The 119,645-nt window shown below is 38.4% G+C and overlaps 4 protein-coding genes across 13 annotated transcripts; 1 reads left to right on the forward strand and 3 right to left on the reverse strand.

The window, feature by feature from the left end:
* Window positions 1-10,875: 10,875 nt before the first annotated feature.
* TRIP11 (thyroid hormone receptor interactor 11) lies at window positions 10,876-39,118 on the reverse strand. 2 transcript variants are annotated; one of them, XM_062495472.1, is made up of 20 exons: window positions 38,980-39,118; window positions 36,515-36,591; window positions 35,461-35,571; window positions 34,122-34,397; window positions 33,266-33,334; window positions 32,408-32,573; window positions 30,190-30,552; window positions 29,471-29,511; window positions 28,279-28,482; window positions 24,288-27,317; window positions 23,938-24,078; window positions 23,522-23,715; window positions 21,761-21,924; window positions 21,340-21,443; window positions 21,003-21,102; window positions 17,169-17,250; window positions 16,268-16,382; window positions 15,569-15,691; window positions 14,151-14,298; window positions 10,876-12,819 (listed from the first exon to the last, which is right to left on the reverse strand). In XM_062495472.1, exons 1-20 carry the CDS (start codon window positions 39,116-39,118, stop codon window positions 12,611-12,613), a joined length of 5,856 nt encoding a protein of 1,951 aa, XP_062351456.1. In that variant the 3' UTR covers window positions 10,876-12,610. The 2 variants fall into 2 exon arrangements, with proteins under 2 accessions (XP_062351456.1, XP_062351457.1); XM_062495473.1 differs by lacking the exon at window positions 14,151-14,298 and having other exon boundaries at window positions 12,628-12,819.
* Window positions 39,119-41,710: 2,592 nt separating this feature from the next.
* On the reverse strand, window positions 41,711-58,776 carry ATXN3 (ataxin 3). Of its 5 annotated transcripts, none has more exons than XM_062495474.1 (11): window positions 58,743-58,776; window positions 55,182-55,346; window positions 54,613-54,657; window positions 53,248-53,333; window positions 52,751-52,817; window positions 50,338-50,425; window positions 49,965-50,097; window positions 48,719-48,894; window positions 48,187-48,310; window positions 47,346-47,434; window positions 41,711-46,810 (listed from the first exon to the last, which is right to left on the reverse strand). In XM_062495474.1, the coding sequence occupies exons 1-11, from the start codon at window positions 58,764-58,766 to the stop codon at window positions 46,716-46,718; spliced, it is 1,092 nt and encodes a 363-aa protein (XP_062351458.1). In that variant the 5' UTR covers window positions 58,767-58,776; the 3' UTR covers window positions 41,711-46,715. The 5 variants fall into 5 exon arrangements, 4 of the variants coding, with proteins under 4 accessions (XP_062351458.1, XP_062351459.1, XP_062351461.1 ...); XM_062495477.1 differs by having other exon boundaries at window positions 46,721-46,810; window positions 48,187-48,306; XM_062495476.1 differs by having other exon boundaries at window positions 46,721-46,810; window positions 48,155-48,306.
* Window positions 58,777-59,369: 593 nt separating this feature from the next.
* Window positions 59,370-62,229, reverse strand: NDUFB1 (NADH:ubiquinone oxidoreductase subunit B1). 2 transcript variants are annotated; one of them, XM_062495486.1, is made up of 3 exons: window positions 62,150-62,229; window positions 60,779-60,923; window positions 59,370-59,685 (listed from the first exon to the last, which is right to left on the reverse strand). In XM_062495486.1, exons 2-3 carry the CDS (start codon window positions 60,916-60,918, stop codon window positions 59,649-59,651), a joined length of 177 nt encoding a protein of 58 aa, XP_062351470.1. In that variant the 5' UTR covers window positions 60,919-60,923; window positions 62,150-62,229; the 3' UTR covers window positions 59,370-59,648. The 2 variants fall into 2 exon arrangements, with proteins under 2 accessions (XP_062351470.1, XP_062351469.1); XM_062495485.1 differs by having other exon boundaries at window positions 60,779-60,920; window positions 62,150-62,178.
* Window positions 62,230-62,327: 98 nt separating this feature from the next.
* CPSF2 (cleavage and polyadenylation specific factor 2) lies at window positions 62,328-77,375 on the forward strand. 4 transcript variants are annotated; one of them, XM_062495482.1, is made up of 15 exons: window positions 62,328-62,374; window positions 62,893-63,078; window positions 64,579-64,738; window positions 64,823-64,928; window positions 66,401-66,530; window positions 66,854-66,969; window positions 67,499-67,686; window positions 68,097-68,387; window positions 69,485-69,585; window positions 69,918-70,118; window positions 70,728-70,880; window positions 71,432-71,657; window positions 73,337-73,636; window positions 74,603-74,737; window positions 74,887-77,375. In XM_062495482.1, exons 2-15 carry the CDS (start codon window positions 62,930-62,932, stop codon window positions 74,977-74,979), a joined length of 2,349 nt encoding a protein of 782 aa, XP_062351466.1. In that variant the 5' UTR covers window positions 62,328-62,374; window positions 62,893-62,929; the 3' UTR covers window positions 74,980-77,375. The 4 variants fall into 4 exon arrangements, with proteins under 4 accessions (XP_062351466.1, XP_062351465.1, XP_062351467.1 ...); XM_062495481.1 differs by having other exon boundaries at window positions 62,330-62,689; XM_062495484.1 differs by lacking the exons at window positions 62,328-62,374; window positions 62,893-63,078 and adding an exon at window positions 63,266-63,289.
* Window positions 77,376-119,645: the final 42,270 nt, after the last annotated feature.

A 119,645-nucleotide genomic window follows, 5' to 3' on the forward strand; every position in this document is an offset into this window, starting at 1 on the left:
GGCTATAATTGTCCAAATTACCTTTCAAAAAGGACAGCACCAGAGCCTCTCATTTCTGACAGTTTTGTCTCTCAGTGACTTGTTTGCATAACTTGTACTGCATGGAAAATTAAACACTCACCTGGAATCATTAAAACAGTGTCTATACATTTGCAGATAAACAAGAACCAATTTACTTACTTTAAATAAAGTTCCCAAAAGCCTAACAAAAACTCACAGAAGCAACTTCTGAAGAAGTTGCTGGGCATGTTGTGAAGGAATTTTGTCATGAGTCAGAAAACAGGCAAGAGAGGATAAAAAGCAAAGACCATGAAAATTTTCATTGTGGGAAATGTTTAACAGTGAGTATTCTCACTGCACCATACCACCAGAATTTCTCAGTACACTCAGTAACCTGGAGAGCAAACAGATCTAAGAGTAGCAGTGCTTACTGTATGTTAGAAGTGTGAAAATCTACCGAAGCAATGAGAAACAGCTTTACAAGAGCTTGCTTCATATGATGATACTTCACTTGCTAATCCACTGAAATTTTTCTACAATCACATGGTAAAATCATTGCACGCATGCCAGAACCACTGTATGAGTGCAACTCCAGTCCGCTCCCAAATAATTGCCTCAGAGTTCTGATCCATCAGCCAACTGGCAGAGGTGCTCCAGCCCTGGAGACAGGAGGTGAATCTAGATCTCATCACCTAAGGGGCTCCCTCAAGAAGAAATACTGTACAAATGTTTTGGTTTTTCCTGTCTCCATCTGACAGCTGGAGTGGATAAAAACCAGAGTATAAAAAGTGTACCAAACCACAACCTGGGCTAGTTTACAGCATGGTGACTGTTTTATTTTCCAAAATAAAAGGATTGGATGTTGTGGCTAAGTGGAATTTCTGCAGTACCTTTCTGTAACTACCATCAGTCACAAAACAATGAGATGCAGCCACAGCAGTTTGGTATGAAGGGTTGCATAAAGGAAGGATTTTGTGGTATATAAACCCCCTTTTGTTCACCCTATAAAAATGGACAATTCAATGCATCTTTCAACACCCTGTGCTGACACCTTCAGCATTTTTGTTTAAGATGGTGGCTAAACTTCATGTGCTATCACTTCAATAGTTTCAAATATCCCTCTGTGTTATAAAATCCAGAACTTTATTTGGATTAGCTTGACACTGCCTTTGTCTTCATGAGGAGGTGCAGAACTGTCTTCAGTATAAAATGGGGCTTTGTTAAATAACTATGTTCTAAAAGTTTGCTTTGTGCACAGCTACGGTTGAAACTATATCTCCAATTAAGACTTGGATTTTGAAAATTCTGTAATCTATAATAAGAGGAACATAAACTGTGTTGTATAACTTTACTCTCTTTGGATGAGACAGCTGCACATATGAATTGAACCATGCTCCTGCAGACAAAGCACAGCACTGGATTAACAGGAGCCCTCAGCACTGGAGAACATAATCTGACAGATTCTAGATACTAAGACAAAAGCTGTAAATAGGTGAGCGAATTTAAGAATAGTTAATTACACTCAGCACCCTGAACAGAAAACCTTCCTTGCAGAAACAAGTCTTCATCTTCTAAGTTTCACAACATTTAATCTCCTTTTTAAACTCTGATTTTGTTCTTAAAATTCTCCTGAACAGCATCTGTCAAACACACTTCTTGGATGTTCTAGTAATTTTTAAAAATTCTCCCATTCTGAACATCTTCAAGAAAATTTTCAAACTGTGAGAAGAGTCAAACCATAGCAGTCTGTATGATGGTAGGTCTGTGAGTCCAAAGTCATTCTACATGCCAACTCATACATATTTTTTACCCTGCCATACAGACCTAAATTCATTAAAGGAGTTTTCTGATACCTGACACCTTAGGCCCTACATGTCTAAGCATTAGATGCTAAAAACATTCATTTTGCTCTCACCAAATCTTATGGAGCCAAATGTTTTTACCAGCAAAAATGGTAAAATAGAACGAAACTGCTGGGCACTTGCAGAAACAACTGTGTTTCGATAGCATCTAAGCTCCATGAGATTCACAAGTTGAGCTTTTGCCTGACTGTGGAGATTTATCTAAGTGTTCTTGGAGACTGCCAAGTAAGCAAGCGTTAGATATTGTCCAATGTTGATGTTAGAGTGATTTGACATACACACATCTCACCCTACTGCCACATGAATAGCACCAAACACACAGGAAACATGGTCTCAAACCCTAATTCCACCTGAGAAAGAACAGGGCTCATTTCTTCCACCTCCCAGGAAAAAATCTCAGTTGCAAACTCCTGGTGTTTGGGGAGGGTTCCCTATAATTTTTCAAAGACTACCTTAGATTATCAGATGAGGTCTGCTTCGTTCACTGTCTGAATTATAATTGCTATCTCATAACATGAACGATGCAATAATGTGTTCCAGATGGCTCAGGCCAGAAGCTCAAAAGCACAGCCCTGCATATATTTTCCTTTCCTAGCCAAACATAACATAAGCTAGAGTTAACAGTGAAAACTAACATAATATGTAATTGTAAAGACATCAGTAGTGCTAATTAAAATGTACAGGGAACGTTGGGTCCCTGAGATATTGTGGTGTGTTGATCTGCAGCTCACAGTACACTTTTTAGGAAGGAGAAAATGTAACAGTTCCTGTTGTGCTGCCATCTCTTGGGGCTCAGGTGCCTCAGTGGGGTACAGTTCCCACCTGCATGAGATATCCATGCAAAACAGAGCCAATACAGCACCCCTTCCTCTCTCCTGTACAGGGATGTCACCTGTTTTTCTGAGGCACATGTTCCTTTGGGCAGAGCATATTGATGATATCATTGCTTCCAAAGAGCAGGGTGCTGAGCCCCACTGCAGTGTTGTACCAGGTGGTCTCACAGTGCCCAAGCACATGGAATAAACACTTAAACTCCTCAGTTTACTCTAACTCTACGTCTTTCTTCTGGTTTCAGCTGGGGTTAAACCACACCACCCCACAGCTGTACTCTCCTTGCAGGTCTGTGGTCATGCTGGTACCAGTTTCTAAAAGCCAACTTCTTTTAGGATACAAATTACCAGTGGAAAGCCCAGGCATCACTGGATCCACTCTGAAATGCAACAACTCTAAATATGGACTAGGATCTGACTCCGGTTTATTGCTTTGAAAACTTGCTACTTGTCCCTTTAGATAAGGAGTATTAGGATCTAGCAGGTACATACCAAATCCTAAACAGTTTAAAACAGCCCAGTGAACTGTTAGACAGAACCATTTCAGAAATACTCCCTTTAGTGAGATCAGGGTTGATGTTCATGATCACCTGTTTAGCTGTAGTACTTTCTAGGACAGTCTAAGAAGATGCCTGAGGCAAAAGAGAGTAATATTCTTGGAAGAATTCTTCAGTATTGTTCAGGGCGTTTTTAACCCAATAAAAGTAAGGCAAACAAGCAAAATAAATTATTACTGTAACTTTCTCAGGAAAAAAACCAGAGCACTTCACAGTATTTTTGGTGTATGTGGCAACTCTCAGCAGAAAGTATTAATTATTATTAATATATTAGTAATATTATTAGTAATTATTAGTAATAGTTTGCAAGAGCTTGCAACATTCTTCTTGAGTTTTCAATCCTTAGAGGACTGAGATTTGTACTTTTAAAATATTTTCCTGCAAAGAGTGTATGGAACATCATTGTGTACCTAAAGACAGAAGATGCACTTGAGAACTCCCATCTCCCCCTTGGCTGGTCTGAATATCCAAGAAAAAGGTGCCCCGGCCTACTGTTCATATTTTACTTCTTTTTTTGTTAAATCTCAGCATAGCTCTGGTAACTGCAGTTCACATTTTGCCTGAAACTAGACAGATATTTTAGTTTGTTTTGGTTTACTTTATAAGAGTGACATGTACATAAACTGGGCTGTAGTCTTTTCTGCATTTTTCAAATGGTCTAGACAATGCAGCTGAAAACAATGCTCTTGAATCTTGTCACAAAATGTTTACCAGCCCCTTTTAATAGCAAGCATAAATTCTTTATGGCCTGTTTCAGCTAATAATGACCTTCCATAAATAAAGACCTAAAACTCTTAATACTTCTGGACCAAGACTAAAGTCTGTTTTACAGTTGGAGCAAGCCAACACTGAGTCTTTGCAAGTGCCTGGGATATATAAACCATTGGGCTCTAATTATGACCAGACAGTTAGAAGTATGTACTAAAACCTTTCTTAAAAATATTAAGGACTGATTTATTTTATGCGAAAATGCCTCAAGAAAGACTGCGGTGTCTTCCACAGTTTCCCAAGCCCTTTACTAACACAAGCACCACACTGGGCACATCTGGCACAGCAGGACTGGATGGCACCTTAGAACAGCTGACTGGAGACAGTAGCTCACCTTTACTGGGTAATCTGGCAGCTTTCCCTGGCTGCTGAGCATCAGTGCCACTAAAACATCAGCTTCACCTGTGCTTCCTCAGCTCCCAGGTACTTTAATTCCACCAGACAGAACTTAAATTTTAGCTGGGCTTTGTGGTTGGGGTTGGTGTTTTTTTTTTTCCCTCAGATTTAGTTGGGCATTCTTTCTCCCTTTTATTCTGCTTTGGCAATTGACTTTGTTTTTATCCAGAGCAAAAAAATCAGCCACTGTAGCATTGAGCATATTCTGTATTTTCCATTAAAACAATTCAGGTTCTGAATAAACCCAAATGAGTCTGTGGAAATGCCATCTCTCAACAGGGGTGTTTGAATGTTCACAAGTATGTGCACTATTTTTGTAAGGGCACCTGCCAGAACCCTGGTGATGAATCCAGAGTAGAACATATTTGACATTCACCCTCTCTTCCAGAGCTTCCCCTCTTCCAAGTGGTGGAAAACAGTCCCTTCTAAAATATGCTTCAGGTGAATGAATACAACATAAGCAAAGACTTCTGGCTTCTTTTTCCAGTAAGACACTTGGCACATTTTTGGGTCTTTTCCTTATCTTAAGATTTTTGGGGTTATATGTTAGTCAAATATAGGAGTAGCAGAAAGTTTTCCTATGAAGAGAGAAATAATTTTGATTGTTTATATTTTCTCAACCGCCTCCCTGACCCCAGAAGACATTTATAAACCTTTTCTTTTTTTTTTTTAAGAACTACTACACTTAATTTACTTATTCCCACAGCAGGGGTTACACCATTTCACAAATTACCTGTTTACTTCTGTGACCTAACCCTGCCATTCATAAGAACTGGCTACGAAACTGGGTGGTAAACACGATGTGTATTGTCTGTTTGCAGACTCGTTATTCACCTCTCTGCAGCAACAAGTGCTGCTGTAAGGCAGCAATTTAGCACGCTGAAAATAGAAATTCCACTGAGCAGGGATGTACTCCCATTTCCTAGTTGTGCTGTATGTGTTGCAGAGCTTACAAAGTCTTGCATCAGGATGCAGTTTCTAACACAGAGTGTTTTGTTTGTTTTGTTTTCATCTGCTGGCCTTTGCCTTGAGTTGCACTGGTTGCCACAGCAGAAGGAGCAGAGCAGTACCAGGAGTTCTCCATTCAGAAGCAGCCTGGCCATGGCTAGGGCTCCCATCCATTCTGGAATTGTGGGGCATCAGAACCTCAAGCAGCCATGCGAAAAGTCAGTGGAACTGGACCCATCTTCCTACAGAGGAACTTCTACTGCAAACAGAATCCATAGCCAGAGCCTGATAAATCAATCAGTCCCCATTTTGTCCACAGTTCCATAACAAAATTCAAGAAGTTGAAGTTGTGCCAGATAAAGAAAATAGAATAGAACAAAAACTCTGACAGGTTAAATGTGAAAAACAGAAAGTCAGGCCAAGAAGGTTTGAGAAACAAATCATAAGAAGCATAAAAGCTGATAATAAATTCTTTTTCAGACACACCAAGAACAGGAAAACTGCCAAATAGTCTGCAAAGCCAACAGATGAACAAGGTATAAAAATAGTGCTTAGAAAAGATAAAATCACTGTAGAAGGTGAAGTGTTTCTTCTTCATCTGCATTTGCTAGAGAAACTTCAAGAGATTACCACAGTGGAATAAAAAATAAAACAAAACAACCAAAACACCAAAACAAACAAAAAAACCAACAAAAAGCCATACCCCCACCCCCCACCAAAAAAAAAAAATATATATATATATAGAAACAAAACAAATCCAGTTTGGGAGGATATGTCTAAATTGAAATGCCAGCAGGAGAGGTTGCAGAACAAATCAAGAAAATGAACTTGACATTCAGAAATTAAGTGTTACTGACTGAATTAAATATGACCATTTGCAACAGCTGAACTGTTTATCTGAAGTGCAACCTCTCACAAAATTGCCTTGGCGCTAGAAGAAGAGAAAGTATCAAATACAATCCTGTATTTCATAGGTTTATATATAATAGTTGATAAAATACAGAACCCAAAATATCTGGAAATAAGTAGCACAGCACAGGAGACAGTGAAATTCAGGAGGAACTTAAATCATGGAAAGGGTTGTTAAGCATTGGCATGGACTGTCCAGGGAGATGGTGGTAGTCACCATCCCTGAAGGTGTTCAACAAAGGACTGGATATGTCACTTTGTGCCATGGTCTAGTTGATGTGATGATCCATTAAAGGTTGGACTCAATGGTCTTAAGGGTCTTTTCCATCCTAAATGATTCTGTGATCTTCTAGGCATAGATTTTCTTGGACACTATCCTTAAGAACTACCTATCTCAGAAAAATAGCTCTGCTCCAGGGTATAGAGGTTTATTTTTGCATTTACTCTAGCTCTGTGCAACTGAAATTGGCTCTAACCAACTCCATTTGAGTTTCTAGTGAAAATCTTCCCTTTCATGAACTAGATCACCTAGTCCCAGTTGGCCAGGGCAGTGAAGGCTTCAGGTTGCCAGCAAGCATCAGGCTATTTAAGAACCTGTACAAGGCAGTTGGAACCACTAATTCAGCTCAGGAGAACATCAAAGCCCAAGTGCAGCAGGCTCCCTGAATCTCCAGCTCTGACTCTTTGGAAGGTTCTGGGAAGCACACCATAGTTGCTGTTCTGTTCAGAGTCCAGTAAGGACAGAGGTATCACCTGCAACCCCTCTGCCTGCAGTGGCACTCTGCAGGTCCTTCATCCAGAGCACTCTGCAGACAATGTGCTATTCAGTCTGGACTTGATTCCAGACAGATCTGGCAATCCTAGTTATGAGTCATTAATTTTCTTTAGAATCCTGTACTCCTCAAATTTCTGTAGTTTCATAATAAGCCTTCTCTAAATTAGCTGAAAACTGTTACATCTGTTACTGCTCCTATTGTCAAAAATAAGGCAGTGTTCTGTTTGCCTTAATTTATATTGGCACCAACTACTTAAGCATAGAGCGAAGTGCGGTCTAAATATTTTCCAAATCTATTTCCAGAAAAAGTTTCAGTTTTAATTACTATTTTTCAGTTCTCCAGTCTACCATTCAAACCACTTTCTTTACTACAGTTTTACTCCTGCTACAATTTAGTGTTGTATCCATGGTATGACATGTAAACCAAAACATACAGGTGAACCAGAATCAACTCAGTAATTTGCTTGTAGTTCTGAAAATACTCTTTTATTACAAACAAAAGCATCACTCAAATACTTTAATACCCTATAACAATAAAGAAAAGTACTGCAGGAGATAAGGAAACAGTTTTATATAAAGGTTAATTTTACCATCTGGGGTTGGCTTTCTCCATGACTATCTGAAACCTGAATCCCTTATTTCTCTTTCTCTATGCAGCTTCTTTGACACCTGCACCCAAATAGTATCCGGAATCACTCTCATGATATCTATTCTCCTGAGAAAGTAACCTTATCAGTCTCTAAAACTACCTGAAAGGAGGCTGTAGCCAGGTGGGAATCAGTCTCTTCTTCCAGGCAACCAGCTGAGAGGACAGCAGCCCCAAGCTGCCCCAGGGAAGGCTCAGGTTGGACATCAGGAGGAATTTCTTCACAGAAAGGGTTATCAAGCAATGACACTGTGCCGTGGTCTAGTTGACAAGATATGTTTGGTCAAAGCTTGATGATGAATTCAATGATCTCAGAAGTCTTTTCCAAGCTAATGGATTCTGTAAAACAAATGTTTGCAGTTTATATCTCTCATGCTTGTTCCCATTTAGGAACTAATATTCTTATCCAACTTCTTAGCCCTGATGTACTCAAAACTGCTACTACCTCTTACTTTGCTAAATTTACATCCAGTTGCCACTTTGTTGCTTAGGCTAAATATATTTTTGATGGTAATACTACACTAATGGTTCAGGAAATTCATGGATTCAGGCTACCTAAGTTGTACAAGTGAGGGTAGCTTCAGTTAGTTCTAAAAATCCAGCTGTCTCAGCCAAACAATGTGGGCTTCTGTCTTTGTCAGCAGCCTTGAAAAGGTCAAAATCCTTTTCAAAACCTTACAATAGCCTTAGCTCCCTTCTCCAAAAAAGTTAGATTTGAAGTGTTATAACTCTTGGGTTTTCTGTTCTCAGGGGGCTGTGTTTAACAGTGTTTCTCATTCTAGGGGGTCAGAAGATGTCACTAGTGAGTTTTTATTAACTCAAAATCAAGCGTCTGACTTTGCTCACCTTATAGGAGAGCCTTGGCAGAAAGCTGCCAAATGACAAAATATGCAGCACTTGGACTGTGTTAACACTCTTCTTTTTCCTAACCCCTTGGACTATACCATCAACAAACATTAGCTACTAAGCAGCTGTACTATAATGCTGGCTAATATCTACTGTTTCATAAGCGACATGAAATAAATAGTTCCTTGCTGCCTCAAATCTGCAAAACCTCCTTGCTCTGTACTCCCACATCTGATCATGCTGCAATTCAATCCATCTTGCATGACCATCTGGAAATTCACTGGAGGAAAATGCAGGCAGCATCTGCTGTCAAAAATTAAAACCTTGGGGTTAACCACACAGTACTGCCAAGATTCCCTTTACCTTTGCGATACTGGCTGATATTCAAACAGTATCCAGGCAGCTCTCTGAGGAGTTAGATGTTCTTTATACTTAGTGAGATAGAACATTCTAGGTTGTTGGTACAAGGGTCGGCTCATTTTGTTAACAAACACAAAAAATAGGTATAAGCAATTTGTTTCCCTGATACCATTGGTCTGTAGTCTGTCAGTGCTTGTTGCAATGCCACATGTCACAGTGCTTCTAAACTCTACGAGGAACTGGTAAAACGATCTAATAATAGTTTACCATAACTCAAATATTTTCTTTGCTTTTCCCACAGACTATAGATTGAAAGAGGGTAGGGTTTAATTAGATATTAAAAAGAAATTATTGACTGTGAGGGTGGTGAGACATTGGAACAGTTTGCCCAGAGACGCTGTGGATGCCTCCACTGAAGCGTTCAAAGCCAGGATGGATGGGGCTTTGAACAACCTGGTCTAGTGAAAGGTGCCCCTGTCTGGGACAGGGGAAGTGGAACTGGATGATCTTTAAGGTCCCTTCCAAACCAGGGCATTTCATGATTCTATGAAAATACCAAACACCCAGCAGTATATCAACACAAGCAATAAGACGACATTTATTAACTGCAGAGGTTTTATGAGGTATGTAATAATGTAAAATACTTACAAGGCAAGCATCTTCCATTCTGTCTCTTCTGCTCTAGCCATCAGTCACTCCAATATGTAGTCCAGATTGCCTGCCTTATTGGTAACTACTTATGCAAAAAGGTCGAGAGTGACAAAAAGAAGCAATAATAAAATGCAGGGGACTGGCACTTGGTAAAAAAAACCCAGTTATTTCTACACTGGTCACTATAATGTGTGAAATTATATTGCTGTGACTAGCTGGCGTAATGCAGGAAAGTTTAAGTAAAAAAAGCCAAAACAAAAAAACCCCAACATTCCGCCCCCCAATAAACTCCCAAACCCCGTACCATGGATTCCTTTACAGCAGCAATCGGAAACATCAACCGGTTACTTCCTTCTCTTTACATGGAATGCAGGATAAGCAAATTAGAAAGTTTAAAGAGAAGAATTGAAAATCCTAACCTTCATTTTCCTCCCCTTACATAAAGCTTGCAAAATCTGTTACTAGAGATCTGTTACCTTACCACTAAAGGCAACTGACAGCTTGTAAGATGAAAACTAGGAGAACCAGACACCCTGTTTTCCTTGCAAAAGCCACAGAAAACAATTACACTACATGAAAGAATGAAAAACTTCAACTGCTGCACCTTGTTCATAAATTCCAGAGATATTTTTCCTCATGCTGCTGTGTGAAAGACCCACACAATTTACAGGAAGACTACATGAGTCATGTATATACATGTGGGAAACTGGTAATACAACTATATATGGAACAGTTATCAAGAACAAAGTAAACACTGGAGAAAAATTAGTGGAAAAAAATGTATCTACTAATCATTCAATGAAAACAAAGCTTGAATGTTTGTAATGGTCTGTGAAACATTCAAAGAAGGAAGAAAGAAACAAAGTAATGAAGTTGTTCTAGGCTTTTCTGCACAAAAGTACTGCCCAGAACACAGAGCCCAGCTACCTCTAACAAAGCATCAAACCTCATCAATGTACTTGTGGAAGGAGCCTTAGAACAGAAACGTCTAAGCCATGAGGACTTTCTCCATAGCTCAACAGAGTTCACCTCCTAGGACTTAAGGACTGAAGCTTTTTGTATCTCTGCTGTAGAAGATTTCCTTCTCCATCAAGGAGCTTAATCAGGAATTCTGAAATTCTTCAGTACCTCTCTCTTAATACTCAGAGCTTACTGTATAAATGGAACTGATTTACAGCATGCAGAAAGAAATGGTCTATGTTTTCTTTATTGGCATTTAGAAAGCTTCCTAAAAGAGAAATGTGTACATATTAACTTCTCTGCAGTTAAAGAAGAAAAAAAAAGCATTAAAAAAAGTTAAGAACTGCTCAGTTAGTATTTTCAGAGAATAGGGAGAAGCATGACTCCATTTGTAATTTACAACACTTAAGTCACATAATTTTTGAAAACTAAACACTACCTTCTGCTTTGGCTCACCCAAAAGCAATTTTATTGTAAAGCAGCTATATATCATTAAACAGACATGACTACTAGACCAAGAGAGATTGCACACAAGCCATCTGATTTCACTTTTCTTTGTATTTGCTATAGAAAAAAAGGTAGCTGTTCCAGTCCAGTTTAAATGAAGATGTACATTTGAAGTAGCTAACTGCAGTATTCTCAGTTGAGATAATTTGAGATTCTCATTACATTTATTGCATAACACAGAATTTACTTTTATAAATATGCAGCTGCTATCTTTTCAGAAATCAAACTGCCAAACTGTCCATAACGGGTAAAAAACTTAAAATCAAAATCCAATACAGTAGGTCAATCCAGTTACAAGTTTGCTAAATCTTCCATGAAGCATTACTATACTGAAGAAAAGGGTTTCAAACAGCTCTTAAGGAAGCACAGCAATTAAAAAACCCTTTGCTAGGATTCAAGGCAATGAAAGAAATTCACTATTTGACCTCTATATAAATAAATGCAAAGATTTCTTGCATTATTTTGGTTGATTCTGTACAAGTTCAGTAATTATTTAAATATAACTCTTAGAACAATCTTGTCCAGGACCTTAATGAAAATGAAGAAGGTTGACAGTTCTAATATAGAACTTGCACAACAGTTATCTTAACACTGACTTAACAAGGAGAGGCATATAAAAAGACGTAGAAATTACATATTTTAAATGGAAAGATACTTTATCTCAGATCCACTATGAGGATGACTCTCATTCTTTAGAATGAAACTTCATTCTTTACTTGCTAAACAAAGTGTACAAGTTATCACAGCAAAATTTACAGAATAATTGACTTTGGCCTTGGTTGTACAAAGACCTATTTACACATTGGACATAAGCAAGCACCTTCCTCCCTTTTAATTCTATACATGTGCTCAAGCTGTAAGTCTGTATTTTAATCTGCGAAATCTTGCAAGATAAAAAGTCTCTCAAATATACACCTTGGACCATTAGAGCACAATGTCTTTGTATATGCAAATGTATCATTTGCTACATTATCCACTCTTCACATGGATGTGAAGCCTCACTGCCGCAGTTAACTCCTTGGTGCTGATGGGTTAGACTGCTGAAAACAGCTCTTAGTCTGGGGTGGGGGGTTATATCAAATAGTTGAGCAAAGAGATCAGTGTGCCTCAAATTTCCCCTAAATGCAATCAAACTTGTAAATAAGAGATACATGTCCAAAAAATACATTAATTGGGTGTTTTATGTATTTTTTTGGTTCTGGTTCTTGAAGGAAAATGGCAGATCATTTTAACTGAAAAACAAATCCGAACACCAAAGAGTTAATGCTGTCTATGCATATCTGAAATAACCCAGTATACCTAAGGTTTAAAAATCCTTTAATTTGTCTTGTGACAATCTAGCAACACGATAGATTTTTTTTCTCAGTTAAATATTTAACCCACACCCAAAATGAATATGTGCTACACAGAAGGCAAGTATTCATTTCACCATTAGAATTTCTGAAGCACTGATAAGTTTGTAAGTACAAGAAAAGCAAGGTACAGTTGCGATCAAATACATTTTTTACAGAAGGCCTCATTGTGGTTAATTATATACAACATAGTGTTCTCATTTTCCTTAAAGTGCTACCATCATCATACTGATACAAGATCATCTATTGTTTTAGGAGGTCTTTTAACACAGCACCAGCACTGGCATCAGGGGACACTGGCAGTGGTGTAAAAGTAGGCAGTGCATCAGAAATAGGTTTCATAAGCAGATGTCCAGAACTACTAGCTGGTGTTATGAGAGGCACTGCTGCAGATCGAGGTGCTAAAAATGGATTTGCATCTGGTCTTCTACCCATTCCTGAGACTGAAGGATCTGGAATATAAAAAACCCAAACCAACAATGAAAACACTTTGTTAAAAAGCACTCCTCAATCTATCCAATTTTTCAGCATTTGTTCAGAGAGAGGTTCTAAAATTGCCTATTACTTCTCCAACATGTAAGACCTTGACAACCTTGCCATGGACTGTAGACACCTTCAAAGACTTTTATTGTCTCTGACTATTCTCATAGAACCATAGAATTATTTAGGTTGGAAAAGATTCTTAAAATCAAGTCCAACTGTTAACCCAAGTCCACCATCAAAATTCTCTAACAGCTCAAGCTACCCAAGAAAATGTGCACATCTGACAGGCAACACGAACACCCTTTGCAGTTCACTTCACCTTTGCAATACAGACACCAAGTATCTGTCACGCTGACTCCAGCACTGTGGAGAGGTGTAAAGGCCCTGGCACATGCACTGCATTGCAGAGCACAGGAAGGTTTCTCAGCACACAGCACAGCTTCCCCAGCCCCAAGAAAACCCCCACAGATAAAGAGCACTTGTTAACATCCAACTTCTTTAGGTGAATTGAAAGAGATTTTTAAGCATCTCTCCCTGTCTCTGTAGCTACACATAATATGTAGGGGGTTGGTGTTTGGGCTTTTTGATTTTATTTTCTTTTGAGTTTACAGCTAAATTTCAAACAGAACAAGCCTGCAAACCAGCAGGCCTACATTAAGGTTAAGTCTTAAACACATGTAAAAAAATTAAGAACCAGTTAAATTGAAGATTTGAATCTTGAATTACTTAAGGCAAAAATACATTAATTTAACATGCATAATATAAGCCAAACTGCTCTCTTAGAAAAATCAAAGTCAACACTCCTGCACAGCTTACAGAGATTTCATGCCAGGCCATACACTTAACTGATTTTATTTTAGTCCTCTCAGAGCAACCAGGTTCTACATACCAGACAGACACTGCAAACTTGTATTACTTGCATTGTTCACTCACTTCAACACAAGCTGATCAGCAGGGATGCTGAAAATCAGGACTGGGTTCACTGTTACACCATACGAAGTTGTCTACACAGCAACTGTTTGGCTCTAACAGGTGCTGTTAAATCCTTCCCATATCAAAGGGAATTTGGTCCCTCTAATCTTCTGCATTGAGAGTTTAGAAAGTGAGGTATACATGCAGTGGGAAGGAGAGAGAGGAGAATAATTGAAAAAAAAAGAAAGAAAAGAAGACAAAGCAGGACATGTTTGGGGAGAAGAAATCTGGTTCATAATTTACAAGTGAGGAAGCACAGAATCACTGAAATACTCTTGAAAATTCTACCCTTAGTTATTTATGTTCTGTGTAAAGATTCAAATGTTACCTTGCATTTGACTGTTGGGGGGAGTACTGCTAGTTTTACCAGTTCCTGCTGCTCCTAAAGGTTTCATGTGAAGAACAGAGAGCTTGGGTGGGGGAAGGCTTGGGCAAGATTCAGTTTCAAGGAATTTCACAAACAGCTCTGAAAAAGACTGTAAGAAGCTAACAGTTACTATATTTCACCGATGCTCTGGTGAAAAGCACTAAGTACATATATACATAAACCAAAAGGCTGTCAACAGCTTGAAATCAATTTGCACTTGTACTTATTACTAAGCAGTTCTCAGTGAGTGACAATGAAATTTATTTTCCAAATTCACTCTTTGTTGCTGTCTCACTAAGAGGCATTTATATAAAATTGATCAACTCTAAAGATAACACACATATTTCTACCATGGTTCTGTTACTGATTTAAGCTAGTTATTTCAAGAATTCTATGCTATCACTGACATCACCACATTTCCTTACTCTTTGCTCAACCAATCTCTCCTCGAGTAACACATAAAACTAACCCTTCCTCTTAAAGCCCAATGTATACTTTATTTCATAAGAATCTCAAATAAAGGAAGCATGGAATGATTAAGGTATCGGGAGCATGACAAGATAAAATTTGGCTTAGTAAAGCCTGTACTATTCACACAAAAGCATTAATTTTTCTCTTTTACCTCTAATAGTTAATCAGACCACAGTCCTGCAGTGGCCTATATGCCTGCACTATTTTAGGGGGAAAAAAACTAATACCTATACTTCAAGATGACTTACAGGAATCCATTCTCAACATTTCTAGCTCAACTGAGCAAAAAACCAAAGTCAATCCAAAAACTCCAATCTCCTGGTGCTTGGTCCTTGAGTACATTATTTACTGGTCTGCAAAATGGAAAGTTCCATAGATAAACTGTTCCCATGGATCATGTTATGAGATCTATTGCTTTAGAGTATTTGAAAACTTAGAATATCAGTTTTATATGCTGTACATTAGAGGCACTAGCTGCAGCAACTGAAAAAGCTTTTCAATTTAAATTTAAAGGACATATGGGAACACAGGCATCAAAATGAAATGTCACAATCTTCTATACTGTTGAGTATTTTGGAATTCCATACTCTGGCATATATTTTAACTTCCAGCATTCACTGTTTGCAAGATGAAGTCCATACCGTAAGAAGAGTGATGCCAGGAACCAGTGGAACATAACTCTCTTCTAAATTAGCCCAAGACTCACCACTGTGTAATTTTTACTGCATCAGTATTTCCTCAGTGCAGGGAAAAAGCCTTTTGCCAAAGCAGTTACACAAAACAATTAACACAAGATACAGCAGCATCAATAAATGAAGCTCCATATATTGATGAGCCAAACATGGGCATTAATATGCAACTTTACCATTTTTCCACTCAAACCAAGAGAATAAATGATAAATTCTTACACTATTAAAAATGTTCTGATGAGTTGGTCTCAAAGGTGTACTAGGAACACTCTTTGACCCAGCTCCTCCACCAAGCCAGCCAGTCACCCATCTCGTTACACCTCTTTGCTCTTCAGATAATAACTAGAGAAGTATTTAAAGAAAACAAAGTTAGGAAACAACAAAAATAAAGCAGCACATAAAAGAAAGTGAATAAATATGAGCTACAATGCCACATAACAATGTGGCACTGCTAGAGATAAACAAAAATTTTTATTTTTGTTCTCCACTTCCCAAAGACTGGCAATCTACAAACCTGGCTCTTTATTTAAAAACATGAGACTCACAATTTTCACAGTAACAACTAGTGCAGATGTAACAGGCTTACTTTTCTGTAACTGATATATTACAGCTACTCTACACAACACCACAAAGTTAAATCCTTTCCTTTCTGCATTAGCATTCCTCAGCCAAATGAATTCCACCCTGTTAAAACAACGTTATCGAAAGATTAAGATCATCATATAAAAACTTTAAAAAGTCCCACATAAAGAAAAGGTGAGATGAAAGAAGAAAAAAAACACACTTTCCCCATGAAATGTGCAGGGACAGTCACATTTAGTTCAGCAGCAAGTCATTCTATTTTCAGGTAAGGATAATGGAAGAGAAAGAGATGGGAGAGGGGGAAAAACAAGTGCCCAGTTTTCTGTAAAGTATTACCTGATCAAGTTCTTCCTTTTTCAGCCCCAAGATACTTCCCATTAACCTTAACACTTCAACACGTTTATTTTTTGGAGTATGAAAATGTCCAATAAAGAGATTTCTCATCAATAGTCTGCAGAACAAAATAAGGTAGTCATACAAGCTGCTATTGTGTAACAGCTGATACCATAATATTGATGCATTCATTCCTCATACTCCTGCCTAATTTAGAGTAATACAAATAAACACATCAAATACAAATAAGTAAAGGGCACCGTACCAATTTCCTCTTTCTATAAGTTATTACATTTCTTACATAGTGTGGATTTGGACAGTATTAGAAATACTGTATGCAGCAAACTGGAGCTGAATGATAACATGAGCAAATTTGGATGTACATACTACAGTCAGGGAAAATACTTGTTCTAAGATCTTGATTCATGACAGCATTTAAAAAGAAAGCTCTGTGTAGTCCCAAACCAGGACATAATGAAGGGGACAGGGGAGCCCATCTGCATATCCCTGTTTCAGTTTTGTTTGGTAGAGAAGGATAAAAAGGATCAAGGAAGAGATTTACATGACACCAGTGATGCAGACACATGAAAAGGCTTGCTGTTCACACCCTGACCATTATTAAATGCATTCATTAAGAACTCTAATCTCCATTTGCAGAGCTTATGCTACAGAAGTGCACTTCTACTTTAAAAACACAACAGTGAGCCAAAGTCACACTGGTTTTACTAATCAAAATGACTATTTACAACCACCAAGTAATTGAAAAATGTCAAAATAATAAAAGTGTAATTACAAGACAACATACAGAAGTACAGTCCTGTACTACCCTTGCAACTGCGCCACATCTGTACATTGAGAGGAATAAACCCAAAAACTTAGACCAAATCTTTCATTAAAGACTTACTTGTCCACTTTTCCTTCTGTGCTGTTCATAAGGTTCATTAATTTATTTTGTACATCTTCTAGCATTTCTCTTCTGATCTCACCTATAAATGTAAACATCACAACATAAGAAACAAAAATCAATACTTCGAAACATTGTTGCAAAATTTATCAATAATACATACCTTCTTAAATATTGCTATGGTGCCTTTAAATAAAAAACAAAACCATAAAACCAATGTGTTTTTTTTGTAAAAAGGTGTCAACAAATCATTGCTATTCAAAACCACAGGCTGAAATTTCAGGAGTGATACTCAAAGCTGAAGTACAGGACCACACATTAAATAAATCCATTGCAGACAGTCTGATGAACTGCTGTTTTCTATCTAAATAATACAGAGCTGGAAAGAAACTCTTCAGCAAGGTCTGTAGTCCTGTGGTGGCAATTTTTTCATAATGACCAAACTCCATGTTGGCATCATGTCTTTTTGAGATCTGCCCTTAACCTCCAACCTTACCCAAGCCCAGATATTCTGTGTAGTACCCTACTGTCGGGTTGCTACAGTCTTTGAAGCACCAAGGAGTTCTCAAGTTTCCTAGATGAATTACTGGCTAGCAGAGCAACATCAGGAGCTTGTTGAGGGTCTGTTCTGTTTGGACTTTTCCTACTCTTGTGACAGATGCAAGCTCTGGAAACAGCATGCTGGGGCACACTAACACATTGTAGAAACAGTGTTGTGCTTCATAACTCTGTATACTGGTAAGAGAGGCAGACATATGCAAGATGACCCATACTTTTGGGAACAAAAACATGAACGGAAGAGATGAAAGGCCACAGCTACCATGAACCAAACACAAGACTTAGAGAAAAAATGGCAAACGCCTCAGTCAGGTATCATGGCCTGCAAGCTGAATAAACAGGCCAGAATTATAAGTCAAAAATGTGACTAAGGCGGCCTAAGACCATAAAGACTACAGAAGTGTAATTTCTCACCAAACTGGGGTTCTGCAAGATGCTACCTCTGAAGCTTAATGAGAGTACAGTTAAGCCTTATTCACACACAAAGTATACAAATTCACAAATAAACTATAATATGAACTGTCCACACGAAGACCAACTTTACCCTACAGATATAAGCAGACAGGATAAAATTTTTCTCCTCTCCCCCTACAAGGGATCCCCAAATCCTTTTGGAAAACTGCCAACCAACTTAGTTTTTATCAATTTTTGGGCTCAAGTTAATTAAAATTAATTCATTAAAAAGCCACAAAAGATACACTTTTGTTTTATCTGTCTCATAGTTACTATCTAAAAAGCCTGAACATCTTTGCAAGAAAAATTAATTCTATGTATTTTTACAACCTTCAAATAATCTGTGGTGCATGGAAAGAATTCCATTCATTTCCAGAACTTTCAATCTTTAATAAGGGCATGCCACAACTACGTTGACAAGACATGGTTTCCTCAATTAGCACCAGTAACTCCATGAGAATTCACACAGAGATTTTATACATATACACATCAAAGAGCCAGTCTGTGAAATGGATGTAACCTAATATGCTCTGTTCAAATACTCCACATCTTTATACAAGCACATTACTTCACAAATATGAATTTTAAGGAGTACAGAATAGAACAAACTAACTGATGTCACTGCTGGGAAAGTTCTTATTCAAGGAACACACAGAGTAAGCTCCTCATTAAAAAGCAACTTAAAAACTAAAGCAAAACATGCATTACACAACAATAAATCTTCTAACAACTACACCCATATGCATCAAAATCCATTCCAGTTATGTGACTGCTCTTCAGCACTCCTCTCTCAACACACCAGGGTGAGGCACAGGAGAATTAAACCATGGTTTCAATGTTTACATTTACTTAAAAATTGTGCTAATTCGTAAATATGGTTAAATAGGACACCAATACTTGAAGGGAAACATAGGCAACATAATTATAATATTATATATTTATTATAGTATTATATCTATTGTATATAATGTATATATACATATTCTATAATATAATAGAATTATACGGTTGCAGGAGCATACATAGGCAAGTTGATATCTGGATGTCCACAGCACAGAAGGGAATAAATAGAGTTAAACGACCAACGCCACAAGAAGATAAGCAGCATTTGAAAACAAATTTCAATTCAATTTTACACTGTTGCTATTTCTCTACAAAGCAAGACAATTGTGAGTTGCTTTTTCAATTTTATTCACTTCATTTATTCTTTTATGATGGATTTTAAAACAAAAGTATCAATAATTTAAATTAAATGAAAAATATTGATAATTTAAATTTAAAAATACTTTTCATCATAGAGGATCAACTATATATCATATATCAGCTATATTTCATCCACAGTGACTATGAAAATTTATAATTAAACATATATTTTTAATGGAACATTTCTCTCTAAATTCAGAATCCTACAGCTGAAAAGGACCTAAACACATACTTCAGGTGTATGAAAAGAAACTAAAAGGTCCTGAGCCAGAATTCAGCATGGACTGCTGTAAACCAGACATTTACAGTCTCCAGTAATTTGTTAACCATTTATGGCAATCCAGAAAACTGCATCTGGTACATTTTATACTTTTCCACTAAAATCACTTCTCCTGCCAAAAAAATCCATAAAGAAATCCTTCAAAAGATTTGGCTAACAAAACTGTCTGGGAATGCATTTGGCAAATTTGCAATAAGACATTTTATGTTTTCTTGTATAAATGGAATATGAAGTGATATTTTATTTCTATAAAAATCACGATTTACTCCACAACAACATTAGAATGCTGTTTCCTTTATGCAACAATTCCATTTCAATTTTTTTATCAAGTAAATCATTTGCCAATACAACACTAATTAATACTCAGTTCTCTCAGAGTTTAAACCCCTCCTTAAGCAAGGGTTTAACACCAAAATTAAACAGTAATGAAGAACTTCCCATTTAAGAGTGTAATATTTCCCTATGCCAAAGTTAATTACAGTCCAGAGTGTTTGTGAACTTTTGCTGTGAATGTCTGTAGTGAGACAGAGATGTACAGAGATGTCAGTCAATTCAAAAACAGATCATAGTTGTACATTACGTAGCAGTTTGAAATTTAATTTAGCTTATAAAATTCATATGTGAACTCAGGGAGCACTTCCATGACGGCCACCTGGATGCCAAATTGCACTTAGAGAGAACTAGATTTAAGTAAGTACACATTCAAATATTTAGCAGAAAAGTAATAACTTTTTTGTAGAGCTCTTGCTGGAATCTTGAAGACTTTCAGATGAAATCTCACGCCACCTATCTGTCATAAGCAAGACTACTTCAAGAAAACATCACTTATTACAAGAGGAAGACTAATTATCATTTAAAAAGGAATAGCAATAATTAGCTGCATATGTTCAAAGCATGAGTTACCACTGCATTCAGCAGAGATGGCAGTCACATCTGTGCAAGAGCTGCTGCCTCTTCATTTCTTACCAACTGCACACTTGTTCTCTACTTCACTGTACTCCTGTATATATGTCAAATATGGTAACTACTTTGGAAAATCTAACATTTGGTATTTCTCCAACTTTTGAAAAAGACACAGAGCTAAATCAAGTGTCTAGGTATTTACAGGGGAAAAATCCCCAAACCCCAAAACACTTCTACAGGGCTTTCTTTTGAGAAAGATCCCTAACAGAAGGTAAACATACCTTTTCATAACTGCTTTATAAACAAGGAAGTCCTCAGAACGTGGCACAGAATTAGTCTCTCATAGGATATGAGTTTTGGTAAGTTTCTAGGAATACTACATTGTCTTCTCAGCTGCTTGAAATATTTTAAGCAGAAATTTAAAAAAATGTAGTTACCTTCTTTCTTAAGCTCTTCAATCTGCTCCTCTTTGATGTCAAGCTGCTCAGTAAGCCTGGATGCTGCATCCAGGGCAGAATTTGCCTCTTCTAAACTCTCCTAAATAGAGGGTAGGAAAGGGACAAAAAGAGAAGCAGGGAGATCACTATCACAATTACCCTAATACCACGCACATCAGACACAACAGATTAAGAGACTGCAATCACTTGTTCTTTCAAATAACTGGATTGTAAACACCTTCAGAAAATAGAGGGTCAGCCGAAAAATGCTAGTTTGCTTGCTCAGTGAATAATTACAATTTCTTTTCACAAGGTTCAATTTCATTATTCAGCCCACCTGCAGTGATACAACTTTTTCTTCTAGGTTTTCTGCTTTCTTCTTCCATTCTGCGCTCTGTTTTTGGTGTCTCTCCAGTTCCGCTGAATACATAGCTTTTTCTTCTAAAGGATTAAAAATAAGAGACAAAACTATTTACAACATGTAACTCTTCTGGGGACATGCAATTGTAAAACCTCAGCATTATCATATCTGGTCTTCGTGAGGTAGAATTCCAATTTTGTAAGTGAGATATTGATCAAGAGTTTTCACAGAATTGTTCTGGGGTTTTTATCAAGTTTTTTAATAGAGAACAGATTTGGAAGTTCAGGCTATCAAAAAGGAAACAAGGTAATTAATACTTCAAAAGCACCAAAATGTGGTAACAATTCCAGTTGCAAAATACTTGTTGCAATCTTTGTTATTTCTTGACAAACCTTACCCTGTTGGAACTGCTCTAGTACCATCTGCAGGTTGGCCAGAGACAGTGCATACTGCTTCACTTGGTCCTGGGAGATGGTCAGCTGCAGCACGGTTTCATCCCTCTGCTTAGAGACTAGGTTTAACTGCTCTTGCAAAGATTCAACTTGCAGACTAGCCTGATGACTTAATGAAAACAAGATACATTACTTAAATAAAGAAGTTACCACAGAGAAAATTAAATCCCAGCAAAAAATAGCTTAAAAATTGCTTAAAAAATCCCCAAAATTTTTCAGCTCTATTTACAAAAGTTATGGCATCCCCTGCACGCCCCCCCATCCCAATTCCTCTTTAAAAACAAGCAAAACCAAGCTAAAACGAGATTTTAAAGAAGTCTGGCAACAACATTTTGACAATCAATGACAAAATCCCAATTAACTTCTTTTGTTTGAAATGCATCGAGAAAAAAATACTTGTTTTTGTTGATTATTATCAAAAGCATCATTACAAAAAAAAAGAATCCATATATTCCTAGTTGTCTGCCTAAATTACTATGAATCAGTAGGTCTTTCTATCAGTTTTTACTTTAAAACCCAGTCTCAAAACTCAGATTATCTTGCTACTTACTATTGAATGCTCCTGTACAAAATTATTCTAGCCTCCCAGATTCTGCTACCCGTGAGAAATTTAATGCATTTTGCTCTATATGCTTACACTAACAAGAAGGAAGTTCTCAGCAGTGTATACTTTCCATGGTATCAGACACAAAGAATGTGTATGTGTCTCAAAAGTAATTCACAAGGCATGAGGCACATCTGTGCACTGAAGTGTATAAACGTTCTGAGTTGCAAAGCAGGATGTAACCAAAAGTATGTATTCTATCACCATGTGTTAAAACCAGGTGGGGCAGTGCTCTTTATCTTTTCCACAACCCATCCTTCCTCCAGGGACATATCTTCTGTTAATGGGCCATTGAGTCCCAATGCAAGATACATCATCCCACTGGGACATGCTCCAGTCATGGGGAGGAGCCAAGCCTTGCCTACCTAGGTAAAATCTGAGATTTGGAACACCAAATCAGCCTTCTTGCACTTGATTCCAAAGGAAAACCACATCTTTCCACTTCATCACTGGACCTTCAGAGGAAAACTGCACCCTTCTACAGGACCACTGCTTCAAAGGAACCACATTTGTCATTCCAGGACTGCAGCCTCTATGTAATCAGACTGCTACCAACAACCTGACTGACGGGATGTCAGTGTTTTGTTACTTTTGTATTACCGTCTTTTCATTTTAATTTTCCTAGCAAAGAATTTTTATTCCTATTACCACATCTTTGCCTGAGAGCTCCTTAATTTCAAAAATTATTTGGAGGAAGGGGGTTTACATTTTCCAGTAAAAGAGAGGCTCTTGCCTTTCATAGAAGACACCTGTCTTTCAAACTAAGACAATAAAATAAGACTCTTTCAACCTGAACAAAGCCTTGAATTGAAAGTCAAGTTCGCTCTTTTTTAATACACAACTAAATTGATGGGTTAAGGATTTTTTGTTCTAGTTCCAAGAACTTTTGATGATGTAAGGTTTCAACAGCTGGTACTAAAAGGAGAAATACATTAAAATTCTTGACAGCAGCCAAGTATATTTCAAAACACCCTCCTGATTCTGAATAACAAAAGTTTGTATCTTTTTGTTTTCTCAAGTGTTGAGTATGTTACTGAATGGCAGCTCAGTGAAATAGAGGCATCAGCACCAGTTTAGTTAACTGTGATATTTAAAACACTACCTGGCATTCTCCACTGCAGTAGATGAGGATGCAAGTTTTTCTTCCAAAATCAAAACCTTTTTTCTAAGCTTGACCTCTCTGTCTTCTGCAGCTAAAGCTTCTCTGGTGTAGGACTCTTCCATTTCTAGAAGGTGATTCCGCAACCTCTCCAGTTCCTGATTTAGGCGCTGCTCCTTCTCATGTAAATGCTGCACCTGTGTAGAACATAGCTTAAGTTGCTTGGATTATCACTTCTTATAAAAAAAAAAAAAAAAAAAAACAAATGTAACACATGCCCATTGAAGCACACTGCAAGTGTATTAATTTTAAGTGCTTTTAACAATGATTTCTACTAAAATAATAAAAAAAATAATACAGATGCAATTCCTCATTATTTTTAAATTTATTTCTTGCAACTATAAATTATTTGGTGGTACCTCATTCTGCAGGGCACTGCTCTCCATTTGCTTCTGTTTGAGTGCTACCATGACTTGGTCTCTCTCTTGCTGAAAAGTAACAGCCTTTTCCTGCATTGATTTAACTTCATTTAACAGCTGATTCAGTTCTCCTGTCTTGCCCTGTTGAAGACATAAACAAATATTTAAAACACAGCCAACAATTTTACCAGAGGCATAGCCTTTGTCAGGAAGACTGTAAAGATACTACTGATTTAACAAGGAAAAGGGTAGGACATCTACAGCCTTGCAACACTGAAGAATATCCAGGAAGAATATTATTTTGAACTTGTCTAGTTTGAAGTGATAGTCACAAGTATGAATGTACACACCTGTTCTTTGTCTTTCAACAGCTTCTCAAAAGCAAGAGCTTTTTCCTTCATTGAGTGAGACTCAAACTCCTTCTCCTTCAGCATCATTGAAAACTGCATATTAGTCTCCTGAAGTGCACGAAATTCTGTTTCTTTTTCCCTGCACCTTGCAACTATTTTTTCATTTTCCTCTTTCAGTTTTTTAATGTCCATTTCTAAAATTAAATTTCTTTCTTTTAGATTAGTTACAGCCTGCTTCAAAAGCTCATTTTCATTTTCTTTGTTACTAAGATTTTCACTCACGGAAAGTAACTGATCACTTTTAGATTTAATTAATATATCTTTTTCCCTAAGTGACTTCTGTAACACATCATGTTTCTCTTTGATTTGCCTCATCTCTGATTCAGTCCCTTCTTGAGTCTTTCTTTCAATCTCCGATGCTGTAGCAACAGAATCAGATAATCGCTGATTGTTTTCCTGAAGAATCCTAATAGTTGAATCTTTTTCCTGTAACTTTTTTTTCAGTTGTTCCAACTCATTTTGAAGGAGCTTACACTCCTCACTGAGTGCTTCAGGGGGACTGTATTGAACCCCTGAAAGCAGTGAAACAGTGGAAGCTGTTGCCACAGATGGTGTTACCAAATCCAGTTTACTCAGGAGAAGATCCTTGGTGTTATAAAGCTGTCCTATGCTGTGTTGAACTTGTGCTAATTCCTGACTAAAACTTCTCAGCTTTTTCTCATTCTGTTCATAACTCTGAATCAAGCCATTATAATCTACCTGCAGCCTTGAAGTACTATCATTTTCAACTGAAATTTGTGCTTGCAGCTTGTGTAACTCCTCTTGGAGGTGAGCAGACTCATGCTGCATGTTCTGGACCGTGGTTATTACTTGCTGTTTCCACTCTTCCATTTTCTTTACTTGCTGTTTTAGTTTATCACGTTCTTGCAGAAGTTCCTCAAACTGGTTACTGTTAACACCTCCTGCCCCGTTATCAGCACCTGTACTGGATGTCTGCAAGACAGTCAATAAGGTTTGGCATTTCTGAGTTAGGGCATCTATTTCAATATCTTTTTCTCGAATGATACGGGATAAATTCTGAATAGTTTCTCTAGACATGTCTTGACTGCTGTTTTCAGATCTACTGGATAACCTTCGATTCTCCTCTTGCAATCGCACCAAAGCTGCTTCTTTAGCAGCAACCATGTCCATGATATTACGATACTCTGTTTTTAACTGACTGTTTTCCCTTGTCTTTTCACTTAGAACTGCTAGTACTTGTTCTCTTTCCAGAACATAAGCTTGCAGCTGCTGCTGAAGAGAAAGAACATCCTGTCTGTAGGAAGCTGAGGACACTCTAGCATTAAGAGCTTGTATTTCTAAATCCTTCTCTTGAATGATCCGAGTAAGCTTACCAACTTCATCCTTGGACAACTGATCAATTTGCTGACTTAGAGAAACATTCTTTTCATTTAAAATCTTAATCTCCATCTCCCTTTCTTTGATACCTTTCACCAGTCTTTCAACTTCAGCTTTAGATAAGTCATGTTTTTCATTCCCATTTTCTCCATTAAGAGTCTGAACTTTGGTTTCCTGAAAAAGATCAGAAGAATCAGTCTGAATAATCTCTCTCTCTTTGTGCAACTCAGTTTTAATTTGCTCAATTGTTTCCTGCAAATTTTTGATTTCTTCATCTTTTTCTAAAAAGAGTCTTTCATGTGTGACATTCATTTGCTCACACTGAAATTTGGACTCGTCTATTTCCTTTTGCTGCTCCTGCAGTGACTGCTGAAGTTTCACTGTTGCTTGATTCTGATCTTCTATTGTTTTTTTGTGAACTTTAATTTCTTCCTCAAGATTATTCTTTATCACTTTTAACTGTGTTACCTCACTTTCAAGTTCAATAATAATATCTAAAGTTTTAGGCTCAACCACAGGTGTAGATCTACTTTGCTGATCCTTAAGGCGTTCAATTTCTTCTTTCAAATGATTATTTTCTTCCTTCATGACTGCAAGACTTCTGTCTTTTTCCTCCAAGTTCTGTTTTAAGACATCCTGCTTTTTTGAAACTTTCATATATTCCTCAAGTTCCTGCTTCACCTGTAAGGCTTGATTTTTGTATTTTTCAACAAATACCTCTTTCTCTTTTATGAGATCTGTCAACTGCTTTTGTCCTCCTAAACTAGTAGTCAACATCTCTTTTGTTTCTTGATGGTCAATTTCTATCTGCTCAATGGTCCTTTGAAGCTCAGCAATCTTAAAGTCTTTCTCTTGATGAAGCTTAACCAGGTGCTCATGTTCAAGCTGCAATGCAGTGGTGTCCATACTACGTGCCTTTGATAACTCCTCAATAGTTTGCTTATAATTATGTGCTTGTTCCAAAAGCCTCTTCTCTGTCTCGTTTAATTCACTCTCTAACCTTTTTTTTTCCATTTTCAAAGCCTCCACAACAGTGTCTTTTTCCAAATACACGTTATTTTTCTCAGAAATGGCATCACTTAACTCCTGTTTTAGTTCTTCAATGGCTGCTATCAGCTTTCCGTTTTCTGTTCTGAGATTAGACAGAGATTTCTGTAGATCTTCATTTATTTGTTTATTTTCTGAAACATCATTCTGTAGTTTTTCAATTTCTACTTCTCTTTCTTTCAGAATCAGATCTTGACAAGTATAGCTAGATTCCTCATTACTTTTTTCTGTTAACTTGCTCAAGGATACACAAAGTTCCTCCTCTCTTTCTTTTAGTCTCTGCTGCAACTCTCCAATTTCTTTTTTACTATGCAAATTACAGTCCTGGGCTTTCCTTAATTGTTCCTGAAGATCTTTAATGTTATCTTGTAGCTGCTGCTTAGTTATATGTAAATCATTAAGTGCATATGAACAGTGACTTAGTTTTTCTTTCTGACAATCTAACTCTTTAATGGTTTTCATCTTCTCAGTTTCTAATTCTGATACTTTCTTTCTTTCACAATCTATGTCAAGTTTCAGCTGTTTGATGATACTATCAGTTTCTGTGTGTTGCTTTGACAGCTGCTCTTTCAGTGTAATCATATGCTGGAAATGAACACAAAACAAAATTCATTAGGGTAGCAAAACCAGCTCAACTACGTATTTCATTTACTTTTATCCTCTAAACAAAAAAAAGAGAGGAAAAAAATGCTTCTTAGTTGCCAACATAAGGCAGCAACTAGGACTGACTAGTCAATGCTAAATTAATTAAAAACAAGTATCAATTAAGGACAGATTACATTTCACTGCAAAAGAAAGAACACCACCTCTAAGAGAAACTTATCTACCTAAATGAAGAAATAAAAAAATAACTGCTTAAAAAAATAACTGCCAGAATTTGTCAAGACATTTGGAATTCAGCAAACATCCACTGCTTAAAAAAAGGGTGGTACTACATTTAAATTATCTGTATATTCTACTTTCAACTTTTTGTTTCAACATACTTGTTTGGATTAATTTCATAGGTGATTCATTGGTAAATCAATAATTGAAAACACAGGGCTTGCAACTCAAATTTACAGGTCAAATATACTGGAACTGTGACAAACAGGATTCAATTCTGATTATATATAATTGGTGACATTTTTATTCCACAAATGCTTATATTATAAGGAACTTGCAATAAAGTAACTTAAATATTCAACATAATTAAAAATTATAAAAGAAGAAGTTTCAAAAATCATTGTAATGCATACTGTCATAAGACAGATCAGAATATTACCAGGATAAATTCCATCAGAAAGGCTGCAATGAAAGTAACATCTCTTATGGACAGCTGACATGCTGTATTACTTCCTTGTCTACAAGAAGTGAGCTTTACTTGCACTCCTGAATCTCACATTGAGATAATAGAGAAATACTGGTCCCAAGTATTTGTTTCTAGGCCTCAAAAGGTAACTTGTATTTCTTGCTATCTATGTTCAAGGATCAACTTAAAAGACAAACACACATACAGAATTCTAAACATTTACTCAGCAATTCAATAATTAGTTGTAGTATTTATTACCTGAGTAGCTTCTTGATTCTGCTTGTCTAGTTCTTCCAACTCTGCTACTAATGTTTCTCTTTCAGCAATACTTTCATCTAATTCATGTTCTTTCCTTTCCAAATCTTGTTTTAACTGATTTATTTCTGAATTCTGATCCTCTGTATTCGAAGAAAGAATATTCTCATGTTTATGTTGTGCACTTGTCAGTTCTTTCTCAAGTCCCTCAAAATAAAATAAAAAAAAAAATTGTAAATATCAGACTTTATCTAGCTGAAGTTACGTTAGAGTCTCTAAGCCTACATGAATACAACCCCAGTTAAAAATTCTTTGCTGTGAAGTATTTCTCTCTACCATTCATACATACACATTTATTTCTTCATCACTTGGCTTAGGAGTGCAGTTTATAAACTCCTGCACAAAAAGCCATGGTATGGTAAGAAGTTATATCCACCTCTCAGGTATGGATTGACAGCTGGGATAAATTATTATAACTGTAAGAGGCACCCTTAACAGGGCAGCCTGCAGGGTGAGACAAGAAGCTTTAATCAAGGGCATCTAAAAAACATCATTATGAAAAACGCTACGGGAACTCTTGAATGCATGCAAAGCACAGAAAAACTCAGTTGAAAAATACTGGATACAAAGTAAAATAAACCAAACCTCTCAAGTCTGAGAGTTTATAAAGGACCAAGACAACAACATCAAAAACTAAAGGTGTGTTATGGTCCACTGCTTCACTTCATCAGGAAGATGGAATGCAGTACTATTATCAGTACTACACAGAAGAGATGTGAAATATGTACACACACAAATACACAACTGGTTAAGTGCCAAAACTGAAACATGGTAAAGCAGAAGTGAAAAATTACATACTTCACAGAATGCAAATTATAATAGCACTTTAAAATAATTAGTACTTTAAAAATCTGTGTTACAGCTTTCTAGGTAACAATGAGACAGGTGGAACTTGAATGGTTTTCCTAATAGAATACACTGTGGAGTTGCACAAGTAAAAATGTATTGTTTCTATAAATTCCACATACAATTACAGAATTAAACTACATTTTTTCCTTTTACATTACAGTGTTATTTCTGTAGAAATGCATGTGTTCAAAATAAACCAAACAAAAAACAAGGTACCAAAACATATTTTCCATCAGTTACTACTGTTGTTAACTTTTTTGTTGGCTTAATTTAGAAATTGCTTTACCTGATTTAAACTGGAAAGCCTTGCTATTTCATTTCTTGCTTCTATAAAGGAAAATGAAATCAAATAGATAATTTACTGATTTTCAAACAACAATAAAACAAAAATCATACTCCCACCTTGCCCAAACAGAACTCTGCTGCTCAGAAGAGAATAGTTTCACAGCATTTTGTGACGACAAGCATCAGTACAATAAAAAATTAAAAAAAAACATCAATCACCACCTCAAAGCACAGCATTACTTTCATGACTGATCTCACATTAGAGAGACTTTGGTACTTAAAGTTTATCAGTTATGAAATATTAAAATATTTTCTACCCACAGGTATGTTTCTTAAACAGATATGTTAGTGTTTTCTTAAGGAGAAGATATTAGCGAGTACCTTTATAGACAAACATAAAAATGGACTTTTTGAATTTAAACTAATATCTCCTATTGAGACTGACTTACTTCTAAAGGACAAAAACCCTACCACACAGTTGGCAGATTACCTCCCTAATCAGAAAACCCTATGATAACCATGCTAGTCCTAGCAATGTTCTCTTTTCTGCTTCACCTCACTTCAACAGACAATACTTTTCTAAAACAGCAATACTTTAAAGGTACACATTCTCATATTCAGTTTTAAATTCATAAAATAAATTTTGAGTTTTAAAAGTGAAGACCTGTGAAAATACACTAAAAATGAAAAATAATTTTAAAAAAATCATAGTCTTAATACCTAACAATGCTTGCTGTAGGCTGATGACATCTCGTGGTAGTGATGTCTTTGACTGGAGCTGCTTCTGTTCTTTCAGGAGAGCATCTTGCCCTGCCACAGATCTTTGAAGTGCATTAAAGTCAGATTTAAGCTTTTCATAATCTTGTGCTATTTGGATTTTTTCTAGCTTTGCAAATTCTTGCTCTTTCAGAAGATTTTTGTTTTCTGCTTTGGCAGAAGATAATTTGTGATTTAATTTTCTTATTTCATCCTCTAGGTCCTTTACAACCTGCAACTCTTCCACCTGTCCTCCATCTAGACTCTGAGGTTTTTTTTCCTGTTCAGTAATTTTAGAGTCATCCATGGCATCAGTGCTCACACCCTCTAGAAGACAAAAGAGATTATTTGCAATATTAACCAAAACCATCACTTCTAGATCTTTTACTTCTCTTCTTTCACCCCTTCTCCTGACAGAGGGAGACAGACTAAATCAAAGACATGGTCATCATCAACAGAAAGCTTGGTTAAATAGATTTAACATTTGAAGCTGTGCTATACATATTACAGGTATGACAAGTAGCTTTTTGAATACTTTCATATGCCTGGCTCAAAATAATGTTAAATGGTAAGTGTTGCAAGAAAACACTTATTCTGTTTGCAATTTTATTAGAATTAGATTAGAATACTTGATCCCCATCTCTCTTGGCGAGGAGATGACAATCTAATTTATCAGGATTTGGAATATCTCAATTTTCTAAGAAAAATTCATCAAAATCCCATCTAATTCTGACTGATGCAAAAACCAATAGTAATTTAATTAACTACATTTCAGAGGTTTACCAAATGGTTGTTACAGGAAACAATTTGCTCCATATAATTTTCTAAGTGATACACAAAGGTTTGCAACTGAAGAAAGTAATTTTTCAGAATTAACCCTTTTAAAGATCCATCGTACTGTCATACTATACTGACATTCATATTTCTGTACAATCTTCTATAATTTCCAAATAAGTTAGAGAGTACAAAAAGGCATCATCAGAAGAGTGTAGGAAAAAAAGCTAAATGAAAGCACACTACTTGTGAATTCACTTCTGTATCAGCTCAAACACTTGATCCTGTCCTAGTCCCTATTACGTTGTCAGAAAGAATGAGCAAAACAAAAATATAAAATACTCTAGTTCTTCAAAGTCACTAGCAATATTTACTTTGCAGGTGAGTGGTAATGTAAAAGATAAGGGACTTCTGCCTTCAATTTCCTTAAATTAGTCCTGCTTGTGTACATACATGAAGTGAAAAAACATTACATGTTAACAGACATCTGATTTTCAGAAATAAGTTCTCCATCAGTACTACCTTTAAAGTTAGAGAAGCTGTGAAAATACTTCCCTCCTTTCCAAGAAGGGAAGATCTCTTGTTCCAAAAACAGAGTATATACTCTTCAGAAGTCCAAGTTTCACTAGGTATATATAGAGGTTTACAGGCAAAGCTTGTGTATTTGAGCAAAGAAGCCTCTCGGGAAACCGAACTGACAAGACTATTTTTTAGGGAGTATGAAACACAAAGCAACAAAAAGTTATTTGTGAGAACTACTGAACTTCTACACTGTAGTTATGCCACAAACTAAGGTAAGGCCCTTGTGGCAATCATAGAATCACAGCATAGTTTGGGTTGGAAGGGCCTTTAGAACACCTGCATCATCATGGGCAGGAATGTCACCCACTAGATCAGGTTGCTCAAGGTCCTATCCAATCTGGCCACGAACATTCCAAGACATGGGGCATCCAGAATTTCTCTGGGCAACTTGTTCTAGTGTCTCACCACCCAGTCTTTGAGCTTTCGTCAAGTAACCCAATTGGCACTGAGCACTTCTCACAAGTAATTTTTTGTCCTGTTACTTTCTTATCTTCAATTCGGTATGTTTCATCCCTACATATATTTAGTGTAAGTTAAAACCAACCCAGAAAGTGCAAAATTCAGAGCACAACAATTGGTATGTGTAGAAAGTGACTCTCCAGACTGATACATGCCACAGATGAAATGCAATCATTCCAGTGTTCAAGCCAACCAGAGTGAACAAAAGATATGGGACACGTCTTAAACATGAAGCTGAACTGAAACTGAAATTCAAATTCTAAATATCATATATTTGATATCTATTGTACTGCTACATGCATATTCAACATTTTAACCAAAATCCACTCCACATAAAATAAAACAGAAAGCGTGTGGTAACAGAGACCTTGCTGTAACCGATTCTCAAGCTCTTCAATCCGTTCTTCATATTCACGCAGCTCTTCTCGGTGTCGGCGACTTATCTCTACTAACTTCTGCCTGTGGGCATCCTGCAATACTGACAGCTCATGCTGATGTTCATCTATTTCTTGACTTAAATTTTGTTTGAGCTCCTATAAAATAACATTAGAGAAACAAAATGACAAAATACAGCACAGTGTCTTCTTATGAAAGAAATAATACAATACAAAATAAAGAAAAGTTTTCCTTGGTCTAATTAAAGGATTAATGAAGGATTACTCATAGAAGTCAAGTTTCTTGATTTCAGTTGATTGGGATTTTTTTAATCATGTGGAAAGAAATCCCTTTAAAAAATATGTTTACACAAATAGCACGCTCTACGCAACAGCAAATATTAAACCAATGTAAAGCAATTACAAGTCTTACATACAAAGTGGATACACTAGGATGCATTTCTAGTAACTTTCTAGGATGACAAGTAAAATCCATATTTCGCACCTTCAACAAAAAAACGCAAGATGTTTCTGCAAAGGGAGGAATTATTCTGTGTAGCTAAAATACAGTCTCATAACTCATCAGCACCTTCACAAAGTGATTTGTCCTCATAAGTATAATGCCACTGTTTCAAGCTAACATACTGCAATTATCAAATCATACAAACACCCCTTCTCAGAGTAACTGTTTTAAAATGCTGTACTGCTAACTGAAGTGTTGCTATACTACTACATGCCCCTGTACATTTTTATTAATGTTACAATAGTGCTAGTTAAAATATTTACAAGTCATGTGAACATATGCAAAACAATGAAGAGACAAGCACAAGAAGACTAGTTTGTCATCTTACCTTAACAACATTTTGTAGTTTGCATATTTCACTTTGTTCAGCATCATTTGTGCCTTGCACTTTGGAAGACTGAAAAAACCCAAATCACATATCCACATGAAAATTATGATAAATACATGTCTTTTTAATTTAAGTGGTTCCCCTTTTGATACTCAAAAGTAGAAAACAACAAAGCTAGCATGAAGCAAAATAAAAATCCACTGTAATCTTGATTTTTTTAAAAGTACATTTTAATGGAAACATTTTAATTTTTAATGGATTTTTATTGAAAGTTTGGAGTGGAGCTATTATTTTTCATAGTAAGACAACAGGGCTGCTTAATTTTGAGTATTTTCACATGGGAAAAGCATACCTCCAAAGTCAGGCTATACCTTGAAAAATGGTCACTCATAACACTGAAAGATTATATTCTTTTGTGTCTCAACAGACCATGAATTATAACTGACATATCAAGGACTGGGAGAAGAGAAAGCATAAAAAGCATGCAAGTATCCAACTGTTCCTTTGAATAGTACTGTGCTATCAGTAAAAATCAATATTGTAGCTAGGAGGAAGGGAAGCATTTTTTTGAAAGGCTAAACAAATACAAAACCCTCAAGTAGCATTCTAGGTGAATGTTCATGAAATCCTTTACCTAACTTGACATATCATGCATAAAAGCATCACAAAAAAGCTTTTGGAAGTTAGCCACTTGTGTCCTTAGTCATGTGACAGCATGAAAGGTTTCAGCTTTTCCATCAAAACATGTTGCTTCTAGAAATTTTTCAGCATGAACTTTCAAAAGATCCACCAAATGCAATGGAAAGAATAATTTGGAGGGGAGAGGGAAGGGAAGGGTAGAAGAGAAACCACTCACCACCGCAATCTGCTTCCAGTGGTCAACCTCTGATTCGAGCCTGGAAACTTCATTGGACAATCTGTTTATTTCTTGTTGTGACCAGATTATATCTCCAAAATCCATGTCATCTCCTTCAAAACCCAAGGAATGTCTGACCTCTGGAACATAGGAGGCCGATGCAGCGGCTGCTGGCAAAACACCAGCTCCCGACTGAGCAGTCTGAGCAGCTGTCTGTACTTTCTGCAGTTGTTCCTGTAGTGCATTCTGTCTGGCTTTTAGATGGCTGATTTCCACCTGAATACATAAAATAAAACGCATTGTTTGAATAAGAAGAATATCAAAATACACTCTACTTTACCCTTTGTGTCCTTATGAAATGCGAACCAAACGACACCCCCAACACAAATAACTGATCACTTCCACTAAAAGAAAAAAACTCCGAACATTCCCATAATGGAGAAAGCAAACCACACTTGCTCAAGTGTTATACAGTACCTCACACAAAGACACAGGGTTTTTTAGCAGCCAAGATACACAAGCAGTACAGCAATATCCAGGCTGACCGGTTATACAAAAAATTTAAATATATAAAGAGGATATTCAGATATGAAAGTTAAGCAATATATTATTCTTTTCCAGTTATTTTTATTACATTTGAATTTTTTTATGCTTAACAACTCAATGTAGTGAAAATTTACTTATTTACAATAAAGTGAAATTAGTTGCATGTAATTTTCTTATAACAACTCTGTTACTGTACTTAGCAGATTTTAGACATCTCATAGTTCTGCTTCCTCTAGCACCCACATGAATTTGTCAATAAATCAGAAATAAAACTCCCTTTTGTTTAACTCTCAGCATGCTGGCAACTTTCTTCATTTAGGTCTATGAAATCTCATGTTATACAATAGGCTACAAAGCTGATGCTTCCATCACAAAAGGACACTTTACAAATTTTGAAAGCTAGCTCTGTTCTCTTTAATTGCACATGGTAAGATAAATAATGATATCTAAAGATTTTTTTTTCAAATAGGAATTTGTTCCTGTTGCCTTCTTTACAACAACTGAATCAGAAATACAAAGCAGTAGAACATTCTCACAGAGATCCCAGAAACAACAGAAATTCTGACAGCTGCATGACATTCCCAGTGTGTTCTTGCTTGTCTCAACTATCGTGGCAACTTGGCTTACATCACACGATTCAATGAAATATGCCTTAGTCTACATTAACAAACCAAAAAACCACAGCTATGACCAGAATTTCCACTGGAAGAGAACAGACACTACAACAAAGGCCTTAAACAGGACAATAGGTAAGTTCACTGGACATACTGAGAAATTTTACTCTGTGTCCTACCTCTTTCTGTTGAAGCTGATTGCGGTACTCAACAGACAACTGCTTTATTTGCAGCTCTGCTGCCTCATGCTTTTCTTCTAAATCACTACAGACTTTTTTCAGTCTATCATTCTAGAAAAAAAATGAGAAATTAAAGTTGGTAAACTCAGAACAGTCCTTAAAAATTAGGAAAGCACAATGCTACTGGACAGCAAAGAAGTTAAATTGTACAGATTTCTCATGTTATTTCATTCAAAACATACAATAACAGCAATGTGCGGGCCCAAAATCACAGTCTTACATTCAAGCTTTCCATTTTTATATGGCATGGACAGCAGCTCACTTTCAGAAAAAAGGTTTGTGATGACCAGAGATAAATGCCAAGAATTAAAAAACTCGGCTGAATCACATCACAACAGCCACAAAGCACAAATTGGAGCTAATATCTAGTGTTTTCTCTCTGACCTCAGCCAAGAGCAGATGGCAAGAAACTAGAAAGAGGACGGACAAGCAGGAGCAGATATGTCCCCAAAAACAGTATCTTAACTTCACAGTGCTCTTAAGGCCTGAAGGCATACATGAAAAGTTGTTTATTTAGAGACATAAATGAAGTCACAAGACCAACAAGTCCTTTATAAGAGCGCAGAAAGTCACTTTCCATCAGGGTACATGAGATTTGTAAGTGGTTTTGGAGGAGCACAAGCAGCCTGTGCCAGAATGACCAAACAGTAGGACAAGAAAGAGAGAACAGAACCAGGGAAAATGCTCACTCTTCTCAGAGCCAAGCCTACTGCTGCAGTCTGAGTCCATTCTGATAGGGCAGGGACAGTCACAGATAGCAAAAGATGAAAACTTGCAGCACATGCAGACACCAATAAACAAGTGTCCCTAAATAAAATGCATGTCCCTAATTGTGATGGCAGTTTGGCACAAAACCAAAGTCACATTCTAACCACTGTCACCCTTGTTTATGGATTTACCCAGGGACAAACAACTTCAGTGCAGTATTTCAATTTTATACAAAATAAATCCTATGCATTGCTTTTAATTACCATAATGATCTAAAATTTCTTACTTCAAACTTTTGTGCTGCATTAACACTTTCTATTTCTCTGAGTCTAGCATTAGACACATGGAGTTCTGTTGCTGCATCTGAAAGAAAGTGAAAATTTTCATTTTAATTACAGTCGTTTCAATCTGTTAAGACCAGTTCTTAATACATATTTTACTTCAGACTGCTTTAACGTTCATTCCTAGGTAAATAGCAAAGGCTGTTTTTATCAGAACACTGTAAGAATTATTTTTCAGACAGTCTTTCTGCATCTAATTTAGTTCACTCATATTTAGGCTTTAAATCAAATCAAACCCCTAACAGATTAGCATGGATTTAAGGTTTAAAGTAAGTGAGATAAAAATGTTTTACTATTTTGTGTCCCTGAATCAGTTTCTCATTTCAGACTTGCTCCTGACCTGAGAGTTGTTTCTCTGTAATGCCACGCAAAGTTTCAAAACAAGTATTAATTCCATAAAATACACATCACAGCAACTGAATTTTCAGAATAAAAACACAAACCACCCACACCCAACAAAACCCATGTAACAAAACATCAACCCCATAAGACTCATTGTCTCTAAAGAGGTGATACATCTACCATCCCAGTTTATCCCATAGAAAAAGCGTGTAATTCCAGATACATTTTAATGATTAATTGTCCTCAAGTTGACTATATTTGCTTCTCCTATGTCCCACCTTTAATGGACAGAAACAAGGCATTTCCTTTTAGCAATGAGAAATAATCCCAAATTGACTATAAAGCAACCTTGACAATACTTCAAAATTTGAAATAAGTACAATTTCCAAGTAAATACTATATTTCACAATTTTTTAAAACTGAGACAACTCAAGCACTGCAGAGGCTGTGCTACAAAAATCTACACATGACAACTGTGAAATGGAAGATGTACAAGTCCATAATCCACAAACAACTGATGGGAGTCAAAACACTGAATGTAAGGGATAATATTAAAATCTAGAAAACTTTTACCAAGTAGGAAATTAAAAAACCTAAACTGTAAGGAAGTACTTGAAACGTGTCATTTAGACCACACAGTATTTAAAAGTCTTTACACAAGAGTACATGGATGCCACTAGATTTTTTTACGCCCTGGAGTCTAGTCATCCATATGAATGTACTACCCTGAAAGTCTTAGGAAATTGAAGGTGTTCACAGCAGTATCCAGCAGTGAAGTACACCTGGAAGTAACTACTAAACATCATTACAACTCTCTTGCACAAACTCATGCACAAATGTGAGAGTTCACAACTGATCTTTCGAAAAAGCAAAACAAACACCCTAGATGACTGCACAACTCAGGAACATAAAATAACTTTCCAAACTAAACTACTACAGATTTTGAAATGTAAAACACTTCTAGGTAAGTCTTTCAGAAAAGCGGAAAAAAAATTTCACAGTTGTTAGAATTTCTCTCCTCTAAGCATTTTATCTGTGCAGCAAAAGGGCCATCCATTGAGACCCATTATATCAACTTGCCAACCACGTTCACACAACGTATGTTTCTGTAATATTCTTTCACAATGCTTCATAGATGAGAGATTGTAAACGAAGTAGAATTGCTTAATTTCACATTTAAGATGACTGTTCACAAGTCTAAGCTGTTCTTTGTGGTTTCTATTCTTAACACTGTTTTGAGAATGCTAACTTATAAAATAATTTATAGTTACAAGATGGTAAACAATACTAGGGTTATTAATCTATTGATACTTATTACCACATTATACAACTGCTTTACTAAAGTTTTTTTCAAAAATTTGTAACCAAAGTCATTATTAAAAATATGAAGAAAATAATATATTCTAGAATAGATTTACTATTGGTTTATAGAGTATCTTACTCTGATGTCTCTGGTGTTTTTTGTTCTAACTTTCTGTTTTAAAGACAATTCATTCTAGCCTCTAACCCTTAAAAAGCAAGGGCCATGTTCTCCTACTTGGCTGCAGACTTGTAGAACTCCATACGTTTCTTTGCGCACAACTGAAATATAAACAAAACAATGACAAACTGAACTTTTGCCTCTGTGACACGTCAGACTTAGATCACACCAGTGACAAAACAACCTCTGTAACTACAACTCTGCAATTTTATGGAACCGGTGTAGAAGCAGCTAATTAACTTAGTTTAGATAAACTAAGCAAACAGAAAGGAAAAAGTGTTGTTGGAGTGCTGTCATTCCGGAGCAACATAACACTTCACAGAATCCAGAAACCTCTGAATAATAAGCCTAGAACAGGTTCACACCTGCTATTAAAGCCTGGGAATATATACGTGTATTTTCCAGATCCTGAGATCACAAGAGCGGAATAAAAACAAAAACAAAGGCAGCAAGCCGCGACCAGCTCCCTCCCGGCCGGTGCGGGCAGGGCAGGCACCGCCGCCGTCGGTCCGGAGGAGGGACCGGCGGCCGGAGGAAGAGAAGGAAGAGCTCCCTCGCGGAGCCAGGCCCGTCCCGAGCCCCCCTTACCGCCCACTTCCTCCGCGCCTTCCAGAAGGATGTCCTTGGTGAAGCTGGAGATCTGCCCGGTGAGCGAGGACAGGCTGTCGCCCACCTGCCCCAGGGACTGACCCAGCCCCGAGCCCAACCCGCCCAGCCACGACGCCATCGCGGCTGGGAGGGCTCCGGGCCTCGCTCGGCCCTGCCGGGCGGCCCCTGCAGCCGGTTCCCGCGGGCCAAGGGGCCGCCTCCGCCTCCCTTCTCCTCGCTACAGCGGGTCGCAGCTCCTACTACGGGCTCAGCACACCGAACTCGGCAACTGCTCCGTCAAAGCCGCGCGCATCTTCCCGGCTCCTCCGGCTCAGCTGCTCCTCCCGGCTTGTCTTGTCCCGTCCTGGCTCAGCGACTCCTCCCGGCGACTCCGGCCACTGCCACCTCAACGGCCGCCATGACACCCCTCCCAAACACCATCGAGAGCGGCGGCCCAGGCTAGAGCGCCGCCTCGGAAGCGGATATGGCGTGTGGGCGGGAAGCAGAGGATGCCGGGATGGTGGCGGGGGGAGGTGTATGGCGGCATTGAGCGGCGTGTGGTTATCGGGAGTTCGCCCGCCGGGATCGACCTGGGCCATGAGCAAAACAGTGTGCTGTGCACGAGATTAGACACGATTTGTGTTTGAATATGTGTTTTCACGAAACACACAAGATCCTGAAGCCCCGGCTGCATTTGATGTACATAGAGAGGATAGGGAAGGGGTAACTGAGGGGACCTAAGCGGTGTCTATCACAATCTCAAGGAGCAGTGCCAAGAGGCTGGGTCCCGGCTCTTCCCGCTGGTGTTCAGCAACAGGACAAAGTTTCTGCAACGAGCAAAAACAGGTTCACAGGAAGATCCGCCTGAATATCAGGAAAACTTGTCTACTGTGCAGTGCCTTCACACTAGAACTTGCCTAGAGAGGCTGTGCAGCTCACTGGAGATACTCTGGAATCATCTGAATTCTGTGCAGTGCGCTCTGGGATCACCCTGCTTGAGCAGGGAGGTTGGACCTGATGATCCACTATGGTCCCTTCCAACTTGATCCATTCTGTGATTCTACGTTGTATTTCCAGCCAGAACTCCCAAACTGCTCCAATTCAAAGTTCTTTTTGTTTTTTGATCAAGTGAGATATTTAAACTTGGGACTACAAGAAGTACTGCACTGTTACAGAAAAAGCAGTTTTGTATTAGTAGGAATAATACTGTTATAAAAAATGCAGATACTGGAAATAAAATACAGGACAGCTGGCTCGTTGCCCATTTCAAATTGATAACTACATAAAAAGATGCATAATTAAAGCACCACATCAATGGCAAAATGAAGCTGGGAAGAACATTTCACAGGTGAAATCTTAGATTTTTAGAGGTCTGATAATGCAGCAGGCACAAGACACAGGCTGTAGAGTTACAAGCTGCCAAACATTACCGGACAGTCATGGAACAACCTGACCTGCTTGTTGCTTCCCAAACAGGATCTTGCACAGCCTTGGGGATGGGTTCATGGCTGGCCTACAATACTGTTATTACCTTTTAGTTTTAGTGGCCTCTGTCACTCACAGGCAACTCTTAAGGCTGGGCATGGTAAGTGGTTCAGGAGTTGAGAAGTTAAAAGTTATCTAATAAAGACTGTTTTCCCTTTTCTTCACTGAATAATTTTTGGATCAGGTTTATAACTGATTTCACCAGTATATTAATTTAATGGCATACTTGTCACCCTTATGATTAGCCACAATAAAACCAATTATATACCACTTCAAATCCATTTCTGGCTAAAAAAATAAAAGGCATCAGAATTGTAGGAAGTACTAGTGCTGCGATATAGCATGGAATGTAGACGTGTGCCTTTATCAGTTTCATTAATTTGCAATATTTGGTTTAATGGAAATGAAAACTACAATGCTCAAAAGACCCCTTATCGCTGGTTTAAAAAAACCCATATGGGTCCTCATGACAATAAAGATGTGTCATTTAGTGTTTGGCTAAATAACTTTTATAGGAAATTCTCTTAACATTTTTTCAACTAAGAACACGGATGTCCTGTAGACTTTTAAAATATTTAGGGATGATAAAAATGTCTTCTGTGGTGGTTAATTTTATAATGCCAAGTAATGCATGTAGTCAATAAAGCAGCACGAAAGACTTTTTGTACCACTCTTTTTAATTACTACTCTTGCAAAACTAGAAACTATTTAGCATTGCAAGTAATGTTGTTAGCTGACTTCATCCACTGTTAATAAGGGCACTCAGAAATCATCCAGTATACTCTGTTTTGACTAAGCTACAAGAGCAATGCATTGTGTCACAAAAAGAATGAGTATTCTGACAGCAAACCAGGAAACTGCGGCTTACTTGAAAAATTCAAAAGCATACAATTTTTAAAGATGGAACATAACTATAACTGGCATCAACTTCCTTCCTTAACAGGAGTGTCTTTACACAACTTTTGGAGTATCAACAGATGCAAAGACATCAGAGATGATGAAATGTCATCAACAGAAAACTATCCCACTGCTCTGTCTACACACCTCTGGTGCAAAGCCCACTGGTACCAGGGATGAGATTTCAGTGTTTGATGATTCTGTGCCCAGTCTGCACATAAGGCAAAGCACAAATACTTAAGAGAGAAACATTAGAAGCTATAATCATATTTATTTTAAAAAGTGATATCAAATACAACCATATATTTCATGCCTATTTGGAGAGCATTTTCAAAATACAGTGCTGCTGTTTTCCAGTCAAAACAATGACAAAGCATTTCAGCTTTCCCTTTTTAAATCTTTTCAGTATTTATGCTTTATATACACAAAATAGGCAAAATTATACAGGAATCCAGAGCCAAAGATGGGATATGAAAACCATCTTGACAAAAAATAAAACTTACTGAAAATGATTTCTAAAATACTCAACTACTGGGCAAGAGATGAAAAATTATTCCCTTACAAAATCCTAACTCTACACTGATCTGTACACAAGGGGTTTCATGTACCAAAAGAATAAAATTTTATCAAAGCTAACATACTTTAAAGACAAGGTTTTTATCTTCTATTTTTATTTTGCTTTTGCACAGTTGCATTTAAATATTACATCCCCTTTTTTCAAACTCTTTCAAGTCCTCTCCTGAATTCACACAGTGGCTGTGCTGAGGATGGTGGGGGAGGAGATTAAAAGTGTAGTTATAATTATTTTTCTTAACGAAGAAAATAATGTACGAGTATTTTGATTTGGTGAAAGCAGCTGAAAAGTCACATGTACTAACTGTTTGAAGAACCATAACTGGGGAAGGAGGTGACTAGGACAGGTTAAGTACTCCAATTCCCTCCATCTCTGAAATGCAAATAAGGCAAAATGTGTCTATGAAGATTAAAAAAAAATATTGCAGAGAGCTCATGCTTTTAAGATGAAAACCTGGATAAAAGACAAAGCTAGCAATTCTAAATCTAGAACTAAGTATTTGGACCCAGACAGCTTGAATGTATTAAGTATTATTCTCACTTGAACAAGAAATTTTGTGTATGGAGTAGGTATGTATTTATTACATTGGACTTATTTTCCCTTTTTGTAATGATTTGTGAATAATTATCAAGATTTTCCAGGACTTAAGTTTGTTCTATGCAGGACAGTAATGGCTTACCAAATGAACAACATAATTTTTCTACCTAAGCCCTTAAAAAACCCCTTCAACATCAGTTTTTCTTTTCCTTGGATTCTTATTTCAGTTCCTTCTGAAAGTGATGTGCTGGTAATGCAAATTGCAAAATAATACTTCTTCGTAAGTCTGAGTTCTAATTCTCTGATCCTGTTCCCCCATAGCATATTTTTCAGTACAAAGACCACCATTTTAATGTTTTCATCATTATTTGAACCAATAACTAATACTAGAAAATTTCACATTTTAGAACTGCAACACGTTCAGTTTTAAGCCTGTCAGTTTTGTAATAAGACAAAATAGCTTGCAAATGATATTTGTCTACTAGACACCTGCAGAAGCCCTTTTAACCTGCCCCACCATTCAGTACATTTGTAATAGAAGCAATAGTCAAACACACTATAGATTTAAATTTGTATTGGTTCATTTTCAAGTAGTCTGCAAAGTAATTAAGTATGACAAGAAGAGCACCTTAGCTGAAAATGACACTTAAATTTGCTGCAGTGCTTTGAAGGGCACAGGGAGCCCAAATGTTCAAGTAACCCAGCATCGTATCATATTAGTTTCAGGTATAGAAAAATGTAAGCTTTTCAACAGCTCATATTTGTACTTGCTGTGCCTAACAAGAATTGCATGCAAGCAAGACTGCATTGTAACTCTTGCTCCTCGTGCTTGCACTGTAAGACCATGAAAGCAGTTCACAGAATAACACTCAGAGAAGTAATTTTGGAAGATATTTATTGTATCAGTCACTCCTCCTGCCCCTTTGATTTCTACTGGCAGAAAACCGTAATTTATGTCACATGGACCATTCACTAGAAAATAGTAAAAATCTATTGAATGAATGAAGTCTGAAATTCCCTCAAATATAGTTCTGTTAAAAAAACCAAAACAAAATACACAAAAATCAATGTTTCTCCCTTGCAATGGACTTTGGCCTAAAGCAGTAACACAGGAAAAAAGCCAACCCTTCATCTTGACAGGGTAGATAACACCAGAAGTAGGCTCTAAATTAGTAAATTAGAAGCATAGTTACGCCACACTGAGAACTCTGAGAACTGTTTATCATTGAAAGAATGCACACCAAAAAATGACAGCAGTGTTTTATTGACAGCTTCTCGGCAGGTCCAGACATTTTGAACTTGAGACCTGGGTTATAAAATAGATACTGTCAGCAATTAATATGAGTCTTTTCCTTGGGTACAATTCAAATAGAGACCCTGTCACGCCCTACAAGTCCTAGAAGGACGTTGCAGTGTGGTGGGTATCAGCCTCAGCTCCCAGTTAACAAGTGACAAGATGAGAGGAAATGGCCTCAGTTTGTATTGAGGGGAGGTTCAGGTTAGGTATCAGGAAACATTTCTTCCTTGAAAGGGGTGTCCACTATTGGAACAGGCTGCCCAGGCAAATAGTTGAGTCCCCTCCCCAGAGATGTTTAAAAGAGGTGTAGCTTAGGTGGTGCTTAGGAACATTACATTTAGTGGTGAACTGGGCTGGATTAATTTGGTTTCTTGCAGGTCTTTTCCAGCGACAGAATTACGTGAATTAACAGATGGATCTTAAATTGCTCTCTCGTAACTGCTTGTCTAAATAGATATCCCTACATCATTCAGCTTGACATTTCTCTAAAAATCAAACTGGTATTTGTTGAGTGACAGTGTTTTTCAACAGAAAGGGTTGGCCCTGTGATCACTGACTCAGCTGCACCTTTCAGACACTGACAGTTTATATTCCTTCCATATTAAAATACATGGGTGATGAAATTATTTATGATGTGACATGAAAGTTCAAAGCAAACCTCCATGTTTTAGCACTTACTAAAAATCATGTAGTTGGCCTGGGTTAAAGTCAGTGACATTTAAGGGGCTGTTGTTTTTTTGCTGGGCTTTTTTTTTTTTTTCCTTAATATAGGGCTGCTAGAACTATAGAAGTAAAAATTTAATTATGTTCTTATAAAAGATCTGAGTTCCAAGAACTGGCATCAGATTGCTGCCAGTCTACACCTATTTATAAAAATGAGTCTTATTTCAGAATTAGTTTATGGCACAACCAAAAAAGGAAAATTAAGCTGTGGTTAACTGACAGATGAAGAAAATAAAAATCAGTGCTTTAGACACTTTTCTTGCTTTCAGTTTTATAGAAATTTTAAACTGAAATCACACCCTGTAAAATACAACATTTCAAAATGGCATACACACACATGGACTTTTTAAAGCATTGTTTATCTATATTAATTTGAGACATTACAAGTAATTATAATGTGCATGAGAGGATTATTTAAAAAAAAAATCAGTTTTTGAAAAGTAGTGCTGTCTCAGGTCAAAATCCATATTATGTTAACACATACCAGTGGTTCTGGTGACACTGGTGAAAATCCAGCACATAGATAAGAAAAACAGAATTTAGCCCAATTATGTATAAATGTAACATCCTAAGCTATCAGGAAACCATTGCTGTAAACAAATCTTTACTGAGAGGTAAGAGCCCTTTCATGTACAGTACTACTTGATGTTGAATGTGTATTTCCATCTACTAATTTTAATTAAATGTTACTATTGTGCAAAAATGTAACTTTAGAATATTTTGATAAAGAAATCTGGGGTTCTCTTTGAAAGATTCTTAGAATGCCTGTGCTAACTGTTAATGCTTTAACTGGACTACAGCTTATATACTCTATCTACAACATATTTCCATATAATTTATATGTAAACAGAATTTGTATTTCAAGCACCATTTAGGAAAATGAAACTTCTCTCTTTTGTTGCACTGAATTTCAAAGTAAGGTTTGGTCACCCTGTTACACATTCATCCTGGATATCAAAGCAAATGTCTTACAAGCAACAGCATAAGCTATCTCACATACTTTGTTTCCCATTTTTTCTCAGGATCAGAAACAACATAATAAAAAACTGTAAGGTGCGTGAATAAAGGCCATTCCTGAAAAAACTGCAACATTCTGACAGACACTCATATAAAGCATTTCAGAAAGAACATCCACACAGGCATAAATATTCATTCTTAAAAGAGCTACTTGCACAGGGGTCATTTCAGATTGCAGGAATGCACCTTATGTGTGTGGCACGACTTTATGGCACCTAAATCCCCTCCTACTTTCTCCTAGATTCAGTTACAGCTCTTTCATAATGAAAGGCCAGAATGAAGGGTTGAGCTTGAAGAGGAAAAGACTCTGGAAGAGGTAGAAAAGAAAACCTGTTCAACCCAATTGAGTATATGCTGATTTTGTAGTAAAAAGACAGTGGCTTTTAGGAGAAAGAACATAAGAAAACAATAATTAAAAACAAACAAGAACAATAAAACCCCAAGCCAAATAAGGTAAGTTATCTGCTAAAAGACAGTATGTTAAACACGGACCTAAAATTTTACAATTGAAATTGAAGGTAAAACCAAAAATTGTTAGAAAGTCAGAAATCACTGAAAGACTCAGGAATAACATTACAGTCAACAATACGCTGAAAATTTTGCCTGGAATTGAAAAGTATGAAACTTATGGATTCTTGTTTCTCCTGCAGAATGGATCATTTCAAAAGTGGACAGCAGGATCAAAAAGTTGACATTAAGTCATGCATAATAAACAATCACAAAATAAATTATCTAAGATGAACGGAATTTAATTACTCTCACCATTTTAGAGTAATCTATTAAAAAGAATTTATGAGCATAACTTATTACTTGTATTTGCATCAGTACTGAAGAAAATAATTTGATGCTGTTTTCAGCATCGTTTGCATTTCCTATAGAATTCTTCAAAACAATTTAAACTTGCTCTTTTAATGCAAACTTGAAAAGCTTTAAGTTACATCTGCTACCCTTGTCTAACTTTGCGTGAGTAGTTCCAGTAATTTTAACAACACTACTCTTATGAGCAGATGTTTTGTACTAGGAGTGCTACAGTTCTCTGAATTAGTGCAATCTTTTTTGTATTTGCAGATCCTCTCTAAACTGACCTCCGGCTGCCCCCCTTTCATACCTGCTTCCACAACTCTGAAATGAACCCTGCTTGTGCAACATTCACACAGTAGAATTTTAATGAAGACTTAGCATTTTGACAATAAGAGGGAAAAAATGTTATTTCTCCTCTTCTGAATTCAAGTGGTTTCTAACCGACTCCAGAGACATATTCATGGCTGCTTGAAGCATGTCTTCTTCACTCATATCACCTCCTGAAGACAATACAAGCCGTAATAAATTCACAGTTCTTAATTACAGTTAAATGCTTTTGTTGTTCCTTTGATCCACACACACCTTTTCCTAGCTACCAACAAAACTGGTTTTGTTTTTAAAATCACAGAACATTTTGCAAACAGTTTTTCACCAACAACAGCCTGTTTGTAACAATACACACCAATTTTGGATCACCAATACCTAACACTGGTAAGGTCTACACATGTTCTTCTGAAAACTGGTTCCAGTAATTTTGTCAGATACTACTCCAAGTTGTCATACAACTTTAAAAGTAATTTAGAAAACAAACACTTGGGGTAATAGCAATGGTTTTCACTTTGAAACAGGGTATTGACATTCAAAGGGAAACAGGCTTTTCAGGAAAAGTGATCCTTTCCTTCACTCCCAATACAGTAATGGCTCTAATACACAATTGGAATGGCTGTGGAAGTGAGAAGTAGGCAGACAAGGAAAATTAAGAAACAACACAAATATGAAAATTTCAGAGTTGGATGTAAGGTTAAAAAGCAATACCTGTGCCAGGGTCTGGAGTGCTTGAGCTAAGAGTTACTTTGTCCTGTAGGTTTGGGGTCTGATCTTGCTGCTGTAGCTGCTGTTGCTGTCTGAAAGTGTCATAAATTTGTAAGAGAATAAGATTAACACCACTACGAGACCTGAATCAAGTTCATTTCGTGGTAAGGAAGGCCAGAGTCAGAAGTAGAAGCTGTTTTATACAATAACACCCCTGTGCTCAAAATCTCTTTCATTATTTCACCCTGCTAACCTTCAGATACCTATCTTCCCAGTATTATACTCGAAGCCACAAGACTTATTTTCCCAGGATTTGGAATCTCTGTATTCTTATCCTACCATGTGAAATCTAACTTCTCCCATCCATAGCATTTCCCCCTGGTCTTTATTTCACCTATTACTAGAAGACAGATAAGGAAAAGCTACAAAACATTAACTATCTATTAAGAAGGTTCACCAGAACAGTAACATAAAATATGTACAATGCTTTTGTGTGATGCACATGAGAAGCATAATTACCCAAAGCAAAGTCTTAGAGAAATAATACTTTTTGTTGGGAAGGTAGTTGTGGAAATTTACAGGATTTCATTTAAAATACTTCCATAATGTATGTTTTCTTTCTTCACAAGACTTGCACTTGTAGCAAGACATTATTAACAAACACTCTCTTACTAGAGGTTTGTTTCTAAGAACCACCTGAGAATAGTAAATTCAGGTACTATCAGGAAACCATGTTAAGACAGAAAAGTTGAGCTGGACCTCTGTAAGAAACCCATCCACACCCCAAAAGCACTGAAAGATTGAGCATGTACTTTCACATGCAGTTTTCTGCCAGCTACTTTACTTTTCAAAATATGCTTGTCTTCTCCTTCGCAGTTCTTCTGAAGAAAGGGAGTCTGTCTGACTGCTGTGAGATGACTGAGGAACATTCTCTGGTAATGAGCCTGTGAGCTCACTTCGACGGCTACCTAAAAGCAGAACAAGTAATATACTACTATTTATAGTAAAATGAAGTTACTAATGAAATATAACTTAAAAAATGTCTTCAAACTTGAGGAGAAGAAGAAAGACTTTTTTGGGGAACTAAGCACCTAAACTAACTTCACTTGATACTCTCTTCTCCTTAACTTAGGACTGTTTCCCTTTCTTCCTGCCACCCTTTACCAATTTGTTCTTCCTTCCTAATAATCAATGCCAACATGCAAGTCACAGCTTTTCAAAAAGCAGGAGGGAGACAGCTACAGGCAGTCCTGGATTGTCCTTCCATGCCTCCTCACACCAGTCTTTCCAGAGATACTGACGCACGCTGGAAAATGTGCCTGACTGATTCTAGGAGCTGCTTAAAGCACTGTAAGAAATTTAGATGAGCACTGCACCTTGCATGCTGAGTTGAATGGCTCTGCGAAGATCAGCTTCTTCATCCTCCATATCAATTTCCTGCCTACTTAGAGCCAGGGCTCTCTGAAAATTCTCTTCATCTTCGTCTAACATGCCTGTTCCATCAAAAGGATTGTTAACTTCTATTGCTTGGTCCACATCACTTCTCGGTAGCCTGTGAAATTCATACATTCATACCAAAAATTCAGACAGAAATTATATTAGATTTTATCGTGGTTTAAATTAGTATGTTCTGCCAGTTTAACTTTGGGGAAAAATATTTTTCTTGTGAAAGTCTGTTATATAAACAAGTATTTTCCTGAAAAATTAAAAAGCACAAAAGGGCTGCAAGCAACTGCAGAGCAACCTTAACACATATTTGCCACACACTGACCTCTAAAGCAATGCACATGTTGGCAAGAAGCTGTTAGTAAATCATCAGAAAATGATAACCCCACAAAAAGCTGTGATACATGTTATTCAAACCTATTGCTATTCAGTTACACCAGCAGGAAAGAATGCATATGGTCACCTCCTCAGGAGGCCTTGAAGGCCACACTAAAGCAACAAACCCCATGTAAACTGTACACACTTTCCATTTTACTGCTAATTATTCCCTCAATTTACATCAGTTTAACTGATGTAAAGGGGAAAAAAGAATTAATTCCTCTGAGAAGCCTAAAGTATTTTCATCGGTACACAATTTGTTTACTATGAAAATGCAATGAAATCATTGCAGAAGTGCATAAAGAACTAACTTTATACGCTTTCAAGGATATTTTATATTAGCAGAATGCATCAAAAATGAGCAGCAGAACATGAAATTACAGTGACATTATTCCAAAAGGCAATGCTGTATGATTTATATGATGTGGAATTCAAAGACCAGTTTCTCATTCTTTTCTACTTACAACAGAATACACTTATCAGTCTTAATTACAGAATAATTACTATTAACAATAGTTTATAAGATTTGCTAACTAAACCATTTTCCTCCCTAAGTCAGAGATCTGCACTGTAATATGCTTATTCACATGGAATAACTCAATCCTTATCAAAGCAGCTCTTAAGACTTAAAAATACACCATTTGTTGTCTATGAACTTGCTCTTACACCATTTGTTGTCTATGAAATTGCTCTTACTTGTGCAACAGCAGTAAGCATTGAACTAAAGGTACTTATTCTTTCCAAATTACAAGCCAATCATACTGAACATTATTAAAACAAAATCTTTATTTACCTTACCTCTGATCTCTTGACTGTGCTGCCTCTTCTCCAATCAGTTTTGGCCGCTGCATCTGCTGTACCCGAATCATCTGCAGCAGCTGATCAGCCTCACAGTCTGGCAGGTCACCTTTTACTACGAATATGGAATACCCTGAGGAAAAGAAGTCTACAGCATTAAAGTGCAGACATAAACACTAAAATACACACTATATGGAACACAGTCATGTGCAATTTAAGATGCAAGACTCTACCTTTCATTATAAGGACTTGGGTTCTTTCACTATTTCAATCGTAAAACTAAAGGTAGTTAACTGAATACATAAGTTCTAAGAAATAATGATTATTACCTACTTTTAATTAATGAGATTTAACATCTTCAAGTCACTATTACCTTCCTGTTGTAATTGAGCCAAGAAAAGTGCAAGATATGTATCTGATATTAGTTCTGGACCCATCAAGAGAGAGTTCAAGTTAAACCACTGTAATTAAGAAAAAAAAAAAAAAAAAGGTTGAGAGAACAAATTAGCATTAAGATTACTCGGTAATCCATTCCTGTACATTGTGGTAATTTTTTGTTATGGAATATCCGAATAAAAGTTTCTTGAAGCATAATACCTATACTGCTGAAGGCTTTCCTTCAAATACTCTAACAGGACATCTGAAGTGTGGAAATTACTGCATGCTCTCTCCCATTACCGAATACTGGTACCAGCAAAACACATTAAAACAGATAATCCTTAACCACTGTATTTTGATTTATTTCAGGCATCATTCTAAAATTCTGCTTAATCCTAGTTTTAAACCTGAGACTAATGCAGTAAGAAACCCTTCATCAGTAAATGCTATGTGTTAAGAAATTAATAGATACAGGAAACAGACATTCAATAATTTCCATCAAATTCTTTCATTGAATATTCTATCTTTAATAGCTGGTGATGCTGGTAACTAATGCTTACCCTTCTCTCAGATAATTTTTAAACTTAAAAATTAAGAAAAATCTACTCAAGTTTAATATGCTGAGAGTACAGCACTATATTATAACGGGGACACTTCATATAAACATACACTACTCATTTCTAGTTCCCCAAGGAGCATAACTAGTAATTTATAATACTTCTGAACAAAAGCAGTATTATACTTACAGAAAACTTCCAGAGAGAAAATATATTCAGTGTGAAACAAAACATTCTACCTTTAAACCCCCTATATAGTCCAGCGAAGCTAAAGAACTTGTTTTTTAGACCTACTCATTTGATCTTATCCAGATTTCACCAGAAAGCACCATTTGAGTTAGTGGAAGGAGAATTTGATCTCCATTCTCCCAGAAAAGCACTGATCTACCCAAGCTTCCATATGTGCACCCACACATTTGCAGCCAGGCGCATACAAAAATGTGACTATCACTCTGTCATGCAATCACTTAATTTGACAAAAACACTCCTTGCCACTAGGAAAGGGTAAGAAGACCAACAGTGTAGAAGAGTAGGGGAATGAAAAGTTCTGTAAAAAATTTGATGGACAGACTATAGCAACATTTAAAAGATATTATGGAGGAGAAAGTTTTGTTAAACCAATTTTGCTTTAACTGTAACAGAGGAGAAGCAGGTGAAATAAATCTAAGTCAACCTATTTTGTCAAATCTTCTCATTACCCTCTAGATAACAAACAGCTAATACTGTCTTTATGTGGTTACAAGCCAGGTAAAAAAGGGAAAAGGCATCCCCCTGCCCACTTAGGATGTCCTGGGTTAGAATGCTCTCTCATAAGATACCACCCAACATAGCTCCATTGTGTAATAAGGAGCATTTCCACAATTGTAAGAGAACATCCAGCCTTTTTGATATCAAATAAACAAAAAATGCCTGTAAACATTAGCCATACTTTAAAGCAGAAGAGTAGAGTTTCGTTTTCTCACTCACTGGTGATTTTTCTTTATTTTTTTTAACCTGGATGACAACATAAGTAGCCAGAACATACAAAAATGAACCAAATGGGCAAACAGACTCCTGTCCCACTATTACAGACTCTAAAAGTAGTTTTCCATTAATATTTTCTATGAAATAAAAGCCATGAAAAAAGACACCGAATCAGCTCATGTTGTATAAAAGCTTATGAAGTATGATCCAGAAAAATTATTAGCTACTAAAATAAAACACTGAATTGGTGTTTTAAGGGACATGGATATGAACTGAGTTGGTACATATCTACCATATACTAATATGGCTATCCCTTACCTTTAAGAACTAATTCCTGCTTAGAATAAAATTGTTTCAAAGTTTTCGGTAATAGTAGAAAATTGAAATTCTATTTCTCCGAACCTCATTCTAATCAATACTCTTTTGAATATCCATTATTGTCCATCAAAACCTTGACCTTTTCCTTATATAGACTTCCCATTTAAAGAAACAAAAATATTTTACAATGCCAATATCTTATTCTATTAAAATAAGTTCAAGTTCTGTAGGGATCCTAATCTTTCTTCAGGATTCCCTACTCCTCCCAACCCCCCAGTACAATTTTTTTTCAGTATTTTGTGTAGAAAAAAAATAAAAAAAAGAAAATTAAGAAGTCACATAAGACCCTACCAGAGCTAAAGGACAGATTCACTAAGGAATTGATCCTACAGTCTTTTCCCAGGCTAACATTTACAAAGACCTGCCTGGCATTTTTGTGATAAAACAAACATGGGACACTATTAAACCGAACTTTAGCAAAAGCTTGCAAAAGGGAAGCACAATCTATTTGCAACCACTTTTCCACACCCACTTCTGAAGTCAATTTTAAAATAAAAAAGACAGTATCACCTGTTTTCCTAACTTTCGAACTGTAAACCAGTGTTCCTTATAATTACAAATAAATGATTTTTCATTTCTGTAAAAAGAAAAACAAAAGGTATAAATAAAATTAAATACTCTAAAATCAGAGTACATAATAATGTTTAAGATCTTTGCTATCGCTAACATGAGCTTAAATAATAAAGCTTCAGTAATACAACCATTGATGTTACATTACAGAATACTCATACTGCTTTTATAACAGCCAGGTAGTTGTCAACATCACTGAAATCTTCATATCTGATGTGATGTATCTGTGATGCCACAGATACTAAAATATCATAAAGGCACAGAGGGCAGATGTTCTCATGCAGCCCCAAAAGGGGAAAAAAAAAAAATCAAAGCCAGGGGTAATACAAACATCAAAATGCAACCGAGCATGAAACAGCAAATTTAAAGAAAGATTTTAAAAGACAAATTAAGAGTATTTTTTTGAAAGTAAAAGCAGGCTGCTAAAAGAGTCTTACATTGGATCGATCCCAAGTCTCTGGTATTCTGGGCTGTTGAAGAGGATTAGTTCTAAACCCCACACTTTCAAGGCATTGCTTATAACCTGTCAAAAAAGAACACTTTTCATGAGTCATACTAGTTCAAACCTAAATTCAAGCAATGCAACCATCTTAGCTACACTAAACTATACTGTTTTCATAAAACTTAGATTTCAAAACATTGCCAGGAAATCTAGGAATCATATTACTCAAAATGAAGCTGTTACGAATCTACATGCAAGCATAATACTCATGTCTTATCTAAGGAGAAGCAACAAAACTAGGATTTAAGCCAACTGTCTTAATGAGCTTACTAGCCCAAACAAAGCTGTAATTTCCCCTTCCACAGACACTTCATAAATTGTCATCTCTCTATTTGCAATGCACTGCTCTGCCCTTATTTACCCCCCTCACCTCCCTATATAATCTCAATCTTTCTTCTGTTGGAAATTTTGTACCACTGGATTATCACAGGATCAGTCAGTTTATTGATCTGAGCACCAACTCTTTTACAACTCTTTAAAGCTACATGAAATTATGCTGTAAGAACCTTAAAGTTAACAATTCAAATTCTTTTCAGCAAGCCAACTGTGCCTCAAATGACAAAGCAATGACAGGACAAAAAAGTAGGAGGAGGAAGCAATTTCTTTCAGCTACTGAAGCAGCCCAAAGATAGCAGGAAAGCCAAACTGTTAATGGTTTCTTGCTGAAAAGAAAAACAGCCCAGTCAGCCATAAGGAAGAAAGGCTCTTTGAGGGAGTCTGGAGCATTGACAAATACCACTGAAAGCTTGGGAGATAGCCAAAGATGCCTAGAGCTCTGATCTAGACAAAAGCCCCAACTTGGTGTTCAAAACCTTTTTTGTTGTTGTTCTGGTTTAAGTAGTTATTATTGATTACTTTTCCCCTATGGCCTTAGAAAAACCCCAAAAATACCCAATCTGCAGATCACTGTGATAACCCTGTAATCATTGCCAAGGGCTTTCCAGTCTATAATTTGAGAAAGCAATCTGAATTCTGCTTTTTCACCTGCAGTCTGTGGGAGCCAAGGCTGACACCTGAAGTGTCCACAAGACACAGCTTGGAAGTCAAGCTTATTGCCAGCAGGTGTCATTTCACGGTTCCTGAATCCATGTTTCTCCTATGTGTTTGAGGGCCCATGAACTGAAGATCTGCAAGTCATTGCTCTTAATGGAAAACACTCTGAACATTTGGAAGTCCGTCACTTAATCCCATTAAGTCCATAAACTGGTAACTAGATGGAAAAGCTCAATGCCATTTAAATTATATATGAGAATATATATTGCATAAGTAGAAAATGGTGTCAGAAGAAAGCTGGGCTTACTTGAATTGAGAAGAATCCACTATCATCCATATTTACAGAAGGCTGCTGCTCAATGTGAAGTTGGGAGGGAGAAAAGGGAAAAATGGTGTAAGTATAAAAGGTCAAAAATAACTGAGTTTTGAAAATAAGTGTAAATGCAGCTTCTTAAAGCAATGACTTACGTCCTTGTCTTTAAGGCTGATTACAATGCCCCAAACATGCATATTCATTTAAAACTAAAACCTTTAGAGATGTTCAGTGCTTCAGGGGCAGACAGACATGGGAATTTCTGTTCCTATCTGACACCGGCTTACAAAAACAAAAGACAAATTACTGATCCTCCTCATCATACCTGATTTTTCTACTTGTAAGATGAAAGTAATGTAGCTTTTTATAGAATTATTCTAAAGCTGTACTAGTAATATTTGAAAATGCCACTTCCAAGATATATGAATGAAAAGGAATATAAATTTAAAAAGCTTTAGCACTAGGAAATTAACTTTGTCTAGCTGTGCAAGAATAGCAGGTCTGTGCCAAACAATATTAGATTTCAGGCAACATCAAGCAGCCTCAAACGAAGATAATTTTACCTGTAAAAATGTTCTGTATTCTTCACTAGATACTCCTCCCTCTGCCATTCTCATCCTTTCTTCTTCATCCAATTGCTGTGCAATAGAGGACAATTCAACAGGACTAAAGTATTCCCCTTGCAGCAAATTATTCAGACAATGTTGAGCACACAATGAGCCCTCTTGCTAATAATGGAAGAGAAAAAAAAAACCAATTGAAAGAAAAAGAAAACAAGGAAAAAAAACCCCAGGTTAATGCAAACTCTGTAAAATGACTCAACTGCTTCATTCTGGCAAATTTCCTGCCCTCCCCAGCCATGCAGAATGCCATATATTCATTCAATGTACTATACTGCAAGCTGTAGAATACAATTCTCCCATCAATTTGATGGGAAAAAAACCAACATGCATACTACCTTATTTCCTTAATGGAAATAAATTTCATGTAAAAATTGTTTTTGAAAACACCATAAATATTTCCAATGACCCAAAAAAATCACACAGAGACTCTGCAAGCATCAGAACAACCGATTCTATCCTCTTCCAAAACATCAATACATGAAAATCAAGCAGTTTAGATCTCTACTTCCTAGCAACAAACATTTTCTGTAACAGACACTCATTATTTTTTAACTTTCCTTCCCTTCCAGGTGTGGCTATTGACAATCTGCTCTCCACATGATTGCTGAGAAAGTGATTAAGAGGTGGAAGAACAGTAAAGCTCCTCTTCCACATAAAATTTACATACAGGAAGTATATAAAGCAAAGTCATACCACTAGTTTGAAAATCTTGAAAACAATGAGGGGGAAACAAGAAAAAAATATTAAATTCAGTATATTAAACAATGAAAATATTTTTATTGATAGACCATTTAAATTAATAAACGTTTTAGATACTTTGTTACATATCCAACACATTACAGGTAATAGAACCATAGTGCAACATTTTTAAAAGTCAGCACAAATTTTAAAAAAGCTAATTAACAATGTCAGTCATGATTTTGTAGTACAAATTTTAAAAATCTCTGATCTGAATGAATGCATGACAGGCTCCATCATTTTCATATGTGAAATAAAATACTGCCTCATTAAAAAAACCCCACAATGTAAACCAACCAAAGTAATTTCCCATGAAAGACAGCCTTTTGCTACAAATAACTGTAACTTCAGGTGAAAGACAAGTAACATCAATTTTAAAACCCTACTTTTTGCTTTTGTTTTAATCAATCTTCATTTTTATTTACATTAAGAACTCTCCTACACACGCCCTTTGTTAAAAACAAAACCCCTCAAGAACAACACAGAACACCCACAGAAACTATGAATACAAGAGCACACCTTTGAGGAATATTCTTTAACATTCCATAAAAGCATCATATAAATCATATGTAGAACTCTTCCATTATCTCCCTTACAGCTGAAACCTTGAAAGTTCCCTTTACTCCAGAATCTTCCTATGGCTTCATCACTCAGTTGAGCGATGAGCTATTAAAGCCATACTGGCTGTACATCCAGGCTTCAATGGAATCCAGAAACCTCCTCCAGCAACAAGAAACTCAAGACTAAACCCCAGCTTCTGGCCCTCTGGGACCACATCCCTACTGCTGGTCATACAAAACTGTAACAGAAAAACCTGCTCAACAACCACAGACTTTCCCACTAGTCATGTAAAACTGGTTTAGAAACAGAGAAATTGTAAAATACCACTGAAAATTAGTTGTATTACATGCTTACATCCTAATTTCACTAAAAGGACTTTTCTGTATTTGTACAATATTATCTGAAAGTATTAAACCTTAATTTTCATACATAAAAGTTATAAATGTTAATTGCCAAATACAGAAAACATATCCTACAGTATTTATGGACTTCCACTGTTTTGTGGAGAGAACACTGCTTCTTTTCCATAACCTGAAATCCCCTCATTGAAACCCCTCCCGACATAAAATGCTTCCCTGCTTTCAGTGTTTTCAATCATTTGTATCTTACCAAGGAAAGGACAAATTTCTAAGATTGGGACTCCTAAAGCCCCATACTTAAATCCTACTTTCTGCAACTGTAATTTCTCTCTAAAAATGCCACATTGCTAGTTGTTTTATTAAATTTCCTTAACAAATACTATGTTCCTCATGTCTTTTTATCGAAACGACTGGGATGTGCGTGTCAGGAGCGTGCAGCACTTGAAAGTATTTTGACAGCACTTGATGGGGGAAAAAAATACCTCTTAAGAAAAAAAGACAGTAAGTCAGTCAGATTGCCCTTAAAATAATAATAAAATAAAAGTATTTGGCACTCAAAACACATTCAGGTGCAACTTTTAAACTGTGTTACTAACTTACTAGGGAGCTGGTATCTTTCACATCAGACTGCCAACTCACCCTTCCCCAGACTGCATAGCAACCACAAGTTATCATCATCTTGTACCTCTGAATATATTATGCTTCATCACCTCAACTTCATGAGTTTTGTTATTAAGTTAGAAAGCAACTTTATACTGTGATAGGCTAGGCCATGTAACAAAAGAGTACATTTCGTTAAAGTGTTTTCAAAGCCAGACTGGAGGTCACTGAAGCAGAGGCCATCACGGCTGAAATCCAACAATCTGAACAGGAGCTACTAAACACCACAACACTTGCCAAATTTTGCAACCTAAACCTACTCAGAAAGAACTCTTCCCCGTTTTGATGGATTTCAGAACAGCAAATTTTTTAAGGTACACAGCTATCATACTTGACTTCTAAAGGAAACCAATCCTACACATAAAAATAAAGTAACAGAACAGAAGAAAGTCGAAGAGATATTGGCAAAGTGCAAGAAAAAAAATCCAATTATAATTTGGCCAGCATTAAAAACGGAATAGGACATTTTTGGGAACCTGGATAAATCACAGCAGCTCACAGAAGCATCTGTCCTCCAAAACAGGAAATACTGTTCGGCACACGGAAGCACCCATATGAACTGCGATTTCTGTAGCGGCTCTCCCACTCCCTGCTCATTACACAACCACAGACAAGCCAGGCTCACTGACGAGACGGGTCTGAGAGCACAGGGACAGTCCTGCCTGCCGCTCCTTATCCTCATACTCATTTCTCAGCCATGCGAGCTCTCTCTCAGGAAACACAAGTAGCTGCAGCCTACACCTCCCCACACTTGGGGACTGTTTCTGCAGTTCCCAGAACGCAGTCCCCCCGTGCCAAAGCGGGCGCTGAAGCTCAACCCTGACTCTCCTTTCCCCGCAGAACTGGCAGCGTCCAGCCGGGACGGGCCCTAGGCACAGGAAACGCCACGTGAGGGCCCCGGCTCTCCCACGAGGAGGAGAAGCCACTGCCGAAGGCTGGAGGAATGCCAGGGAGGGGAAGCGCGGCCCGACCCGACATAGGCCGAGCGCACCCCGGGGGCTGCCCCGCGGGCAGCGCGGGGACGGGAGGCCCAGGCACCGCCCCAGCAGCTCCTCAGAGAGAGTTCGCGCGCCTCCCCCGTCTCGGCGGCCCGGACGGCCACAACCGACGACGCATGTACCTACAGACGGGCAGGCAGCGGGGCGGGCGGTTGGATCCGCGCTGCCCTCCCTCACTAACTCACCCGCTCGTGGAAGATCGACTCCATGTTTACTGTGGCGGCCGCGGCCCCCCACGCCACGTGACCTGCCCGGCCAATCGCAGCGCCCGCCGCCCCCAGGCCGCGCGAGGTAGGCCCCGCTGGCTGCGCCCGGCCCGGCCTCCGCTATGGCGCCCCCTGCCGGGGAGGAGGCCGGCGGGCTGAGCTGCTGCTCTGCTGGACGCGTGCGCCCCCGCGCGGCGGCCGTGCCCGCAGGGAGCGACAGCGTCCGCCCGCCCGCCCCCGCCGAGAGCCCGCACCGGGCCCCGGGGAGCGCCGCCCGCCCCCGCCGAGAGCCCGCACCGGGCCCCGGGGAGCGCCGCCCGCCCCCGCCGAGAGCCCGCACCGGGCCCCGGGGAGCGCCGCCCGCTCCCCCCTTGTGCTCACCAGCTGCCCGCCCGCCCCTTATACCCTCCTGCTCCGCTCACAAAACGGCAGTGTCTGCTTAACCACTATTCCAAACAAGCCCACAGAGGAACTCCAAAAAGAAACTTGAAGTCAGTAAAAAAAAACACATTCTGGGTTTATGGAAGTATTCCTTTAAAGGCTAGTTCATGAATTATCTATAAACACATTAATTCCACACCGTACACAACAATATGACAACAGAAATGATTTTTGCATAGTTTATTCTATAATTCTTCCTCTCCTTTTCAGAGTATGGAAGAAAATGCTCTCAACACTTATGGACTAATGGAATTCCTGAACACATATTAGTCATGTAATTAAATCAACTTCAAAAAGTAACACCAAGAATTAAAGTAGCACTGATGATTTGCAGATGTCCTTTACTGTAGTATCCTCTCAGGGTCAAAACCATATTCCTGTTCTTTCAATATGTGAGATAAGTTGATGAATCAAACAGAAATGTCTTCCTTTTCATGATCAGATTTATCTCCATGTTACTTCTTCACCAGGCTTCAACTCCCTGTGTAGAAAAAAAAACAACAGGGAAGAGACTAAAATTAGTATCTTTCTTTTTGAGAATTAATAAATGCAAGTATTTATTTCTGCTAGTTTACATTAAACAATACCTTAATTTTGAGATTTATGTAAAAATTTAACTTTCCTTGCACTTGTTGTCAGTCTAAAATCCTTCCACACCGATAAACTTCCTCTTTTCTTTCAAAAGTTTCAATGGATTGCATCCTCTGAATTTCCATTTCTTTAAATGCAAGCACAGAACACCTGACTTCCAAGGAGTTATCAGAATTTTAACTGGATCTAAAATGAAAAGTTCTATTTCTTTTAAATACAATAATTCATTACTTTAGTGGAAAGAGAGGTGTGAAAGCAGAAGGGATTTACAGGACGCTGACATAGCAGCCCAACTTCACTAACAAATGTATTAAGAAAAGTATCAGCGGGGTAGATTATGTCAAAGCTTTCTTTCTTACTCAAAATTAATTTAGGTGAGGCCAGAGTTGGAAAAAAGAATCCACTCGCACGGATATTTATTCATGGTTATGCAACATGACTTTTTTCCCCTCTTCTTTTCTTAACCTGATGATCTAATACAGAATTAGATGAGTCAATGCCTGAAGTTCTCTGATGTAAGTTCTTCCTGAGAAGTCACAGCCAGAAAACCCAAAATGATCAGTGCATATAATCACATCATTCAGTGAAGATATAGCAGCATGTATGTTAATTTTCAAGAACTTGGTTAATAAGTAACACACATTTATAAAAAATATTTGGTTAAAAAGCAAAAAAGCACTGTGATAATTTTAAATTTAAGAGAGAAAATTAAAACTCAAGCACTGTGCTTCCCACTGAAGTTTTAGAGAGTCAAAAGAATGGTTTCCATATTTCACGACCGAGAACTTCATAGCAGTTAATGATCCTTTCTTTCATGAAGAAAGCTACTAAAGATTCCTTTTCAGAGGGTATTACTGACCTAAAACACTTTAGGAATGCTTGATATTTTTAGGACTTTCTTCCCTTTTTTTTAGTTATAATTGTAAAAAGTAACTGAAAAGCACTTTGAAAAATAACTATATATGAGGCATCATAAAGCAGACCTTTTATATAACAAGCTCTTGTTTCTGAAGGCAGACAATCTTTCATCATTCCATCTGTCCAAATAACATCCAATCACAAATCCTAAGGGAACAAGGATGTGAACCCAGTGTTCACGCACAGCTTGGGCAAAATTCACCATGACTGCTAGAAAGAAAAACATAACAGGTAAGAGGTACTAATGAATCTGCACTTGGAAAGTGTTGCATGCATGGCATCTTTACTCTCACTTACTAGGATTCTACAATGACATAATACACATGAAGCCTATCAAAAACTTCCTAGGAAACACATACTCAAACCCATACAGGGTTTCTTAGAAATAATCCTAACTGTTGAACCTAGGAAAAATAATTCAAAACAGGAGATAAATAGAGCATCTCTTTAATTTACTCATTAAAGAAACTCTACAGAAGTTTGCTGCTCTGTAAAACATTAGAAATACATAAGATAAACTACTGTAGATGGACACTTTATTACCTGTGTCAAATCTGACAAAAACTGTGTATTTGGTGGGGAGCTGATATGTAAGAAAGGGCATTTCTAAAATAAGGAAGAACATTTCTAAAATCACAGAATGACAGAATCATTACGGTTGGAATGGACCTCTGGAGACCATTCAGTCCAACCTCTCTGCCAAGGCAGGATCACCTGAAGCACATGACACAGGAACACGTCCAGGTGGTTTTCGATGGAGAGGGAGGCTCCGTGACCTCTCTGGGCAGCTAGCTACTCAGTGGTCTGCCACTCTCAATTTATAGAAGTTACTCCTCGTTTTGAGGCGGAACTTCTTGTGTTTTAGTTGATAACCATTGCTCCTTGTCCTGTCGCTGGGCACCAACAAAAAGAGTCTGGCACGGCCTTTGAGATATTTACAGGCATTGAAGAGATCCCTTCGCACTCTTCCCTTCTCCAGACTACAGAGGCCCAGCAAATCTTTCCAACCCAACCAAAGCCTTCCAGATTAGCGAATTACAGGTGACATAAGTGACGTCTGTCACACACAGCCGCGGGCTCGGAGCCCCAGCGGGTCCCGGGGGCGAACACCGCCGCCGTTCCCGCCGCGGCCGCTGGGGGGCGGCCACGCACCCAGCACCGCCTGCGGGAGCCGCTGCCACACACACCCCGGGCCCGGGCGCTGACCCGCGACACAGCCCCGCCGCCACACGGCCCCGCCGCCACACGGCCTGCCCGGGACCCCGACCGCCCTTCCAGGGGTATTAGCGCCATAAAGCCCCACGGCTGGGGGCACTTCCGCTCGCCGCCGTGTCCCGGCCGAATGGGTAGGGGACAGGGCGAGGCGCTCCCAGGAAGGTCCGACAGCGTTTCCTTCCCCAAGGCCGCTCCCGCCCCACGCGCGGCCCCGCCATTACCGCTGCTCACGGCGCCGCCGGGACCAGCAGCGGCCGCGCCAAGGGCACCGGGAACGGGCGGGCCGGGAGAGACCACAGCACGCCCAGGGGCGGGGGAGGAGCGGCCTCCTCCCGGCGGGCTCGCGGTGGTACCGCCCGCCACCCTTCCGCCTGCCGCCCCTCCTCCCTGTCTCCCGCAAGATGGCGGCGGGCGCGGCGCGGGCTGGGGGTGGTTGAGGGTAGCAGGTATCCATCCGCTCTTCCACATCATCCTCGTCTTCCCCTTGTTCTGCTCGCCTCGGACTGGAGTGGGTGCAGGGCTCGTCCCCGTGACGCCGTCCCCGCCTGGCGAGACTGGTCATGTCAGGCCAGGCCCGGGCGTCGGGGCCCGGTGGGGCGCTGGAGCCCCCGGCCCACCCCGCGCTGTGCCCCTGGTCGGGCAGGCCCTGGGTTTGAGGGGTCGCGGCCCTGGATGTGCCGTCCCTGCGTGCCCCGATTCAGCTACGTGGAGCTGCTGTTAACTGCGCTGCTCCTAGGGATCCTTTAAAAATTATTCTTAATGTATGTTGTAGGAAATTAACCCCATCTTTTTCTAATAAGACCTGCAACTGTATAATGTTAATATCTGAGACTTAATTGGTATCGAGCAGTTGTACTGAACAGTATTGATACTGTTAGTCTTCTTATTTTCAGAAATATGTGAAGCTAGATCTAAGTAAATTGAACTTTGTGTCAGTCAATGAAACATTTTGTCGCCCATTCAGATTAGTTCTTTTGGAGAGTAAACAGTTGGAGAGGAAAATGACATCGATTATCAAGTTGACTACGCTCTCGGGGGTGCAGGAGGAATCTGCCCTTTGCTATCTGTTGCAAGTAGATGAGTTTCGTTTTCTTTTGGACTGTGGCTGGGATGAAAACTTTTCTATGGATATTATTGATTCTCTGAGGAAGTAAGTAGTTCAGTTCGTACACCTTTTTTTTTAAAATAGATCTTGGTCTGTCTTGAAAGTTTTCAAAATTCCATGCAGTGGTATAATGTATGGTGTTGCTAAATGCAAAATTGTTCTTTTTGTTGTTGCTGTTGTTTTGTTTTGTGTATGTTTTACATGAAGGGAATCGCACTGCTGAAATATTTCCTGCAAAATCTTGGGATTTTTGCTTGTAAGTCTAGTGAGTTTTATGTCTTAACTGTAATTCTCAAACTGTTCCGTGTTTGTTTTGGCTTGGATGATTTGTTCGTTTCTTATTGTCATAAATGTGACATGGTTTAGGGGAGACTGACCTTGGCTCTCAACTAGTGTAGAATAGTTAAGTAAGTTTTAAATGAGAGAGGAAGCCTTTGTGTATGTAAGCTGAATACAGAGCAGTTCAGCTCTTGGCTCTTGTTTTAAGTTGAATAGACTATCAGGAAAACACCTTCTGTCAGGACACCAGCCCTGCAAGGGGAAAAGAAACTCTCCAAACCAAAATCTGTCTAGATTTTAATACTGACCTTCTGCAGGTGTACAGCAAGGAGCTGTGCTGATTGCCAAGTTAGGACTGAAACATGGAAATCTGGGAAAGAAACTGGACTTTTCGATTCTAGTTTTACAGTATTTATAGTATTGATACACTTGCAGTGTTTGAAATCCAAGTGAGGATTGTTAGGTACTAAGGATAACTTATATAATTTTTTCAAGTGTCTTATCTAAGGAGCGATTTGATAAAATTCTGTTTTTCAAAACAGCCATCCAGAAGAATGTGTGTGCCCCACACACATCCCTTACTATGCAAGGGAACAAAAAACTGCCAGTACAGCTTGTATTTTCATTTGTTACGTGTGTTTTATGCCCTCAAGTTTTTCAGTTATGGTATGTAGAAAGGTTTTAGTCTAAGTTCTAATTTTATGCAACACTTTGCAAGGAAAAAAAGATTTTAAGAGTAATATAATCCCCCAAACTGATGTGCTGCTTTTCTTAAATGACATGTTTGTGCTTTTCTTTATTTAACAAAATATATTTTGATTTGATCTTTATCAGTTTAAGGATTGTTGTGTCCTTGGTCCTTTATTTGGTCACTCTCATCAGAAGAAAAGTTGTAGTCTGTTTTGGGGTGTATAAGCAATTTGTAGCACATCTGTACTGGTAATACTTTTGGTCCCTCAGTTAACTTACTTTCTGGTGTCCTCATATATCTACTGAGGTCTTTTTCATCAGGAGTTTGATGGGAAACTTACATCTTCAAATCTTAAAGTTATGCTTTCTGAAATCACTGGGTTTTAAGTACTTGAAGATTAGGAAACACGTGTAAGTTTTAATTTTGATTTTTAAAACTGTCCCAAACCTTGAAGGGCTTAAGTTTCATTGTTTGGCTTTCAGACTGTGGATGTATTCTCAAAATAGCCCTAGTAGGAGATACACAAAATCATACAGAATTCCTTTCAATGGCTTTTGTTGGCCCTCTTTTTATAGGCATGTACACCAGGTTGATGCTGTTCTTCTTTCCCACCCTGATCCTCTCCACCTTGGTGCACTTCCATATGCAGTTGGAAAAATGGGGTTGAATTGTGCCATTTATGCAACTATTCCTGTATATAAAATGGGACAGATGTTTATGTATGATCTCTACCAGGTATGTTTAAGTTGATAGTTTCATACACAACATCTTTGATATGGTGGAGTGTTTGAATGCTCAATACCTCTTTGTTTGTTTCAGTCCCGCCATAACACTGAAGATTTCACACTCTTTACATTGGATGATGTAGATGCAGCCTTTGATAAGATACAGCAGCTGAAGTTTTCTCAGATTGTGAACTTGAAAGGTAAAGTTGTCACCAAAGCCTCAAGAAATTACTCCTAGTCAAAGTAAAGAGTTAAAGTAACTTCTTTAAAGGGACTGAGTTCTGAAATACTGTATGTTTTGCAGTGCTGAATTCATTAGCCTCATGTCAGTCTGTATCAATTGCCTCAGCAGTTGTATTTAGAAATTGATAGAATTTTCACTGAATGCGGAGAAGGTCATGCCAAATTTGGAATGTTTAGATGTTTGCTTCTCTTTGGTGTTTTTGTAACTTTTCATAGAACTTGCTGATGTCTATTAAAAGTGTTTACTTACATCTAGTGGCAGATACCTCAGAACTCCTCATAATCAGTAACACAAGAGAAAGCTTTCTAGGGCAGGTTGCAGAGATGAAATTACAGCATGTGCATGATTTAATGGGAAGACCTTCAGTGACTCAGATCATACTCAGTGTAGTGTATTACTGGGATCTGTGACAGTCAGCAGCTTTCCACTTTTGTTGAATGTAAAGATCACAACAAAATAAAAACTCTTTGTGAACAGAGACACGTACAAGCTGACCACCAGCAGTTTGTCTCTGAAGTGCAGTATTTTACAGGTTCATGAATAGTGCTGCCAAAATACTTGCCTTATTTGAAAAATAGAAAGAGGGTGTTGTCCTTGAAAGACCGTTGGCCCCTTTTTGAAATAGTTGTAGCAAGGCTATGTCTGCCCTGGCAATTTTTACATCTAAAGAGTAATTTTAATGTACAACCTTTTAAGAACAACCAACTTTTTTATATTTAATGACGTGATTTGAAAAGACTCAATGGAGGCATTTAAGAAGATAATATATGTTTAATTATTACTGTGCACTTCATGCAGCAGAGTCAGGGAGTAATGGTTGTGGGTGGTCTCATTTTAATCTGACAAAGATACAGGCTGGTATCAATGACAGGGAGCAACAGTGCATTTGAAAAATGCATCAGGCACTGAAAAGTTCTGTCATCCCTGACTGCAGCACATGAGCACCTTTTCTGCTATGGTTTTGACTTGTGTGTTTGTCTTTCTGGAAAACTTCCAGATTGTGTAATTTATATAAGTTTTCCTAAGTACCTCAAATATGAATGATATAGTAAACATTTAATGCTGCCACAGAGAAGATCCTAGCTTTCATCATTGTGCCTGCTTTCTTGTGATATGTTTTTTATATCATTTACTGTTGTTAATGTCTATAGTTACAGCAGCTCTGCAGTGCCTCTGAGTATCAGTGAGAAGTGGGGGGAAGAAGTGATCTTTGCATTAGTTTCTTTATTCTAGAGGAGATATAAAAGTGAATTTTAAAATGTTTTGGCGTTACTGGTTAGATGGGAAAGACAGATATTACTGCCTTTTAATTTGATTTTTTTTTGCAGTAGTAATTTAGGCATTCAGTTGTTTAAGGTTACTATCTTTTGTTTAGAGTAATGGATTTTAGTATGTGTAATCTACCTAAAATTCTGAAAATGTTTGTAGGCAAAGGACATGGTTTGTCAATCACACCATTGCCAGCTGGTCACATGATAGGAGGCACAATTTGGAAGATTGTCAAGGATGGGGAGGAAGAAATTGTTTATGCCGTTGATTTCAACCACAAGAGGGAGATGTAAGTTCAACAAGTTGTATTTCTTAGCTAGATTCCAGATATTTGCATGTACAGAAACCAAACTACTCAGCTGCTGAATGCTTCCTGCTTCAAACTTACAAATTATTAAAAATGAATGGAATAAAGAAACCCAGTGTTAATGCTTGCTTCAAAATGATTAATCTGGATGCAAATGAAATTAGTGATCTTATTAGAACTGGAAATGCACTTCTGCTTCCACACCTCTTTATCACACACTAAGCAATACACACCTAACAGTGCTGTCTTATTTTTTCTTATCAAATAGAAATACAGAAAAGTGAGATTTTCCCTTTTTTCCACAGCCATCTGAATGGATGTTCCTTGGAAATGTTGAGCAGGCCTTCGTTGCTTATTACAGATTCATTTAATGCTACTTATGTACAACCCAGGAGGAAGCAAAGGGATGAACAGCTGCTGAGTATGTATTGTTTGAGCTTCAAAAATATCAGTAATGTGATTTATTAGCCACTATAAATTATTTTTCTATGAGAAATTAATCAGCATTTAAGCTTAAGAACCCTTAATAAAATGTAACAAGTTTTGAATTCCTCTGTTCTAATTATGTTGATCCGGTGAGTTAAATGTTTTCCTAACAACAACGAACTGTATTTGAAAACAATGTATTTTACCCAGTATCTTAAATCGCTTCAGGGATTTTAAAATTACCTTCCTCAGCTCTTTATTTTTTTAAAACTCCATCTTCTGTTGTTTTTTAATGGAAAGAAAAACAAAAACCCAAAAGAAATACCGAGGCAGAGAGATCTTCAGATCTACTTAGAAAACTTCAGCTCTCTTTAATTTTGATGAAAGTGTGGATTTGGATCTCTATTGAAGTTTCATTTGTTCTGTGCTCAGTATACTTTTGAATATGATTGTTAGTGTGACAAACCTTTTAACTTTGGTTCAAAGTATAAGTAGGTTTTTGTTTTGTTTTTAATTCTTGTTAGCTAATGTTTTGGAGACATTACGAGGTGATGGAAATGTATTAATAGCTGTGGATACAGCAGGCAGAGTTCTGGAACTTGCTCAGCTTCTTGATCAGATCTGGAGAACAAAAGATGCAGGATTAGGAGTCTACTCACTCGCACTTTTGAATAATGTCAGCTACAATGTAGTGGAGTTCTCTAAATCACAGGTTTGTTTCGATTTTAAAATCCAATTATGAAGAGTAAAGGAACATTTATGCAAAAGCTTTTCTTTTTAATGGTAAAAAATGGCAAAATATTGGGGGAATGTCCTTATTCTGTAGTGCGTGTTTGTGTCTCAGCTCTTGATCAAGTAATACAGCATCCAGTTGTGACAGTGAGCATGTTTCTTGATACTGGTTTCTATTTTTGTGATAATACTTGTTAGCATAGTTTATAGTTGTTAAAAAAGAGAACTTAGAGTATTGGTTTCAGTGTTGATTATGCTTAAAATTATTTTTACACCTGCTGAGAAATACTGAAGTAATCATGGGTATGTTGCATCCTGTACTTCATATCAAACTTGTGCTATTGAAGAACTTGTATTTGTATAGGTAACTTTCTCTAATACATATTTTAGGTTGAATGGATGAGTGACAAGTTGATGAGGTGCTTTGAAGACAAGAGAAACAACCCTTTTCAGTTCCGCCATCTCTCCTTATGTCACAGTCTGTCTGATCTGGCTCGAGTGCCTAGTCCAAAAGTTGTTCTTGCCAGTCAGCCTGACTTGGAGTGTGGGTTTTCTAGAGATCTTTTCATTCAATGGTGCCAGGATTCCAAAAACTCTGTAATTTTAACTTATCGCACTACACCTGGAACATTAGCGCGATTCCTGATTGATAATCCTTCTGAAAAAGTTATAGATATTGAGGTAAGAGTTGTCTCTATAGCTCCAGGTTTTTATTGTGGGCCATCTGGGGTCATGTGGGCAAAACTAAACATAGTTTTCTTTTTGATCTTGTGGAAATGCTTCTCGTGGTGGAGAGAAACCTGAAATCACTGTGTTGCATATTTATCAATTTATGGATAAATTTACATAAAATAGGTCTCCTACTGAGAACTGCAAAATGCTTTTTCATGGTGTGGCAAAATAAATAGAGCTGAGCATGAAGTTCCTTTTAAATATTTATTTTTAGACAACTCTTTTCTTGGTGTTTCTATTATAATAGAAAAAAAATCTGCTTGCAGTTGATGTACAGATCACCACATATGATGGGTTAGTTTTGCTGGAAAATTCTCTGGGTTTGGATGAGGGGAGAATCAAGTCAAATTAGTATAATATATCACAACAGGATTAGAAAGATAAGCAAATGCTTGGAATTAGGAGATAATTAATTGCAATTCATGCTTTCAAATTGTTTTCAATAATCTGTACACCTGTGTCTACTTCTTTCTGGTGCACACTGTTAATTTATGGAAGTCCCCTGTTACTGCAGTGATAATTTCAATACTGATGCTGATGATTCTGCTTTATTTTGGTTTTAAATTAGATTGAAATTGTTGAATTACATGATTAGATTAATACTAGAATTCAGTTTATTCAAAGTGACCTGTACTCAGAAAACAAGAAATAAAATCTACCATTGTTTTGTGAGCTAGTATAACTTTGCTAGGTTCTTCTGGTTTGATGTTAATGATAGAAAAACTAAAAAAGCCTTCTCATCTAAGAGTATCTGCCTACACTTACTGGAGGGATATTTCCTGAAGACATTTTCATAAATTTTTGGAAAGCTTCATTGTTTTTAATATTTTTAGAAATGCTTTCATTTAAAGTAGACTGTACAAATTGACATTATCATGACATTGCCATGCCAAGGTTCCACATTTTTGCCATAGTCTTGTATATGACATGCAATTGATACTTGCCCTCAGTACCTAAGGATAAATATTCTTGTCAGTGGCATATAGGAGAAGTATTAAAGTTGTGTCAACTACTCACAATAATATTAATTTTAATTCTATCTGCAGTTGAGAAAACGTGTCAAGTTGGAAGGAAAAGAACTTGAAGAATACCTAGAAAAGGAGAAACTAAAGAAAGAGGCAGCTAAGAAGTTAGAGCAGTCTAAAGAGTAAGTATGTTTGCTCATTCTGTTATGATCAGAATTGAGATTTCTGTGTGATTATTCTGCTCCTTCAACTGTTTTCAGGCCTAAATGAAAATTAGAGTTTCAGTAGCCTTGTCTGAAGGCCCTGAGGAATGAGGAGTAGTTGTCCTTAATCTGTTGTTGCAATAGAGCCAGTTGCATCTGCCATCTGACTGTGAGCTCTTTCTCAGATACATAAATTGCCCTTGGCCTTGGTTAGTGTTATGTCAACTGTTATTTTGTAGTCAGTGTGTTTATGTAATATAAAATCTGAAGGAAAAAAAAAAGTGCTAGGTTTTTTTGGAATGTCATTTCAGGGCAGATATTGATTCCAGTGATGAGAGTGATGCTGAAGAGGATATTGATCAGCCGACTTTGCATAAGACTAAACATGATTTGATGATGAAAGGTGAAGGTAGCCGGAAAGGAAGCTTCTTCAAACAGGCAAAAAAATCTTATCCAATGTTTCCAGCTCCTGAAGAAAGAATTAAATGGGATGAATATGGTGAAATTATCAAGTATGTGGTGGTAATGTATACTAACATAGTAGCTATGAGATAATAAAAAACTAGAAGGAATTAAATTCACCATTTGTCTCTTTTACAATGTTGCTCTATGGTCTTCAAACTGCAAAGTCTTAGAGAAAGCTTATGATAAGGATTGAAGCTGGAGGGTGCTGATCCTTGACCTGTGTTCACATCTCTTAGGATGCATTTTCACTCCAGGCTTTTTTTTTAATTTATTCTTCTGAGACAGAAGATTTTAAATTCTTTTAACCTTACTTTTTTTCTGCTTTCAATTTCACCTAATGTTAAATTTGTGAGGTGAGAAAACATTGTTCATCCTAACAAAGTTTAGTGATATTTGTCGTCTTTGTATAAGGAAGACTTGCTAGAAATCCTCAATTTGCTAGTATTTCCTAAGTTATTCAAGTTCTTTTTTAAGATAGGAAGGTCATATTTTCCAAATCAGCTCTGTTCAAGTATGGAAATACTTGGCAGGTGTAGTAAAATTGCTGGCAATAAAGATAAAAAAAAATCCTAGTATTAATAATCAGCACTGTTTGTTTTTATATTAGGTAGTGCTTTGGTTTTACTCTAAAAAGCAAAATGCCTTTCATTCTTTAGACCTGAGGATTTTCTAGTTCCAGAGCTTCAAGCAACAGAAGAAGAAAAAAACAAATTAGAGTCTGGTTTGACAAATGGAGAGGAGCCTATGGACCAGGATTTATCAGATGTTCCTACCAAATGTATTTCTGCAACAGAATCCATGGAAATTAAGTGAGTGATTTTGTTCTTCTCAGTTTGGCTAGAGCAGTGGCATGGGTGTGCAGTGCAAATTGGGTAAAAGGCTGGCTTGGATTTAAGAAAGTGGGAAAGGACTTGATTTTTGTTTATATTTTTCCCCAAGCTAAGTTGTATTCTACTAGTCTTTCTGGGAGCACAGAACAGTCTTATGGATCTCCACTCTTAAGAAATTTGGTTTGTTTCCTGTCTTGTGGAGACAACTGGAAGCAATAGAAGAAATGGTACAATAGCATGTTAGTATAGGGACTTAAATATGTTTTGTTAAAAGGATAACATATTCAAATACGCTTATTTCATGGATAACTTATTTTTTCATAACTATGTAAGTGAATTTTGTGAATGTATAGTATTAAATATACTAATGCTAATATTTTACAACTGTATTTTACAGATCCATAATATGCCTTGTGCTGACAGTTTTTGTTGATGTACAATAATTTAAAAATATCTTAATGATCTTGGAGCACTCAAAGGTTTAATCTTTTAAACTAAAGCATTATTCTTGGGTTTTTAATTCAAACTAGAGCCAGAGTTACATACATTGACTATGAAGGACGTTCAGACGGGGACTCAATTAAAAAAATTATTAACCAAATGAAACCAAGACAACTGGTCATTGTCCATGGACCACCTGAGGCCAGTCAGGACCTTGCAGAATGTTGCAGAGCTTTTGGTGGAAAAGATATTAAAGTTTACATGCCCAAACTTCATGAAACTGTAGATGCTACAAGTGAAACTCACATTTACCAGGTAAGGTACTGGAATCTTTTACTGTGAACTGTAGTAGATTTGCATGAGCAGAATGTAATTTGCCCTCTTTTCTCTGGGAGAGGAGAAGTGGTACTACTACCTGTGAGTAAAATTAGTTTTTTTGTGATCAAGGCATTAGTAGTGTTTTTCTGTCTTCCAGATAAGCATTCTCCTGAGGCTTATTATTCATAAGTGTTTGAAAGCTTGAATGTGAGATCAGTGTTTTTGTATCTGAAGTGCAAAAGGCAATGTTGGTGTCCATGGGGTCATCTGTTTGCTTTACTGAAGTATTTACAAATTTATAATGCCTATATTTAGAATACCATTGTATACTAGCTGCAATTCAGGATTCTATTTGGAATCTCAAATGGAGCCTTAAAGAGCTAGAATAAAAAAAAAGTTTCATTCTTAAATAGTACCTAAGAGTGAACATGTACAATGAGGAGCAAGTTAATGAATAAAAAGAAGTAAGATGCCCATACCCCCAAAAAACTTAATGCAATGATTCTTGGAAAATAAAGTTATTATAATATATTACTGTGTGTTAGCCATTAAAATTAAATGCAATATATTAAGTTCTAAATAAGAAAGCTGGAGTAGCATGTGTGAATTTTGTGAAAATTATGTATGGTCCCAGTTAAATTTTTGAAGTTGTTTTGAGGAAAGTCTCTCTCAAACATGTTTTGCAGTAGTCCTTAATTCCTTTGGTTTTTTAAAGTTAATATTAAAACATTGGTAGAATTGTTGAAAGAGGTACTTTTGTCTCTTTCCAGAGAAAAACCTGTTACCCTCTTGAAAGTAGAAAATTCCAGTTATTAAAAATTACCTAGTTATGACAGCCTTAAAACAGCGTGTTTTCTGCATGTGGCTTTGTTGATTGTTTGGTTTGGGGTTTTGTTTGCTTTTTAAGGCTATGTGAATTTCTAGCGTGTAAGAAATGGCCCAGGAGAAGTGCAGTGGCCATGTTGAATTTGAAAATAATAGATGAGTGAAGTGTCCATGTCACAGTGTGGTTTGAGTGGGCCGTGCTGCACGTGGGTGGGTAGCTGGTGGTTGTATCTTTCACACGGTTGCAGCCTTGACTGCATAATGGGAATCATGGACCTTCTAATGTGGTAACAATCTCTAAGCGTAGAGCTTTATTTAGAGGATTAAAGTCCCAGAATCCACCAGAGGAATCAGGGTAAAGGCATTTAAAAGTCTTATATTTACAATATTCTTTCTTAGAATAAAATAATAATTATAATTTTTTTGGAGGGTTGAAATTTTGAACTGTTCGCTGGTAACCTAAATGTATCTATAGAAACTTTCTCTGAAGTTGCTGAGACCAGTTGAGGAACAACTCAGCTGCAAAAAGGGTTTCTGTTATTTAAAACAAAATGATTGCTTTTGCTGTAAATTTAAGTCATGTTTGCAGTTCTATGGGTTCTTTTTTTATTTTAGCCAGGATGGGAAAGGTGTTGATTCTGCTGCTTTTTAAGTTGTGATATGATTTTTACACATAATAAACTTTAAAGTACCTTGCCTTGGTGATACCAGTTCCATCCTTTCTCTCCACAGGAATGCATGAATCAAACCCATTGGAAAGATGACAAAGAGAAGCTTGCTAATCTTTAAGCTTGAAGTAAGACCTGTATTTTCTGCGAAACTAACAGTACTTTTATTTTTGTGCAACCCAGGTCAGATTGAAAGACTCTCTTGTCAGCTCTCTTCAGTTCTGTAAAGCCAAGGATGCTGAGTTGGCTTGGATAGATGGTGTTCTGGACATGAGGGTTTCAAAAGTGGATACTGGAGTTATTTTGGAAGAGGGAGAATTAAGGGAAGATGAAGACTTAGAGATGCAAGTGGATGTGCCTTCTTCAGACTCGAGTGTGATTGCACAACAGAAGGCAATGAAAAGCCTCTTTGGTGATGATGACAAGGAGATGTGTGAGGAGAGTGAGATCATTCCTACTTTGGAACCTCTGCCACCTCATGAGGTACAGAAATGATGCTGGTCTGGGTTTCTTTTATGAAGACCTCTGTATTCATTTGTCTTTTTCTTGTGCTTAGAGGTTGATACTGTGATCTTACTCAAATGAAAGCCTAACTGAAACTGGGTTTTCATGTTTGGGTTTCTCTTTGGTTAACCCAATACTGTTCACTGTTGAGCTTTTATGCTTTTCAGTGAAGATGATCTTTTGTATCCATTAACAGTGCCTAGCATACAGTACCATATATTTATTAAATAAGATTTTAATTAGTGTGTGTCATATCTGTAATTAGTACTTGCAGAGAGAGAAATCAGTTGGTGTTAGTCACTTCTGGATTTTATTATGTTTTGTTGATGGTACAGAAAATACTTCATATGCTTGAGATACAGATCTTTGACATTCATATGTCTGCTTCTATAGTAGTGATTTGAGAGTTCATTAAATTTATCTTTTCTATAAATTTACCCTAATTCTTAAAATACTTCACATTTTAGGAGATAATATTTTATCTTTCTGTTGAATTATTCCAATACCTTTTAATCCTAGATTTGCTTTTTAAGATTCTCTTTTTCACAGTCTTAAATGTAGTCTGTTGTGGGAGCTAGAGAACTATGGGGACAACTGTGAAGTCTGTTCAGATTCATGACAATCATCATAGCACCCTGTACTGATCAGCAGTGCAGTTCACCACAGCTTGCCCCCTAGCATAGATAGCATGGCTTGGAAGAAGGATCTTCACTGTAGCTTTCTATTTGTCTTCAATATGTGAGCAAAGAAAAAACTTTTGCTTTTTGTGATGGGTAACACCTAAGTCTTTTCTGTCCTGAAGATGTACTGCTGCAGGTGAACAGAAAGAGAACCAATTTAGAGTCCTGTAGTCTTGGCCACACTGCTGCCTATGCAACAATGAAAACTCTGGAAAAATTGAAGGTGTTAAATAGAAGTAGTAAAATTCTGTGTGTTGTTTTGAAGGTTCTTGGACATCAGTCTGTGTTTATGAATGAGCCAAGACTGTCTGACTTCAAGCAGGTTCTCTTGCGGGAAGGTATACAAGCTGAATTTGTTGGAGGAGTGCTTGTGTGCAACAACCTGGTGGCTGTCCGCAGGGTAGGTGTTCTGTGTTTTAATCTCTTTGGCAAGTAATATTATAAAATAATAGATTTTGTTTTAGTAATAAGTAAAACATTATTTTAGTAGTAAAAGAAGTTTCTCATTAATGTGAAGATAATAAATTGAAACATGTCTTTTTTTTCCAGACTGAAACAGGGCGTATTGGATTGGAAGGCTGCCTCTGCCAGGACTTCTTTAGGATAAGAGACCTTTTATATGAGCAATATGCTATTGTCTAAGAAAAGTGCTGCAAAGGTGTTCTCACTTGAACTTTTACAGACAATGGAGGTTTCTCCCAGTTCTGACTTTTTGTAGTTTTCTAATTTATACAGGGAAATCTAATTCCTAAAGAGCAGTTAGCTGCCTTGAACATGTAAGTAACTGCTACTCTTGTTCATAAATCTGTTGTACATTCCATGTAGTTGACTCTTAAACTGTTACAACTTGGCATCTCCCACATAACACATTATAAATGAGTTTATGACTATGAACACTTCTCAGGAAAGGTTCAATTTGTCAGGGCATGTTTTGGTTTCACAGATTTCCTGTCAAAGAGTATGAAACATGTAAAAGTCATTCTTTTGTTCTAAAATAAGATGGGATAAAGAGCTTTGGTTTCTTTGGTTTTGTTAATTTTGGTTTCTGAGTAGTTGTTTTTGGTTTTGGTTGCTTGGGGGTTTTTTAGTAAATTTGATTTGGGGAACAGTCTCAAATATTTTCCTCTTTTTTTAAATTGAGATTAGTTGAGGTACATTATTAACAGCCCACTTAAAGCTAGACTGCCTAAAGTTTCCCCAGTGTTCATCTGGCTGCATCTTATCGCTCTATCTGTTCCATCTCACTGGTTTGTTCTAAAACATCACTTTGTATTCTGTATCCGCAGGATAAAAAAAATTACTTGGGTAATTACTCTAAGAAGACTGGATGATATTTTCAGGCAGTTTGAAATACAGTAATTATGCTTCAGAGTAACTTCTGCACAAACTTACAGAGTTTGTAACTCCTAGCTCTTGCAAACTTATGCCAATGGTAAAACCTTTCCTGAGTTCTGATTTTAATACTTTTCAAAGTCTAAAGCCTTTATCCATGCACTGCTGTTTGTTCAGAGTGCTATGAGCCAAGTTCAGTAAGATCATTTCTCTAGAAATCTGAGTTCACATGATGTATTTAATGATTTTGTGTCATGTTCTGTTCTAGCTGACAGTGAGACTTTATTGTAGCTGCTGATGCTAGGAATTTACCTTACTATTAGGTAAGGATAAACACAGTTTTGAGTTCATTAATTTCTCAGAAATTAACTTATGAAAACAAATGGCCTCTTGAGTTTATTTAATCATTTTCTCCCCTGTCCGTATGTGAAACACCAGCTTTGGCAGTAGAGGGTTGTTTGCTTTTTACATAAAATAGCAATGTAATATATGTTCTTTGTGTGTATGCTTAAATAAAAGCTTTTGAAAAAGTGGAAAAAAAATAGCCCTGTGGGCTATCTATGGAAAGATAATCAACTTTGCAATTCATTCTCAACAAAAATTTTCTATCTGATCTACATACTATTCTGTTTAAAATTGTAGCTTAAAAGTGAAGACGCTATTGAACATTTGATAGAACTATATACTAGAAGTGTAAAAAACTTGAAAATATAATACTGAGTGAGAATGTATTTTCTTACACAAAATCTAGGGATAACTAGATAGCTGAATGTTGTGGGTTATTTTCTTAACAGTCTAGAAAAACGTGTTTCCCTTATATTGACCACCAGAACTTCATAGAAATGCTCTGGTTTTGTAGCAATGCTATATAAATCTGTATGATGCTGAATACTTGTTGCTGAATACTATTGTATTACTACTGTTGCTGATACTAGTGAACTTTTATAAAGTGAGTTACTTTGTACATAATCATATTTGCCTTAGGATTTTTACCTTGTGGGTTTATGGTGGGAAGGGATCACGTACACCTGCATGGAATATATTAATAAAGAAAAAATCCCTTAGGAAGTCAAAATTTTGCTGTTTTTTAAAAAAAGGGGGATAAAGACAACACAGTGTGATCATAAACCTTTCTGTAAATTTTGTTTTTCTAACCAACTGATACAAATTCACCTAGGATCACAAAATTTTAATGTTATCAGTCACTAAATTCTAGTGTGTGCTGACAGAAAATCCCTAATAGTGCCATGACTGAAGAAGAGGCTCAAGTGTAAGGAAAACAGCTGACTTATTTTAGTCTATTCAGCATGCATGTGTCTGAAGTGTGAAATCAGACCTAGAAAGCTGACATGCAAGTTTCACTCCCAGCTGAGTGCTGGGACTGGAGTTCTGGACGTCTGTAGAAGGTGGATCACAGGCTCCACTGGTGCTGTGTGGCAGCCGTGCTCCTCAGCTGGGTTTTTAGTGCTTGTAAAGCAGCGTGCACCTGAAGCCAATGCCATTTAATTTTGCCTATTCTGCTTTCCTGATAAGTTTTTAACTATGATTTGCTTTACTCAGTAATTGAACTTCTCTGTATAATTCTCAGAGTTATTAGTCTGGTTCTTGTTTTTATCTGAGCTACATTTACGAAATGTCGGTACTGCCGTGATCTGTAAGTTGTATTGTCGGGCTTCTACATTTTCTTCATTAGCAGTAAAAATGTAACAAAGAGTACCATTTCTTATTTTGTGCTTTGTTGCTCCTGAGGGCAAGAATATTAACTTCAAACCTAGTTTTGGTGTTCACCAGTTAAAAATATTTCCTTCCAGGGCTCCTGGATAGTTCAGATTCCTCAGACAGGAAGAGCCAAGGGTATGTGGAGACACAGGAAAGGTGAAAACTTGCCTTCTTCCATCCCTCAAATCTGTAGTACTTGTGGGAATATCCTAGCTTTTGTAGTCTCTGCTTCCTGTAGTTATGTAGTAGAATGCAAAGATATGTTTTAAAAGATGAAGAAAATGAAGAAGCAGAACTCTAGTGATAAAAAAATAACAGGAACAGCAGAGTATTTAATGCTAGGATTATCAAAACATAGCTTTACCCTGAGTTAAATAACATTGTTTGTGAGAGTTTAATATTTAATCATTTTACTTTGGCAGTATGGTCTGGAGGCAAAGTAAAGCTGAAATTTTTCTCTGTCCTTCAACAATACTTAGATTTAACCAGATCCATTTCTCAAAATACACCATTAATGGCAAGGTAGGATGCCCAGCATTCTGTCAGAACAATGGTCTTGTGAGAGTATTTGAGATCTACTTGCTGCTACAACTTGCTTGGAAATGTAGGAATTCTCCCATACCTCTACCAGCTTTTAATTGTAGTCCAATGCTATTCATTAGGAATTAACAAGCAGAAATCTTATATATATTTAATATATATAATATATATATTATATAGCTAAATAATAGTTATAGATGGTTGTACCCTAAAATACTTGTTTTGTACAGAATCAAGATTATTTGATAAGACATGACATTAATGTTAATTAGTATTAATACTTCAGGTAGGAAAAGAGAATATATTGCCTGGGGAAAAACCATTAAATCTGGTACTGGCCAGGACAGGGTTTATTTTTGCAGCAGCCAGGATGGGCAGGGCCAGGACCCAGAGGTTATTCCATGCCACCTCAGGTCATTTTCCAAGAATGGGGAAGGGATGCCTTCCTGGCTGTGGTCAGATATTGTGCTCCTTTTGGTGCAGGGGTGAGCATTCACATGGGAATCGCTCACTTCCCTTGTACACTTTTGTTATTAATGGTGTTGCTGTTCATTTTCTTATTTCATTATGCTGTTTCTGGTAAATTGTTCTTATTTCAACTCATGATTTTCACTTTTCGTGACTCCAGTTCTTCTCATCAGTGGAGAGAGGAGAAGGAAGGAGTGAACAAGTGGGCACATGGTTTGGGGTGCTTTGGGGAGCACTAAATGGGGAAATACTATTCCTAAACTGCAAAAACTACTAAGAGCTCTTGAGACTTTGTCAAAAGTAGTCTTATTGCAAGGATCTGAATGTTGCATGACATTCTGTTTCACGGCTTTTAGAGATGTTTTCACACTTTTGAAAAGGAAATGCTGGGGAAGGTGATCTCACACTCAAATCTGATAAAGAAATGCATCTAGTAAAAAAGAATTGCAGTTCTTGGTCTGAAGACTGTAAGTAACCAATGGGAGTTCAAAATGGGATAATGAAACTAGATGAAAAGAATCTATAAAATTGCCCTTTGACATTTATTTTTAAAAGTACTTGAAACAGTATTAAGTCTTACCTAATCAAAAAAGAGTCTCAGTAGAAGGTAAGAGATAAAATACAAAGATCAAAATTGCATAGTATGGTTTGGAGGGGGCCTTAAAGATCAATGCTCTGGTTTCAGTGGTCTGCCATGGGCAGGGACATCTTTCACTAGGACCAGGTTACTTAAAGTCCCATCCAGCCTGACCTTGAGCACTTACAGAGATAAGCCATCCACAACTTCTCTGGGCAACCTCTGCTAGTATGTCACCCCCACCCATAGTGAAGAATTTCTTCCTTGTACCTAATACAAGCCTGCTCTCTTTCAGTTTAAAGCTGTTTCCCCTTGTCCTATTACTACATGCCTTCATTAAAAAAAAATAAATAAATAAAAATCTCTTTCCAGCTTGTTGCAGCAGACCTCTTGTTAGAGCCGAGACACAGACTCACATTCAACAGCACAAAAAGGGTCCCAGTTTATTCTCCTTTAAGAGCTTAGCCATCCTGACTGACTACACCAAGCTCCCACTGTGGAGTCCAACTGCAGATTCTGACTGTGGCTATTTCCTGCTGGGCTGTGACTGCAAGTATTGGTTTGCAGACTCTGAACAGAGGCTTTCACACAGCTCAACTATGACTACAGGCTCCAACAGCAGGCTCTGCCTCCATTCAGACTGACCTCATAGCAGATCTTCTACTGCAGCAACTTTCTGCCTTGTTTTGGTCTTCTTTGTATCTCTCTAGAGCCTTCATTCTTCCTTAGGGCTCCTCTACCTCCTCAAGGTCCTCTTTCTCTAGGCCCTCTTCCTCCAAGATCCTTGTGACCACCCAGACCACCCCTTTTAATACACTTTAGTAGTCACAGCTGTGACCCATTAAGGACAAGGCTGTTCCTCTTCTTTGGTAATTAGTCCAACGGTGACTTATGGGGACAAGGTTGTCTGTACACATACACAAGGTCTTCTACACCTACACAGCTCTCCTGCAGGACCCCTTTAAGTACTGTAACATGCTCTAAGGTTTCCCCATAGCTTTCTCTTTTCCAGGCTAGACTGCACTAACATTCTCAGCCTACCTTTATGGGAGAGGTGCTCCAGCCCCCTGACCATCTTCATGGCCATCCTCTGCAATAGATCCATGTCCTTCCTGTGCTGGATGCAGTGTTTCAGGTGGGGTCTCACCGGAGTGGAGGGTAGATCCCCTCCCTCACTCTGCTATCCAAGCTGTTTAGTATGCAGTCCAGGATACAATTGGCTCTCTGGGCTGCAAGAGAATATTGCCAGATCATGCCCATCCTGCACCACCAGCATTTATTTTGGGAATCTTCTTGCATGGCTTGTTCAGAGGAAGTACAGAACAGGGTGGTTAGCCAGAGTTGAAGTGAGCATTAATCATCTTTTTAAGAGTATTTTTTGTTTCCAGTGAAGTTGAAATCTTCCGTTATAACTCCACAAGCTTTTGTAGAAACTCATTTCCATGAAGGGTACTGGAAGGACAAATATTTAATTTAATTATTTGGATGATCTAAAATGGCATGATAAGCAGTATATATTGTGAACGGTTAATGTACATCACATCACACTGCTTGGCCAGTATTAACCAAAGGATGAAAGAGCTTGTTGTTTCAGATCAACTATATTAATTACATTAATAAAATTCTTAATTCTGTATTGTAAAGGGTGTTTTAGTGTTTTCTGGCAGAGGAACTCGTGAGGACTGGTTGCAGTTTGGAAGATCCTTCCTATCAGATCTAACACTTCCTCACAGTGGTGAGGAAGACTAATATAGTTACAAGTATTTGGGAGATTGTTTAATACAGTGAACTTCAAGTTTTACTGTCTTTGATAGGTTATGTATTACCACTGTGATAAGAAGTAAAAAATCCAAAAAAACACTCCTGCATTATTTAGTTGAATTTCCAGTTAAGCCATGTAACTGTTCACCTGGAAGAGAAGGATACATGCAGACTCTTAAGGTCAGAAGAAACAAGTTTGCTCTATGAGCTTGAGGCAGTAAAAACCTGCCGGTTGTTGTATAATCTTCTTAGGTGATACAAGCTGTATCTGTGATTCAATAGCTCAATGATAATGAGCTAAGCATCTGCCAAAAAGTATAGTTTGTAACTGCAATCTGGCAATCACCAATTTTGGTAATGAACAAATTCATTACTTCAGTTGTGCAGGCTTTTCTTAATTTTTTTTCATTTTCAGTGTAGCTGTTTAGAAGTGATAAAAACTTCTCTAAAAGCTACTTTTGACAAATCATTGTAAATAAATTTGCAATGGTAGGTATTTCCATTAAAAAATAATGCAACCCAAACCACAGGCTTTCTGTTGAACTTGACCCAAGGTTGATACCAGTTTTTGTAAAACTGACTCTGGAAAATTACATGAGAAACCAATGGAGAACATTCATCATATTGTATAGTAGTGGCTACCAAGCCCTTGCTGGTATTTAAGATGTAGAAAATAAAGCATAACATTTAATGTCAATAACGATGTCAGAACTTTTGCAAGTAAATAAAAATTCCATCTTCAGATTGTTGAAGGTTTTTATTTTTAGATGCAACCAAAAATATTTTTTCCGTTGTGGCTAATTAGTTTATAGGCATATGTAGGTGTGAAGAATGAACTCTTAGCAGCACAGCTGTTAAACAACAGCTCTTGGAGTGATCGATTTCTTAAGTGGTTTCATTGATACCTTCTTAAAGTTGTTACTTAACTCAGTTGCCTTGTCTGCAAGAAGTCTTGTTTAGTTGTCTCACCAGTTCTGAACCATGTTGTGATACACAGCACAGGCATTTACTCAAGTGCTTTACGGCTCTGTAAATAAGAACAAGAACTCTAATTTGGAGTGAGGCAGTTTAGATCACTGAGTTCTAGCAAAGAAAAGAGATTATTAGTAGCCTAGAGGTTGAAGGATAACCTTTTATAGGTGTTTAAGGTTGTAGTTTTATGTAAAACCATTGCAGTTAAATCTAATCCAGAGAACTGCTTCCTCTCCACCTGTTTATATTTTTGTAGAAAGAATAAAAATGTAACTGACCAGGTATTATACCTTATTTTCCAGTATACTTTATTTTAAAACAGTTGCTTCAAAGTGGGGGGATTTTAGTCCTTTAAGTCCGTCTTTATAAGTTTTATAATGTATTCATTTCAACTGTTAGTACCAAAGTTCCTCAAAAATAATCCTGAGGTGGGTAGGTAATATGTCTTTATCAGCGGTAACACTCAAATTGTGTAGCAAAACTGTACAAGAGGATTTAGAAAGATCTTTGAAAAGAAAAAATGGGACATAGTTAGAACTTAATCATCCCTAAAACTTAGTAGGACTGTCAGCCATTTAATTTCTGTATCTACCTAGGACACAATGATAGGAACAGGCTTCTCAGGAGTGCTTTTTGATGCCGCTGCAGTGAACTGTCAAATTAAAAAAAATGGTCAGCCAATAAAAAAATGTTACCCACATTTATCTAACTAGACTGTTGCATATGCTTCGATATATGAAACTGAAAATGTTTTCATGGTGTGGATTACATATCAAAAAGTGTCATACTGGATGTGACAACATTGTCACTCATTTTGTAATTTTACTACATGTCTGGGGCCACAGGTATAGAGTATCCAAGTAATTATTTCTATTAGGGTAATATTGTATCTTTGTTAGTTTTCACAGAACTTGTCTAACTTCAATGGAGAGAAAAACCCTGTGCATTACATAATCAGTGCTTCCTAAATTATTGGCAGGTGCTCTGCAGACATAGTAATGAGCTTCTCTGAAAAAATCATCAGGGAATTACTTTTTCTGCCATTTTGCAGCTCCTGAAGGAGTTGCACAGCTGGCGGAGCATATTGCCCGTCACCGTGCCAGACTTGGTATTTGAAAGGCTGCCAGATTGCTTTGTGCTGTTGTGCTAGTCATGGATCAGCAGTTTGCAACAGTATGAAGATAGTAAGTGTTTTATTCTTTGCCCTTTGTAGCATCACACAAGTTAATACTGCATTTATAAAGAGTCCAACCTATTTTCTGAACCTGCCAGGTACTTGGGTTGCATTACCTGGTTAGAGTAGCCTCCATGCTGCAAGAATCTATGGCGAAGTTATGTTTTGGACATGCTCTGGTAAAATTTCTCTTAATTTTCGGAGTCACTCTGCATTTCACCCTGCTTTTCATGTTTTATGTAATTTTATTATGCTTTAGTATTTCTTTCATAATCTCCCTGATTTTACTAATGCACAATATTGCAAAAGCAGTATAAAACTAGTCAACAGACTTTAAATCATTTGTGTATCTCTAAACCTCTTATGCTGATTAAAAGTGTTAAGGCTATTAGTATTTTTTATGTAACTCGGTCTAAATTTAGTTTCTGTTGCAGTCAAAAAACACTCTGATATTGCAAACCATGATCCTAATCTGCTTCCTTTTGGAGTAGATGGTAACAGTTTTTCAGCACAGCTTTTGCATTTCTGTGTACTAATGACTTGAATAGTTAACACAGTGTTTATTGTAGAAATTTAGTGTGACTTTTCATTTTCTGATTTCTTTTTCAGGAGTGTCAAAATACTACTTTTGTTGTGTGAAATATGATTTTAGTTACTTCTGGGCATTGTTTTTTTTTAATTCTTGAATTTTTAAAAAGTGATTTGAATAGCCCATAATTGAAAGGACTGAACTTAATTTAGAAGTTAATATTTTTCCTTATGTAAAATTCTTCTGCTTCTGGTATGGAGAGGCAAAAAATAAAATTAATGTTGAACTGGAAGAAGTTGGATAGCATGTATGTAGTCCATACTACAAACTGATTAGCTGTGAAATGTCTACATGACACTCTCATCCTGTATAACTGCACCTAATGTCCTTTCTGTGTAGTCTGGTCTAACTGTTTGAATAACCTAATTATTATGAAAAAGTAACTTAAGTCGTGCTACCACATATTACTGATTTTATTTCCTGCAATATTGTGCACTGCCTTTGGCAGTTACAATGTGTAGTGTTAATTTCACATGTATGTGAGTTTTATGTCATAGCTGACAACTTGATGCAAAAAGCCAGTTGAGAAAAAAAAGACTACTGGTGTGGAAGTATTAAACTATCCAGTGAAGGAAATCATAGCTCTTTGTTCAAGGAGCCCATTGCAAAGACTGAACATTTTGAACATTTGAGTAGTAGCCTTGCTGGTATTTACATATAAAAATGAGTGTCTTTAAGCTTATGTATGGAAATGGGTAATTTACAGCATTTTTTTAAAACACAAAATTGAAGATTGTATTTCTAATGTGTATGTGCATGATCTCATAAACAGCTAGAGACTGCATTGTGTGAGCTGTACATACAAGTCAGTTAAAGACCTAAGAGTACAACACTTGATTGCTTCTGGTAATTTTACTCCTACATTGGCAGGACTGTTCCACTGATTGTTTTCTAAGAAACAAACAGTTTCCAAATTATACAGTAATTTTTTGATCTCTGAATGGAATTTTCCTTTTCTTGTTAGAACATAGGCTCTAACAATGCTGAAATGATTCTAAAATATCTCATCTAGTCATGGGGCAATATGTTTTCTTTAAAGTTGAGCATTTCTTTGAAACTAGGAAAGGATATCTGCCTTGGTATTCTTGGTTTGGAAATACCATATAGATGGAGTGAAGAAAGAGCTTTAGGCAACATGGAAGGAAGGAGAAATACCAAAATTGTGATGACTTTTTTAGGGAGGTGGTGTTCTGCTTTGCTTGAGAGAGTTATGGATGTCTTGTCAATTATTCTCCATAGAATTAAGCATGAGTTAAAGCTTTGGAAAGTTTTAGTGGCCAACTTTTCAGCCTCTGCAAGCTTGTCATGTCAGAAGAAGATAATGGTGTATGTATTTTTCCAGGATGAGATTAGGTTAGGATTATGAACAGCATCGTAAAGAATTAAGTTAGTTCATTGATCACACACAGAGTTTGCAGGTCTAGGTTTGATGGCTGCAAGTTGCTTATGAAGTGTTCTGTGTGGGGTGATTTATTTGTTTCATACTTCAGATTATGGCTAAGGGCAGGGTTAGGGGCTCCAGCTTACAAGTGGAATATTTGTGCAGTCTCATGGGGAGAGAAGCAAAAATGAGGTTTAGTATCGACACATATGCAGAAGAGCACTGAAGGCAAATCATGGGTATTCTTAGAAACTTCCACCTTATCAACTGATACTGAGTTGACACCAATAACAGGAAGTTACAAGACTATTTCTTGTCTATTCATAAAGTTTTAATAAATGCAGTGCTCCACTGTCACTGTCAGTCTGTATATTTGTTTTGAATATACAGTGTTGGTTTTGAATACACAGCCTTGTGTAACTTGTTGGACTAACCCATATTTACTTCTGCTTTTTATTTCATTATATTGATTATACCATTCTGCCACTTAATTATTAATTGGATAGTTCAATCATATGCAATGTAATTGTATGAAATCCAGAACTAGAGAGAATTTTATAGTTGGGCTGCTCAATACTGAAAAATCTTCCTCATGTTAAATGACTTTTCATTATGAGGTTGCCTTTTTTTAAATTCAGTCAGCTTTCTGAAATAGCATTTAAAACAGTGCTAATTTCCCAAGCGTATACTTCTTTAAGCCTTGATTTCCGATTGCAAGTGCTCTGCCACATCATCTGTGTATTGTCACTCTAGATGCAGGGAAGATGCAGGGAAATCTCTGAATAGGGTACTACACTTTGAAAATTGCTGCCTGCTGATGTATGTACAAGTGTAAAATGTCTCTCTTAGCAGTGACACACACTGCTTATTACACAGAGCTTTGGCTTCTTTCGTGTGACTGATGAAAACTGCTGAAATGTAGCATTATTTACATTATATTGAAAATTGTCAAGTCAACTCTTTTGTTTTGACTCCAAGGTTTTTTTTTTTTATTGTCTAGCAAATTTGTAGCCCTGGAGTTGGTAAGTAGCTTGTGTCACTATACAAGCAGCTGAAAAACAACATAGTAGCAAAGCATCTCTAATATCTGGTGTGATTTGGCATCTATCTATGCTGATAAATTGTGTGCTTTAGGGAGGAGACGGGGGAAAGATGGAAGTGGTGAAGACAGGCAGATTCCTACTTGGCTGACTAATTATATTCCTGTGGCAAATACTTAAGAATTACTTTCTGGATCATCAGCTTCAGCCTAATTGTGATGTATGTTTTTAATACTCTGCTTTAGCATAACTACCTCCTCTGGGCTTTTTCCTCTTAGTTGGGGGGTAAAAGTGTTCTATTCTATGATCTGCTGTGGTATGTGGGTAGAAGAGCACTTACGCTTTTACTAACACCAGGTATATCATGTAGGTGAATAGAAGCCTAGTGCTCCCTTGCTGCATTTGGAAAGTGGAGGATGTGATCCAGAACATGAGAAGCTGAGATCTTCCCTTGGTATCATCTGGGTTTCTGCACCATGTCTCCAGGGGTCTTTGTGCATTTCTTCCCCTTAGAAGTCTCTGTTTATCCATGGATACTGTGGATGGATGATTGTCTCAAATGCTTTTATTTTTTCGTAATTAAGGGGGCTAAGCTCAAGAGAAAAATACGTGAAGAGTACATTAAAGCAGCATCCTTGAATTTCTTACTCCAGTTTACAGTTTCATACATTCTGGTTCTTTCAGATACCTTGTTGGTTTACTTGGGACACTCAGCAGTTCTGCTTTTTATTTTTTTCTGTGAACTGTTTTAGTCAACTCAATACTTTGTTGTAGTCTTTTCCACTAATGCCAGTGGCAGTTCTGAAATCAGGCCAGAATTAGGATGTAGAGTCTCAGTAGATCAGAAAGCTTGGGGGTTATCTTGTAACACTTATGGGGTATTGACTGTTCATTGGGAGAGGAGTTGCTGTTCTTTGGGGATGCATGGATGCCTGTGTGAGACAAAGCTGTCCTTGGTTTGAATGCTTCAGTCAAGAAATGGGAGAATAGAATAGAATAGAATAGAATAGAATAGAATAGAATAGAATAGAATAGAATAGAATAGAATAGAATAGAATAGAATAGAATAGAAATGAAATTGTCTGCCCCTGCATTGCTGCTTGTTCTTTACTGTCTGATTAAACATGCAATTCATTGAATAAACATCTCAATAATATAGTCACAAAATGTGTGGAAGTTACAAAGACTGTCAGTCACTGAAGCATGAAGTTTTTTCCTTGGTTCTATTCCTCTGGGAATGAAAAACATGTCTAATTTTCCATGACTTCTAGTGAAATTTGATGGGCAGAACTGTCTTTTCAGAATATTGCATTCCTGAAGATAATAATGCTATCTTGAATGGCAAAATATGAAGGAGGTTCTAGATATTTTTGTGTGCTTTTCATCATGTCCAGAAGCTGTAGAAGTAACTAATTTCAGAATCCTCTTGGCTAGTTACTACTAGCTACATCATTAAAACAATGAGGTAGAACACGTTGCAATTCAGAGATGAATAGTAAATTCTCCTGCAATGGTCAGATGAAAGTAAGCAAAGAATTTCAGTGCAAACACTTTGTCTGTGCCTGTCATGTGTTTGAAAAGAATTCCCAATATAAATGCAACTGAAGGCCTTTCTGATGTTTGAAAAACCAAACCAAAAAAGAAAAAAAGGCAGAGTTTGTGATACAAGCTGGCCAGAAATCAAAACTAGTTTGGCTGATATTAGTGAAGACCAATCCTTTGTCCTAGAAACCCAATTCATATGTCTAGGCTGTGTGTTTGGGTGATGTCTTACCTGCCATGTTCACCTGCCTGGTTCCATGTTCTGTGCTCTAAAACATGCAGCACCATCAAGACCCAAGGTCTGCATTTGTGACTGCAGGGCAGATGTTGTGTCTCAGGGTGGTTTGTGGCTGAAGCTTTGAAGGCCAAAGGACATTGATAACTCAGTTCACTGTGGACATGAAGGAAGCTTCTTTGGAAAAGCAGGATATTTGTGTGTCTCTTTCCAGGAAAGTACATTATTGGAACCAGGGAAACTTTTCCTTCTGAAATGGCATTTTTTTTGAAATTGTATTCTGTGTCTGAACAAACTCACCCATTACAACCTTCAAGCCATTTAAAAGGTCCCACTTCTGATACCCCAGTTAAAAGGATAATTGATTTTTTTTCCTTTTTAGCTCCCCTTCGTACTGTTATTTGAAACCTCCTGCAGAAAATGTTAACTTGTTTTCAGTATGTATATTTTTAAAACGTGAGTTCCTTAGCAAGTTATGCAAGCCTTTGAAACAAAAGCTACTATAAAAAGAAATGTGAATGAAGCCATTTGCATAGCAATAGCAGTCCAGTATTGGTATATGTGCTAAAACAAATGGAAATCTGCAGGGGGAAAAATACCCCAAATCTAGAACAGATAAACAAATCCAAAGTAAATCATGAGAGGATTTTCCACAATTCCATGTCAAAGACTGCTGAAGTATTAGTGCTGTTCTACTTTAATATTATTTCAATATTTTGACTTATCTAGTGCTGTAAGAGCAAGGGTAGACCGAGATTGCTTTTTTTTTCTTTTGTTGTTTGGTTTGTTTCCTTTTTCCTAATAGTTTGTCTAGCACTTTTAAGCTGTGTGATGCAGAGCAGCTGGGCGCTGCACGGCCATGTGCGACTGTGGGCCACGCGCCCTGCCTGCCTCATGGTGCTGCAGCCCAGAACGGGCAGCCCGTGGTGTGGGCAGCCCGTGGCCATCAGTACTGATGCCTTTGAGCAAGAACGGCAGCTGCCAGGGGCCAGAGGAACCACACTGTGAGAGCAGCTGCTCTTGGAGCGCGACCCACACCGGAGGAAGGATCCTTTGAGGGATGGGGACTGTGGGTGCCTCACACCAGGGTGAGGACCCATCTAAGTGGTCGCACTGAGCTGGAAACAAAGACATGGAGTGCCAATGGAAAAGCAGTAAGAAGGAAAGAGCAGCTGATGGGACTGGTATTTACCATGCAACCCCAGCCACCTGCCTCACCCACTGCCTCAGCAGGACACTGGGGTGGGCTGACTAACTGGTCTGTGAGGCATGAAAAGCTGAGATAAAGGCGGAGAAGAGCTGTTCTCAGATGTGTTTGTTTTCCCACCCACCCCCTAGCACTCAGATGAGCAATCAGAAGTTGGTGTTAACTGGCAGTAAATTGCAGTAGGAATAAAATACCCAAGTTCCTGGAGTGTTCTACCTGTGAGAGGTCTGTGACTGCCCACCCTGAGAGTGTCCCTTTGGGCCCACTGATCCAGCGAGTGGATCCAGGCTGTGTAAACATCCAGTGCTGTCAGCCACTAGTGCTTGATTAGCAGTGTTACAGACCATGAGACATCCCATTTGCCATGACTGCCTTTGAAAGGGTTTTGCCAGCATATGATTTTTCACCAGGTAAGTAATTTATGTGGAATGTGGAATTTCTTGGAACCAAAGTGCTGTTGGGTAAGTCGTGTTGTCTGCAATATGGCTAGGCAGGCATGAGCCAGCATAAGTCAAAGCAGCAGAAAAACTTGTTTAGGAACGGGCACTAATGAAGTGTGAGCTGCAACCATATGTGAGACAAGCATCTCAGTGGTGTTAGTCATGACTTTCCTATTGCTCTTGTTGAGCTGGGCACCGTGAGGCACTGTGTGCTCTGAAGGAGGCACATGGGGGGAGCTTGGCTGCCTAAGCTATTAAAACAAAGCACTAGAATTTGGGGGTTAGTGCTGAAGTTTTGGGCAACATGTTATTTCTGCTGGACTTCCAAGAGAAAGGTATTTTTTGGTTTCAGCTGGTACTTACAGCCTCACACATAAGGAGTGCATTTCTGTGTCCCTGAATTTTTTATTACAATGTGCCTTAACTGACTATTTAGAGTTGTACTGCTTACCATGTTAAATTTTGGAGTACGTTTGTCTACAATCACTTGTATCTTTCACAATACTGACATTTCTCTTTGGTATTGTTGTACCCTTTGCAGCTGTGTCACTTTTAAATGTGTTGGACAAGGGCCTAATAGTTTCCTGAGTGGATGTGTAGGTTAATGTGGGTTAGGAGGTGTTAATCTGGCTGCTGAAAAGTCAGAGCCTGCCCCAGGGAGACTGCAAGGTGAGATGGTGCTGGCTCTGACAGTGTTCCCCCCATACCCCTGTTCTGAACGGAATTTCTTCTTTGCCATTTCTTGGATCACAGCAGTCACATCAGTTCTAGCTGCTTGCTGAAGAAAGGGAAGACTCCCATCTGGTCAGGGAAAGTAAAGAGAGGCAAAACTCACTGTCAGCCTGTTGGCTTCTACCTATGTTGGCTAGGGGGGATGGAGCCAGCTTTCGTGGGCAAGGTAGTACAGAAATTTAGATCATGTGATATGGTCCCAAGCTCATTGTTTTGGAATCGTGTGCTTAGGTTTGAGGTACTGTAAGTCCAGCAGTGTTGCTTATTAGTTGTGAGCTACGTGCTCTGATGAATTGCTTCATGAGAATCTGGAAATTATTTTTCTCTTGCTGCAGCTGATGTTCTAAACTAGCCAGCCTGGGAGGCTGGATCCTCTGGCCAAATATTTACCCAGCTTTTTGGATGCATTTTTCCAGCATCTGCTGGGATTTATGTTCTGTATTAAAATCCTGACGTGGGTATCAGGTAACTACTTTTAAAACTAGCTGGCTGCAGTCATGAAGGTAAAACCTAGTGATGGTCCACACTCTGTGAGCACTAAAGTGGTCAGCTCTCAGAGACTGAGTGCATCCCACCATGATGTTAAAGCTGAGTATGGTCAAGGTCTGAGTGAATGTCAGCCCCCAGTGTAGGCAGCCTGGACAGGGACTGCAGGCATGTGGTGGGTTAGTGATAGAATAAATGGGTTGTATTGGCAGAAAGGGCCTGCTTGCTGCTGCATTTTATGTCAGCAGGACAAGGATGAAATACATGTCAAATGGTTTAATATTGCTCTCACAGTTTGGAGATGTGTGTTTTTATCTTGGGATATAATCTTCTTCATATGGCCATGGGTTCATGGAAGCATAAAGGTGGCTTTGAGTGCCAGATGGTCCAAGAAACTTAGCTTGAACTGAGAAGACAGCAGCATTTATTCTTTGGCTTTGGCTTATTTTCATTTTATTAATTGTAGACAGAAATACTGGCAGCTCCAGAGTTCCCTTTAGGATATATACTAATTTCATTTGGATAAAAATGGGAGAAAGTAAGAGTTAGTAGCAGATTTGCATGTCCACTTAACTTCCTTGACTGTCTTTCACTTAAATAACACGAATAAGAAATGCTGTTATACAAGATACAATTTTTAGGTACTCTTTAGATCTTCCCAGCATGTCAGGAGTTCAGGAATCCTCTGACCTACACCATTCTTATACTCATCTGACCTTCGCTTGGGTGGTGAGTAGAGGCACTCAGGCATTAGTGGTAGGGGCATATGAAAAAACTGGAAGCATGAACCTTTTCTCCAATAAATGGTTATGCTAGGACTCACATAGTAATAGTGATATCACTTCAGTTACGTGTTGATGTGTGGTATGTGAGCCCTTGTTTCAGATGATCCTGAATTTTCTCCTCAAGTGTAGGAGGCACTTGCAGAGAGCAAAAGAAGTCAGCTGGCCAAACTTTGCTCAGCTTTGCAATCAGAAGGTTTAGAAATAGTATAGCAAGAGGGGGGCATTGATGTCAGAGCATTTCCTCAGTCAAAAGCAAACACTTGTCCTTTTACCCCTAAGGGGATAAGGGGAATTGTTAGGGAAAAAGAAATCATGAAAAATTGAAAAACAAGGCCACATGATGTGCAGGGAGTGGACTTAATTGGTTGCACTGGGAAATCATCAAGAAAAGTCCCTTCTTTTGATTTGACTCACTCCAGACTGTCTTTCTCAAGTTGTCACTTGCCTGTGTGTGTGGTAGATTAAATTGCATCTGTTTCATGTTGCTGTAGAAGTATGTCTGAACATAGGAAGTAAAAGTTTTGGTTGATCACGTTCTTTTCTTAGTACAAGGCCTCCAGGGGATCATCCAATAAAGACTGGAAAGTACTACTATTAGAAATAAATGCAGAGCCCTTGAAATCAAATAAAGCTCACATGTAATTATAAAACCCGCACAGAGATGGAAAACCAAAGCCAATTAGGGAATGGTATCATTTGCCTCTCTGGGATTTTTGCTTACTGTCTCCACTTTTTATTAATACCAACAATGATTGTAGATTCGATTGTCAGTAATGCTATACTATTTTGCCTTAAGGAATAAGATGCTGGATGTTGCCTATTGCAGAGACACAAGTTTTACAAATCCTGATGTGGGCTGAGCCAGCAGTTAAGCACCCACACAGCTTCTTGTTCACGCCTCCTGCAGTGGGATGGGGGACACAACAGGAAGAATAAAAGCAAGAAAATGCCTGAGTCAAGGTAAAGGCACTTCAAAAGTGAAGGAAGGAGGGTAGAGGGAAGGTGGTCTCACCATATTTCATGATCAGACCTATGTCCAGCCAGACTGAGCAATGGCTGTACTGGAAGATGTTCCATACCCTACCCCAAGATTTTTGTCTCTGAGCATGAAGGTGCACAGTATGGAATGTCCCTTTGGCCGGTTTGTCAGCTGTCCCACCCCTGTTCCCTCCCAAATCCTTGCCTCCCGCCAGAGTGACAAACAAGAAAGCTTTGATATTGTGCAAGCACTGTTCAGCGGTAGCCAAAACCACTGGGGTGTTAACTAATGCTGTTCTAGTCACAAACTCAGAACACAGCAGGGCATGGTCCTCTGTGAAGAGAGTGAACTCCGTTTCAGCCAGAGGCTGTACACCACGTTTGGATACAGCTTTTCAAAATGAAGAAGTCCTTTCTAAGTGAGATGAATGAGGTGCTGCAGGTCTGATGACTGATGAGGATATTTCTGGCTGTCTGAAGCAAGGTAAAATAAGGACAAGCCTGGAAATGTGTGAAGTACCAAAATAAGAATCAAAGTTACATAAACCTTTACCTACATTTCGGTTAAAAGTTTCACTGATTTTTTTTTTTTTTGTCTCCCTCAAATGCTTAACAGTTCTGTGGAAATAACTTACAAATGGGCTTTAATCAATTAGTATGACAATTAATAGACCTTCTGATACATCTCCAAGAATAAACTCCAGGGATCTATCATGTGAGCACTGAGAATAGGGAAGAACTCCTTCTCTATTGCTTAAAAATTGGAGTTGAGTGGGAGAAAAAAGGAAAAAAGGAAGTGAGAGAGAAGGAAACAACTTTCTGATTAAATCTTACTTAACTTTCTGAAAGCACGACAAAGTACCTAATCAAATAGCAGAACAGAAAAACAGATTGACTGAGGGATCTAATATGAATTTTCATCCAAAGGTGGCACTAGCCTTTTGCAGTTGGAGTTTTTGTTGTGAGCTGGGAAATGCAGATACCAAGAAGCCCTCAACTAATCCAACGCTTACCATTAATCCCAAACAAACCATCATTAGTATCTGGATTTATCCTGCTTAGTCCTTGCTGGATAGTGAATTATGTAACCTTTGTTTTATTAACATTTAATGGAGGCTTATTATCAGGCAGGTTACCTCTGGAATAAAAGGAAGGCAAAAAAATAAATTTTCTGCTTTCTGTTAATTTGTTTTTTGTTTGAGGGATTTTTAAGGATTTCTTTAAGAAGTGAGTGGATACTTCATGATAGTTCCATAAATAAATAACTTGAAACTCACAGAGTACATTGCTTGGCCAAAACAACCGTTGGAAAAATTACATAGCCCTTTTTTACTTAACTAGCAGATAATGTTGATAACATAATTTAGAGAGGACTACAAAAACTAATCTTTTCTGCATGAAAGAATTTGATGTGATTTTCAGGTGCAAAATTGGATACTTTAAAGTCTTTTCAACAAATGCCTATTCTTGTGTCCTCATACATAGTTGAAGACTAGTTTTAGTAGGTGTTGTATGAATAAGATGACAGAGTTTCCACAGTCACATAATGCTCAAGATCTTGGCCTACTTAGGGGGAGGATTTGGTGCTGGAGTTGTAAACAAAAGTCACTAGGTGAGCATTGCTGGGAGGGGAAAGGATTTTGAGGTTAAAAAAACATGGAGGTATTCAGTGCCATAGGATTTTAGAATTTTTACATACTTGTGATGCAGTATTGCAGTGGCTGGTAAGCAAGTAATTTCGCAGCAGCTATCAGAGTTGCATCAGACTAAATGCTGATATAAAATGATAGAAAAATTTTGTAATCTGTGATGTAAATGTGTGTGCTGAGCAGCAAACCTGCTGCAGATACTCTGTGATCTGAGCACATCTAATGTGTGATGAGAGAATATGTTTAATTCTATTTACCAGATGTTAGCTTTCAATTTCCCTCTCATTTTTCCCAAATGATAATGGTTCATTATCAAATTGTCAACATTTTCTCAGTATTGATAAAACTCCAGAGATGGGAGAAGTCCCAGCAGTCAGTCTGAAGCATTATTTCATGCCCAGTCTGAGATAGAAACAGTAATAGAGGCTCTATTATGGCAAGTGTTGGTACAGTGCCCTCACCAAAACCATAGGCTGGACAGTCCTGACTTGATGTGAAACTTGAGGAAGCTCAGGAAGATGTCAAGTGCATTTTCAGCTGAGTCTTTGTGTCCTTGTGAGCTTACACAGCAGTTCAGCTAATGCAAAAGGCTGAAGAATTTAATTGTTGGAACAAACTCCAGAAAGATGTTTTGCTGTGCATGTGAGGTATTGCATCAAAGTTGTGCCTGCACTTGCTTGCCACATCTGAGATTATCACTTGACACACTTTGATAATGATTACATGACTTTCCAGAAGTGAGCGACTAATCAACAAGATATTTATTTTTTAAAGCTCTTCTGGAGAAGACTTCTGTTTGGATGGGTTGTTTTGGCAGGTTGTTTTTTGGTTGTGCAGTTTTTTGTTGTTGCTTTTTCTAAAATAAAAAAGCTAGTTGTTCCACTCACATAGTAAATGGATGACATCTTTACTTTTGATGAAAGAGCACTACAACTGTAGATAATTATTCCAAGTATTAAGTTAAATTTACAGCCTCTGTCTTCTAGGAAAACTTACACTGAGAATAGTATAAAATTAGAGGAACTTCCATGTAATTTTGAAGGAAATGTTTGATGTAAATAGAAGTAAAAATGCTCTGAGGACTATGTTTGCAGCTACCTTTTTGTTTTGCTGCTGCTGCAAAAAAAATCTGTGATATTTGAATGATCCAAAAGTGACTCAAGACATTTTCAAAATTTGGTAGAAAGAAAGCAACTCTTTTTATTAGATTAGGTGATATATTTTGAAAATACAAATATTTTCATAGATACTTTTTTTTTCTATTAACAGATTCTGGTTTTGCCAACGAATTTTATCTCTGGTATTATTAAACCATCATAGCTACTGCAGTGATTTATACTCATGAGAAAAACTTTGAATCATACAGAATTCTAATGAAGGTGTTTTGATGTATCTTCACAAAGTATGAGTTTAATCTGCCTATTGCAAAAAAACAAGCATACTAGGATAATAAAATTACTGAATTACTGGGAAAAATGCCAGCAATCTCATAAACTCGCTAACACAACATTACATGAACTTTCCTGTGGCTATTGATACCTGTGCATATCTGAGCATTGGGTATTCATTTAGATTATTTTGAAAAGTTCTGAACAAAAAATAAAGTTAGGTATTTTCCAGATATTTCCAAGAATTTAATGTGTTTGATTTCAGCAAATGTTTAGGAAACCTAGAACACTGTGGATTTAGCACACAGGGTGATTTAAAGGAATCCTGATGTTGCTGCTGGTTCCCAGACTAAATGAATCAAACCTTTTTTTGCAAATAATTTTTTTTTGCTTGACCAGAGGATTCAGTAAAACTCATAATGACAATTTCTGATCCCTTGAATCGCAGGATTTATATTAGTTCATCTGAGTGAACAGATCTTTAGCTCTTTAAAATACTGTTTTAATAATGCATGTATTCTACCACCTTGCAATCTGTATATTTGGATTTCCAAGCACATGCCAGTTTATGTTGCTGGTAATAGTATTAGGAGAGAAGCAGAAATGTCAGTTAGAGGAAAATGTCAGGTTTGAGTATCAAGGTCCTGCAAGGTATGCTGGACTTTATTGTCTTGTGTAGATATCAGCTATATTCCTCTTTCCTCTTTGTCAATTAGAAAATCGGAATGCAAGAGTAATAAAAATATGGCTGGCTTAAAGGAAAGGTTAAGCAATAATTTATTCAGCTGATAAACATCCACATTGTGACACTTATACTAATAGAGTATGCTTTGCTTGGCAGCTGAAGGGATGATAAAAGCCCATCATCTCTTGGAAATGAAATGACACAGGAGGTATGAAGCAAAGCATTAACAGTGAAGGTAGTTAACAACTGAGTGCAACAGCAGCTGACAGGGTAGTTTCCCCACTGGGTAGAATTTCAGTTTGAAGGTGAAAATGTTATGAAGTCTTGCTTCAACTCAAAGTTGTGAGCCTTATAAATAGTGGATTCAGAACTGCACCAACCATGTGAAATCCTCTGTTCTGACTATGTGTACATAAGATGTTGGTGGATATCTGATCATCCCTTAGGGGGAATCTGTGAACATGAAGTCTGATACCTAATGCTTGTAACATGTTCCAGGAGCCTTGGCTAAGAGACACAAATAATCTTTCACTGTGGTTATTTAATCTACTCTATATCATACTAGATAAACTAAATCAGCTTGAATTAATTGATGTAAATTATCTAAAACATGAAAGCATAGGATAAACTTTGCTTCTTGCATTTGGTTTTCTGATATACATGGATAAAGGGATAAATTCTAAAGAACATGGACAGAGTTAAACCCTTGCATTAGAATTAGGATGGATTTCTGATCAGTTAATTCAGAAAGATATGAAAGCACCAAGCACTTGTTGATTTTGGGGGTTTTAATACTAAGAATTCACCAAGGATGTTAGCAGACTCTAGTTCTTACATATAACAATTGCATTCAGAGAACTTGAATCCAGCTGGGACGTGAGATTGTTTCCACCAGGTGGAGTTGGTGCCAGCAGCATGTTGAGATGGGAGTGTGTTTGGAGTGGCTGGCAGCACGAGCTACTCGTGGGTAAAATGTGTTGTCTTATGCCAAATCTTACAAAGGTCTCTGTGTGCCAATGTTCTGACATCCCAAAAAATGTGGGGATTCCTTTGATTTTAAACAATCCAACAAGTTGCCAGTAGAAGTGCTAACATACGTGGTTTATTCCTGCTCTTCTCACCTCCCTTCTTTACTGTAGGAATTACTGTAACGGAGATCACCTATAGAATTCATAATGTTCCTTCAGTGGTTTTGACCCCCAAATTAAACTTCAGTGGCAAAACAGCTCCCATATGGTCTTCCAGTAAGAGGTTCAGCAAAGAAACCCATTCTCTTGTAAATCATATAGAGAGGGAACTTTTTACAGATGTTAAGTTTCTATAAGTGTCATCTCTATTATGTTTTTAGGGAGTTATGCTGTATTCTATTACTTTCTTACCTAAACACTAGGTATTCTCCGCTCCAGATTTGACAACATTGCCAAATGCTTCAACAGAAGAGAATCCCAAGGTAAAATATTTGGGCAGAGCAGAGTTCAGTGGCTTCCTCCCTAGCACCGGTTATGCTGAGACTGTGCCAGGCAGTGGGGAAAAGGTGAGTGTGCAGACCAGTGCAGCTGCCAGCAGCAGGGAGGACTCTGTTGGAGATCTGTACTGAGCAACAAATGCACGTGAAGTAGCAGGTGGTTATCTGAGCTAAGTTAAGAAAGATATGCCTAGGCACATTAAATCCAGCTCGAATAATCTTCATCAGTGAGGACAGCAGATTTATGTTCCTATGAACAGGCTGTGTCTGAAATAGCGGACACAGCTCCCAGAAGGGATTTTCACAGGCTTTGGCAGGCAGTCTCCAGAGGGATTTTCACTGGGTGTGTGTTCCCAGAACAGATCGTGCGCATTATTTTAAGGGAAAGTTAAGAAATGAAAGCATTTCCCCTCTACTCGAACACTTGGCCAAGTCTGAAATCCTTTTTAGTCGGGTTCCTGCTTTGCTGACCTGCCTGCAAAATGCCTGACAAGAGTAGATGAGGCTGGGGAAAGTTCTTGCAGTGTAATGTGGGCTGTCCTTGTGTTTGGTGTCCAGGGACTGTGCTGTACCTCTATGCCTGTGTATAGGCCTTGTAAAGCTGAACTGAGGGAACTGGATCATGCTGGAGGAAGGGCAGCTTGCTTTGCTCCCTGAACCACAAACTGGGTGTGCTACCATAACCACACGCCCCCAGCTCTGTGCAGTGAGAGCATTGAACATGACTCTTTTCTAAGCCCACCAGCACAAGGAGTCTTGTGGCTGAGCAGAAGGGAATCAATCAAGCAGCAGCACCAAGCACAGAAACAGGACAGAGAGAAGGCATTTTTCCAAAGGTCACAGATTCCCTCCTCTGCCCTAAACACATGGGGAAACTGTCTCTGCCAGTAGCTTCTTCCCCTGGCTCTGTCTCTAGTTGCAAACCAGTCACTGTGCTGACTAATGAGGAATCAGCTCCTAGAGAGTATACTGAGTGTCCTCCTTGCCAGACCTCATGCTTCTATCATATCTTTTTGCCTTCAGGCCAGATGGGTTCTGCATCTTTACTGTGCAAAATTGGATCATGCCCTGGGAAGTTAATGCGACTGATCTGGCAGGTGATTTTCAGGATCAGTTCTGCTAATGCCAAGTAGGTAAGGCAGGACAGACTGAGAAGCCACACAGTCCCACACAGGTGGGAATTACAGAGGGTTTTTTTCTCCAGGGCATGAGGAAAATAGTGAAAAACTCCTTCAACCTAAAATGTGGCTGCTTCTTAATCCACTCTTTCTTACCTATATACTAATTACAAACAATCGATGAAACAATCCCTGTGTCTGGTGTCATGGAAGTGCAGTGGCTGGTACATGTAGCACTGGTGATTCCTACTGCAGCACTGCCCCAAGGCACAATATCCTGGAAGGATGTGCCAGCTCAGAGTGGTACAATGCTCCATTTTTCTATAGTTTCAGAAAACCTGATTAGTTTAAGGAAGAAATAAAAAAGTTTTTTTGGTTTGTTTCTATAATGACTTGCTGTGTCAATCTGCTGCTTTTTATTCTTGGGTGCCACTCAGCTAGTCAGCAGGTCGGGTGCCTGCTTTTGCAGTAGCAGTGGGACCTGCAGCTAAACACCAGTGGTCCTGTGCCCTGGAGCAGCACTGGCAGGATCCCCTTGCTTCCAGGGGAAGGGGGCCAGATTTATCTGTGCTACACGTTCCATATCTCTGTCATTTTACTTACCTGTACTTTGAGGGTCTGGCACATACATTCATACTTAAAATTATAGTGAACAGTACCCTGGTGATGTCAATCAGCTGGAGTCCCTTGGAATGAGTGAAAGCTATTTTCTCTTGACTGGCAAAAAGGTGCATTAGAGTTTAAGATGTTCACAGCCACAGACATTTTATGTCCTCAGTGAGCAGTGGAAGTGAGATGAGAGGCCTTGTCTCACCCTTGCACCCATTTAATGTAAACACAGCACCTCTGGTTGTGGTAGGACTACCCTAGATTTGTGTGTGAGAGTGTTCTGTCCCATATCACACAGTGACATTTGTACCCAGATCAGAAACTGGGAAAGCAATGGCAGAACATGCTTGGCACCACACTGCCCATTGGTGTGGTTTCTCACAGTAGTTTTGCAGCCTGGTAATCTCAGGGGATATTTTATTTTTACTACTATTATTATTATTATTATTATTATTATTATTATTATTATTACTGTTATTGTTATTATTTGAAATTAGTTGTGAATGCACTGTTGCTTAGAGAACACCTCTGGATAATCAGGTAAAGAAAATCTGAACACTGATGGAAGGTCTCTCATAACCATATCTTTTCAGCTTAGCTAACTGGAAATATTAGAAAGCCTCTGCACGCCTACAAAAGTTAAGTTTTGAATCAGTTTAGTTTTTAATAGTTGCCTTCACCTGTAGTATTCATCTTTGCTTTTTTTATCTAATATTTATTGATTTGAATCTCCTTATAACTGAGGGAAGTCCACAGACAGTGATAATGCAGAATATGTGCTTTATGGTATATTATCTATATTAGAAAAATCATCTTGAAGGTATCCATGCCAGGTGTTTGTGTTAAAAATCATAAATCAGTCTTGGAAAATACAGGGTAGGGTTTAAGTCTTTATATTTGGATTTTGACTTCTGAACATGCTGCCCAGTGAAGTTGTTTCAGTCTTTTAAGCTGGAGGTTTTCAAGCTCCAGTTCAACAAATTCATGGTTGACCTATTCCAGTGTTGGAAACAATCCTCCTTCAAGTGAGAGATTAGACAGTCCAGGAGTCTCCTTCCAGTGGAGACTTGTTATTTTGAATTGGAATTACATGTATAATCTTCTTCCACAATAATGAAAACTCAACTTTTACAACTATATGAAGACATGAAAGCATAAAGGAAACCTTGTAAAGCTGAGCCTTGTAATAGCAGGGATGGCAGTGCTAAAGAACAGCAGGGTCTGAGAGTCACTTCAAATAAAACTTAAAGGCAGTCTCAGCAAGTTTCTGACTTTACCTCTAGAACTAGCCTAGAAAAGATACTTTGGGACCTTATTTTAGGAATATTGAATGAGACAAAGTGACACACAATATAATAATAAAGATCTGTCCCTCCTGTATAACTTTAGCATTCTGTCCAGTGGGGGATTCATCAAGAATGATTCCCTGAGTAACATGAATATAAACACTTTGCTGTTTATAGAAGTATGTGGGAAAGTAAGGCTGTCAGCTATATAATGTGCTGTGGAATCACCAGCATAACAATTCTGATCAGACTTGACACCTCCCATCTGTTTCTATATGCAGTCTGTTCAGCATAAATCATAAACAGATGGTGTCATGGTGTCAGTGTCTCACAAGTCATGCTGCAGTCACCAGGTGTTAGCTAGGATTCACTCGATGCCTAACTTTGCCACTTCACCCTTAATTGTAGAGTGTGTTTCATCCATAGAAATAACCTTTTATCCCTCTGAAACCAACTGCTTGCTGGTTTCCATGGTGTGGGTGGCCAGAGAACAGGTTTTTCCACCAGCCAAGCTGTTCATCTTCCAAAGCTCCCTGGCTGCAGCATCATTGTCAACAATTTTTTCAGAGGATCAGGGGCTGGTAACGATACTGACTCCCTCCAACTGATTTCGATCTCTTTGCCACCCACATAGTTAGCCTGATTCTCAGAGCAGCTCATGCTTTCACTCTCTCATCCTACTAATTTATTAGCTGGAGTAGCCAGTCTTTTTGCTTTGCTCCACTTGATCTCCCAAGCTATGCCGGGCTGGAAGAATAGCTTACCTTCTTGCAAAAAGTCTTCCATCAGTCAAGGATTTTGAAGGATTGGATAATGGTGGAGTAGGGCTTAACCCTTATTATTTGTGACTACTCTTGAACATCTGGCACTTTAGTGGGAGTTGTTTCTGGTTCAAAATCCAATCAGCTAAATTCTTCATCTCTGATTTCTCCCTGAAGTTGCAGCTGAGCATATTCAACTACATTTGAATGACTGAAATTAATTTTTCTCTTTTGTGGTTTCCTCTTTGGTCGTATCAAGGACTGAGTTTGAAATTCATCTCTCTAATGCTCTGACATAGACCCCAGTCAGCAAAGCTGTAGGAAACTCCAAATTTCTTAAGTCTTCTTGATATTGTTGAGATCCGAATTCTTGGCTGTCCTGTTTAGCAAGAGACTGCTGCTTCAAAGGCTGGATCTAAGTCTGGACCTGATGAGTTCAAATAGCTGGGAATCATCTGTTGCTCAGTTTAATTGATGATACCTCTGTCAGACTTCTGGGCAACTGCTTGAGCAGTGCAGCTGCAACTCTGGGGTGTGACATTGGCTATTGATGGCTCTGTCCCAGAACCCATGACACAAGATGGACTTTGTCTAAGGGGGAATGACTCTTAGTTTGCAGAGGCAAAGCTCCAGGATATTAATTCCTTGCCTCAGCAGCAGCTTTAGTTCTTCCTGAATTTCTCCAAAGCCTATGTTTGAGAAAACCACCATGTGAGAGTCAACAGCACCTGTCTTGCAAATCAGAGCAGGCAAAGTTCATCTGCTGTCCTGTCACTTTGACATGTGTGTCTGTGTTCAGAAGTGAGGCACTGCATCGCTGATTTATTTCAAATCAAGCCACAACAGACAAAACTCCAAAGCAATTTTCAGCCTGAGTAATCACTGCAAATTTGCTCCAAATGTTGAACAGATGGAATCTGTATATGACTTCTCTGAGTATAAACACAAGCACCCTCTCATATTTCAATTGCTGATGTAACAACACATTGTTGCTCTTGCTAAAGGGAAGGTACATGAATTTGGGGGTCTGATTATTTGTTTTCTCAGTGCAGTAAAAGATCTGGTGTGTTCACTTGCAAATAACACGACACTTGCCAATTGGTTCCTCTCCATTCAAATATTTAATCATCAAAGCAGTAGCATGAGTTCATTGAAAAAGGTGTATCGTTGATATCAAAACAAATTCAGGCTTAATTTGGCTTCCTCTTGCCACTTTTGGTTTCTTCTGATATGCAAACTGGCCTGAAAACAGAAGTGGAAGAAAGATGGTTCTTTTCTTGAGCTGTGTTCTCCCCAGCTGAAGAGGAAGAAGCCTGGCAGTCCCCAAACAGGGCTCATCCACAGTCTCTTCACTTCCTCTCTGGCTTTAGGAAAAGTCTCTTACCTATTCATTGTTGTATCTGTGAACTGAGAATAAATAGATGGCTTGAGATCTGTTGACAAAAAACATACAAGTTAATAATCTGACTGTTGTGGTCTAAGATGAGGATTTCAAATGGGAGAGTGAGGCTCTGTTCTACCTCTGCTGCTGGTGTTTGAGGCCCTGCATAAACACTGTTGTAGCAAAGGAGGAATAGGGATAAGACCCCCTTATTTCTCAGAGGAATGACTGGGGACCCCACAGTCTAGTGGGCTGTCTGGGACAGGTTACCCTGACTCTACAAAGGTGTTCCCCAGAAGGGAGCAGTGCCCTCCTCCCCAGTACCTCCAGAGGTGATTGGGATCATGGTTTTCCTGCAAATGTGTGGAAACCACATTGCTGCTCCCTTCCTCAATACCTGGCTTTAACTTCTCAATTTACCTTCTACTCCAAGAAATAAGATGGAATATTCCTCTCACCTTCTTCCCTTTTACTGCAGTGAGTCTTCTAGCACTGTTCTCACCTCCTGAGCACCTGAGATTGTTACCTCTTTTCCTTCTTCCTCCAGACCTGTGCATGATGGGAGGTATCCCAACACTATCCCACTTGCTGAATTCCCAGTGCAGCAGGACTCTTCTTTCAGAAAATTTGAGCTGCTGCAGACAAGTGACCTGAGCTTTTCCTGACACCTTCTCCCAGTCACATAAATTCATTACACCCAAAACATCCTGAGTGGAAGAGAGGCCAAGCAGCCAGATGATTGCTGTAGCTGATTGCAGCATCAGCTGGAGCCTCATTAGTGTTTTAGCTTTTGGACATAGTTGTGAGATAGATTTGCTAGGTTCATTTGCTTTCAGCAAAAGCTGCTTTTGGCTTACACAGGCCAAGTACCCCAAGGGAGGATTTAACATGGCAGGCCTATGTGTTAGTGTTTTACATAATGTTTGATAAGAAAACCAGCTGTCATTTGCTCTTAGTCAGTTGACTAGATCCACAGATTCCAATACTTATGGCAAATTTCTTTCCTGCTGAAGATGCTGAAGGTGTCAAAACCTCATACATAGTATAATGTTTGGGAACGTGCCACATTCTGAAATGTGTGCAGGATTTTCCAGCTTCCGCTCTTTCCTTTTAGATCTCACTAATATCATCTATATAAATATAGAGATGTGCAGATTTTCACACCTTAAGCCTCTTTTTGCTTCTCTGTTATCCTCCTCTTCTGTTTAATAGATGCCTTTAATCTCTTCACTGTCAGCAGGTTCTCATCACCAGCCTCCACTCTGGTTCTAGTTATGTCTGCTTTAATTTATTCAAACTATTTTATTTTATTTTTCTCAATTAGAAAGAGAAGGGGAAGGAAGGTTAGAGCAGTGTTCCCAGTAGAGATCTTCCAAGGGGCTTGTCGTCTTGTGGATGTGGAAATCAGTTGCTGGAACCTCTCAGCACTTGCATTGCTGTCATAAAGTGCAGAGTTTGATCCATTACCTTCCTATGGTATCACTTGCTGACTCTGCTCCCTTGTTTGTGAGCTCCGGCTGATCTGAAACCTGTATGAAGGTGAGACTGGAGCCAAGCAGAAAGGTGTGGAAGGAGCCGTGTTTTGGCAGTCCTGTGTTCCCATGGGCATGCCTTTTGTAGCTGCAGAGTCACTGGAGCTCTGGGCTTTGTGGTTTTCTGAACCCTAACCCTAAGCGTAACTCTAACCTTAGCCAATACCCTAATCCTAGCCCTAACTCTAACCCTAGCTGTGACCCTTCCCCTAGGCTGAGCAACCATTTGAAATCTATTATACTGATGAGCTGTCATTATATATATATATATATATATATATATAATTTGTAAATGAGAAACTATAATCTAGGGTATAAATAGCAATTTGTGATTTTGTTTTCACCTTTGCTATTCCAAGTCTGTCCTCTGTGTGTGTGTGTATGTGCCCTCTGACGTGAGCAATTACTTTCTAATCTGTAGATTCGGTCAGATTTTTGTTGCTTTGAGTTATTTTTTGCTGTTTTTCAGTGATTAATGCTGTGTCATATCTTGTAAATCACAGGATTGTCTCCAGATTCTCACATGATCAAGTAAAGGAAATTTATTTTAGTGCCCCAAAGCGCCTGCTAGTCCCTGCATGCCACGTACCTTTTTCAGTTATGTGCTGAGAGGCTGCATAAATCTTTTCAGCTCGTATCATTTCTGAGCCTCAATATCCTTTAACTGGAACCTCATCACCCTAAATGGGCTTTCATGTTTGCTGGCTGGTTTCCATTTGATGTTCTGCTGCTGTGAATTGGGAACTGATGAATTTCATCCCACTGTTGCTATTGGGTGGATTTAATAACACTTTGCAGTCTGATACAGCACCTTCCCTATGCTAAGCTAGGTAATTCTTCTAGTAGTGCTATTTACGAGAATTAAATGAAAGCACATTCAAAGATACAAGTCTTCCAAGTGATGGGAAAAGATAGCCTTGCTTTTCACTCCACGATACAGAAAGCCACAACTGAAAAAAATGAAGACTTTGGAAAATCAGGATAATAAAATCTTGTGGAAAAAAATATCATTAATTTGTTCAGGGCTGAGATTTGTCTTGGACCATGTGTAATGTACCAGATGTTAGTGCTCTGATGTTGTGGTTTAGAGCTTTATCCCTCCTCAATATTGCTGCCCAAGGGTAATCTACCATACCATGGGTCTAACCCAAGCTTCTTGCAGCAGGAACAGCCTTTAACCTTGACTGTGTTTCACCCTGCTCCCAAGGGAGAGAACTTGTCTTGTAGGATTCATTTGGTTTCATTTTTCAAGACCCAGGTCATGAACAAGTGTTTTTCCTCTTTACCAGTGTCACTGAGAAAGGGCTCACTTTTCCTTTTACATTTTAGTATAAGATGGAGGACGCTTTTCTGAAGAAAGAGCAAGGAAGAGCATGTCCCTTGGGATCTGACCTCAGTCAGGATGTGGTACTGCAGATGCTGTTGAAAGAATGACTGCTTGAAAGATCATGAGATCTGTATAATGTTTCAAAAGCTATCTGCTTTCTCAGCCAAATGAAACATAAGAAAAGAGGTCATGCTGTATGCTGGTTATATAGTTTTTAGAAAATCAGAGTATGTTTGTTCAAACTAGGTAAACTGCTGTACATGTGTTTTGTCATCTGTATAACATTTAGCCCCATGGCACTTTTAAACTTTCTGCATATTTTCAACTGCTGCAGAATTTAAAATCCTTTCTATTTAATATAGCTTTCACTGTTTGAGTCCTTGAAAAAAAACTTGAAGTGTTCCCTGTACTTACACTTTTGAGAGCTGAAGTTGTGCCAGAATGCCTTCACAGATCCTGAAAATGGTAATTATAGAAATGGAAGTTAGATGTATGCACCAGGAACCTCGGGAGCTGCAATGTTTCTAGCTGCAAATAGATACATGGCTTAGGAAAGTTTAGTGGTGATTCTTGATAAGAGAGAAGGATGTAAGAAATGTGGACCAAAGCATGTATGTTTCCTTCTTCCCCCATTGTTCTTGTTATTTGCAGTATTACTTTTGATAACGCATGGCTTCTCAGAAGAAAGCCTCCCCTTAAGTCTGGTCTGTACTTTCTACAATTTTATTGACAACTTGAGATGTAGACAGTGAAGAGAAAGAAGGGCTTTACTGGGGAGAAGAGGACCAGAAGGCTGCTGGGTAAGTGAATGCCAACTTAGACATGGTGAAATCTTCTTTTCTCTACATGGAAAATGATAATTAAAAATAAAATACATAAATACCAAATTCATAAACATCAGTGAGATTTTTTTTTTTCAATTCTCAGCAAACAAACTCCAGGAAAGTCACCTTGGTCAAAATTATCTGTTTTTACTTTCCAAAAGAGAAATGCTTTTTTTTTTTTTTTAAAGAGTACTCAGAAAAGTATTTGGCTGAAACATGCTCTAGTTTCTCTTCAGATCATATAAATTTTTCATACAAAGTGTACACTCTCTGTTGAATAAGTTTTGGAATAAAATTTCTGGCCAGCCTCAGTCTTTGTAATCAGCACTGCAGCTGGTCTTCAGTCTCAAATCAAGTGAAATGTAGATTGTAGTCATGCTGCAAATGACCTTCTTCCAGTGTTTCAGAAAGTTGCTGGTTTTTCACAGAATATTTTTGACTTGGTTGTTCGTGGCATGTGGCAGCTTTGCATGGAACCAGATCACCTCTCCTTTGCTGTATTTAGCTGGTGCTGCAAGTGCTGCCTCTCCAAAGGCAAGCAGGCTGCCTGGGAGGATGAAAACCTAAAGCCTGGGTGTCAGGCTGCATTGTACTCAGTACAGGAATCTAACCTGCATAAAGAGAGCCCAACACAGATTTGTGATTCCCAGAGTGTTGATGTTTTCCTGGCAAGTGTTAAAGCAGCCCCTGTCTTGGCTTGGCAGCATCTCCAGGTTAGATCTCCCCAGGGACCTTCTGCAGGGCTTGTACCCTGGGCATCAACAGCACACAGAGTTTGTCTTGTCTTCTCAACACTGCCTGAAGATTTATTTCTCCATGCAGAGACAATGTGTACCTGCTTCTTGGAACATGTTTGTGGCATCTTTGTGTTCCTGGAGCTCTACATGGGCACTGTTTTGACAGCTTTAATCTGGTCCAGAGAAAGTCAGTAAGACAGCCATGAGGTCAGTTTCTGTCTTTCGTGAGCTATGTAATGTTTGTATTATGTGACTTAGAGTAAAAGGACACATTTAGCTTATGGTATCTCAACAAACACTCCTGTCTTTGTTGAGTTGTGATGTCACTGGAGATGAAGGTCTTGCATTGCTGATCTCAAACAAGGCCATTTTCTGCAGCTGATCTTTGAATAGATGAACAGATACTCTAACAAACGCCCTGAAGAAATTTACATATATTTTGAAACAAATTTACTAGCTAGATATTTTTCCTAACAAATGATGGCTTGTTTATGATAATTGAAGTAATTGTTTTACTCTTCTTCTGCCATCATCTTGTGGTAAATAATTTCTTTAATCCATCACAATTTTCTTGAGAACATTAAGAGGAAAAAAAAAAAAACGTAAAAACCTTCACACCCAAAGTGCTGCTCTGCCTCCCTGATTTTTCTCACAGCCATTAGCTCCTCAGTGCCCCAGTTCAGTGGATATGGCATCTGAAAAGATTTCTGTTGTTTTCTAGAAACCTTTTTGTATTAACAGTATCAAAAAATGACAGGGAACATCCACATGTTTTATTCACTGTTAATACCAATAGCCTCTTTTGGTCTTTTTATAAGTGACACCAGGTGAGGGAATCTGTGCCGACCTGCAACAGAGCAACCTACTTAGCTTTGCTTTGTGGTCCTAAGCAAAGGACTGCTGAAAACTTTTTGCAAAATCTATTCAGCATTTTTTTCATTAAAGAGACAGTGTTGGGTTTTGTAAATGCCTTACTTGCCTACAACTCCTAATAGTTTTTCAAATTACAAAAAATGGGACTGTATAAGAGACTTTCACTTCCTTTCCTCTGATTGTCTTTTAAATTTTGCCTGGAAAAAAAAAGTCTGACCAATTTTAATTTTTTTTGAAACAGTCTGTGGTCTCATTTCTTTACAGGGCCATATACACCGGTGAGTTTATGTGCAGCATGCTGCTGGCTCTGCATAATTCACCTATGGTCATTCTCAGAAAAATATCTTGATGGGATAATAAACACTGCAAAATCAACCACTCATTTAGAGATTTATCCTTCTCCAACTAACCTAACTGAGGTTTTAGGGAGATCTTACAAAACTGTATCTCATATCTCTCTATTAGCAGTAGAATCCAGGGATGGCAGAGCTCCTGACTTGTTTGGCTTAAATTACATGTCTGAATACAGAAGTGTGGTGGGAATGAATCCAGGTTACTGCCCCTTGGCCTTTGTACATCTGGAGTGGAGTTAAAAACAGCATGACAGAGCACAGGGGTCAGTCTCACGTGTTGGAGGCTGCCCTTGTTATTCACAGTAGGGTTTGCAGCAGAATTTCCTGTATGCTCTTTGAGTCCCTTCTGGAAGGAGAACTGGTGTTTTCTGGACAGGCTTTCTCCTAGTGCTTATTGTCCTCTCCATGCTCTGTGGACTGCAGAGAATTGATTGCTTTGTCCCTGATTTGCTGTTATTCACTTTTTGTTGATAGGAAGTTGAGGGAGGGAGGGAGAAAGGGCAAAAATATCTGTAAGATTGGGCTCTTGGGGTTAAAAGGTTATCTGCACTTCTAGAGTTAGTCCCTCTTTTGCTCACATACAGTCCTTTTCTGGGAGGGTGTTTGGGTATAAGACTCTGTGTCCACATAGCTAAAAAAAACAACATCTGGTAGTAAACTTAAGCACTGGACATGTCACTTAGTTGGCAGGTTACTGCCATCTGTGCCTGGGCTATGCCAGTTGGTGGTTGGCATGGTTAAGGGAAGATGATGCTCCAGAGACCATCCCTCACAGGCAAGATGGAAAATAGTGTGCAGTGTCTGGCCCCTCTTCAGTCCCCTGACATGCTCCAGCAAGTCTTACTTCCTGCAGCAATGCCCTTATGCCCTCCTGCATAGATATTTCACCTGCACTTGCACTTATTACTCTGCTGAAATCACATTATGTGCTTAAGTCATGTTATTTCAGGCTTTTGAGTTAAACACTATTCGCTGTCCCAATTCTTAGGGACACAAAGTTGCAGAGGACATTTATGATCTGGTTTATGCAGTGTGGATGCAAAGATGAGCAGCAGGCTGAAACTCCTCTGCTATGCAGAGAGGCTAAGACAATCAGGATTGTCCAGCCTGGGGAAGAGAAGATACCTTGCAGTACCTAACAGGGCTCAAAAATGGTGGAAAGAGACTTTTTATAAGGGCATGTAGCAACAGGACAGGGCTTCAAACTGTACATGGCTTCAAACTGGAAGGGGTGGGTTTGGATTAGACACTAGGGAGAATTCTTTATTGTGAGAGTGGTGAGGCCCTGGAACAGGTTGCCCAGAGAAGCTGTGGATGCCCCATCCCTGAAAGTATTCAAGGCCTGGTTTAGTGGAAGGTGTGGCCCATGGCAGGAGAGATGGAATGAGATCATCTTTAAGGTCCCTTCCAACCTAAACTGTTCTATGATTCTGTGACCCACTGTGGTCCACTTGGCCCCAGTCTCAGTCCTGTTGTTATTTAGGCAGAGAGGCTGGAGGTCTGGAGCCAGGTACCTCTGTGGGGGAAGGGCAAATGACAAGGATGCTGACTGTAAAACCTGGATTTGAAGGAGCTCCTGGTGTTCAAGAAAAATAGGGAAGTGATATCTGCAACACAGAGGCACTGGCAAAAGGCCATAAGTAACGTCATTTTAGGATTTATGAAAGCTGATAGTGCAGCCAAAAAAGTGTTGACCTGAAAAGAAGGTTGGGATTTATCTGTGCTGTTTGTCCAGGTCTCCAGCCTATAGTCTATAGAGGGCAAAAGTCACATTATTTATGTGTCCTATTTTAGGTTTCTAAAAGATCTTTTTTTCTAAAAGGTCCTAGTAAATAAAGCACACCCTGAAATCAGGTAGATAACTACACAGGGATGAATGACCCTCCCCTTTGGGCTGGGGCTTCTAAGGGAAGTTGACAGACTAAACCCATTTTGGCTTTTTTCCCTCCTTTTTCTCTGCAATGCTATTTGGTACCAGAGTTAAATGCAGAAATTGTGCCCATTGGGAATTTCTGCACATTTGACACTTCTCTGATGTCTGAGACCTCTTTGCTAGAACAAAGCTAGAGCAAATGACTTGATAACAAATGTGAATTTAGGTATCAGATACCAGAAACTGTCAGTATAACAACAAAAAAACCACATATATTTCTGGTATTTTTCCTTCATGCAAGTCTGCAAGGCTTTTTACCCTCAGAAATAGAAAATGGGAAGTACTTTTTGATCAGACATGTCCTCTAAATTCTGTGGTTTGGGCTTATAAGTGCAGTTGCTGACTAGAAACAAGTGATTACTGTTTTCTATTGTTATTTTTAGAACATAGATATAAATGGTGCAATAAAAGTAGAAGGGACAAAATAGTGTAGTGTTCAAACTTTCACTGTTTCAAAAACAGCTTCTGAAGTCAGGCTCATGCACTAAGCTGTGGTGTACCTGGTAACACTGTCAGGAGTTGGGTGTATGTGTCAGCAGTGTGTTAACAGCAGATCTGAGGTGACAGGTTTTACAAGTAAGGCAGACATGGAGATTTCTAGATCACAACCTGTACCGAAACACAGTGGCTGCATTTTCCAAGGCTCACTAGGAGGCATGAGTCTGGAATTTTCAGTAAGCCACTAGCTGTAGGCTCTAACAGCTGGAAATTATGAGAAGTGTTATCAACTAATGAATGCAAAGTTAGCAGCTCACTGAATGCTGATACTGCAATGCTGGGCAGCCCTAAAGGTCCTTCTGTAACCAGTGTAACTTTTTAAACTCCTTATCCTTGTCTCCAGGATAGGACAGCAGGTGATCATGTTTGCAGAAAAGATTCATTGGTGAGGAGAACCAGATTATAACTTGGGGATATGATTGTATGCCCACAGGCTGAGCAAGCATTTTCTTTGTTCTTGTTTTGCAATGGCCCGTTTGTCCTCCCCTTTCCCTTGTGCGTGGCATTCCTTTAAAGGGATCCCAGTGGGAAGGGCTGTAGGAGACAGCCTCAATGACACCTGTATTCCTGTGCTGAGTGTCCTCTGTTACCTGATTCTGCAAGGGTTTACAGTCAGCCCAGTGGCAGGCTCAGCAGGGCACTCTGGTGTGCCCAGCATTCTTCATTGCCTAGATGCAGCAGCAGTTCATTCCCTCCGAGCCATAATGTCCAACCTGAAGCCAGGGCCCTTCTTTTGCTTGTTTTATGAAGTTGAAAGTAATATTTATGTGATCTTCATTTGGACTCTGAATTCCTCTAGGTTCACTCACTAGGTTTAATCAGCATTACTCAAATATTTTAGTAGCTTCCTACTGACCCTCAGGACTCTAATAAAACCTGAAACAGAGCAATTTATTTGCAAGCCTTTAGGACAATGCAGATCTTTTCTGAAATGCAGCCTTCAGGAGCACAAAAAGTAATAGCTTTCCATTTCACCCACAAAGAAGGATGAAGTTTCATTTTTAGATAGACTTTCACCTTCTTCTTTAGGTGTTACAAGCACCCACAAAGCTTTCCAAGCTCTCAGAAAAAAGACAGAAAGGACTGTTAGAGGCAGAGGTTTCCACAGGACATTTGGGTTATGCATGGAATTCAGACATGGTCTTTCAGCTCAAAGGTTTTGTAGCTCAAACAATGTACCAAAGCCCTCTTTGTCCAGCTCTGCAGCTTCCCAATATGGAGGGCCTGGGCAGGAGCAGGGAGTTTGATGGGTGCTTCCACTACGGTGGGATGCACTACATGAGGCCAAGCAAAACTCAGTAACTCTTCCCCCCTCAATTCTGCCACTGTTTTTGAGCCTCACCTGCAAGAACTTCTACCGTAACCTTTGCTGGGATAGCAAATGCCACTGGCTGAAGTTTTATTGCATTTAGACAAACATTCACTGTTAACTAAGCACTCTATCTACAGAGTCATGTGGGATATCTTCCCACTAGATCAGTTTGTTTAAAGTCATTTCCAAACTGGCCTTGAACACCTCCAGAAATGGGGCATCTACAATTTCTCCAGGCAATGTGTTCCAGTGTCTCACCACTTCATCATAAATATTTTTTGTCATATTGCTAATCTAAATCTAACCTCTTATAATTTAAAACTGTTGTCTCTCATCCTGTCACTACAGGCTCTGGTAAAATGCCTTTTTACATCTCTTGTATAAGCCTCCTTTATAAAAAGCTTCAGTAATGTCTCTCCAGGTTGAACAAGTCCAACTCTCTCAGTCCCCTGACAATTTTTGTGCCCATTTTCCATTTCTTACCCAGAGAGGAATGTGTTTTGCCATATACAGAAATTGCTAAGTGATGTCCCCGTCTTTATGTCAACACATAAGCATCCTTATTCCTGTTTTCTATCCTATCTATTGGGTATGTGAGGGTGGAGAATAAGCAGCTGGGTGGGACTTTGACTGCCAGCCAAGGCTAACCTACCAGAGGTAGCATCCTTGAAGCACATTTAAAATACAAATAATAGAATATGTTTCTTCCAAAATGGTTGCTATTGTGTGGAGTGCTTGCCTATTACACACTTTCAGCCCCTTTCTCTGCTTAAAAGGAGTCAAATTTTTACCACCCTGCCCTCTTGGCGGTGTAAGTCTCTGGCTTTCTTCCTTCCCTATTATAGCTGTGATTAAAAAAGATTAAGTGTTGGCTGGAACAGGGGTAGTAGGGAAGAATAAGTGGTGCACTGACTTAAAAGGCTGGTACTGGCTACTGTCCTGACCAACTGTTTAACGTGCATATGTCATTGGAGGAAATGTATAAACAGCCCATGGAGCAGGAATCAGGGTCTGGGGGACCACAGAGTTCAACTCCCTTTTTGTCTCTAGGGGATTCAAGGATGTCAGTCTTTAGTTTGAGAGCCAGTAGTGTATGGAAATTATTTGGTGAAAAAGGACTCTGTCTGCTAGGGACTGGAATTTCCTAAAGTATCTTTGGCATGCAGCAGGTCTCCATAGCTCAAATGGATCATGAAGGCTTGCATCACAGGGTTCAATTCCTTGCTCCAAATCAGCCAAAAGTGGTGATTTGGAATTATCTAACAGTTAGCTGGGCCTGTTTCTCTCCGGTTTTGAACAGCCAAAACTGTTCTGTTGGCTTGGCTCAGGCAGCCCTTTGCTTGCTGTGCCCATTTTCAGTGAAGCCAGCTCCCCTTTCTACTGTGCCATACTTTCCCTGTGTGATTTCCTGGGGAACCCCAAACACCTCACCCAGATCTGTGAACTCTCTCAGGCTCTGACAAATTCAGACCCCCTTTGGATTTTGCTCTCAGGTCAAAGTACTGAATTTGTCTACTTTGTGATTGACCCTAATTTTAAAAAAAAGATCTCTAGAAAGGTGAAACAGAAGTGTATTGTATCTTCTAACTTTACATATTGCACAGGGGCAGGTTAGAGACTGCATGTCTGAACTAAACAAATGTGAGACAAACTTCTTCAGAGATCTAACAGCATTCTTAGCATTCCCTCAAGTCCTCTCTTCCTCTGCTAATCCAAACACCCTCTTTTAAAAAGTCAAGAGGCTTGTGCTCTTCATAATCCCAACAAGACACTGCTAACCTTACTCCATTTCAGTACTCTTGGCACTATTTGGTCAATTGTTTTCTCATGGAGAAAAGGCAGATTTTTCTTATATTACCATCACTCTTGGAAAATAAAACATAGAATAGAATGATTTCAATTAGAAGAGAACTACAATATTCATCTAGTCTGTTTGACTACTTGATGGCAAAATGTTAATACAGTTAATAACTGAACTGTCCAAATGCTCCTTTAAACATGCCTTCTACTCTACTGCAGGCATCAACCCCTCTCTAGGAAGTCTGTTTCAGTGTTTGACCGATCCTTGTAAAAAAATAATTCCAAATATTCAGTATAAACTTCCCCTGGAGACAAAATGCATTAATAAACTACTTTTTCCATAGTAATAATGGGAAATACCTCTATTTAATTAGCTCAATGAATTATAGCATTTGCTCACAATTGCATATAGAGAAGCACTTGGTCTGGGAAAAGGCTGTACTATATGTGGAAGGGCTAAACTGGATAAGTTCTTCCTGCAGTGTTAGATGTGGCTGTTTTCCTCTCCAGATAGACAAGCCCAGCAGTACATCGTGGAGGATAATGAGTTTCTGTGAACCTCTCCAGTGTGCACTGTTATGATCCCAGTTTCATCTTGGACCAGATGTGAAGCCAAGTCTGGCAAGGATATGGTCATGTTCTACCTGAAGGGCTCATTAGGGGTTTTTGGGTGATTTTTTAACTTCTTCATACCTCAGTTCCAAGTTCCTTAGTCTGGTTTATTTGTTAATTGTAAACCATTAGGTGGAGTACTAAGTGTCTGTTTTCTGTGACTTTCCTCTGGGTCATGAAGAGCGGGACAGAAAAGTAGCTAGCAAAGCTGGAAATACTGCTGGAAAAAATAATCAGAGTCCCAGGTGCTATTGTGGCCTCTCCAGATTAATTTTTCAAATTGTCTTTTTAGAAATTATCAATTATTCAGATACTAAAAATGTCACATGTTTTAAAGTTTTGAGTTCTCTGTACTTTCAGCAGCAATGGCTCTCTATACCTATAAATTTAGAGAGACTGGGTGAAAACCAGTGCAATATCCAGCATTACTTTTCAGTCACTAGTAACAGATCAGATAGGCCCAAGCAGCTGGTCCATCTCTGCTGTCATTCTTTCTCAGCAGTACTACATCTTATTGAAACTTTGTCCTCAGGTTTTGAGTATGGATTCAGTCTGTCTCACCAGGAATGCACAATATTGAACAATTAGTAAATTTTCCCCAATGAATCTAGTCATATTTCCTACAACCGAAACTGTCCTGATGGTCTGAGGTCATTGTGCTCTTTTGCTTGACTGATCAGGCACAAGTGCTCCTACATAAGCAAATGCCTCCCTTCTGGACTGTTAGCTCAAAGTTCTGTTCTATTCTGCTCTCTGAGAAAAACAAAACCTCTGTGACATTAACTCTGTGAATTAAACTTTTGTTTAATTATTTTGAAAGACAGAAATAAGCTGGAATTGAAACTTCACAACTGAAATACTTTGCTTATATTTATTCTGTTTAGCTGTACTTTCCTTGAAGGTAACTTAGAGCCACTGCATTTGTAGCTGATACTGAGAAAGTAAGAGTTATAGCTATCTTATAGACACACAGATTTGATTCAAGTATTTATCTTCCACCCTCTCAATTTCTGGCTTGGTTGAAAACTTCTGTTATTGGTCTGCAAGTTTTGATAGATTGAAAATTTCTTTGACATAGCCACATGAAGCTTGTGGATGTTGTTTACTCCTCCTTAGGCTGTAACAGTAATTATATATCAAATGGTGGAGTGGAGCCTCTAGAGATCAGAATTTCCTCTGAAACATTAAGCCTATGACAGTGCTGTTCTAACCTTGTCTAACCAAGTACCCCTTACATATGTGTACATAAGCTTCTTTTTAATTTTACTTATATCTTAAAAAGATTTAGTTCTTGGATGTCAGCGATTTAGGTCTCACCACACTAGAAAATGCTTTCACCCCAAATAACTGATGGAAACCTGCAGCAGAGACCTCCAGTGTGGCTGCCATAGAGAAGGCATGGTGAATAAGAGGCAGAGAAAGGCCATGAGGGTGCAGAGCTGTGCCCAAGTCCTGTCTAACCAAGCAGAGCTAATGGGTTTCGACTTGAGGTTGGGGATCATTGTTTCTCATGCTGCTTACAACAAGAAACCAGGAGCCCTCACTCTCTGCTCTCAAGGTGTCAAGTGACACCTTGTAAAGACAGCTTGAGGACCTGGAGAGCCCAGAATTAGGATGATTTAAATTCGTTATTTAAATAGATACAATGGCTATCTTATTGACTCTCAATGTGCTGTTTGTATAGGAACCTCTGTTTGAGATGCAACCCCTAATTAAACACCAGGAGAAAGAAACCTTTACATTTTCATTAAGCTCCAGTCTCTAATTTTATCTCATAGTAATTGTTTCACTATTTTATTTCCTTTGTATTGAGCCGAAGATCAAAGCAATAATTTTGTTAAAAAGTAATACATTCTAATCAGTTTAATAAGCAGCAGAGGAATTGCTTTGACTAAATGAAGAGGGTGTAGCCAGATATCTGTGTCTATGAGCCTGTGCCTGCTGGCACTGCTCTGTGCTTCATGTCTCAGCCTCCCTTGGTCCCTGCCCTGTCTCATTGCATTGTCTGTATGTGCCTGCTTTTCCCACTGTGGGAGCTTGAGCAGCTTTAGGCTGTTCAGCTCACATGAGAAAGGCCTGAATAATTACACCTTGGAGAGTTTGCTGGAGCTGAGGGTAAACAGCAGGGAAGCAGAATTTTATTCATTTCTAAGCAGAACTTACCCGGGTCTTGGTATCCAATGAGGAACAAACTGGTATGTTTGGTTATGTTTTCCACTTACCACTGTCCAGTCCAGAATGAGGCAATAAGTTGCTGCATATGCTCAGGCCATTTACCTCCTAGGGCTTTCACATACCAGGGCTACATTTCTGGAATTCCTCCTATTCTTTAACATATAAAGCTCCAGTTATCTCCAAGCTCCTGGTGTTAAAAACTTAATTTACTTTTCAAATTGTGCCACTGGTCTGGAATGCCAGGGAAGAAGGCAATGACTGGCACTGGCACGAGCCTTATCCACAAGATGGAAAGCAGTATTCCTCCAGTCCCATGTGACTTTTTTATTAATAGATGATGGAGCAGAGTATACCCTCAGCAAACTGGGAAGAGTGGCTGGTATAACAGAGGGTTATACAGTCATCCAAAGGGCCCTTGACAGGCTAGAAAAATAGGCTGACAGGAACGTCATCAAGTTCAACAATAATAGCAAAATCCTTCACCCTGGCTGGAAAGCAAGTTGGAAGAAAAAGACCTTGGAAGTCAGGTGGATGCTTAGTTGAACAGCACTGTGCCCTTGGAAAGAAGGGCTAATGGTATCCTGGGGCCCATTAGGCAAAGCCTTGTCAGCAGGTTGAGGAAGTGGATCCTGGCCCTCTGCTCAACACTGGTGAGGCCATACCAGGAGCACTGTGTCCAGTCCACCAGAGGCCCATGGGCAGAAACTGAAGTGCAGAAGGCTCCTTCTGAACATCAGAATATACTTTTCCATGTGAGGATGACTGAATACTGGCACAGGTTGCCCAGAAATACTGTGGAGTCTCCATCCTTTGAGATACTCAGGAATTCGCTGGATTCAGTCCTTGGCAACTTGCTCTAGGTGACCCTCCTTGAGCAGAGGGTTGGACTAGAGGACGTGCAGAGGTGCCTCCCAACCTCAGTCATTCTGTGATCTTTCCCTGTTACAGACCATAAGGCAGAGGATGACCTCGTCAGTCAAATTTAATACTGAATGTCTTTGCTCTAGCTAATGTAATATATGAGAACAATTTCTTGGTGTAATTATTTTCTGAAATAAAATAGCTTAAGCTAGAGTGTATTAAAATGAATCCTTTCTCTGAGACCTTTGGGATTAAAGGAAGGACCCACAGGAAGAATTTCTAAAAACAGATGTGGCAGGTAAACCTGAGTATATCTGGGTGTCAGCTTTCACATCATTGATGTTCCTCCTTTGCCACCCACAACTTCCTCTGGATACACCCTTTGGCTTGGGTAACATGAGAACAGCACTGGGGATCCTGCATCCTTATTCAAAAGTACAAAGTGTGAAGCAATTCAGCAAAAGGTGACTCTCAGGCAGCAGGTGAGGAGGCAGGCCCAGGTACAAGAAGGTGCTGTGAGGCAATCTCAGAGAGAGCAGAGCTATACACAGACACTTTATACTATGAAAGGTCTCATCACACAGCACTTGGACTGTGCTTTTCAAAATACACTCTGTATAATTGTATTTTTCACTGAGAAGCTCTATTAAGCTTTAGAACAAGACTGTAATCAATCACTATGGTGTTTTCAGATGTTTGTGATGATCAGCTGAAATGTGCTATTTAATATAAAAGCAGTGTATGCATCATTTCTACTATAGACTGGCACTGAATAACCTCAACAATATATTAAACTGTTAATTTGACTTTAGTTTGTCCAAATGCTTTGGTCTAGGCTGTGCATTCTTTTACTTAAAGAGCATTCATCCCTTTTAAAATAGAGCACACTGCCTGCCTTCTCTTTTAAATACCTCAGCTTTAAAACAGTTGCAAACACTAAAGTCAAACCAGCAAAATATTGTAGGAATCTTCAGGTGAATACTATTATTTTAAATTTACTTTCAAGTGCTTTTCCTAACAATATCAGGGATATATTTCTTGTATTTGATGATGCACATTTGCTGATAATTGAGCTACTAATTAACATAGCCTGCACTTCGGATTACCTAGTGACAATCAAAGAACAAAGGTTTTGGGAATGAATAACAATCAAAGCTAAAGATAACAGCTGACTTCAGATCAATCTGATCTTTACCAGAATGCATTTGGCTACAAAGACATGAAGTAACCCCTGTAATCCTTTAAGTGAGGTTACTCCAATCATACAGAGGCCATAAAAATAGCACTTGAAATTTAAGAGGTTTATGATGGCCAGCGTCCTATATGAAGAAACATCAAAAGAAAATATTCAACTGTTAAGTCTGCTTAGGCTCAAGAGGCCATTTAACAACTATGACACATCCTTCAAGCTGGGAAAAATGCACTTCTTTTTCCTATCCCGTACACAACCAGCTAACCATCAGTTCTGCCTTTTCCTTTGTCCCTTCATCACTAAATCCAAGTGATCTCCTCTTATACAACATTTAGGTGACTTACTTTCAAGTGTGCTGTTACACTCCTCTCTAAATATGATCAGCTCTCTGCTTTTTCACTTATGTTCTGCTTTAACTATGCTGAATCCTAAAGCATATTCTATTTTGGGAGCATCCTAGCTTTTGGCATGTTTATAAATCGAGTCCTCAGCAACCTGAAAGTAGAGTGATGGTTAGTGTTCAAGGCTGCAAATCAGCTTAGCTCAGTCACTGATAAATATGACAAACACGTGTCTGCAACTAGTAACTTTTTCTTGCTAGGACATTCTTAGGGGGAAAAAGGAAAGATTTTAACGCATCCAATTGAAAATCTCTCCCAGACATATCTATATCTTCTCAACATACTGTTCTGGGGCTGTTAGTGTAGAAAGAGCAGGGAGAACAATTTTAACCTTACTGAAATTGAGTAAATTGGATTGTGGTAGCTAAGTTCAAGTGAAAGCTTCTTGTAAATGAAGAGCTTACAACTATTTAGCTGGCAGAAAGCCATGTGATCTTACTCATCTAATTTGCAGGAGACAAATCCTACTGCTCCAGTGGCTGCACGTGTGTGCAGGTACAGAATCACAGAGGTACTCCAGTGAATAGTGAGGCATGAGCAGCAAGAAGGGGAGACAGGATGCTGCTGCTCTGTTGTCA

The sequence above is a fragment of the Cinclus cinclus genome, chromosome 6, assembly GCF_963662255.1.
Source record: "Cinclus cinclus chromosome 6, bCinCin1.1, whole genome shotgun sequence".
Classification (NCBI taxonomy): domain Eukaryota; kingdom Metazoa; phylum Chordata; class Aves; order Passeriformes; family Cinclidae; genus Cinclus; species Cinclus cinclus.

Bases quoted from the DNA above. Each gene is read 5' to 3' on its own strand.
- CPSF2 (XM_062495482.1), top strand. From the start codon at position 62,930: ATGACATCGATTATCAAGTTGACTACGCTCTCGGGGGTGCAGGAGGAA. The intron at 71,658-73,336 runs GTAAGGTACTGG...TGTGCAACCCAG, and splicing joins GTGAAACTCACATTTACCAG to GTCAGATTGAAAGACTCTCT. The intron at 73,637-74,602 runs GTACAGAAATGA...GTTGTTTTGAAG, and splicing joins AACCTCTGCCACCTCATGAG to GTTCTTGGACATCAGTCTGT.
- TRIP11 (XM_062495472.1), bottom strand. From the start codon at position 39,118: ATGGCGTCGTGGCTGGGCGGGTTGGGCTCGGGGCTGGGTCAGTCCCTG. The intron at 28,483-29,470 runs GTAAAGCAATTT...TTTTATTTTGAG, and splicing joins GGCTTTCCAGTTTAAATCAG to GGACTTGAGAAAGAACTGAC. The intron at 16,383-17,168 runs GTAAGTCTTTAA...TTTGTTCTGCAG, and splicing joins ACAGAAGGAAAAGTGGACAA to ACTATTGATGAGAAATCTCT.
- ATXN3 (XM_062495474.1), bottom strand. From the start codon at position 58,766: ATGGAGTCGATCTTCCACGAGCGG. The intron at 52,818-53,247 runs GTAAGACTCTTT...TTCTTTTTACAG, and splicing joins AGACTTGGGATCGATCCAAT to AAATGAAAAATCATTTATTT. The intron at 48,895-49,964 runs GTAAGGTAAATA...TGAATTTCACAG, and splicing joins GCACAGTCAAGAGATCAGAG to GCTACCGAGAAGTGATGTGG.
- NDUFB1 (XM_062495486.1), bottom strand. From the start codon at position 60,918: ATGGTGAATTTTGCCCAAGCTGTGCGTGAACACTGGGTTCACATCCTT. The intron at 59,686-60,778 runs GTCTGCTTTATG...TTTTCTACACAG, and splicing joins AAGAGCTTGTTATATAAAAG to GGAGTTGAAGCCTGGTGAAG.